At 40.7% G+C, this 142,227-nt stretch overlaps 11 protein-coding genes, 1 long non-coding RNA gene and 1 pseudogene across 22 annotated transcripts in view; 3 read left to right on the top strand and 10 right to left on the bottom strand.

Annotated features, from left to right (window-relative positions):
• The window catches only part of LOC135619044 (adenine phosphoribosyltransferase 4-like), an 8,096-nt gene extending 702 nt beyond the window's left edge, over window positions 1-7,394 (top strand). Inside the window, exons 1-6 of the mRNA XM_065120622.1 lie at window positions 1-2,514; window positions 2,920-3,030; window positions 4,807-4,899; window positions 5,733-5,882; window positions 6,508-6,566; window positions 7,069-7,394. The exon at window positions 1-2,514 is cut by the window's left edge and continues 702 nt beyond it. Of these exons, the coding sequence (XP_064976694.1) occupies window positions 2,427-2,514; window positions 2,920-3,030; window positions 4,807-4,899; window positions 5,733-5,882; window positions 6,508-6,566; window positions 7,069-7,155 (588 nt within the window). The 5' untranslated portion in view covers window positions 1-2,426 and the 3' untranslated portion in view covers window positions 7,156-7,394. The remainder of the gene's footprint in view (window positions 2,515-2,919; window positions 3,031-4,806; window positions 4,900-5,732; window positions 5,883-6,507; window positions 6,567-7,068) is intronic.
• A 157-nt stretch (window positions 7,395-7,551) lies between these two features.
• Window positions 7,552-10,360, bottom strand: LOC135619042 (protein NRT1/ PTR FAMILY 6.3-like). Its single transcript, XM_065120620.1, has 5 exons — window positions 10,198-10,360; window positions 9,937-10,114; window positions 9,795-9,834; window positions 9,127-9,719; window positions 7,552-8,508 (listed from the first exon to the last, which is right to left on the bottom strand). The coding sequence occupies exons 1-5, from the start codon at window positions 10,316-10,318 to the stop codon at window positions 7,641-7,643; spliced, it is 1,800 nt and encodes a 599-aa protein (XP_064976692.1). The 5' UTR covers window positions 10,319-10,360; the 3' UTR covers window positions 7,552-7,640.
• Window positions 10,361-16,351: 5,991 nt separating this feature from the next.
• LOC103993277 (protein NRT1/ PTR FAMILY 6.3) lies at window positions 16,352-19,410 on the bottom strand. The gene is made up of 4 exons (XM_009413282.3): window positions 19,206-19,410; window positions 18,909-19,126; window positions 18,247-18,821; window positions 16,352-17,533 (listed from the first exon to the last, which is right to left on the bottom strand). The coding sequence occupies exons 1-4, from the start codon at window positions 19,324-19,326 to the stop codon at window positions 16,660-16,662; spliced, it is 1,788 nt and encodes a 595-aa protein (XP_009411557.2). The 5' UTR covers window positions 19,327-19,410; the 3' UTR covers window positions 16,352-16,659.
• A 13,936-nt stretch (window positions 19,411-33,346) lies between these two features.
• On the bottom strand, window positions 33,347-34,096 carry LOC135619791 (uncharacterized). The gene is made up of 2 exons (XM_065122129.1): window positions 33,662-34,096; window positions 33,347-33,535 (listed from the first exon to the last, which is right to left on the bottom strand). Exons 1-2 carry the CDS (start codon window positions 34,094-34,096, stop codon window positions 33,347-33,349), a joined length of 624 nt encoding a protein of 207 aa, XP_064978201.1.
• Window positions 34,097-37,877: 3,781 nt separating this feature from the next.
• LOC103993279 (autophagy-related protein 8g) lies at window positions 37,878-41,533 on the bottom strand. The gene is made up of 6 exons (XM_009413284.3): window positions 41,394-41,533; window positions 41,279-41,323; window positions 41,135-41,190; window positions 38,531-38,583; window positions 38,255-38,373; window positions 37,878-38,164 (listed from the first exon to the last, which is right to left on the bottom strand). The coding sequence occupies exons 2-6, from the start codon at window positions 41,319-41,321 to the stop codon at window positions 38,061-38,063; spliced, it is 375 nt and encodes a 124-aa protein (XP_009411559.1). The 5' UTR covers window positions 41,322-41,323; window positions 41,394-41,533; the 3' UTR covers window positions 37,878-38,060.
• Window positions 41,534-47,363: 5,830 nt separating this feature from the next.
• LOC103993280 (scarecrow-like protein 27) lies at window positions 47,364-55,152 on the top strand. Of its 6 annotated transcripts, none has more exons than XM_018830722.2 (4): window positions 47,364-50,359; window positions 53,956-54,225; window positions 54,547-54,623; window positions 54,707-55,152. In XM_018830722.2, the coding sequence occupies exon 1, from the start codon at window positions 47,925-47,927 to the stop codon at window positions 50,283-50,285; it is 2,361 nt and encodes a 786-aa protein (XP_018686267.2). In that variant the 5' UTR covers window positions 47,364-47,924; the 3' UTR covers window positions 50,286-50,359; window positions 53,956-54,225; window positions 54,547-54,623; window positions 54,707-55,152. The 6 variants fall into 6 exon arrangements, with proteins under 6 accessions (XP_018686267.2, XP_018686266.2, XP_064976690.1 ...); XM_018830721.2 differs by having other exon boundaries at window positions 54,547-54,635; XM_065120618.1 differs by having other exon boundaries at window positions 47,364-50,303; window positions 53,961-54,225; window positions 54,547-55,152.
• A 3,225-nt stretch (window positions 55,153-58,377) lies between these two features.
• Window positions 58,378-64,223, bottom strand: LOC135619040 (putative glycerol-3-phosphate transporter 1). Of its 2 annotated transcripts, none has more exons than XM_065120614.1 (3): window positions 64,064-64,223; window positions 60,002-61,097; window positions 58,378-59,401 (listed from the first exon to the last, which is right to left on the bottom strand). In XM_065120614.1, exons 2-3 carry the CDS (start codon window positions 60,996-60,998, stop codon window positions 58,836-58,838), a joined length of 1,563 nt encoding a protein of 520 aa, XP_064976686.1. In that variant the 5' UTR covers window positions 60,999-61,097; window positions 64,064-64,223; the 3' UTR covers window positions 58,378-58,835. The 2 variants fall into 2 exon arrangements, with proteins under 2 accessions (XP_064976686.1, XP_064976687.1); XM_065120615.1 differs by having other exon boundaries at window positions 60,002-61,076; window positions 64,064-64,209.
• Window positions 64,224-68,603: 4,380 nt separating this feature from the next.
• On the top strand, window positions 68,604-72,094 carry LOC135619039 (uncharacterized; annotated as a pseudogene). The gene is made up of 3 exons (XR_010489281.1): window positions 68,604-69,370; window positions 71,631-71,805; window positions 71,898-72,094. The product of XR_010489281.1 is annotated as an uncharacterized LOC135619039 (transcript).
• Window positions 72,095-77,375: 5,281 nt separating this feature from the next.
• LOC103993282 (vesicle-associated protein 1-2) lies at window positions 77,376-84,949 on the bottom strand. Of its 2 annotated transcripts, XM_009413288.3 has the most exons (9): window positions 84,691-84,949; window positions 84,494-84,564; window positions 84,259-84,340; window positions 84,055-84,170; window positions 83,775-83,939; window positions 83,652-83,699; window positions 79,605-79,682; window positions 79,240-79,306; window positions 77,376-77,753 (listed from the first exon to the last, which is right to left on the bottom strand). In XM_009413288.3, exons 1-9 carry the CDS (start codon window positions 84,740-84,742, stop codon window positions 77,590-77,592), a joined length of 843 nt encoding a protein of 280 aa, XP_009411563.1. In that variant the 5' UTR covers window positions 84,743-84,949; the 3' UTR covers window positions 77,376-77,589. The 2 variants fall into 2 exon arrangements, with proteins under 2 accessions (XP_009411563.1, XP_009411564.1); XM_009413289.3 differs by lacking the exon at window positions 79,240-79,306 and having other exon boundaries at window positions 84,691-84,948.
• A 1,781-nt stretch (window positions 84,950-86,730) lies between these two features.
• Window positions 86,731-104,600, bottom strand: LOC135583003 (uncharacterized). 3 transcript variants are annotated; one of them, XM_065120611.1, is made up of 19 exons: window positions 104,420-104,600; window positions 103,510-103,639; window positions 103,272-103,418; window positions 103,073-103,163; window positions 102,847-102,965; window positions 101,494-101,684; window positions 100,654-100,864; window positions 97,590-97,827; window positions 95,833-96,266; window positions 93,653-93,770; window positions 92,062-92,261; window positions 91,586-91,932; window positions 91,271-91,361; window positions 90,978-91,196; window positions 89,882-90,121; window positions 89,358-89,567; window positions 87,876-88,145; window positions 87,579-87,782; window positions 86,731-87,362 (listed from the first exon to the last, which is right to left on the bottom strand). In XM_065120611.1, the coding sequence occupies exons 2-19, from the start codon at window positions 103,630-103,632 to the stop codon at window positions 87,201-87,203; spliced, it is 3,615 nt and encodes a 1,204-aa protein (XP_064976683.1). In that variant the 5' UTR covers window positions 103,633-103,639; window positions 104,420-104,600; the 3' UTR covers window positions 86,731-87,200. The 3 variants fall into 3 exon arrangements, with proteins under 3 accessions (XP_064976683.1, XP_064976685.1, XP_064976684.1); XM_065120613.1 differs by having other exon boundaries at window positions 91,271-91,359; window positions 91,590-91,932; XM_065120612.1 differs by having other exon boundaries at window positions 104,424-104,600.
• A 586-nt stretch (window positions 104,601-105,186) lies between these two features.
• LOC103993284 (chaperone protein dnaJ 13) lies at window positions 105,187-130,305 on the bottom strand. Its single transcript, XM_009413293.2, has 13 exons — window positions 130,085-130,305; window positions 127,567-127,853; window positions 125,688-125,885; window positions 125,428-125,542; window positions 117,952-118,038; window positions 116,472-116,560; window positions 114,936-115,017; window positions 111,905-111,958; window positions 111,451-111,531; window positions 111,125-111,202; window positions 106,725-106,961; window positions 105,703-105,810; window positions 105,187-105,625 (listed from the first exon to the last, which is right to left on the bottom strand). The coding sequence occupies exons 1-13, from the start codon at window positions 130,247-130,249 to the stop codon at window positions 105,569-105,571; spliced, it is 1,638 nt and encodes a 545-aa protein (XP_009411568.2). The 5' UTR covers window positions 130,250-130,305; the 3' UTR covers window positions 105,187-105,568.
• Window positions 130,306-131,838: 1,533 nt separating this feature from the next.
• Window positions 131,839-136,051, bottom strand: LOC135619038 (uncharacterized). Its single transcript, XR_010489280.1, has 2 exons — window positions 133,456-136,051; window positions 131,839-133,202 (listed from the first exon to the last, which is right to left on the bottom strand). It is a non-coding gene; the product is annotated as an uncharacterized LOC135619038 (long non-coding RNA).
• A 1,447-nt stretch (window positions 136,052-137,498) lies between these two features.
• On the bottom strand, window positions 137,499-141,889 carry LOC135582994 (putative glucuronosyltransferase PGSIP8). The gene is made up of 5 exons (XM_065120609.1): window positions 141,350-141,889; window positions 140,182-140,440; window positions 139,016-139,217; window positions 138,654-138,801; window positions 137,499-138,441 (listed from the first exon to the last, which is right to left on the bottom strand). The coding sequence occupies exons 1-5, from the start codon at window positions 141,598-141,600 to the stop codon at window positions 137,898-137,900; spliced, it is 1,404 nt and encodes a 467-aa protein (XP_064976681.1). The 5' UTR covers window positions 141,601-141,889; the 3' UTR covers window positions 137,499-137,897.
• Between the last annotated feature and the right edge of the window lie 338 nt (window positions 141,890-142,227).

The raw sequence follows: 142,227 nt of genomic DNA, 5'->3' as shown, positions 1-142,227 counted from the left end.
AAAAAAAAAGTTGATTAAAAATTAAAATTTTAATATAATAAAGAGTGATGATAGAAGAGTAAATAGTATGTTGAGAGGATTAGAGAGTTTTAATTATTAAAAAATATTTTCTTTCATTCTTTAATTATTTTAAATGTCTTTTGTTATGGAACTTAACGTCGTGGTAGAGGAGTCAGCATGATTAGGTTTCGTCCTGAAGGTGCAGGGTTGCCCTCACAAGGATTCGGTGATGTGGCAGAAGAACCAAGTCGGATCAGGGAGCACCTCATCGGTCGAGCCGAGACGAACCATTCGATTGTTGCTCCTTCCTACCAAGGAAGGTCAATGTCAAGAGGGGAATTCTCGATTGACTCATTCGAAGTTTAAGTCGGCTCAAGATGGTATATAAGTGTTTGAGGTGTGTTCCCTTATTAGTTGAGAGAGGATTGACTTTTATATAAGTTTGTCGGAGGAACGATAGTACGAGGCTCATTAATGATATATGATATCCTGGGAGGTCAACCCAAGCTTTCTGCATGGCACGAGCTGACCTGCACGACACCTTACCATGCGGCATCGTCTTGCATTATCACAAATGGCTCAACGTATGACAGTGTCGTCTCGTACAGATCCAAGCGACACGAGTATGACTCTCAGATCCGATGTACTTTGTTAGCACGAGAATGACTTCCGCCGCTCTCAGATTCGATGTAATTTACCTCGTTTCTTTCATACTTGCATTGAGTAATGGTTTAACATTATTTTATGTAGATGATGCCAAGAGTGGTTAAGGTTTGCATTAGTTTTCTTCCCCATCTGATCGAACCTGTAAAGAAGCTTCGGTGTACGTGCAGGGCTTGTCGGGTTGACCATATCCATGTATTATTATCCTTATCATGCTGCTTCTCCTAACTCAATCTTTAATCTGTCTCATGAGATATCTTATTCTATTCCCCATATAAATAACAACTATAATGTTTAGTCCATTGCATGAGAGAGCATTGTCGTCATCTAAATCATTTCCCGGTTTTGAAGTTGACGATTTCGATTTCTGAATTTTAGGAATCATAATCGAATCATAGAGGATTGGTTCTTGATATGGTTTGGTCCCAACGAGTCATCGAGCTACTTTTGTTACTGTTCTAATATGATTCGATGTGGGTTCGAACCAAACTGTGATCAGCACTATGGTGATGAAACCGTAGGAGGTCGAGGAAGTGTAAAGCTAGATGAGTTTATACTATGATCATCGTAGAGCTGAAGCTTTCCAAGCATCTGTCATCACCTTCACAGTTGTCTAATGCCATGAACTGGACGTCGACTGTGGCAGCTGAGCAGTGACATATGTGATGAGCATTGTTTGCGGACAATGATTTGGCTGTGCCGATCATCTGGCAGAACTGTGTTCTTCGAGCAGGGTTGGTGATGCAGCTGACAGCGCCATTTATCCTAATGTCTTGTCAGTGGTGAGGACAGGCAGTACCGGAGGAGGATTCGGTGGTGAGCCGAATCCAGAGAATTCAATGGTGGCCTTCGCCCGCTTGCTCTGCTCCTGCAAGTTGTCGTGCTGGTGCTTGGCAAGTGGCCCGGGCGACTGATGAGGGCACGGCCATGGGCGGATGATTGGGTCGCAGGGTGGGGCGCCCCCAGAATCCGCCCTGGTCGAAACGATTCGGCGTTGTTCCTGCTCATCAATGATCTTTGTTCTGTACACAGAGAGAGAGAGAGAGAGAGAGAGAGAGAGAGAGGACAATGGCTAGACATAGTTGAAGGTGATCATGGAAGATTGGACAGCAACAAGCATTGGGTAGCAATGTGGAGATGCTGTTCGAGACTAAAGAAAGACTCCCGCGCAACCTGATCGAAGTTGTGATTAGGTGATCCGACAATGATGCATGTTGATTGGGCCTACCTCGATAAGCTGCGATTGGACAGGGGGGAGAGAGAGAGGCGATGGAGGAGAGCATCTTCTACAGCGCTCGCCATGGCCACACATGAGGCGTGCAGTGCAGTGGACCGCTTCGGAGCTGCGTCAGTGGGAGTACAGCGGAACGGGTGAAGTACCCTTCGGCTTCAAAAGTTGAAACGGCTAAGAGGGAGCAGGAAGACGGAGGGAGGAGGAGATCTCCCTCGTGATACCCTCTCGGTTGCGGCCTATCGAGCGAGGAGAGAGAGGGACGAAGGCCAATCAAATCCCTCCGACTCTCTCTCTCTCGTTGCTGCTTTTAAGCGACTCTTCTTTTCTCGTGCGCCGCGCGTCACTGCACTTCACCAACCTCTGTCCCTCGCTCCTTCCCATACGCATCCATCACCACTTCTGCTTCTCTCTCTCTGTATATAATTCTCTACATAGCTGGCGACTCTTCCTTTAGGTCTGCAAGTTCTCTTTCTTGGTTCTTAAACCTGAGGTTGCCCTGGAGAAGAGGAGAGCTCAGTGGTGGGGAGCAATGGCGTGTGGGAAGGATGGGGAGCAGGACTCTCGCATTGGAGGGATAGCGGCTTCCATCCGCGTCGTCCCCGACTTTCCCAAGAAAGGTACCTGCTTTCTTCCCAAGACTGCTTCTGTTTTCCGCCATGGCGTTCCTCCCCCTGATCGTCCTCATTGCTCTCTCTCTCTCTCTCTCTCTCTCTCTCTCTCTCTCTCTCTCTCTCTCTGTCACGCCATTTTCTTTATCGATTTTTCTTCTTGTTCTTCATAAACATGGAATCTGTTCAAATGTTTTCTGAACCCACGCTCTATTGTCTTCTTTTTCCCCCTAAAATGGAAACTCCTCGCTCTTCTTTTGCTCATAAAGATGGAGTCTCGATGCCTCTGCTTTCTTGAACCCGTTCTGCAGCCTTGTATTCCTTTCTACTTATTTCTGCTCTTTTCCTTAAAAAGATTGGATCTTGATGCCCAAGATTTGACATTGTTTAAAATCATGCATCAACAAATGGTAGGAATCATGTTCCAGGACATCACCACCCTGTTGCTCGACCCGAAAGCCTTCAAGAACACGGTGGACTTGTTCGTGGAGCGGTACATCGGGAAGGATGTCTCCGTTGTCGCTGGTAACTTTCTTGATCTCACTGTCTTCATTAGCTCCGTAATGTCAAGATACATGCAGATCTTTACTTGTTGCTAAGAATTAGCCATGGATTTCTTCCTTGATGCTACCAGTTCTTGTTGCCTCTAGTTGTTTGTGAAAATGTCGGTCCCTTCCTTCATGGAGAAACTTTGGGTATGCTTTTTGGTGACTGCATTGCCGTCTCAGTGGCCATGTTATCATGGACCACCTTGTGATCAGCTGACTGCCATCACTTTTGGTCTCCATTTCCAGCTCTGTTCGTGGAGCTGGCTGTTTGATGCAGACATTGGTCCCCTGTTTTGATGCAAACTGGTGAAAGAATTGCTACTGTTGGATGGGGCCTCTATATTCTGTTTCTCTGTTGTCTGTGCTTTACCTTCACTGTTTGGATTTGGTTGGTACGATTGTGATCAGAGAGTTGAACAGATTTTTTGTTCCCTTAGCGCACTTGTTGTGTCTTGGTGAAATCAGATTTACAAGTTTTCTTTTCTGGAACTCATTTGATCCCAAACAGAGTTTTAATTTAGCACTTTATATTAGCACAAATAACATCCTGTAATTTTTTTATTTGGTGTGTGTGTTCCTATCAGTAGTTTAAACTTGATCTTATATTTTCTTATTTATGCAATGTTATTTCAATCGAATCATAGTTGTGGCTACATATTGCATGTGCACTATGCAGTTTTGAAAAATGATTGTTACCATTTTGTAATTATTTATGAAAATAATAGGATGTGGAGTGGTTAGATCAGATGTTGTATCACAGCTTTGACGTTGTGAAAGCCTGAAAGGCAACCGATGCATTTGTTAATGTTGAGTTTTGAGAGGTTCGATGTACACAACCTTATCTTCGCTAGCAAATTCTCAATTGAAGATCCCTTTTAAGTCCGAAATATGCTTTGATGTTGTATTTTATTGAATGATGAATATGCTTTTAGCTACACTAACAGAGTATCTAATCTAAATTTACTATACTATATGACTACATCACTTGGAAAAGTAAGCATGGCACATCAGTGGGAAGATATAATCTAATTCTACTGAATAGGATTCCGAGGTGCTTGAGGACATGACCCTACCCAATGAAGGACAAAAATTTTAATTAGTAGATTCCATCTACAATGGAGCCAACAGTAGGGCACCACATCAGCATGAATCACTTTGACCATTCATCGCACTACACGCCATGAGGCACAACAATGAAGAATAGAGTTCACATAGTGGTTAACGCGAGGTTTATTGTCAGATGCTATCCTCCTTGCCTTGCAGGAGGGTCCGCTGACTTCTCTTTAATAGCAAAGCATAGTCTGTACGGTTCAAGTATCAGCTGGTTTATGTCTTGTTAACTGTGAGTGTGAGAGATAGAAGGAGACCAAAGCCCATTGGAAAAGCATATAATATCAGATTGTGTTTTGTCCGAGTTTGTGCACTTCCAAATGTTCATTCTTATGGAATCCACTCCACTCTTGTCTAAGTTTGTGATCTTGTATCTCTGTAATTGACCTTTTGTTGTCTTGTTCATCACATAATTCTTTTGCTCATTTAAATACTTGCCTAAAATTGGATAGAAGATTGAGAAGGTGTGTGTTCTAGATATATAATTATTGTGAACCTCGTGTTTTGTTGCTTCTCCTCTTCTACATTTTATGCTTTAATGTTCCGATGTTCTATCAGATGTAGATGCTTCTTCTTTGGATATAATGCTGGAATCCATGCACAATTTTAAACATCTTTATGATAGTCTCCTTCCTTGTGACAGGGATTGAGGCTAGAGGCTTTATATTCGGTCCCCCGATTGCTTTGGCAATTGGTGCAAAGTTCGTTCCCTTGAGGAAGCCAAGAAAGTTACCTGGTACTTCATTTTCTGTTGAGTATGAAGATTCATCTAGTTGGAGGATCTCTTGAGTATAATGGGCAAGTTACATTGATCATATTTGGTTCTATTTATTTTGACACTTAAAAAAAACAGCTAATTATTTCTGTAGTCTTCATGTAAAATGTAGATTATAGAAAATTACTAAATAATGAGTGACTAAAGCATCCTAGTGAACAAAAAGGTAAAATGCCGTAGGGTCTTGTTTGCGTAGTCACAAAATTTGTATCGATAGAATCAGATGCGATTGGTACTATTGGTATTGACACAGGTGGTAAGATCAGATAAATGGGATTAGGGTCATTCAACAAAACAGTTAAAATTTATAAAAGAATTAAAAATAATATAAATATGAGAAGAAATATATCAAATTCTGAAGATAACATTTTTACTATAATATTATTTTTACCTTAAAATTATATAAAATATCTAACTTTTTAAATTGTATTTAAATAGAATATCAAGGATGAAAAATATATACAGATGAATATGAAAAAAATAATGAAATTTAATTAATTCAAAATAAATATGACATTTTGCTAAGAAAACTACCTGTGTACCCTAATTTAGAACTTATGTTAGTTAAATAATTGTTGTACATGTTATACAAAAGATCCTTATTCAAAGTCAATTTTGTAGAGAGATGCAATATGGTCTTCGTATGCCTGTAATCCCATATTGGATTACTGGAATTTAACTTGGTTCCACTTTATAGATAGCAGATTTGAATTTATCTTCAGTTTCTTTTCCTCCATGTAATAGATTAAGGTCTTTTATATACTGACACAGGTTCTTCCTTATAAAATGTGTAGGTGAAGTCATTTCAGAAAAGTATGTTCTGGAATATGGGACTGATTGTCTTGAAATGCATGTCGGAGCAGTCCAACCTGGTGACCATGCTTTGGTTGTTGATGATCTGATAGCAACTGGGGGAACTCTTTGTGCTGCCATGAATTTACTTGGTGCGTGTCATATGTTGTGTATGATATGTTTGTTCTAGTATAAACTTATGATTATATATCTGATACTTTCACATTTTAGATGTTCATGTTCTAGCATAAACTTGGTGTGGATAATATGTTGTACATGATGTTGTCTTTGCAGCTTTCTTGATAGTTAACACAAAGATAGGTTGGACATTCATAATGTATGTTAATGCGACCTAGATCCTTGGTGCTTATCTTTAAGATCAGATAGTTTCTTAGACTTTTATTTCCAAGCAAGATATGCTGAGGCCATGAATAATAAGATATATCCATCCCTTGTGCTTGGTTAGGGAAAGTTTCTTAAACAGAATTTACTTCCCTCAGATCAGTTCGCCAACTTGTCAAAACCTTGGAAAAATTAAAATGCTATGTCGGATAATGCTCTAACCTATGATTCTCCATGTGACAAAAAATGTCAAAACAAATACATTTGCCAAAGTTCTATGTATATAATTAGAAATTGTCATATGATAAATCTTATCACAGTTGCCAATGCTGCAGCATTTGCATTTCCTGGTCTAACTTCTACAATCAAATTCTTCTTTTGCACTACACTAGCCCTTTTCTTCTTTTTGCTAATTTTGATATATCTCAATCACAGAGCGTGCTGGGGCTGAGGTGGTTGAATGTGCATGTGTTATTGAACTTCCAGAACTCAAGGTGCGTTAGATGCCTTATTCTCTTGATCCTGGATCTGTTTTCATGCTTGCTTTAAGTTGATGTTCTAGTTCATGATTATATAATTTGCTGCAAGCATAAAGCTTATCGATTCAGAACAAGGAAGAAAGCAGGTTATAGATAATTTGTTTATTCCAAAGCAACATCTATGATCGATATCAATAATAAATAGCATAAGCACAGGAAACATGCATCTTTTACCCATGTGATCTGTCACTAATATTTCTTGTGTGGAAATAATCCATTAATCACTGGCTGACCTACACGGTTAGTATCTATAGATGACATTTATGTGTTGATCTAAAAGTTTAAACCGATAGACGTGACATGGTTTGGCATAGTATTTAATTAGTATCGGTTCACCAAAAAAATTAAGTTGCTAGATCTGGTTTGTTAATTATATTCTAGCATAGGGCTGTTGATTGTATTCTAATGGCTATAACCTATCACTGGATTGATTTTGTGATTCGGAATTCATGTGCAGGGTCGAGAAAAATTAAATGGTAAGCCATTATACGTACTGGTGGAGTCGCGTTGTCGAGCCTTCTTCGTATCAGTTCGTGTACATTAGAGGATTTTATCTCCATTATCACAAGTTGAAGCTGGCTTCTGTTCTTCTCAGATCTGTAAACTTCAATTGGTTCATGCCTTGGCTTCCTGCTTATGCTCCCCATTTTTCTCAAATTTGCTTTGGGACACACTGCATTTTATTTGAATAACCATTTGTCATCTCCCTGTTCTCAAACTCGTTGTGATCAACTGTCATGCATTTTTCATCAATACAAACCTTGGAGTACTTGTCATCTACAACTCTTTCTGTGTGCTCTTAGAAATGATATATTGATGAACATTGTGTTCTTCATTTTACCATGTAACTAGGACATACTAAATAATGTTGATTAGGTTTAATTTGGATGTGCCCTAGATAGTTAAGAAGGTCCTCCTCAAAGGTATGACTCAATTTGAGTGGATGAACACCATGACAGAGCAGTAAAGCCATTTACTTATTGGAACAGCTTCTTTCATGGTACATAGGCAAAGAATGCCACATTCTGCTCATGCATGGCAGCAGACCTCGTCCTCCAGCCCCACCACGTGGGTGCCGTCGTCCGCCGTCCTCTTCTCCTTGTAGACGTAGCCCCTCGCGGCAACCACGAAGACCACCAGGTTCACCACGCTGAGCGCCGCCAGGAGCCAGTAGAAGTCATAGAGCTTCCCTTTGTTGAGGTCGTCCGGCAGCCACGCTCCCTTGCCGCTCTCCCCTGTCACCCGGTGGACGATGGTGACAAGCGCCGAGCTCAGGAAGAAGCCGAGCGAGAGCGTGCTGAGGAACAGCCCGGTGCTCATGGTCTTCATCCCCTTGGGGCACTCCCTCAGGAAGAAGTCCAGCTGTCCGATGTAGGTGAACGCCTCGCCCGCCCCCACCAGGAAGAACTGGGGGATGAGCCAGAAGACGCTGAGGGGCACCACGGCGGCGGCGGTCGGGTCAGTCCAGGCGGCGGCGAGGCGCTTGCGCTCGGTGAGCGCGGCGGCGCACATGGCGAGGATGGAGAGGGCGAGGCCGACAGCGATGCGCTGCAGGGGAGTGAGGCCGTGGGGGTTCCCAGTGAGGCGGCGGGCGGCGGGGACGACGAGGCGGTCGTAGGCGGGGACGGTGAGGAGGATGGAGCCAACGAAGAAGACGGTGAGGGAGCCAGCGGGTATCTCGAAGGAGGAGCCGATGCGGCGCTCCATGGTAGTGGCCTGCGACACAGAGAAGGTGGTCATCTGGGCGTAGACGGTCCAGAACATGATGGTGGTGGCCCAGGTGGGGAGCATCCGGATCACTTGCTTCACCTCCTCCACGTCCGTCAAGGTGGAGAGCCGCCACTTGCTTTGCTCCACAGCGGCGCCTCCTTCCACGACGGCCGCCCGGTCCAAGAAGCTGGAAATCAAGTGACAGGAAGAAGCAGTCAAAGGGACAGGAAACATGATCTTGCAAGAATGAACGAAGACTTGGAGGCTGACTGGCTTGCAGAACTGATCTTGTCATTCGTTCATGGCTGTGCAAGGAAACGCACGTCTCAACGAGACAACGCCAGTCCATGCACGACCACGAGAGAGAGAGAGAGAGAGAGAGAGTCAAACAACTTGCTTCAACCGGAGAAAGGCATGCTTGTTGTTAGGTTCAGAGGTTTTGGAAGCATTTCTTTCTTGCTTTCTGTCGTCTTCTACCTTTTACATTGGTTGGGTTTTCTCTCACTTTCCGAGTGCCATCACTTGACATTGGCTAAACTTGCCTGTTTAGAATTACGAATTGAAAGGTGGACAGCCAATCAGTACTCTGAAAGGCCATACGTTCTTCACAAGCAATGATCGAGTGTTTGATGCGTTGAAGATGTCAGCTTGATTTAGTTTGGAATTAGTGCATACTGCATGAAAGAGTGAAGGATGGGACCAATGAACAACCTACGTGTGTCACATTTTCTTTGAGTATAGCCAATTGGCTTCTGCCATGTCACCATATATATATGCATTGGAGGAAGGAGGGTGGAAGCGTTACCGGAACTCTTTGGTGTGAGGCAGCTTCTGCTTCTTCTTCTTCTTGCCGCTCTTCTCGCCGGGGGTGCAATCTCCTCCGGCGGCGTCGACGTCGTGGAGCATGGAAGGGTCCGCAGGCAAGTCGAGGGCCCTCTTCCTCCACGCGCCGGTGACGACGGCGGCGATCTGGGTTAGCGGGCTCCCCACCAGCCTCTTAAACCGGTACCTGCTGGTGCCGGACAAGAACACGGCCAGGCCGAGGACGATTGCCACGGCGCAGATGCCATAGCCCCACCGTCGGCCGAGGTTGTCCTGGATGTAGACCAGCACGGTCACGGCCATCAGCGATCCGATGCTTATGAAGAAGAAGAACCAGCTGAAGAACCGCAGCATCTGCTTCTTCTCGGCTCCGTCGCCTTCGTCGAACTGGTCCGACCCGAAGCCGGACACGCTCGACTTGAGCCCGCCCGTCCCGAGCGCCGTCAGGTAGAGTCCCAGATACAGCACGCCCATTTGCGTCCCGTTCGCCCGCACGCAACCGCCGGTCAACGGATCAGCGCACGCCGGCGGCCTCAGACCCGGCGCAGCCGTCGATATGGTCAAGATAGTTACCCCCTTCAGTACAAATCTCAGTCAGTAGCAATCTACACATCGCAGCTAACCCACGGAGAGGGAATGTAAAGTGCTTACAGAGGCTTGAACGGCGGTGAAGATGGCGATGGTGAGGTATCTGAAGACATAGATAAACAGAGTATCAATAAGCGAATGAAGACGACAAACCGAGTCTTACACGACCCGTTCATGATGAACGGAGATGGGGAAGCGAGGGTACCGGCCGAGGAAGGTGTCGGCGACAAAGCCGCCGAGGAGGCAGAGCATGAAGGAAGTTCCCAGGAAGTTGGTGACAGCGTTGGCGGAGGCGGCACTGCCGAGGTGCATGGTGGCGGTCAGGTACGTCACCAGGTTCACCGCGATGCCCAGTGTCGTCAGCCTCTCGCACAGCTCCACCCCTTTCCCATGTGCATCACAGTGCTGTGAAGTCACTACCAGTTCAACAGAGACAGGCAACGGAAAAGAAGAACTGTAGTCCGACCTAAGATCATGGAGGCGGAAGTCCAGCCGCCGGTCTGTGACTTGACAGCCGGGCGGCCCTTCAAGTCCCATGCGTCGGAGAGGGTTTCTCCCTCTCTGCCAGTCTCAGGTAAGCCAGCCATGTCCTGCTAGAATTCTTAGCTTAAGATTTAGACGTGTAGATAGAAGAAGAGGAGGTTTACCATAACTTATAAGCAGGTGACAAGGGCAGTTTGGTCTTTGCACATGCTTAATGTATTAAGGTATTAATTAATGCCATGGCAAAACTATACACTTTGAGCGTATAAGGAATGAATGTCACGATGACATCCTTTACGATCACTCCAAGTCAAGATCACAATCTGCTGCTACAATGCACCAAAGAAACATGAAAACCACCAAAGAAGACTTGCTTGAAGCTTTCAGGATTCCTCCATGCACAGCTACAATGGCTTATGCTATCTATGGATCATATTGTGGAACATGCAAACGGCGGAATCTAAGGAAGTCGGCAGTCTAAGATTAACAGTGCGGAGAACAGTTTGCATATCCTTTTAGCTGTTGAAGCCCACACTCTAAGACAAAGGAAATATATGGTGACGGGGAAGGATGGCAACGGCGGCCGACATAAACTCCAAGGCATGGCAGTGTCATGCGACTCCGTCTACCACAAGAGTTAAGAGCTCATGACTCGCGCGGTCGTTCCATGTACTTGACTCGTCTGTTTGCTCCATGATGTTGCTCGTCGGCGCACACCCCAAGCTATCCAACAGTGGGTGAAGGGACGAGAGGAGAGAGAAGGACTAGCCAACAACACCCAAGTGGTTCCGCTTCTGGTCTTACAATTGAAATAGATGGCTCTCTCTGTCCAATTCATTGGACATAGTAGCTTGAGAGGGTGCACGTACGCGTTTTCTCACTTCCTCAAGCAAGACCTTATGCTCGTGAGAGCAACGGCAGCATGATAGAGAGAGAGAGAGAGAGAGAGAGGCTAGGAAGAATCCAAGATGATACAGTCCACAGCTTGTTTGCATGTCTTTCTTCCATTACCACCTAACGAAGAAAAAGAAAGGACAACCATAGTCACAAGTTAACACCATATCGATCAATGAAGCTTCATCTCTGTGTGTATTTATATATGTATATATAGATGAGCAAGTTGGTGAATAATTGACTCGTTAAGAGTACAAGCCATCCCCATCTTGTCACTAAGTGCCAATATCCATTCTGTCATGTCCTACCAGACAACCTAATAGTTACAGAATGCACACAGTCAAAAAGATTTTGGCAAAGCTAGCCAATGTGGCTCCTCCAGAATGATGTAATGATGCACTCAGATTATATTGTTAAGACAATATTGCTATAACCACCATTATTGAAGAACCCACTGAATGAAATTACAGACAAAAAAAAATCCTCATAAATTGTCATCATCTTCATCCTAACAATATCTATCAAAACCACTTCAGTTGCCCATGAATCCTACTTTGGATGTCAATCTCCCCCTTGCCTTGGAAATTAACCTTCTTCCTGTTGGGCTGATGGCCCATATTCAGCCCATGTGGGCTTTATCAGCCCACGGCCCACACCCCCTCTTAACCTAACCCTAATTAAGATTAGGGGGGTGTGGTGGCTGCGTTTTAGAGGCAGATTAAAGCTATAAAAAGGCAGCAACGAGGCAGATCTTTGAAACGACGAGATTCCAAAGAGAAGAAGGAGAACAAGGCAGAAAAGGAAGAGAAAGAAAGGGAAGAAGACAAGGACAACGCAGAGAGACTGTTCACAATCATCTAGCAGTGTTCTCATCTCAGGTTAGATCAAATCTACAGTAGGCTCTTGCTGTGATTACTTGGGAGGTTTTAGATATTGTGGGCAGTAACGTGATCCTTGTATCCCAGTTATTCTCTTGTGGTTGTTGCTTGGGTTTTGGGCAAGAGATTGAGATTTGTATATTCATTATTCTCATAGTGGATTATCTCTAGTTTGCCCCGTGGTTTTTACCCTTCACATTGAAGGGGTTTTCCACGTATATCTTGATGTTCTGTTTGATTGTGTTTCCATTTTATTCCGCTGCGTATTTTGGTCTTCTAGTATTTGTTCCTATACAAAGGTTATTCCTGTTTATATCCCCATCAACTGGTATCAGAGCGGGGTTTTGGTGATTTAATTTTTGTATTTGAACATGGAGGCCAGTAATATTTCTCGCATGATTAGTTTGAATGGAAATAATTGGATGATATGGAAACCAAGAATGGAAGATCTCTTGTATTGCAAAGATTTGTATGGACCTTTGCAAGGGGATATTGCAAAACCTACAACTATGATAGATGATGAGTGGAAGAGGTTAGATCGAAAAACAATTGGATTTATTAGACAGTGGCTTGATGATAGTGTATTTCACCATGTTTCTACTGAAATTTCTGCATATTCTCTTTGGAAAAAATTGGAAAGTCTCTATGAAAGAAAAACAGCTGGCAACAAAGCTTTTTTGATCAGAAAACTTGTGAACCTAAAATATAGAGAGGGTGCTTCTATTGCTGAGCATTTGAATGAAATGCAGAGTATTACTAACCAGTTATCCTCTATGAGAATGTCTCTTGATGATGAGTTGCAGGCATTGTTACTTCTCAGTTCATTACCAGAAAGTTGGGAGACACTGGTGGTTTCCCTTAGTAATTCTGCGCCAGATGGTATTGTCACTATGAGTCAAGTAACAAGCAGTTTGTTGAATGAGGAGTTGAGAAGAAAGAGTTCGGCAACATCTCAGAATGATTCACAGGCACTTATCTCAGAGAACAGAGGAAGGTCAAAGTCTAGAAGCAGTTCACGTATGGGTAGGAGCAAGTCAAGATCAAGAAAAGATATTGTTTGCTATAACTGTGGTGAGAAAGGACATTACAAGAACCAATGTAAGCAACCTAAGAAGAACAAGAAAAAGGGAAAAGAAGTGGAGTCTACAGAGTCAAAAGATAATACTACAGCTACAGTGCAGGGTGGTGATTATTTGATTTTGTCTCCTTCTAATGATATTTTTTCTTGTGTGTGTCAGGATCTTGAGTGGGTGATTGACACAGGTGCTTCTTATCATGCTACACCACGGAGGGAGTTTTTTGCTACATACAGGTCTGGAAACTTTGGTGTTGTTAAGATGGGCAACTATGGCACAGCAGACATCATTGGCATGGGTGATATCCATTTAAAGACCAACCTTGGCTGTAAGTTGGTACTTAAGGATGTGAGGCATGTGGTTGACTTGAGGCTAAATTTAATTTCAGTTGGAAGACTAGATGATGAAGAGTATGAAAGCAGATTTCACAGAGGGCAATGGAAGCTCAGTAAGGGTTCTCTTGTTATAGCTAATGGAAAGAAATGTCATACTTTGTACAGGTTGCAGGCTAAAGCTTATGGTGAGCAGTTAAATGCTACAGAGAAAGACTTCAGTATGGAGTTGTGGCATAGGCGATTGGGACACATGAGCGAGAAGGGGCTGCAAGCTCTTTCCAAGAGAGAGGTATTACCAGATCTCAGAGATGTATGTGGTCCTTTGAGGACAAAAACTCCTGGTGGATCTGTTGATGTTCTTGGTATAAGTGGTGCACTTTATTTTGTCACTTTTATAGATGATTTTTCCAGGAAAGTTTGGGCTTATGCTTTGAAGACCAAAGATCAGGTTATTAATGTCTTCAAAGAGTTTCATGCCAGGGTTGAAAGGGAGACAGAAAGGAAATTGAAATGCATAAGATCAGATAATGGTGGTGAGTATATGGGATTGTTTAATGACTATTGCAGGTCGCATGGGATCCAACATGAGATGACAGTTCCTGGTACACCTCAGCATAATGCAATTGCAGAGAGGATGAACCGCACCATCATGGAAAAGATCAGATGTATGCTTTCACAGGCCAAGCTACCCAAAAGGTTTTGGGATGAGGCTTTGAGGACTACAGTTGATGTGATCAACTTATCACCATGTACAGCCCTAGATGGTGATGTTGCAGAGCATGTATGGTCAGGGAAAGATGTTTCCTACAGGCATTTGAGAGTGTTTGGTTGTCGTGCATTTGCACATGTTCCAGATAATGAGAGGTCCAAGCTAGATGGTAAGTCTAAAGAATGTATTTTTCTTGGTTACTCACATGATCAGTTTGGTTACAGGCTTTGGGATCCAGAAAAGCAGAAGGTGTTCAGGAGTAGAGATGTGGTCTTTTTTTAGGATCAAACCTTTGAGGATTTGAAGAAGAAGGCACCAGCCAAGACTTCTGTAGAAGGATTAGCAGATTGTGACCCAGTTATTCCTCCAGTATATCAGGGTGATGGGGGAGATGTGCAGGAAAATAGTGTAGAGCCTGATATTGATTTACCTGCAGGACATGTTGAGCAAGAAGAAGTAGGAGAGCAAGTTCCCGCAGAACCTCAATTGAGAAGATCTTCTAGACAACGTCAACCTTCCAGAAGATACTCTACAGATGAGTATGTAATGCTTACTGATGCAGGTGAACTAGAGAATTACCAGGAAGCAGTTGAGAGTGAGCAGAAAGAGAAGCAGTTGCAGCTTCAGAAAATTCATACAGATGACAACGGAGCAGACATGTTGAAGAAGACTTTACCAAAAGAAAGACAGGAGATATGCCGACAGTTGGTCGGCATGGCTTCACATTGAGGAGTCATGGGACAGCCTCCCTTATGGGCTGAAGGGGGAGGTTGTTGGGCTGATGGCCCATATTCAGCCCATGTGGGCTTTATCAGCCCACGGCCCACACCCCCTCTTAACCTAACCCTAATTAAGATTAGGGGGGTGTGGTGGCTGTGTTTTAGAGGCAGATTAAAGCTATAAAAAGGTAGCAACGAGGCAGATCTTTGGAGCGACGAGATTCCAAAGAGAAGAAGGAGAACAAGGCAGAAGAGGAAGAGAAAGAAAGGGAAGAAGACAAGGACAACGCAGAGAGACTGTTCACAATCATCTAGCAGTGTTCTCATCTCAGGTTAGATCAAATCTACAGTAGGCTCTTGCTGTGATTACTTGGGAGGTTTTAGATATTGTGGGCAGTAACGTGATCCTTGTATCCCAGTTATTCTCTTGTGGTTGTTGCTTGGGTTTTGGGCAAGAGATTGAGATTTGTATATTCATTATTCTCATAGTGGATTATCTCTAGTTTGCCCCGTGGTTTTTACCCTTCACATTGAAGGGGTTTTCCACGTATATCTTGGTGTTCTGTTTGATTGTGTTTCCATTTTATTCCGCTGCGTATTTTGGTCTTCTAGTATTTGTTCCTATACAAAGGTTATTCCTGTTTATATCCCCATCACTTCCAAGCTTATAAATCTGGTGATCAATCAATCAAGTAAGTAAGAGAACATCCAATAACTTAAAATATAGTTCAGTACTGAACAACAGGGATGATGATGAGTTATCTTCTCACTCGGCAGATAAATCAAGCACCAGTTTAGCATTCATTATGATATATCTTTTGGTAAGTTCCTCCAGAATGATTCAAATCATGCTACTTACAATAGCATGATAAACCACAAGGTTCGTAGATAATAGGATAAAGTCATATCTAAAGAGAGGCATAGTTCACAAGAACTGAAACAAGCACAATGAACCAAAGACTGCACATGTTCTCTATCAGAAAACAGAGTAACTTTTGGATCATCCAACCCGGTAAATGTTCTATAAGAATCGGGACACTGTCATTGGGTGGTGTGGCTTGTCACATATCTTATGTAGTAAGTACATCAAATCCCAGAAAAATTTCTGAGGTGATTCAGTCACCTCAGGAATAGGATATCACAGGAAAGAAAAGCATTAAAAACACCATATTCCAACCTTGAAAAAGAAGATGAGAACAGTGTAAGCAACAGTAGCAAGAGGCCGTAGCTTTTACAGACAAGATTTTCCCGACAGAGACATGAATAGATACGACAAGTGACAGGCTGCTCAATCTATGTGCAGCTTTAGATTTTGTGTGGTAGAATCCCCAATGCCAAGTGAGCCCACAGGGATCACAGGGGAGGGTTCACGGAAGTCAAGCTTTTTGTCCTCCGAACCTCAGGAAGTTACACGCAAAACATGATACACCTCCTGGAGAAGAATGGGAGGAGGACTGTCGCATTGACATTGAAGGTATTGTTCTTTGAGATGCATACATGCACATAAAACAGTAGATGAGCTTAACTTGGCAGAAGAGTATTTGTAGTATTTCAGAAAGGTGAAAGATTCACATAAACATAGATGTTTGGTGTCAAGCTAGAGGAAAACCTAGTTAGACATGATGATGACCTTCGGCCCATTACATTGTATACAGAGGAAATAGATAGCTTCGTGAAACAAACATCATATAATTCACTGTGACATTCTCGCAAGGACGTCCATTTTGCACAGTGGACCTTCTGATACACCAAAAGCGACTCGTAGTTATGGAGGTAATGTGATCCTACGGTGACTTCTACTTGAAACAAAGAAAAAGGATCGAGATCTGCAAGCTCATGCATGGCAGCAGCCCTCCTCCTCCAGCTCCATCCCGTCGACGCTGTCGTCGGCCGTCCTTTTCTCCTTGTAGACGTAACCCCTTGCCGCCGCCACCACGAATACTACCAGGTTCAACGTGCTCAGGACCGCCAGGAGCCAGTAGAAGTCGTAGAGCTTCCCTTTGTTGAGGTCGTCTGGCAGCCACGCCCCCTTGCCGCTCTCTCCGGTCACCTTGTGGACGATGGTGACCAGTGCCGAGCTCACGAAGAAGCCGAGCGAGAGCGTGCTGAGGAACAGCCCGGTGCTCATGGTCTTCATGCCCTTGGGGCACTCCCTCAGGAAGAAGTCCAGCTGACCGATGTAGGTGAACGCCTCGCCCGCCCCCACCAGAAAGAACTGGGGGATGAGCCAGAAGACGCTGAGGGGCACGACGCCGGCGGTGTCGGTCGGGTCAGTCCAGGCGGCGGCGAGGCGCTTGCGCTCGGTGAGCGCGGCGGCGCACATGGCGAGGATGGAGAGTGCGAGACCGACGGCGATGCGCTGCAGGGGAGTGAGGCCGTGTGGGTTCCCGGTGACGCGGCGGGCGGCGGGGACGACGAGACGGTCGTAGACGGGGACGGTGAGGAGGATGGAACCGACGAAGAAGACGGTAAGGGAGCCGGCGGGGATCTCGAAGGAAGGGCCGATGCGGCGGTCCATGGTGGTGGCCTGTGACACGGAGAAGGTGGTCATCTGGGCGTAGACGGTCCAGAACATGATGGTGGTGGCCCAGGTGGGGAGCATCCGGATCACTTGCTTCACCTCCTCCACGTCCGTCAAGGTGGACAGCCGCCGCTTGCTCTGTTCCGTGGTAGCGTCGTCTTCCACAATGGCCGCCCGGTCCAAGAAACTGAAACGGCAGAGAAAGAAGAGCCACTTTAATCGATTTCCTTCTACTCTCCTTAAAAGCAATTGAAATTTGCAGCCATCACAATGGTTAATGTGCATCATGAAGATTTCATCAGGCTTTTGTTGAATCAAATGCGTAAAGAAGTGATTCTATAGAGTCCATCATGTCTTGATCATTGCCGTGTCTCGTACTACTTTCTCCTCTACTTCTTATCATAATGAAAGTAAAGATCATAAAGCATGCATGCACAGCCTAGCTCAATCTTTCAACATGATTCAAATCCTCTTGTCTCTTCCCCTGTTCTACAGAGTCGATAAAAGAGAGAATAAAGAAGCCAGGACAAGTATCATCTACCTACCGATCTACCAACTCAGTCATCCTGGTCATCATCATTCGCATGTTCTACACCAACTCAGTGAAGGTTGTAGTTGTTCTACAAGAAGATTCACCGGTTGACCTCTAACTCACAGTCCTTTTCACCCTGCGTTGGGTGGAAAGAGTTGCAACGTTGACAGCCGACGCACGCACTCGTGCATCAGACGGGTATTATATTGGTGAAGTTGGGGAAAAGCACAAGCTATAAATATCCCCCATCACGAGTTGGCAATGATCAATGATTAAGCATTGCATGGATTCTTTAGCTGGCTAATTGATACGATCGATGTTTAGCTCAAGCAAGAACGGGGAAAGAGATGGGAAGAGAAATGAGTTACCGGAACTGCTTGCTGTGAAGCAACTTCTGCTTCTTCTTGTTGTTCTCTGCCCCGCCTACGTTGGAGTCGAGGTCATAGAGCATGGACGGGTCCGCCGGCAAGGCGAGGCGCCTCTTCCGCCACGAGCTGGCAACGACGACGGCGACCTGGGTCAGAGGGCTCCCCACCAGCCTCTTGAAACGGTACCTTCTGGTGCCCGACAATAACACGACCAGGCCGAACACGATGGCCACGGCGCAGATGCCGTAGCCCCACGGGCGCCCGAGGTTGTCCTGGATGTAGACCAGCACCGTCACCGCCATCAGCGAGCCGAGACTTATGAAGAAGAAGAACCAGCTGAAGAACTTGGTCATCTGCTTCTTCTCGGCTCCGTCGGTCTCGTCGAACTGGTCGGAGCCGAACCCAGAGACGCTGGACTTGAGCCCGCCCGTCCCAAGGGCCGTCAGGTAGAGTCCCAGGTAGAGCACCCCCAGCTGCAGACCGCTCGCCCGCACACAACCACCGGAGTAGGAGCCGTCGCAAGCCGGCGGCCTCAACCCCGGCGCCGCCGTCGATATGGTTAAGATGGTCACCCCCTTCGATCCATACCGAGTTTTCAGTCAGCACAAATCGGTTTCAACAGAGTGCGGTACAACGAAACAGCGATACCGAGCAATGCTTACAGAGGCTTGGACAGCGGTGAAGATGGCAATGGTGAGGTACCGGCCGAGGTAGGTGTCGGCGATGAAGCCACCGAGGAGGCAGAGCATGAAGGAGGTGCCCAAGAAGTTGGTGACGATGTTGGCAGATGCGGCGCTGCCGAGGTGCATGGTACCGGTCAGGTACGTCACCAGGTTCACCGCAATGCCCAGCGTCGTCAATCTCTCGCACAGCTCCACCCCTGTACAAGTTCAGTTAAGCCTTCCCTTCTACTGTCTCAGAACAAGAAGAAGAACAAGGGAAACGGGGTGGTGCCGGACCTAATATGGTGGCAGCGCAAGACCAGCCGCCGGTTCGGGACTTGACGGCGGGGCGGCCCTTGAAGTCCCACGCGTCGGGGAGGGTCTTCCCCTCTCCGGCAGTCTCAGGTAAGCTGGCCATTTCCCCACCTCTAAGGCTTGTACCAAATGCTGGCAACAGGAAGAAGGTGCGGTAAGGCTGCAAGTGGCGGATGGGAATGGAAGGAGGACCAAGGTAGCCACTTTATAGGAGACTTGAAGGGCATTCTGGTCTTCTGCCTCCAAATCATTCTCTGCATGATTGCCCTCACTTCATCTTCATCTTTGAAGGGACTAAACAGCATGCAATTCATGTTCAGTATATAATGAGCATAGAAGATTTTTGCTCAATGCATTAAAATATGGCTTAAAAGATAACAAGAATCATTATCCATCTTTTATTAGAACAAAAACAAAGCCAAGATTACAATCTCAACATTCAAAATAAAATTTTCAATTTATATTTCTTTGTCATTTTTTTTAAATGAAAAATTTGTATTACTTTAGAATGTTGATACACATCTATTTTGTTTCATTTTATACTATATAAATGCAAAGAAATATAATATATACTTTTACTAAATTTAACAGTGATATGCCATAATTTGTCACCCCTTAATGACAATTAGTTCATAGTGGCAGATGTTTTTGTCGTAATTTATCTACACAAATTATTAATATTTTTGTCAGCGCAATGTTCTCCTAATCATTACATGCACAAAGTCCAATGGAAAGTCGAGGGTGACTTCGAGTTAACTCTTTCGATGCTTAAGTACTTTCGAGGGCATCAATGTTCTCCTAATCATTACAGCGCAATGTACTTTCGAGGGCATCATTTTTTTTCAATTTGAATAAAAATACACTTATACTTTCACCTAAATGATTTGATCACACATGTTATTTAAAAAATCTTAATTTTAATAAATAATTATTATAATTTTTAAAAAATAAAAATAATACTAATCATCTTAAAATCATCCCATAATGATTCTAAGTTGATTATTAATTATCGATTCTTTGAATAACATATGTGATAAAGTCATTTCAATAAAAAAATAAAGATATTTTAGCCCAAAATAAAAAAAAATATGGGAAGCATCATCCGATAAAAAACAATATTAGAGATTTTGTTTCCATTAAAATACCCTATTATAAGATATTCACTTTTTCTCTCGGTCTCTCGGCTTTCCCACTGCTACCCGTCAATCTTACGTGTCCAAACACATTTTGTCTCAAGTGACCAAATTTGATGATGCATTCTTATGAACTTGAAAAGTTGATGGCAACCATTGGAGAGGGGAAAAAAAGGTTCACATGAGGCACAATAAAAATTGAGTTTGTCACGCATAAAGTCTTCGTCAAAGTTAGAAGCACATTAGGGCAAATGCTACGAAGGTCCCACTCCAATCTCCATCCCATACTATCTTTTGATCTAAAGATTCCATCCAACATATAATTCACCTTCTAAAGTGAATCATCAGAGATACTGTATCATATAGACACAACATATTCATGTAACTAATATAAAATAATTGACACGTTACATCATATGCGCATGTGTGTAAGCTCATCCCAATATCATAACCTTTTCTATGATATGATGAGAAATTTTGGAAAGTAAAATTATAATGGTACCTAATATTAAGATTAATAAGTTGTAACGAGAGAAATATTTTCTTTTCATATGTGTGGCTCGACACGTGATAATATATGTGGTAACACAATAAAAAATGAGAATGTAAATTATAATAAAATACTTTTTTTGATTGATCTAATAATCTAAGTTGATTATTATTTACTATTTTTTTTCATCATTTTTGATTATTAGCTTTAGCATGATAGGTCAAAAAGTCCATCTGACTACGATTTTCATGTAGGTTATATATCTAAGTTCACCTTAACTCTCGAGGAACATTAACGATCATATTAGGCCCAAATCGAATTTGACTAATTTGTGAAGAATTTGTTATAATTCATTTATTAAGATAATGTATATTTATAAATATTCGAGAGAGAGATTTTTCTCAATTATGTATATATATCATTGTAATTGATCCTCAAATCGTAGATTGATTAAGAATTATAATATATAAAAATATCATTTTAGATTTGTTTATATCATACCGGTAAGATTATGCTTCCATCAAGAATGAAATCATTATCTCCGAGTCGATCAATAATGAAGCTTCACGAGAAAATGATAGAGGAGGAAGAAAACTAAGAAAGTTATGACAAGAAAAGAATAAGGCAGGAAGATACGTTATTGCTCGAAGCAAGAAATCTAAAAAATTTATCATGAAAACTTAACGATTCATTCGTTGAGGTAATATATATTTATATTGATCTGATAGAGAGATTTTACTCAATTATACGTATATATATGATAGTGACTAATCCTCAAATTATAGATTAATTGAGGATTGTAACATATAAAAAATATAGAATTATTATTTTAGATTTATCTCTATTATACATTTAAGATTGAGCTTTCATCAAGAATGAAATTATCATCTCCATGATGAAGTTTCGATAAGAAAATAATAAAAAAAAGAAAAAACTCTGACGATAAAAGGATAAGATCGAAAGAAAACCTTGATAATTTATTTATTAAAATAATATATATTTATATATATATATATTAGTGATCGGAATAAGGATTCAACACATAAGGAATATAAAATCATCATTCCTGATTTACCTATTCGAGTTTGACTTATTAGATTTATTCCAATCAATGTCACTCTATCTTGATCTTGAACAGTTGCGAGTCCACGAAGATGTACGAGGCGTCCGAGCTTCTTCCAAGCGTTCGATGGAATTCCTTCCTTCACCTGTTTATAATGTGCGTATTTGGTTCTCATCAGCACACCCACTATCCCTCGTCTTTTGGACTCGGCAAAAGGTGGTCGGCTTGAAACATGAGCGAGAGTGACAAGAGAGCGTCAAGGAGAGTCCGAGGAAGGAACGATCGCTGTCGTGCTGCTCACCTCCAACTCAAAATGCCGGCAGGCAGTTGCCTGCAACTTCGACACGCAGATGGAGTTCTCCTGTATGACGCATGCGCATGGGCAGAAACACATGTTCGTCCGTCGATCTCCTTCTTTCTACAGACGAAGTTGGAGAGGGAGCCTGCAGAATGGGAAGAAGCAATGACTCATTAGCGAGCTGGACCACCAAGAAAGAAGGGAGCAGTCACCGCATAGTGGGGCGGTCACAAACGACAGCAACAGCAAGACAGTGAACGGAGAATCTTCACTCCGTCCATCTTTACGACTTGAACCTCCTCCTGCACCAACTCGGAGTCCCGTGAGGGATTCGTGGATGTTGTGCTCAATCAGGAAGCTTCTTCAGGCATGCACGGAGCAGCGCCTGCCTTCCCCATGGTTTTCCCCGATGCGTGCCACCTAACGAGGAAACGGGAGCCAAAGGCGAGGAGCTTTTCTTCCTGCCGATGCATGCATGTGTTTGGACATGTCTCGATCAAGTCGATGGAAATCAAAAAGGGTGTAGACATCCACAGCTGCAAGTCGAAAAAGGTACAGTAATTCTCATTCTAATGATATCCACCGGTGCATGTGTTCGAGATAGAAATCTAAAAGGCTCGATATCTGCAAGCGCAGGTTGCATGCCCCGCAGTGGAGATGGTAATTGCCTTCTCTTTCATCGTTGTGGACAGTCACCTTCTTCTGTATTCTCATCTCACGAAGAACGTGCTCAGCTACTATGTCTCTTTCTCGTTGTGCTGAGCCAACTAATTAGACTGTTATAATAGAGAAATAGAAAGAGAGCAAGGAAAATATAATAATTAAAAAATAATTAGAAAAAATGACTATCAAACTCTTTCGATCGCTTAGTCTTTCGTAAGATGAAGGTCTCGTAACTCCACAAGTCTCGTAGGTAGACGATAAAATTATATTGTTAAGAAAAAACAACTATGGTCTCACAACATTCACACATAAGCGAGAAGAACTCGATTCATTGATCCATACATAGATAATAAAATTATATTAAAAAAAGTAATTATGAACTCACAACACTCACATGAAAAACTCAATAATTATGATCTCCATTACAATATTCTAACCCTCTTTTTAGACTAAAGCACAAAACTCAATAACTATGATCTTAACCTTCTATCATTGTAGCGATAGATATTTGCAATATCTTAAATCAAAATTTGTGGTGTTGAAACGCAACCATAGTATGATTTCTTCGATTACTTATTTTCGCATGTTCTTATTTCTCTACTCTTTAGCAATCTAAAAAACTAGATTAAAATTATTCTAGATGTTGGTTATCACGTCGTAACTTATAACTGCGTATAAAATAACCACTAAGATAGTCAAATATATTAAATAATTGACGGACTAAATTGGTCATCGTGGTGTTAGAACAACATGAGTTTGAATCGGGAGACTCTTTTTCTTTACGTTATCTTTGGTATTTATCATGTGATCAAGCCTTAGTGCAAGGCATGTTGTAACTTCGACGGGCATCTATCTCTTGCACAGTTGCGCCACCATGGATTTACGTGTCAAGATTTTGAAGAGGTGATGTCAAAGTGTCTACGTAGTGACGAGTCTCTTTCTACGTAGATTATTGAATTTGTTGTGGCTGATGGACTCCTTTTCTTTCGATTCACTTCTTTTTTGCTTGGTGGGAATGGGAGAACGACATGCCAGAGTTAGTGGAGTGAATAATTTGAAGCATCTGTCTCAGACGGTAGACATCCATCCTTGAAACCCACACCTTACCGATTGACAGGCAAAGAAGAACTACTTGTTCGAGGATAATGTTTGGACAATAGATTCATTTGAGATGAATGATGATGAATTGAGATGCTATGATGTGAAGTTTCTGTTGTATTTTGCTTTTTCTTTGATTTCATACAAATTTAAAGGACTTTGCATTTTGATGAAAAAGTAATGACGTGACCAACACCTCAATATTATGTGATTAATATTTCGATGTTAGGTGGTTGATAATATGATGTCAGACAATCAGCATCTCGGTACCACTCACTTTGTCGCACGTTTTTTAGATTCAACATAACGTAATTTTATCTAGGACGGAAAATATACGAAACTATTTCGACATCAATATATGTTTATGAGCATAATGGTTCTAAAGTTATAGACCCCTCAAATGCATACCAAAATACTAAAAAGAAAAAAAAAACCCTCATTTAATTAATTCTTTCAATTTTTTCGACATCTCAACTCTTAAGCTAATTTAAGTATTAGAGGGATTTTATCGGGTATACTTACGATATAGTTTTATAAGATTCAATTTTTTTATTCCCGATAAAAAATAAATGTAGAATATATCCTAATTAACTTTGAGCCGATAATCATATTTCACCTTCACCAAAGTACAGTCCACAAAGACATATATAATTTACCAATCCAATTCATCACAAACTCGTGTTGATAATGTTTCGACAATAGATTCATTTGAGATGAATGATGAAGAATCTGAACTCTCCAATATTTATCTGTAATACAAAAATTGATTGAAATGCTATGATATGAATTTTCTATTGTATTTTTTTTTTTTACTTTATAAAAATCTAAAAGACTTTGCATTTGATAGGGAAGTAACTATATGTCCGATACCTCAATATTATAAGATCAATACTTCGGTGTTAGGTGGCTGATAACATGATGCTAGACGATCAATATTTGAGTGTCATATCCCAAATACTTGCATCATGTGTTGTTGATACGTCGATGATCCTCAGATATTATAACCTATATTATGCTTGTCATGTTACGGTAAGTAACTTTTTAGCCGTGATCTCAGGGTCGACACGGCTGGTTCAAGGCTCCAAATGGCTAGGTTCAGACGTGGTTCCTCCTTGGGGTCTTGAGATGGCGGACGCAGTGGGCCTGGCTGGGAAGCTCCGCCATGCCGAGAGGGCTCTGCTACGGTCGCGTACCTGCACACAGGTCGGGTCGATAGCTCGGCCCGACCCCTCCGACGATCGAGTCAGTGATGTGGAGTGGAGTGTTGAGTGAGAGAGCCCCTTGCCCCCCCTTCGTTAGGAATCAGGGGGTATTTATAAGCGGGTTCGACATTACCTGATGTGCCATACTGCCAGAGCAGGGTCGTACCTCTGATGGCGTCTGTCGCTGTCGTGGTCGTTGCGTGGAGGACCGGGCTACCGCAGGGTATGGGGGGTGTCAGCCAACGCCTCCCCCTGTCTCGGCCGATCATGGGGGTTCCGCCGGGGGGGTCATTTGGGTACGTTCGATATGGGCGTGTGTCGTGTCGTTGTTAATGCTCGTTCTGGGGTAGTGCGCCGCACAAGACCTTCGTCGCGGGGGGTGTGTTACGTCGAATCCAGGGTGTTATGTCAAATCAATTAACTACCCCTATCATATGCCCCACCCGAAAGGAGCTATGCGTCGGTTTTGCATGTAGGGAGTCCGATGCATGGCTTCCTGCTTCAGGAGGACTGTTCAGACGGATCTACGAGGCGCGCCGCAGACGGGTTGGCAGCGCCAGGTCGAGGCGCGCAACTCCGTCGAGAGGCCGAGTAGGGTTGGATTCGGGGGCGATGGAGCCGACGAGGGCCGAGGAACACAACGTAGGCGGGGTGACCGCGAGGGTGTCGGGATGGCGTAGAGCCGAGGACCGAGAAACACAATGCAGGCGGGGTGACCGCGTAGGCGTGTCTCGGGATGGCGTAGGGCCGAGGGCCGAGAAACACAATGCAGGCGGGGTGACCGCGCAGGCGTGTCTCGGGATGGCGTAGAGCCGAGGGCCGAGAAACACAATGCAGGCGGGGTGACCGCGCAGGCGTGTCTCGGGATGGCGTAGAGCCGAGGGCCGAGCAACACAATGCAGGCGGGGTGACCGCGCAGGTGTGTCTCGGGATGGCGTGGAGCCGAGGACCTAGGAACACAATGCAGGCGGGGTGACCGCGCAGGTGTGTCTCGGGATGGCGTAGAGCCGAGGACCGAGAAACACAATGCAGGCGGGGTGACCGCGCAGGCGTGTCTCGGGATGGCGTAGAGCCGAGGGTCGAGCAACACAATGCAGGCGTGGTGACCGCGCAGGCGTGTCTAGGGATGGCGTAGAGCCGAGGGCCGAGCAACACAATGCAAGCGGGATGACCGCGCAGGTGTGTCTCGGGATGGCGTGGAGCCGAGGGCCGAGAAACACAATGCAGGCGGGGTGACCGCGCAGGCGTGTCTCGGGATGGCGTAGAGCCGAGGGCCGAGAAACACAATGCAGGCGGGGTGACCGCGCAGGCGTGTCTCGGGATGGCGTAGAGGCGAGGGCCGAGGAACACAATGCATGTGGGGTGACCGCGCAGGCGTGTCTCGGGATGGCGTAGAGCCGAGGGCCGAGCAACACAATGCAGGCGGGGTGACCGCGCAGGTGTGTCTCGGGATGGCGTAGAGCCGAGGGCCGAGCAACACAATGCAGGCGGGGTGACCGCGCAGGCGTGTCTCGGGATGGCGTAGAGCCGAGGGCCGAGCAACACAATGCAGGCGGGGTGATCGCGCAGGTGTGTCTCGGGACGGCGTGGAGCCGAGGTTGCGGGGCCCGGCCGGAATGGAGCCGAGGCCTTTGCCGTAGGAGGGCTGCGGTCGAGCCGGTGCTTGGCCCTTGGCCGGCGATCGGTTGCGGCCGAGGATCGGCTGTTCGAACGTGCGCGGGCGCGGGAGGCCGGGGCGCTTTTCTTCTGGGGAAAGTAAAGGGTTCCCCCTTTTGGGGCTACCGATTTTCGAGGCTGATATGATTGGGCGCCTTCGCGCCGCGCTGCCGCTTGCAGCCATGTCATACTGCATTTATGGCGAGGTGATGCTCTTTGTTTTTCGAAGCGTTTTTTGGGAGACAAGGGGTTGCGTTTTGGCGGGGCGTGGCCTGCTTATAGGTAGCCTGAGGTTGGCCGATGGGGTTTCCTTCACCTGTTTTCATCGCGCTACCTCGTGCACCTTCACTCGTCTTGCACCTATCGTCCCTTCTTTCTTTGCTAAAGGTTAGTGAGAATGGCGTCTTCCTCCTCCCTTTCGTCCTCTTCGAAGGCCGTGGAGACGGCGACTTCGTCGAATCCCGCATCGTCGTCCAATGAGAAGGCGACCCGGGCCCTTGAGGCCCTGATGTGGCCGCACGACCACGACTCTACTGTGGGCGAGTCGTCGCTGAGCCTCCTCCGGGATCGTTATGGTATCCCGGAGGAGTTCGTCCTTCATGCTCCCGAGCCCGGTCAACGGGCATATGACCCAATTCCTGAGGGCTTCGCCCTTATCCTAGATGCTTTCGAGGCCGGGCTACGCCTCCCCTTACACCCCGTCATAGTTTCGTGTATTTCCTGGTGGCGCATCTCCCCGTCCCAGATGGCGCCGAATTCATGGCGCTATCTGGTGGCGTTTTTGGGGGAGTGTCACTATGCCCGTATAACCCCGACCCGTGCCCTCTTCCTTTCCTGCTTCCGTCTTACCAAGGGGTCGGGGGGCTACTATCTGTCCGCCCGAGCGGGTTTTCGGGTGAGCGGGGCCCCTTCCAGCAATAAGGGGTGGAAGGAGCGTTTCTTTTTCGTCAGCCGCTCGGGAGATTGGGGGTTTGGGATCCGCTGGGGGGCGCGTGTGATAGATAACATCGTCCTGGTTTTGGACGACGAGGGGCGCCGGGAGCTTCAGAGGCTTAGAGAGATCCTCTCGGCCTCCCGAGCCATCCGGAATATGTCCGAGCAGTGGTTGGCGGAGGCGGGTCTCAGCCTGGTGCCTCTAGGTATGCTCCCCGGGGTGGTTTTTTTTAGGGGTTCTCATTTCGCTCACGGGCTGCCCGCTTAACTGATGGTTGTTTTGGCCTTCTCTCGCAGAGATGGTGTGTCTCGAGGCCCTTCGAGGGGGAAAAACTTCTTCGGCCGCGTCGGGCCGTTCGCCTGTTGTCGCCAGGGCGGGAACGAGGGAGGCCCCCGTGGGCGTCGAGGCCGGTCAGCCTCGGAAGAAGGCACGGGTGCTTCCGAGCGACGGTCCTGAGGTGGTCCCGGCCTCAGTGGAAGGTGTCGCGGCGCCGACGGCGAGGGCTGCTGCAGCACCGGCGGTCGAGGGCGCCGTAGCGCCGGTGGACCATGCCGCGGGGAGTCAGGAGGAGGGCACGGTTGGTCCGAGTGGTCGTGCGGTGATGGAGGTGCCACGCCAGCCCTCCATCCGCGAGCTTCTTCGTCTTCCGCTCGGGAGAGAGGACGAGCCTTACTTGGCGCGGGAGGTGGGCGCTCTTCCGCGCGGCGCGGCCACTGACCCGTTAGTGGGCCGGTGGGACGGTCTCACCCGGGGCAGCCGGGTGTGGGCCGACGGCGATTGTGCGGCCAAGTTCGTCCGCAGAGGGCTGCATCCCGACATAGCTCGGGATTTGTACGCTTTATCCTCCGAGGCTCTGCTTAGCAAATCCGCTAAGTCGCTGTTGTGGGTAAGTGTTGTCTTGTCGCTCTGCTTGTGCATTTTTAGGACATGCCTGACTTTGACCTTTCCCCTTCCCCAGGGCAACCACTATGCCGCTGCGCTGATGGATCGCGTCCGTGACGCGGGACGTGTCATTGCTGCCCTGAGTAGTCGCAATGCCGAGCTCCGGAGGCAGGCGGACGAAGCGCGGGCTGGAGCGGGCCCTGAGGCAGTCGCGGTGGCCGAGCAGCGTGCCTCGGACTTGGAAGCGGAGGCGGTGCGCCTTCGATCTGAGCTCCAAGCATCCACGGAGCGGTCCGCGGAGTTCCAGGCGAAATTGAGAGCGTCGGTGGCCGAGGCTCGTTCGGCGAGGGCGGACTCCCTTGAGCTGCTCCGACGCCTCGAGGAGTCGCGAGCCGAGGCGCGGGGGGCCTCAGAGGCTCTTGACGCCGAAATCCGCCAGAGGCCGGGGAGGGAAAAGAAGCTGATCGAGGACTACAAAGACTCCCCGGGATTCCAGCTTGGCCTTGTCCGGACCGAGCGGGTTTCGTATGAGTACGGGTATCGGGTTGCCCTTGCTTGTTTCAAGGTGCGCAACCCCGGCTCGGAGGTTGTGGAGGATCCCTTTGGTTCCTTCCCTGAGGACTTGGACGTCGGTATGCCAGCCGATGTTCCCTTCGACGACAGCCCGGATGCCCCCGAGGAATGATGATCTTTGTACTTTTTTTGCTTTGTTTTGTAACCCGCTTTTTGAATAAACATGATCTTTCCCTTCTCCGGTAGACTGTCTGCGTCTCGGCACGGCTCTATCTTCAGCCCAGTCTTTTTTCTTACGGAAAGTATTTTTTGAGATTTTGGGCGTTCCAAGTCCTTGGTAGGGGATGGCCCATCATTGTGGTGAGTCGGAATGTTCCGATTTTGATGACTTCGGCCACCCGGTATGGGTCTTCCCAGTTTGGAGCTAACTTGCCTTTTGCCCTGGTCGGGTCGCTGACTTTGGTCCTTCGCAGGACCAGGTCGCCTAGTCTGATGGGCCGGGGTCGCACCCTTCAGTTGTAAATCTTTGCGACTGCCCTTTTGTACAAGAGGGCTCTTACATGTGCGCTGGCGCGCCGTTCTTCCAGCAGATCGAGGGCTGCTCGAAGTCCTTCATCCGAAGCCTTTTTGTCGTAGCTTCGTGTCCGAAGGGTGGTGATGGCTACCTCAGGTGGCAGGACAGCCTCAGTTTCGAACACGAGGCTGTATGGGGATTCTCCGGTTGCGGTTTTGGGAGTGGTGCGCAGCGACCATAGCACGCTGGGGAGCTCTTCTGTCCAGGTCGATCGGGCTGCGGACACTCTTCTTTTGAGTCCATCCAGGATGGACCGGTTGGTTACCTCCGCTAGCCTGTTGGTCTGAGGATGGGCCACCGAACTGAATCTCAGCTGGATGCCATGATCGGCACAGAACTCCCGGAATCTTCTGCCGGCAAACTGAGGTCCATTGTCTGTGATGATGGCCTTGGGCAACCCGAACCGAGTTACTAGGTTCTTCCACACGAATTTCTCCACTTGATGTTCCGTGATCGTCGCCAGTGGTTCGGCCTCGACCCACTTCGTGAAATAGTCCACCCCCACAATTATGTAATTCCGTTGTCCAGAGGCTGGTGGGAAGGGTCCGAGCAGGTCCAAACCCCACTGCGCGAATGTCCACGCGCAGTCGATGGGACTGAGCGGAACCGCGGGCTATCTGGGTGCGCAGGCGTGCTGCTGGCACGAACTGCACCGTCGAACGTAGGCTTTGGCGTCCAGGCACATGGTCGGCCAGTAGTAGCCTTGACGGAGTATCTTGTGCGCCAAGGTTCGCCCGCCGATATGCTCACCGCATACCCCCTCGTGGGTTTCGGTTAGAACCGTCTGGGCTTCGTCAGGCTCTAAACACCGCAGGAGGGGATAGGTGAAGAACCGTTTGTAGAGGCGGCCACACTCCACGGTGTACCATGCGTGCGTACGTTGCAGGCGCCGAGCCGCGACTTCGTCGAGGGGGAGGGTTCCATCTTGCTTGAAGCGCAGCAACTCTTGTACCCACGTGGTCGGCGCGCCGCCTGGGGCTGTAGTTGCTATTTCGACGGCGCGGGCGGGCGGGGAGCTCCTTGACCTCTGGCCATGCTTCGGAGATCGGTTTCGACGCTAGCTTAGCTAGTGCATCGGCTCGCTCGTTCTCCTCCCTTGGAACATTAGATAGTGTAAAATAGCGAAACTTGGCGGTTAGGTCCCTTACCCGTGCCAGGTATTTTGCCATGGTCGCGTCCTGAGCTTCGTATCCGCCGTTGAGCTGCTCGGCCACAAGTTGCGAGTCAGTGAGGACGCGTATTACGGCCACCTGCATCTCGAGGGCCAGCTCTAGCCCTGCTAGGAGCGCCTCGTACTCCGCCTCGTTGTTGGTGGCTTTGAATCCGAAGCGAAGGGATCGCTCGAACGAGCGTCCATCGGGGGCGAGGAGGACTAGCCCTGCGCCGGCGCCCTTTGGGTTGGCCGAGCCGTCGACGTGTAGGGTCCAAGCTTCGGGAGCCTGCTCGAGATCTACGTCCTCCAGCTGCGTTAGCTCCGCAATGAAGTTGGCTACCAACTGGGCCTTGATGGCGGTCCTGGGCGAGTAGCTTATGTCATGTTCGCTGAGCTCCACCGCCCATTTGAGGAGCCGTCCTGCCACATCAAATTTTGTTAAGACCTGCCGAAGGGGTTGGTCGGTGATGACCTCCACCGGGTGTGCCTGGAAGTAGGGGCGCAACTTCCGAGCTGAGAGCACTAGGGCGAGCGCGAGTTTCTCTATCGGCGGGTAACGCTCCTCAGGTCCACTCAGGACGTGGCTGACGTAGTAGATCGGGAGTTGTTGGCCGGAGCTTTCTTTGACCAGGACGGAGCTGACTGCATGCTGGGAGGCCGCCAGGTAGAGGCCCAGCTTCTCGCCCGGAGAGACGGAGGCGAGCCGGGGGAGGCTGGCCATGTGCTGTTTTATCTGTTTGAAAGCTTCCTCGCATTCTGATGTCCATTGGAAGCTCTTCGGGCTTTTGAGCGCCTTGAAGAATGGGAGGCAGCAATCGCCCGATCGGGCGAGGAAGCGAGACAGAGCGACATGTCTTCCGTTAAGTCGTTGCAGGTCTTTAACCGTCCGGGGAGACTGCATATTGATTATAGCTTGGACCTTCTCTGGGTTAGCGTCGATTCCTCTCTCGTGCACGATGAACCCGAGGAACTTCCCGGAGGTGACACCAAAAGCGCACTTTGTGGGGTTGAGCCGCATGCCGAACTTACGTAGCGTGGCGAAGGCCTCGGCCAGGTCGGCAAGGTGTGTTCTGGCCTCTTGGCTTTTTACGATCATGTCGTCTACGTAGACTTCCATGTTCCTTCCTATTTGATGGGCGAACATCTTGTTTACCGTTCTCTGGTATGTGGCCCCAGCATTTTTCAGCCCGAACGACATGACTTTGTAGAAGTACACGCCTTGATTGGTAAGGAAGGCCGTGTGCTCTCTGTCTCCGGGCGCCATCTTGATCTGGTTATACCCTGAGTAGGCGTCCATAAAAGAGAGTCGCGCGTGACCGGCCATTGCGTCGACCAGTTGGTCGATCTTCGGGAGGGGGTAGCAGTCTTTAGGGCACGCGTCGTTGAGACTGGTGTAGTCAACACACATCCTCCAGCTTCCATTGTGTTTCTTTACGAGGACTACATTGGACAGCCACCGAGGATATTTGGTTTCTTCTATGAAGCCCACGGCCAGGAGCCGATCCACCTCTTCTTGTATTGCACGTTGTCGGTCAGGGGCCTGGCGTCGGGCCTTTTGTTTCACGGGGCGAGCGTCAGGTGGGATGTTGAGGTGGTGCTCCGCGATCTCGGGGTTGACACTCGTAATGTCCGATGGGGACCAGGCGAAGACGTCGGCATTTTCCCGTAGGAGACCGACGAGCTGCTCCCGTTCCTGCTCTGGCAGCTCCGCTCCGATCTTCACGGTCTGGTCTGGTCGGGCTTCCATCAAAGGAACGTCAACGGTGGACCCCCTCGGCTCGGGATGAGGAGTCAGTTTTTTCGTTTCCCGCGGATCTGTCAGGGGTGGCTCGGTCCTGGCTTTCTTGCCCAATGATACGGCGGTAAGGTAGCACCGCCTGGACTCTCGGGGGCTTCCCGTGGCTTCCCCGACCCCATCGTGAGTCGGGAATTTAATGGTCTGGTAGTAGGTCGAGACAACCGCTCTGACCTTGTTGAGGGTCGGCCGGCCGAGTATGGCGTTGTAGGCGGTAGGGAGGTCAACCACCAGGAAAGTGGTCATCACCGTCTTCGACTTCGGTGGGGTCCCCAGAGTCAAGGGCAAAGTAATGGCCCCCAAGGGGGATATTGAATCTCCCGTGAAACCAGTGAGCGCCGAGCGCATCGGGCTCAGGTTCTTCGTGGCCAAGCCCAGCTTCTGAAAGGCGTCGAAGTAGAGTATGTCGGCCGAGCTCCCTGTGTCGACCATGATCCTCCTCATCTGCGCGTTGGCCACCCTGGCGGATATTACCAAGGCGTCGTCGTGGTCGGGTCGCTTGGCTGCTCCGGTTGGAAAGGTAATCTCGGGCTCCGGCTCGTGCCCCGAGGCTTCGTCGGGGGCAGCTCGGGCGTATGCCTTCCTGCCTGACGTGGAGCCTCCTCCTGATGCGAGGCCCCCGGCTATCACATCGATGTGCCGCTCGACGGGACCCTCTGGGCGAGGCGACTACTCTTTGTTTGGCCGGAGGTACTGGCCGAGGTGTCCTCTGAGGATGAGCTCTTCGACTTGCCTCTTCAACTCGTAGCATTGCTCAGTGTCGTGCCCGTGCTGCCGATGAAATCGGCAATATCTTGATCGGTCTGCGAGCTCCCGCGGGTTCCTCATCGGGCGAGGGTCCTTGAGCAGCCCCTTCCCCTTCTCGTGCAGGAATATTTCAGTCCGGGATGAATTCAAGGCGGGAAGAGGAGGCCTCGGGTCAGGTCTGTCCAACTTTCGCCGGGAGGCGGCGGGTTGTTGCTATCGGGGCGGTTCTGACTTGACCTTTTTGTGTTGAGGTCTTCCAGCCATCCAAGTCTCCGCAACGATAAACTGACTGGCACGCTGGAGCATCTCGGGGACCGCGACGGGGGGTCGCTCCACGAGCGACCAGAAGAACCTGGAGGGTCGCAGGCCTGTCATGAATGCCTGCATCAAGAAAGAGGGGTGAGCATCCGACAATCCACGGATTTGGGTCGTGAATCGGTTCACAAAATGGGAGAGGGGCTCGTCCTCCTTCTGGTTGAGCCCGAGGAGCAATGCCATGGACGGCTTAGGCCCGGCGTACGCCAGGAAGTTAAGCTCAAAATCCTTGGCGAGCTGGTCGAAGGAGGCGACGGTCCCTGGTTTCAGGCCGCTGTACCACGTGCAGGCCGATCCCCGCAGAGTTGTGGGAAATGCCCTGCACATCAGGGCGTCAGAAGTCCCGAATAGCGCCATCTGGGCGCGAAAAGCGGCTACGTGGTCTGTCGGGTCGGTGGCGCCGTCATACGCATCCAGAGTGGGAAGGCGGAAGCGCGATGGGATCGCCTAATCTTGTATCTCGGGGGTGAACGGAGATCCCTGGCGTCCGTCCACCCCGAGCTCTCCCTTTGACTTGCGGACTTCCTGTTGTACCTCGTCAAGCCTTTGACTGACGAGGCGTAGCTGAGCTCATAGGGCATTAGTCGAGTCGGCGGTCGGAGCCTCGGGCTCGGGTCGGCTCGCCGTGTCTTCCGCTTCTCGGCACCTCGGCCAAGCTGCGGGGTTTTGAGGTGAGACGGGAGGCTCAAGGGGTGGTGCGTGAGTCTGGACAGGGGTCTCTCGTTGCGGCGAGGGCCGGGTTGCGTGTGGAGGGGTCCGCCGGGAGACGAGCGGGATGATGGTCTGGACCATGGTGGTCAGGGTCCGAACTTGGTGGGCGAGGTCGTGAAAAGCTTCGGGCGATACCAATGATGGGCCGGCGGGTGCGCCGTCGGGAGGCGACAAGCCTGGGTCATTGAACAGTTGCCAGTAGCGTTCCGACACCGCTGCGGGGCGTTCATCGCGAGCTTCGTCGTGTGGGGGGTGTTCCCCCGAGGCGGGGAGCCCAGCAGTTGAGGACTCGCCGAGGTGGATTCGCTGGTCACCTGACATTTGGGGCCCTCCTTCTAGCGCCAATCTGTTACGGTAAGTAACTTTTTAGCCGTGACCTCGGGGTCGACACGGCTGGTTCAAGGCTCCAAATGGCTAGGTTCATACGTGGTTCCTCCTTGGGGTCCTGAGATGGCGGACGCAGTGGGCCTGGCTGGGAAGCTCCGCCATGCCGAGAGGGCTCTGCTACGGTCGCGTACCTGCACACAGGTCGGGTCGATAGCTTGGCCCGACCCCTCCGACGATCGAGTCAGTGATGTGGAGTGGAGTGTTGAGTGAGAGAGCCCCTTGCCCCCCCTTCGTTAGGAATCAGGGGGTATTTATAAGCGGGTTCGACATTACCTGATGTGCCATACTGCCAGAGCAGGGTCGTACCTCTGATGGCGTCTGTCGTTGTCGTGGTCGTTGCGTGGAGGACCGGGCTACCGCAGGGTATGGGGGGTGTCAGCCAACGCCTCCCCCTGTCTCGGCCGATCATGGGGGTTCCGCCGGGGGGGTCGTTTGGGTACGTTCGATATGGGCGTGTGTCGTGTCGTTGTTAATGCTCGTTCTGGGGTAGTGCGCCGCACAAGACCTCCGTCGCGGGGGGTGTATTACGTCGAATCCGGGGTGTTATGTCAAATCAATTAACTACCCCTATCAATATATTATGCTTGTTACACGTTTTCCGAATTCAATGTAATATAATTTTACCTAAGACGGGGAATATACGAAACTATTTTGATATCAATATATGTTTGCGTGCATAATAATCCCAAAGTTATGACCCTTCAAATGCATTACAAAATACACAAAAAAAAACTTTTGATGCTTTTCCAATATTTCAACTCCTAAATTAATTTAAATATTAAAGAAATTTTATCATGTACACACAATACAGTTTTATAAGATTCTTCGATTATTTTCATTCTCAACATTGATAAAAGATAAATATAGAATATGTCCCGATTGACTTCGAGTCGACGTCCAATTCGGATAATTATATTTTACCTTCACCAAAGATCACAAACTCTAAAAGTAAATAGAACACAGCCATTAGTTTCTTCTTTTATCCTCAAGTGAAGTCTGCGAAGAGGTCGATCGAATCTTTGTGCCCTAAAAGCCAAAGCCAAGCTGTCCGACAGCACGAAGAGGGTCGTTCACGGATGCCCTTCACGAGCCTCTGTCCTCTGTCTCTTCTCGAAACTCCAACACACAGAGCTGGACTTGTATCTGAACCCTGTTCATCGTGTACTGATATGGATGAGGTCTCTCGAACAAGCAATGAATGTTAGATGAAGCATATTAGGTAGCATTCACTGCAGATTTCGAGGAGGGATAGAACCTGAGATTTAGCAGCTGTAAGTGTATGTCTTTCTCAGAAAAGATTTGGTTGCTAATCTAGAAAGAAATCTCTCCTAAGAACAAGTACCTACTGCTGTAACAAGGAACTCTTTGCTGCAGCAGCAGCACTCAAATTTCTCTCTATGATTAGCTTCAAGATATGTAACCTGTTTAGCAGACATTACAACATCATCAAGATTTCCTTTTGTTATCTATCATCAATAATTATCATGTTTTGAGCATTTGAAGTCAAACCTCACGAAAAAATATTCTCAAAGCTAAAAAAAAATCCTAAGCATATCAAGCTAGTCAACCTGATCATCCCACTTCAACTACAAGCATTAGTCAATAATGGAGTGGGTGGTGCACCTCCTTCGATTCTTCTCCTCTCTTCTCCTTTCTTGGGTGTGTATGGAGTATCCAACCAATAGAGTGATGACTATTAGCTATCAGACAACACCATGGACAGGCAGAATGATGAGATATAGCCATGGAATCGTCACATGCACGGCACCTTCAATGATTGTAGAGCGTCAGCCGGGGAGGAGAAAACAGGTGGCGATCACATGAGGGCTTCATCCCTCGGACAAAATGCGAGTGGCCCCCTACCATGTTTCTTATCCCTCACTAATTAAAGCAACATCATAGAAGAGAGAGAATGAGAGAGATGACATGAAGGCGTGACAGAAAGCATGGCCAGGCGAGAGGTGGAAGACGACAGCGACACAGTGGAGGGTTTCCTCTTGCTCGCCGCCTGCGTGCCATTCGACTCTGAGACAATACTGTCAACCCTAGCTGTGAAATGAATCATCGATCCTCGGCCATGCAGATCCAAACGCCACCCGGAAACACGATGGTTGACTGCAAAGTGCTCCTGTTTGTAGCCAATGATTGATGATTCCATATCTATAGAATGCTACATCAACACCGGTAGCTCATTATTAAGGAGATGGCGACGTCGATGCCCGCCTTAGCTCCGAGGGAACGTATGAACGCTGTCATCCGACGCCTACGACGAGTTCCAGATCATGAAGCTAACATCATGTTCACTTCTCCATGCTCGACCAAAAGCATGATGAAACAGTTCGATCTTGTGTAATCTTTGCGGGCACGATCGAGATATTTGAGTTCGATTCAAAGGTTTACAAGGTGAATTTTCTTGAACTTTTACTGCCAAGAAAAGTATGATCTCTGCCTTGAAGCCATCGAGATTATTGGAAATTAATTCAACATGGTATCAACGTAGACCATGAGTTCATCGATGTCTACTTGACTCATAACACGGGCTACAAATTGAGACATTACTGTCGTGGGCCGCCGGCCCAGCCCGCCTATTTTGTGAATTAGGTTAACGTTTCAATTATGACTAAAAGTTTAATCTCACTAATGAACTTTCTGAAATATGTTAATACTCACGTAAAATTGATCATATACAACCTTATCTCTATACATGGCAACAAATGGGTGAAGGGTTCGAATCTTCTCTTAATACTAACCTTAATCACGATTCAATTCGAACCAAAATCCAATCAGCCCAAAAATCAAACCAATCCAATAGTTTGCTAATTCTAAATCGAACAGTTTAATTAGGGATTCTAGATTTTGAGAACTGAAGCCCATGACTCGAAACAACAATTCTTGATTAAAAAAATATACATAGTTTTCTTTCTGTTTTAAATTATAATTTTTTTTTTACTTTAAAAGTATTTTTAATTAAAAAAAAAACCAATGACATGGATGCTGCTGTTGACTTGTAATTAGATCCACATGAATATAACACACACAATAAGATAAAAGGAAATGCATAAACGATACGATAAAACTAGAGCTATTTCCGTATGACCATACAGAATTCTCAGAACCAGAGGATAAAATATCAGCAGACTCCATAATTATTATACGGTATTGGCAATATGTACAACAGTTAGCCAATGGAGGGAACTGTGTTGGTGGCATAATCCTAAATGATCTACTGCATATTCTGGCTTCCGAAGGTGTTCTCTCCACTGTAGAGAAAGTAAAGGAACCCATCTTCATCTTTCTTATCATCATAAAGTTGGGACATCATTGCTCCTGAGAGGATCATAAACAAAAGAAGTAGAGTTGGTGGTTGATGTGGAACATGAAGGAAATGAGTCAGAGCAGTTGTGACAAACAAAGTACCAGTTGATGGAAGCACATTGTCTACGAACATAAATATGGCTTTCTCTGCGCTTAAATTTATTCTCTTGCGAATAACATAGACAAACTGCCCAAGTGTAATCTCTCCGGGAACCAAATACCTGCACTTAAATCAAAATCTGGGTAAGCATTTCACAAAAATTCAAAGTTTCATCACATAGAAAATGTTCATTACTCAGACAAATGGATAATCTAGGTCCAGAAAGGTTTTAATTCATCAGCAGGAGAAGGAGGGTTGTAATTTAGAAGGGCTCTCACTTTTTCTTGTCAATATTTGGCACGTCACTTCTCTCCGCCTTCTCCACAATCACCTAAAACAGCAGACAGTGTTAGGCAGGCAACCGGAGAATATGTTTGCGCTATGAAGCCTCAGCAAAGCAAAATAGATACAATCTGGGTTCAACACTTATAGCAATTCTATTTGGTGACATCTTTGATTTCAAGTATATATCGACTACAAACATTCTTTACTCCAACTTGTTAAATTTTTAGGCAGAATCATTCTAAAGAAAATTAACCGCAACCCAATAGAAACCCGTTATCAAATAACACAGAGTTATTTATGAGAATAGATAAAATAAAATGTACATAAATGAGATGCCTTTTGCAACTGGTGCAATATCAGCTCCAGTATTATAAAATTTCTTTGATATCAGATGTGCATGCCTTTGTAACTCAAACATCTCTACTTTGTGTTAAGTCCTGACTTGCAGTAGGTCAGAGTTACATGCATATATCCATGAAAGAACAGTTGTCATAAGGGACAGGCTTCATTAGCTGTTTGTATCAATCCAATTGGCTGGTCCACAAATGAATGAATGGAGGGGAGCATAGTAAGGAAAACATAACATAATGGTCTTTCCAAAGCCAAAGAATGACAGCTCTCCTTGCCAGGGCTATAAAATGAATAACCCAATAAGATCAATTTGCAGTTACAGGAATAGAACACAAGCCAATCAACACCAACAAACGAAAGTGATTAAATGTAGTTCCTGGTTAGAAGTCACATTACCATTGCGGCAGAATTAGGTCTCTTGTACATAAAACCCCACAAAATCATCATGAAGAATTGAAGTTCACTAGTAATTTAGCATCTGCTTCTGGCACATACTTGCATCAATTGTTATAGTTAATCATTATGGCCTAAGACTAAACAACAGACCATCACTCAATTCCAGCTAGTAATTGCTTGGTAAAGTATCAAAACTATATCAGCTTCAGCTTTCAGATTCTCCAACAAATATCTGAATCTTTTGCCACAAATTCTTTCTTCCACAAAAGGATTGAAGTTTAAACCAACACAAGGATTTTCTTAACCAACCTGTGCCAAGCCATTTTATATTCTGCTATGCGTGCATCCTATGGCTAGTCCAATTACTTGATCTGTTTTGGTAGGCATAGGAGGTTGTCGGCATATCATGTGCTATGCATGCATCCTATGGCTAGTCCAATTACTTGATCTGTTTTGGTAGGCATAGGAGGTTGTCGGCATATCATGTCAACCATATACGGAAAAATTTTATGCTATTGATATTAAAATTTTTGTTCTATGTTCCCACCAAAATTTGATTGGCTCTGAGTAAAATGCAACTATAATTGTAAACAATTTAGATATCATTAAACATTGTCTTTCAAGGAATATGAAAAAGGACTACCAAAGGGCCCTAGCCTACTGTCAAATTGCAGCTAGCACACAATTCTGAAGTCTTGATTAGCAATTAGCTACAGTTTGACCTGTATCATTAATTGTAGAAACCACAAAAAACCACAAGTTCCAATCTTTAGTAAGTAATAGCATAAGGAAAAACCTCCAATCCTTTCAACTCCATCCATTTGAGAATTACATGTGCAACATGTCAAGTCCATCCGTTTGAGAATTCAAATGCATGCCTTCTATATATTAAAGTCATTGTTAAGAATAGAGAAATCTCATATCTTATCAATTATCCATTCCCCCATAACTTCTGTTTTTCTGGGTGAAATCTATGGCCTTTCATCTCCTTCATCTTTTCCATCTTTATCATTCTTTCCTGGGAAATCCAAGATAACAATGCTCATGTGGTCTTGCCAAAGTGACAGAACCACTAAGGCAAGTGGGTCTGCTATATCATGGAGGGTAGTAGAGCCAGAAGTCCATAATTAAGGGTGGACTGAACTACTCATAAGGACGATGCAGAGCATGCCCCAGTCCCAAAGTCCATCTGTCTAAAATGTGTTGCGAAAGGTGGTAACCCTGAACTTGTATTTCAATTGGTGCATAATGGCATTATTGTTTCTAACAGCATATGTGTCTGAAAGTTGGACTTAATGATTAGTACCAGCTAGAATTTGGATTCTCCAAAATAAAGTATATATAATCTATTGATGATGATGATATAAGTGTACCCTTTGCAAATCATATCATGGATATATATCTCTTGTTGTCCATGTGGAACAGAGGGAAAGGTTAGAAGAAAACTGGGATTCCTTGCACAGTGAGTCAGACCAAATCCCCAAATTAAACATTTAACAAGTACAAAAAACTCAGCACAGTTGAGAGAATCAATGAACTTTGATGAATGAGAAACCCAGTGCAGTTGTGGGATTTTACGAACTCTGATGAAGGATGAATAAACTGGCGAAAAGCAACACGAAGAAACCCATTATAATAACTGGAGACGAAACAAGTGATTACTCGCTTGTCACCCAAAAAACTGCATCTATGGACACCATAGAATGATGCATAGTTACTGGTATTAAATTATATTCCTAATACAAACCCCTCAATTTGAAAAGGAAGCATCAATAAACAGAACCCACGAAAGCTAATCAGCTACCTTTCAGAATCATACCGAAAAGAATTCAGGAGAAAAAAACATTTACCGGAACTCTACCGGGGTATTTCTCCTTAATCCTCTGCGACTCGGCCTTCCTCTTCTCTGCAGATTAAAAGCCCTAAGCACCAGTTTTCTACATAATCATACCAAGAACACACACAAGAAATCAATAGAGAAGGCGATCACGCACCGAAGTCATGCTGCTGCTTGTAGCTGCTCTGCCTCCTCGACATCTCTTCCCACAGAAAAAACGGATCAACAATTCGATCAAACAAAATACAATCGAACAGCAAATTCAGTCGAACCTTTTCTAGAGAGAGCAATCGACGATGGATGGATCGATCAAGAGGAACAGATGAGGGCTTCGGTTGTAGTTGTTAGGCTTATGCGGCGGAGGAAGAAACTTCGAGGTGTTTGTTTGGGATTCTTATCGGCTCCACGTTTGCATAATATCGCCGACATTCGACACGTTACGTATCGGAAAAGCGCTCTTTTCCATGTCGGTATCTCTAATTTCCTTTTAGGCAATTTTCAAAAACAAAAAAACCCATTTTCTCTTTTTCTCTATTAGAGTTCCATTTTCTATTTATTTTCACATAATAATTTTTTTTTATAAACGATTAAATTATCTCTTATTTTTGGTCTGTCACTACCCTCCCCTCCCTTGTTCGTCTGTCAGTCTCATCGGGCATCACCTCTAATTTCGATATCGAGATTATTCCTCTGCCAATCAATCTCATCGGGCATCACCTCTAATCTCGATATCGAGATTATTCCTCTGTCAATCAATCTCATCCGGCATCATCTCTAACCTCGATATCGAGATTATTCCTTTATCAATCTCATCGGGCATCATCTCTACCCTCGATATGGAGATCAAGAAATTATCCTCGATTATCCTATTATTATTTTATTATCCAAAGATAATATCATCTTTTTATAAAAAAAATCTATAAAAAATAAAAAAATAGATTCTAATTAGAAAAAATAAAAATAAGAGATTTTTTTTTAAAGAACTTGCCTCCTTTTTTTTTTCTTTTCCTATGTTATAATACAGCAAACTAAAATGAAGAAATAGGTTTTCTTTTTCTTCCTCTAAAATTTCTTTTAATTATGATTTATTTATATGATATTGACACCTCATTTGATGGCAACAAACTTGTAGTAAGCTAAAAGATTGGATATGATGTGGATTTCATGCTTGTAGCTTTTTCTTTCCTTTTATTTAATCCAAGAGGCGATAACTATTGAAATCAATGGGCCACAAGTCGTTGTTGGGGATGTATGCACATCCTTCAAATCAAATTTAGATTATTTTTAATCCTTAGTAGACTTAGTTTGCAAGCTACTTTTTTTTTTTTTGTTTTAGTATGGATGTTATAGTTTGTATGTTTTGAAATTTTTTATTAAAAATATATTTTCAAAGAGAGACAATATTTTGATGGTCAGTAATAGAGAAAATATATGTAGGATAAACTAATCCAATAAATTCTTATATATATATTTATTTATATATATGAGGATAAAAGAATTCAGATATTTACTATCTTTCTCTTTGACTGAAATTTAAATTTCATGGTTTGATTAGATATTATATCACTAGAATTATTTTTCCCAATTCTAAATTTTCATCATCATAAATTTTGATTAGACTCAGATAAAAAATAATGTTTATTTATTGGAAAAACTCAAATACTCTCTTGCAAATCCATAAAACAACTCTCACAAATTCTTTTACTTTCTAAAAATAATATAATATGTTAATATTAAATAATCCAAAACTGATATCTGTGGAAAATTAATTGCCAATTGTTTAATTAGACCATTACGTTGGCCCAACTCATCATTTTTAGCTGTAAGTGAGCTACAACATGGGCACAAAAAATAATTAGGGATAACTAAAAAAAGACATCATTTTAATCTTTATAATAAATAAAGTAAATTAGTAGGGTTCGCATGTCTTTTAGGCCACACAAAAATCTTGGTGTTGTTCTTTATGAAGTTGACAAGTTTTACACAAGTGTCATCCCAATCTTAAACAGTGTGGTCACCATGAGCCTGCTCTATCAAGGGATTGTTTGATGAGTGGGTCAATTGCCTTGGGGTGTAAGAAAAGATAGTATAATTTTGTTATAATTATTAATTTGACTTGAATGATGAGCAATTGTCTATATAAAAGTTGCCACACATAATTTTATGATTTGTTGTCTTATGTTGGTAAGATATTTATGAAACTATTTAATTTTTTTTAAAGAAAGTTATGTTAGAATGATGTGTTATATATCTTTTTTAATATTTTAGAATTTTCTATTGCTATATCCTATTGATTGTTGATAAGTTTTTAAGTTCAAATCCAGTGTCATGTATATCATTTAATTCAATATTTAAAAAAATAAAAAATATATATCTTTATTACGTATCATAATAAATAAGTCAAAATTTGATCATTTATAAAGAAAGGATGAAGTCAATTTAAACTTGTTTCTTGAGTTTCAATATCTTAAGCTTGATGGGACGATATGATATTATTTAAGTGTTACATCAAGATATCCTCATTTTTATTGATTGTTGACTTGAGTGAGTGAGATTGATTTGTTATATACTTGGATTAAAGAAATATTGAGTTGATCGAAATAAATGATATCGTCAACCATAAGCAATCCACTGTCATGAATAATCATATCACTCTCCTTGATAATGCAATTTACATATTGCTTCCCCTATTTACAAAGTCCTCAAAACAACATTTCTTCATCTTAGTGATGATTGAAGCTCTTTGTTTGAAGTGCCAAGCAAGCCAAAAGCAGCTCACTTGGAATATATAATGCACCCTAATTAAGAGTCTAATAATTATATACCATCAATGGATTTGTTTCTTTAGAAACATAATAATCATATACTTGGAAATACAACAACAATAATAAGAAGAGTTTATTTTGGCATCCAATGCTATCAAGGGGTGAACTAAAAAAGAACTGACCTAACATTTGGTGAGTGGTTGTACAACCAATCTCAATTAATTAGCAAAGCAAACACAGGAGAGCATATGCTATGTCTCCTTTGACTTATGGCTATCTTCCTAATTAGGTGTTGTAGTTCATGTGTATATAATTCAACATCCATCTTTAAACTATTAGCTTGTTGTCAGCATAAACTGCATCAACAACACCTTCTCCATTGCAACAACATCAAGCTTAATCCTACATCTAATAATAATATCATAGACACTGTAGGAGAAGGGGATTGCATATGCATAGCTAAGTAGATTGACAGGACCTTTCCTAATCTATATTATTACAAGGAAACTGTTGCATGGTTGGTGTTGATTGCAGCAGCATTGGAAGGTTCCAAGTTGGTGTTCACTCCAGCAGCTATTGCAGCAATGGGTTGGCCATGCATGTAGAGATGGTAATATGCTCTCTCTCTCTCTCTCTCTCTGAGCTGTGTTCAGAGGTCATTACAGGAGTAACATATCTCAGGGCTTGGAATTTTATGGAGGTGATACCTTACCTGGGTCTTCCAGACAAGTTCATATACAATGGATGTTGCACTTATGTTATCCTTCTGAATGGAAACATAAGTCAAGGCAAGGGGACTCAGTGTCCCATTCTTTTTCCTTGTCATGGAATTCTTGCACTGGACATTGAATAAGGTGGTGTAAGAAACTTACTGTCAGCCATATATATGTTTTTTTCTGACCATCTTCTAGTGTTCTATGAAGGGAATCTGAATTCAATTTAGTCTTTCTGCAAACTCGAAGAGCAGCATGTTCTTTGGTGGAGTCGAACCAAGCACAAAGGAAGCTCTACCTTGACATGTCTGCGGTTGAAGGAGGGAGAATTGCCCATCAGATATATCCTGCTATTCACTATGCTTCAGTGCTTTGGTGGATAGAATCACATCCACAGCTGCAACATCGGACTGAGACATTTCTGAATTATTCAGGGAGATAGCAGATGGTTTGATCGATTCTAATTTTCGGATGCATCTGCTACTGTGAAGCTACTATTATGCACCGGGAAGAGGTCAATTCAATGGAAATATCTGACAATGAAGACGAGGATTTGTGGTTCATTGAAGGGTCCCCAGGTTATCTTCTGTCCCAACTCAGGCATTTGTTCCTTTGGCTGTGAAGTTAATTACCAGGAAACTATGGGAATCTGCACTTTCTTCTGCAGAGATTCAAAGAGCTACAGAAGGAGATAGGTTGGATGTTTGGCCATTGCACAGCAAAGAACTCAAAGAAAATGTTATATATGGACTGACAGAAAGGAAGAGACATCAGTCCACAGCTGCTGAGGAGCTGACCTTTTGTGTTATTGAAAGGATTGAGAGCAGCTTACATCTTCTGTTTTCCTCATCACATGGAATTACATTAAGAGCAGGGTTGCATTGTTAATTTAGTACATAGCTTCTGAAATGATCTGACATTGTTATTTTAGTACTACTATCTTCTGAATTAAGTCCACATCACAGATATTGGAACAAACATAATTACATGATGAGGTGGTTTTTTAGGTTTGGAGCAAATGAATGAGAGTTGGCAACCACATGGGGCTGCAGACAAAACTATTTTGGTTGGGTGTGAGTGAGGTCACAACCATGGCTTTCTTTTCTCAACAATCTGTACTAAATTGAGTGTCTCATTCAATAAACTTTTAAATGAGCTACAATAAATACCACATCCCTTGTTGGACAGAGGCAACTTGCAGCTTCCTCTCTCTCTCTCTCTCTCACTCTTGTTTTGTCATGTGAAAGAATTCTAGTAATGCTTGAGTGGAGACAATCTTAGCTCTATAATCATCTCTCTCCTTTCTTGTTTTATCATGTCAAAAAAAAATAGTAATATATTCCTTGTTGGGTGGAGTCAATCTTAGCTCTCTAATAATTTATTTTTCTTTGCCATATCAAAGAATTCTAGTGATACATTCTTTGATGGGTGGAGACAATCTTAGCTCTCTAATCATCTTTCTCCTTTCCTATTTTTGTCATGTCAAAAAATTCTAATAATACATCTCCTGTTGGGAGATAATTTTAACAATCTAATCATCTCTTTTCTTCCTTCTTTTGGCATACCAAGGAATTCTATTCTAATAATGTGGATAGTTAAATTAATATTATTTAGATGATATAAAAGGTAAAAATGTAAATAAATATTAATAGGAGATCGATATTGATGATATTTTATACATCGATATATTTGATACATTTGATATAGCTTATTACATATTGTATCGATTGTTGATCAATATATCGATATGGATCGATAAAGATAAACTATTGTAAATATATTTTTTTATTTCTTAAAAACTTATTTAATGCATAACAAAGAAACTAAATCTCATTCTGAACATCATATCATATGGAGCAAAAATATAATTCATAAAAAACTTTGATCTTTTTTTTTTATGACACCCAAAATTATTTGGTGTGATTTGAATGACTATTACTAAGTAAAGAAAACATAGTTACTGAGAAAACATTTTTTTGACAACATAGCATATGTATAATGATGGTTAATATGGCCTCCATTAGAATGTATGATCATATATATTTTGAGAAGGAAATATAAACTCATAAAAAACACCTTTATTATCCACACCACAAAATATGTGATGATTCAAGTGGAATTCAGTCAATTATCTTGTAATCAATTGTAGTCGATCGTGGGCCCTACGTATCTGACGGCCTTCGATCTTCGTGCTTTCTCCCCTACGTCGCCGAACACCAAACAGCCTTCAACGACGCCACGTCCTCCACGAGCGAAATCAAAGGCTGGTCGCTGTTGGAAAACGTGCAGCTGATTGAGTACTCGGAAAGGCTCCACGTGGCATCTCAGTAGATCTGGACGCACCAGTTTGGAGTTACCCCGTTTTTTACCCGCCCTTGGATTCGTTTCAGATATCAGGTCTCATACGTGGAGATGACGCCAGCGCGTACCACGTGGCATCTTTTGGTCCGCGAACAACGAACGAACTCTATCTCTACCGATTTCAACCGTTTACGGAACCACATCCACATATCGTGTCGGCTCGATACATAACGTTTCGGCGAAGGTAGCGTGTCGTGTCGTGTCGCGTCGCGGCGTTTTCAACTCCGTGAAGCGTCACAAAACGAGGGCCGTGTTGAAAGACGGAAACAGCCCCAATTTCCAACGACCTACTTCCTGTGTTCTGAGGATATTTTGGTCATAAATAAAAATATGATGCTACACTTTTGACGGCCGGGATTCCAAGTAACAGTGTCGCATTAAGAAGGGGAGTCGCTGCAGGATGTCAGAAGCCAAGACTTCGATTATACAATGGCGACGGAGGGCGGGGAGGAGGGAGGATAGCAAAGAAAAGAGATAATTCTGGAGAGAGAAAGGGAGGTAGAGATTGGAGGGGACGCACTTTATTGCTTTTTTATGCTGCAAGCATCCATGGCAAGCTGAGAAGAGGAGGATACAGAGAGAAAGAGGCCATTTTGAGAGGCGTACAGCGTACTACTCTCTTGCTGCTGCCGTTCCTCTTCCCTCTCCTTCCGGTCACAGTCCATCCCCCGGAGAAAGAAGATTTCAAACAGAAGCAGGAGCACAGGAGAGGAGAAGGGCAAAAAAAGGTCTTTGAAGTGAGAGAGCCGAGAGATGATAGCAGAAAGAGGAAGAGGCGCTTAAGCTTCCACCATGTGTCATTTGAAACGGAGGGATTAGTATTATACTCCCGTTGGTGGACGCATAAAAGATCTCATCTTTGTCCGGCTTCTACTATTTCATCTCTCAAGATCTCTTATTCTTCTTTCCATCTCTGTGAGTGAGGTGAGAAAACTTAGATCTGGCGTCTTGTATGAAGCATTAGATGAGGGGTTTGCCCTATCATGGCCAGGGGAAGGGGGGTCTAGAAGCAGTGGAGACAATCTTCGAGGGGAACCAGGCTCTGTTTTGGGTGAATAAGAGGCCCAAGTTGGTGATCCAACAGGGAAGGGAGCCAAGATCGGTGCTTGATCACAGGAGCCCTAGCCCTCCCACCTCCACAGCCACACTGTCTTCTTCCCTGGGCGGCGGCTCCTCCGACACCGCCGGAGTGGCGGCGGTCTCCGACATCCCCACCAACAAATGGGTTCTCGCCGACTCCACCGCCGAGGAGAGCGGTGGTGCGGTCGGGAAGGAGGAGTGGGCTGCTGAGCTGCAGCCGATACCGACCGGGCTTGATATGGGTTTCGTTGCTGGAGGCGAAAAATGCGGTCTTGGTGTCGACGATTGGGAGGCGATACTCTCGGATACTTCTGCGGCCTCCCCTGGCCGGGAGCAGACCTTTTTCCGGTGGATCATGGGTGATGTCGACGACCCCTCTGCGGCCGGGTTTAAGCAGCACCAGCAGCAGTTCCTATCCCACGGCTCAGTGGAGTTCGATGGTAACAGTAACGGGTTAGGGTTTGGGATTCTCGACCCAGGCATTGGGCTTGCATCTATTGGGAGGACTGCGGATGAGGCGTCCGTCTCGGCCCCTACGGATTCTTCTCTTCCTCTGTCTTCTAACGTTGCTTCTGGTGGTGGCTTCTCGCTCGTGAGCAGCAGTAGCAGGGTGTCTCCGGCCATCGTGCACGCCAACATCAAAGGGGCCACCTTCGGCCACCAAACGGGAAGTCAGTTCTTCTCGCTGCCGCCGCAGGCTGGCAACAGCATCTCATCGCCGCTCTCACTACCGCAAGGTATGTACTTCCCAGATACCGTGTTGGACAAGCCACAGTTGTTTGGCCCAGGCCTTCTTCTGAATCAGGCATCAGCCACCCCGAACCCGCCCTTCTTCCTCAGCGCGGGGCATGCTGAGCAGCAGCAGCTTCCGCAGCTCCTTCCACCCACCCAGCTGAAGCGCCACCCCGCCATTGCCGACCAAATTCCTCAGAAACTTCCTTTCCTGGACTCCGCTGCCAACTCAGATCTTTTCCTTCGGCGACAGTCATACCAGCAGCAAAGCCACGGCTTTCCTCTGCGTCAGCTCCAGAATAGGTCAGTGAAGCCGAAGGTGGCAGCTTTCGTGGACGATGTAACCTCAGCTGTGGCTGCGCAGCAGCTGCACTTACAACACGCATTGGCCGATCTGCTTTTCGAGGCTGCTAAGATGGTAGAGGCCCGAAATTTCGTCGGCGCACATGGGATATTGGCGCGGCTCAATCACCAACTCCCCTCTCCCTCTCCCTCGGGGAAGCCCCTTATCCGCTCTGCTTTCTACTTCAAGGAAGCACTGCAACTGATCCTTTCTAACGGATCTAACACAGTCCTCTCTGCAACTCCAACCTCCCATCGTCAGCAGAGCACCTTCTCTGCTCCCCTGATGACTCATTTGGACGTTGTGCACAAGCTCAATGCATACAAGGCATTCTCCGAGGTCTCACCCATCATCCAATTCTCAAACTTCACCTGCATCCAGGCTCTCCTGGAAGAGCTCGATGGCTGTGACCGCATCCACATCATGGACTTTGATATTGGGTTTGGTGGACAATGGTCCTCCTTCATGCAGGAGCTGGCACAGAGGCGCTGTTCTTCGGCAGGTGCAGTAAGGATGCTCAAAATTACAGTTTTTGTGTCACATTACTCCCACAACAACATGGAGCTCCACCTTATCCAGGACAACCTCTCCCATTTTGCAAGTGACCTTAACATTCCCTTTGAACTTAAGGTTCATAGCCTTGATTCATTTGATCCATTAGAGCTCCATGGCTTGGGAGGTGAAGCCATAGCAGTAAATCTCCCTATAGGTTCTGCAAACCTTTCCTTCCCAGTTCTCCTCCGCCTCGTGAAGCAACTCTCTCCGAAGATTGTGGTCTCAGTTGACCAAGGGTGTGATCGGAGTGACCTGCCATTCTTGCAGCACTTCCTCCATGCTTTCCAGTCCTCCTTGGTACTTATGGATTCCATTGATGCATCGGGGACCAACCAAGATACAGCCAGCAAGATTGAGAGGTTCTTGCTACAACCAAAAATAGAGAGTTCTGTTCTTGGGAGATACCGTGCAGCTGACAAGATGCTTCCCTGGCGAACGCTCTTTGAAACTGCAGGGTTTGTGCCCATCCAATTCAGCAATTTTACAGAAACACAGGCTGACTGCCTTCTAAAGAGGGTGCAGATCAGAGGATTTCATGTGGAGAAGCGCCAGGCCTCCCTTTACCTTTACTGGCAGCGCAAGGAGCTTGTCTCTGTGTCAGCTTGGAGGGGCTGAAGAACTACTTTCAGACAGGCATGTTATCCTTGTTCCTGATCCTTGCAAATCTCTGGCAGAAGTTGGCACTTTAGGTACTCGAACTCTGTTGGGCCTAGATGCTGTCATAACGTAATTTTCTATAGTGGTAACTTCTTTTGTTCTCTTGGTGTTGTCTCTACTGATCTCGCATCTTGAATCCATGTGATCATTGAGGGATTTGTTTCCAAGTAAAATGACATTGGCACATTGGACATCCATTGGGGTTTCTATGTTTCTGCTTCTGAAAATGTCTTAGTGCATCTTGATGATTATGACCTTATTATTTGTCAAGTTATTATTATTTTGATAAGATAATGATAGGTGGACCTGGGTTTTGTTTCTTCTGTATAATTTATATGAAACTGGTCAGTTCATCTTCAGTTTGTAATGGGTTTGACATGAAAATTATTATCAGATATACAATAGCTGTTAAATCATCAGACTTCATTAAACATGTGTAAAATTATCAATATGGTCATATTCATTGAAACATTATTATTTTATTTCTTTCTTCTTAGCATTTCATCATTTATATTAATCTGGAAAGACAATGAAATTAGTGGGTAGCGGGACTACTGGATAATGAATACCTTAATTCATGATTCTTCAAATTTAGCTCCCAAGGTTTCTTTTGCTTCCTTTTCAACGAAGGTTTGATTTGCTGAAGAAACATAGGTATTTTGATTTAAGTAGGTGAAATTAGTATTGGGACAATACATCCGAGTAAAAAGTTGTGAGATCAAGACCTACTAATTTTTGCAATCGTTGTTGATTGAAAATTACAAGAAATTTAACTAGAATTATCATGATGAGGGTTGTATAACGAATATTTGTTGCCAGCTCCTAAGCTACTTATAAAATCAAAGAGCAAGGCTAAGTATATACTGTGTATAGTGTTATATGAAACTCCAAGGGAAAGTTAGTTAATCTATTTGAAAGGTTACTCTAGTGGGAAAATAACCATGGAGCTTGTAGAACAAGATCAACTTATCTATTCAAATTTAGAAGATATGTGATGTTGGAGTCACGACACTCTTTTCACAACTATGCAGTATGCACAAAACAAATTTCAGTACCACAGTGGAACTGTCAGCAACGGACTCCATTCTGTTTATCAGCCCCCTGGTCATCAAGGGAGGTCAACATATGTTCTCAACCCAGCAGAATTATTAAAGAACTAACAAGACTCTGAAATGCAAATTTGTACAAAAATGTTGGTTGTGAGTTCAAAATTTTCTGTGTCATAATGTTTAAATTGTGAGTATTAAGGAGGAATTGCCATTACACATCTTGTTTTATACGAGTATTGTAACAACATATGGTCTAGTGAGTGTGTCAACTGTATGCCAAGCTTATCTACATGTCCAGGACTCATTTGATGCAAACTCCTGATGAGACTTCAGTATTATAATTGCTTAGGACACCCAAGTATCATTTCACCATCTTATGAAAAGAAACAACAATCACATGTATGAGGGCTTATCCGAAAGGATCAGAACAAACTCATTCTAATGGAGAAGGCATACTCATATTGTGTATATCTCAATGTATGAAACCAAACATCTCATATTGTGAACTACACAGACCTAACCTTACCTGATTACCGGTGGGTTTCATCCTTCAAGGCAGCCAGGGCTGTGTCTGTGGGTACATAGTTGATAGTTATACATGGATTGGAATGTGTAATGTTGCTCTACATTTAGTTGTGGCATTTAACTTATGGTCTGATCTACTGGGCATGGGACAGCATGTGATCTTTCCGGATGATATTTGTTTATAGGTCCCATGCATGTGATCTTTCCAGATGATTTTTGTTTGCAGGTAGACATTCATTTAGGAAACCAAAAGACCGGGGTGTGGATGCCATCTCTCCACTTCCTGAGTAGTGAGGGTTGCCTTTTATAACTAGTGGTTGGTGATTATTGGATTTACTTTTTCTTTTGAGGTAAAACTGAGTCAAAAGTTGAGATTTATTTGACAGGTCTGGTCTACAATGTATCAATTATCACATATTCTGATGTCTATTTTATGTTGTAATATTATTTTCAAGAATATTCCTTGGAATCCTTTTAATGCGAATTTCTCATTCTAACCTATTTCACTCAAGTAATCATAGAGTGGTGAGTAAATTAACTAATTTGGTCAATTGTCCTGATCAGATTGCACAAGCAGCTAGTCGTTGTAAGTCACAATTTTCATCCAAAACAATGCATCTGAAAAGTGATTCATGTTATTCAGTCCAAAAGAATGGGGCTTGCTTTATCTTTCCAATTTGCCAGTAAATATTTCTAACTCCTTTTTTGTTTAGCTTTATCTCATGGGTTCTAGTGCCAAAAAAATCTCTCGACTACACCACTCATTATTACTATTGTTTGCATTACATGAAAGATTTGTTCTGTCTGAGGTTCTTTTCGGGTTTAGTTTCATTTCAAATTACTACTGGTTTCATCCATTGGAACCACAAATGATGAGTATTTGACATATGCATATGGCTTGTTATTTCTTTTCTTGAACTTCTAAAGCATCTGATATTGTCGATCAAGTAAAATTGTTATTTATGATCCTCTATTTGTTTATAACCTACTTGAGAGAGTCAGAAAATAAAAGGACCATGCTGTTGTTTTGAAGACTCTTTTTGGGATGGTAAAGTTTTTCTATCTATAGAAATAATCAGTTTCAGATTTATTTTTCCTCTGCATCCTTGCTTATTTCAGTGTGCTACTGGAGCCACATCAATTGAGCTTGAGAGTTTTCTGTGGCACTGCTGTCATAATATTTATGTTTGCCATAGACTTGTGTTGCAATTTTTGATTTCATGGTATCTTGAATAGTCCTAAAATACATTTTACATTTTTGATATCGGTATCATCCTGATGAAATTTCCATACCGAAAGAATTGCTTTTGCTAGGAACAATCCTTCCACTATCGGAAACTTGATTCTTCTCATATCAGTTGCTTATAGATATCTGGCACTTATGGCCATTGTCTATGGTGGCAGTGAAATAAGACGTGCTGCATTTGTTGATGCTCACTTGAAACTACTTTAGATTTAAAATTGTACTAGAAGAATTGATGTACATATCTTATCCTCGTCTTGTAAAATATTCTTCAGTCCAAGAAATTGTCTCCAGGTCATATTGACCTGAAATTTTTATTGCTATCTAATTTTGTTTTTCTTTAATAAATTTATATTTGTATGATCGAGTGACATCGATGACATTGGATCGCCAACTTTGGCATTCTAGTGCATCTACTGTAGTAATCTGGGATGCTAAATTATGGCAACATGGATGAGGAATTTGGATCATGTTTACGAGGGGTAGATGGATCTTGGTGATTATGCTGCACATATTACAGTCAAAATGAGATCTTCCAGAGCAAGAATGGTCAGAGTTTTATCGGTCCCTATGTCTATCCCAATTTATTTTACTGACAGCGACATACCTGGGTTGGTGTTACTGTAGAGAATGTGATACTTTAATGGTGACATTTTGTCCCTGTCAGGCACATGCAAGTAATTAGTAATTTGATCTTGTATACTTGTTTCAATCATCAAATTCTGTGATAGTAATTTGTCGTCGTAGCACAAGGGGCCATGTTAGCTTTTGTTTATTGCAATTGACATTTGTATGTTCTCATTGTTTGTAGGGCAGTCTTCTTGGACACCGAATTTGTTCGATCAAACAAGAAGAGTCCTCCATTCATGAACGACAACACATCGATCAAATGACACTGGCTGCTGGGTAGTGACCTGCCACTCACTGATGGGGCAGATACAGTCTTTGCTCTGAGTGCAATGATTCATTGTATGTAGGGCTAACACCGGGCAAATCAGTCTAATTGTGATCCATCGGGTTAAACTAATGTTTGTTCTTTAATCCTTCACATGGTCTCTGTACCATTCCACATGACATCAAGGTATTGTTCTTTCTTTTAAAAACTCTGTAGTTTATATTTCCTCTTCCTCCATTAGTTGAAAAGCTTGTCTGCTTTCAATCTTAAATCAATGTCTGTACAATCTCCTTTTTCCATGTGGAAAAGTGTTTTTGTCTCCCAGTACGTAACATACATTATTTATTTCTATTTCTTCTCCTAGTAGTTCTACATCATGTTAATCTTTAAGTTCCAAATAACTTACCACTCAAGACATCCTGCTTTTGAACAAGTGTGGCTCTGGTTTGTGATAGTTTTGAGTTCTTGGAATCACATAACATTCTTGTTTGATCTTTCACCATGCAGTTCTACTTCATGTTACCCCTCCACATTCCCTGGTAACGTGAAGCTTTTGCAGTGGTAGACAAGTTGGTCAGAAGAAGGTACCAAGCCAGGTTTGTTTGAGCATTTGGCATACATATTGTTTGGTTATACATCTCACTACTGTTTACTTGATTCATGCCAGTCTTAGAGATTGTGCTGTGGATGGTGACAAGATACTGGGGATGCCTCAAGCTGATCAATCATTTTCATCTTCAGAAAACAAAAGCATAGATGAGAGAGAGAGAGAGAGAGAGAGAGAGAGAGAGAGAGAGAGACTGCTGCCCTAATGCAGAGCATGTCTGCTGAATTCAGTGACCAGATGTGGTTGAAGGATTAAAACCTTCCAAGGACACTTTAGGATCACAGCCTGCATTGTGGTCCTCCTCTGCACTGTAAAGCTGAGGCACTGGGGTAGGATATTAGAGGACCATGTTCTTGGGAAAGATGGGGAACTTAAGAATCACCTCAAACGTACAATGGGGAAAGGAATGTACACTTTGGGAGGACAGGAATGGCAACAAGTTGATGTTGATTCCATGCATGAGCTGCAGGCAAAGTGCACGAAGAAAAGCCAAGCTGGTTATTACATCCCTTAGTTTCGCTCCTTATGAAGTGCATGGAATGAAGAAGATGATGTGATGGCTAAAATGCATTCTCTATCACTTGCATGTTCTTTCTTCCTCCTCCTAAACCCAGGTTAATTAACTTGACTCCATTCATGTGGTTGGGTCAAACAACACTTCTGGGGGGCTCCGAGCACGGTGGCAACAAAAGCTTCCCCATGGCCTCGTGCTTTTACGTCGAACGCAACCTGCATGCATGCAGTGGGAAGCAAAACCCTAAAGTTCTGGGCTCAGCTCCCATGGAGTTCCTCCCTTTTGATCGCCAGAAAGGCTGGCACTGGAGGAGACGAGCATGTGGGAGGAGGAGGCTTCGGCTTTCGTGATGGCGAAGCCTCCTCCTCCTCCTCCTCCATGGGGTTCGATGCCCCCAGGAGGAGGTCGACGGCCATGGTGCATGGTCGCCCCTGCACAAGCTCAAAAGCTGCATTTGGATTCTCTATCCTCTCCTCGATAGATTACCTTCATTTTCCAAATCGCAAACGGACAATATTACAAGATCGTATTCATAAGGACATGAACACGAATTGGATTGATCCACATCGAGCACCATCATCCAATCAACAGTTGGTGTGACAAGCGCATGAGGTGCTGATAACCCAACACTTTTGTAGATGCCTCGCCGACGGCAATCCTTTTCCTCTTCTCTTCACGAACTCCATCCTCTCTCTCTCTCTCTCTCTCCACAAACCGCGTAGCGCCAACGCTTCCCTCCCTTTCCACACATCTTTTTACATGCAAATAATACCCCAAAAGAGGTGCACTACTCATGCTCGAGTTGGACTTGTGATATATCTTTAACTCTTGCACTAGATGGTGGTGGTGATGTTGATGATGATGATGATAATAGTTGTAGTTAGTGAAAGAATGACCCCACAAAGTGTAGAAGATTGAATGAACTTGGAATGAGTAACTTCCAAATCATGAGCTTCAAGCTTTATTTCCCTTTCAGTCACATCTCTCTCTCTCTCTCTCTCTATTCTTCCTCATTTCTAGTAAGAAAAAGTAGGTCAACTCCAATCATCACTGCTCATGTCTCTTTCACGGGTTCTCCTTTGTTCTTAAAGCTTTTGTTCTTCAGTCAATACCTTGCAAGGTCTTATATTTTATGGCCTATGATGGACTTGAAAGGATTGATGTCCACCTACCTATATATGCTTGTTAAAGAGCTCCATTTTGGAGTGCTCCACTCTCTATCTCCTTTGCTTGGGGCAGTTGCCATTGAGATAAGAGTTGGGGGAGAATCATTCTTATCTTAAGTTTGTGAGCCAAACTTTTATGAGGCATCCTACTTGGGACCCCCACACCCATGAATGCTTTATGCTCATTCATTTCTATGTTATATAGCTTAGACATTTGAATTATGATTTAATTAAAGATTAAGAATTCAAAATCAATAAATTCTTCCAATGTCAACAGGCAAAGATTTTAATTGTTGATAGTAAGATCTTGAGATTGAATCTTATCTTCAGTACATAATCTTTATATATATATATATATATAAAACAAGAATTCTTTTCTCCTAAACTGAAGAAAAAGATAATGACTAGCCTAACCATTAGAAGATGATTTGGATTTATAAATTGTTGTGGAAGTAGACAGGGAGTGTGTAGGGAATCAAATTCTCAATCATAGAAAATAGGGAATACAATGACATGATTTGATCTCACAAGGACAATGATCATGATGAGGTAGAAAGCACATGAACTTTGTGTGGTAAGTGGTGGATCACCATTAATGGAAGAACTTGATTCCTCCTCCTCCTCAAAAAACCTAGTGGCTAAGTTATGTCAATTATTCTTCCACCATCACACAATGCAAATAGTAACTTGTAAAGTATTTTTCTCTAAAGACTGCCAAATGACAACAACAATAAATCAAGGTCATATGGGCATGTGTTTCACAAACATTTGTCAAGTACCCAAAAGTTATTCCTGATCTATCTCCTTTTGTGATCATGATCATGATCATAGTCTAGCATAAAACAAGTGGAAGGCCTCTAAAGATTATATTCTCATGATCACATTGGAGATGCTTTAAATATCCCACAAGCTTTGCAAACACTTCCCTTTAAAAAGGCCTCCCTGAGAAGCTTTAGTGCAGATAAGATGTGAATTGTCAGTGGGAAAAGAGCAGAATAATTCTTTTCCTTTGGTGTTTCCATCAACTGTCAAGCTTCTTGCCTTGAGGCATTTGATCAATGAAAAGGTAGAAGACAATGGGATGCTTTTGTACTTCCCTGACAAGATTCTTGAAAGAACAAAGTTTCATGAATTTGTATTACTTCCACAAATAGTGGTGGTGGTGGTGGGAATAATTGATGGTTGATTGTGAAGCCTAACCACAAGTCTTAAGGATATAATATGTTTTAACAGCATGAGGAAGTCTAATTAACTAATGCCTTTCTCTTGCTCTCATTATTGTAGAAGTTGGGTTATTATCTGACTCACACTCTTGACTCAGTTTTATGTTAAGAGGGAAAAAATTACTTCCAACTTAACCAAAAAAAAAAAATGTATTTTATTATATATACTAATAAAACATACATGTATACAGACATGTGAATCTATGAAAGCAACCAAATGAAGAGAAATGAAGATGATGAAATTTGATGCATACAGTAAGGCAAAAAACCAGCCATTTAACACAAACAAATTGCCTTTAGACTGACTCAAAGAAGCAAAATACTTCATAAGACTGACCCAAGCTCAAGATAAATTACAACTTGAGGGACTTCTGCTGATGTACTTCAATCCAGATGCAATTAATTAAGCACAAATGACTTGGCTGATGTTGTTCACAATCTTTCATCAGCTGGGGTACTCACACTCCTTGTGCATCTTACAGACTCTTGACTCCAAAGACACAATTTATCATTCCATCATGCCAATAAAAATGGTTCAGTCAGAACAAGCATCCTATAAAAATGTCTCAAATTTAGTGTTCCAAGCATCTCTTCCTTGATTTAGATGACAACTAAAACACAGAATGACAAAGCAGTGAAATGCCCTCTACTTAATATATTCCAGGTTTCATAGTATTGCTGAATGTAATAGATACTTTTGGTGGAAAGATATAATTTGACCTTTTAGCACAATCGAAGCTTTCTTCAAATCACAAAATAAATATCTTTGCTACACCTTCCAAAATACATACAGCAGAAGACCAATATCAGGGGTAATAGCAGCAGACATAAAGTGTGTAATGCGCTTTATACAAGATCCAGAACAATGTGTTTCGATTACAAATGCAATTTATTTCAAAGAGGCCATTAGCACAAAAAGAAAAAATATACAGATAATATATTGCGACTGTGTCAAGCAGCTCAAATATGTCATATTGGACTCTAGCAGCCATAAGCACAATGAAAAGGACTGAAGTTTAATATCACCTGCTCATCAAAACTAGTGTGAACCTGAGCTTTAATGACTCTAGACAGAATTTGCAGAATGTAGCCCATTTCAACCAGCATGGCTCTGAACATGAAAACTGAATCCAAATATAGTGACCCTTCCATTGCAATGAGGGCATGCTGTCGAAGGACCAAAGCAATGCTCTTATTCATGTCAAGCAACAAAGAGCCACTCCTCTGAAAAAAATAAATAGAGGACCTGCTCGCAGCTTTCCACCTCCTAAAATAACATAGCTATGTTATACAAGGAGCTCAGGAACAGGTGATCTCTGTCGCCAATTGGCTCGCAATCTAGCAGACTCCATCTTTGCAGACACCTCAGCCACCACAAGTTTCATCAAGAGAAGCCCAGCCACCAGTGCGGCTGACATCAGCATTGTGAACACTGCACTCCAGCTCTTGGTTGATATGTAGCCTGTCAGCAGCGGGCCAATGGCAGCACCCACTGACCCTGTGCCATCTATTATAGCAGTCACGGTGGCCAAGGCCCGGGAGTTCCCATTTAGGGAGCTATGTGTTCCTAAATCTGCCGATACTGCTGTTGTTATTAATGCATATGGACCATTGACAAACATACCAGTGACAAACATGAGAGCAATATTCCAGTATAGGGAGATGCTGCCGTAGATTCGGTAGAAGAAGAGAGCAGGAATGGCACAGTACATGAAGCCAGCTGCTGTCAATGCACGGGCATCAAGTCGATCAGAGATATGGCCAGCGAGGATGCCGCCAACAACACCTCCAACATCAAACAATGTTGATAGCGTCCCTGCTGTTGAATCAGATAAGTAGCTTCCGTCGATAGCTGCACGATAAAGAATGCTTCATGGTATTAGAACGTGAAATAACTAGGAACACAACATCAGAAAAATAGATGAATGCAATGCAGCAGTATCACAATTAAGTTTTCGCAACAGTACCGATGCATCAGTTTTTTTTCCCCTAATGCACTTGTTTAACAGGAAACATGCTGGATGCCTAACTCTGGATGTGACATTGGCCAAGCAGCCTTAAAACTAAAATGAACGGATGTACAAAATCTGCACAATTAGCACAAGCCTGACGAAAGTTATATACCCCAAAGCAAGTACCGAGGCACTCAACATGAGTCTCCCACTAATGCAAGGTCTAGGGATGAGATAAATCTAGTACTAATGCGGAAACATAATTTGATGATTTCAATATGATGAAATATTGTTGATATGTGGTCGACTCCAGTTTCAGTGTTGCCTTTGCATCATGCCAGATACTTTTAGGCATAAATCACGGATAGAGGTACTAGGAAAACATTTTTGATATTCGAACATTCAAATACATTTATATTTACTGGAACTAAATACTCCCCATCTAAAATTACAAAAGACATTATATTCTGACATGAATACCAACTAATAAAAAGATGTACCTGTGTGGCTGATGTAAAAAGGAAGCCAATAGAGGAAAGTATAAGCCACCAACTTGGAGAAAAAGAGACAGAGAGCAAATGGTGCAACACCAGGAATCCTCCATGCCTCAAAAAAGCCCACTGCTTTTTCTTTTTCATCTGATCGTCCTTCCAACAGAGGCTCAGTAATTCCGTTCTTCTTAGGCGATTTCAACAGGCTATCTTCCTCACTTTCAATCCCGATTTTCTCAGGACAAACAGGAAGGAATAAGAACACCATCAACCCAATAAGGGCGATAGAAAGGCCAGGAACAGTGAATGAGTAACCCCAACCATACTTCAGTAAAGCAGAAGCAATCAGCGATCCAGATATGTTTCCTATTGAAGTATGTGCATTCCATATCCCCATGATCAGTCCCCTCTTCTTCTTTCCAAACCAATTCCCAACAACAGCCACGACCGATGGCCATCCTGTGGACTGAAACAGACCAGCTAACATCTGAACTGCCAAGAAGTAATAGAAGCTGTGTATGTTGAGCCAATAACCAGCACCAAAGAGGGAAGTGAAGATTCCAGTCCCCACCATTCCAATCGTCAGAAGGATTCTCAAGTCAAACCGATCACCTAAGTGCCCAGCAAAGTACATTCCAAGAGAGTAGACAGAAAGGAAAGCAACATCAATCTGTCCAAGCATGGCAGTGCCATCTGAAGTGTCGAATGGAGACCAACCATCCTTTAGTCTTGGCTTTGGCTCAGTCCCCCCAACTGTTCCGAGGAAGTAAAACCTTGACCAATGGGAAAATCCCAGCTTCGATGTCTCTGGATCCAGCACGCTTTTGACAATGCTTGTGGTTTTCCGAGTAGCATGGTAGCTAGCATATGCCAAGAATGTTAGAACCAACACAATCGTTTGATATGTTCTGAAGCTCAATCGACCGCCCGTGATGTACTCCAAGAAGCGAACTCCGATGGGCCTCTTGTCTTGTGCTTCACTTCTCTGTTCACCTGTTGAATCCATCAACCGAACAAATATATTTTTTCTTGGAACAATGATCAGGAAGATGTTTTGGTTTACAAAGATTGATGGCCTGTTACTCTGCTACAAAAAGAGCACCGTCTGAAAAGCCAAGCAATTCAGAAATTTATAACCATGCCCATAATTCAATAGCATTACAAGTTTGATGTAGGACAACTTCTAAATTTTTATTTGAATATAAATGAAGGAAACAAGAGGGACGATAACCACAAAAAGATAACTGGACATCAGAAAAGATAACCACTTGACTCTCTATGACTCCAAAATAATCCTATCATGATGGAGGTCTCACGACTCTGCATGTCTCATACAACCTCACACACATAAAGTGGAAAACAAACTCAATTTAATGATCTATTTTCTGATGTTCCATTACATTTTATTAACCTCATATTATAGACCCAAGTATATGAAAAAGAAAAAAAAATACCGAAATTAGAAACATTAAATCAAATAAATAATTGGTTCTTTACCTCTTCAAAAAATATAGTATTTCATATATGATTTGTAATATAATCTTTCCATTTTGTTATATTTTAATTAATAAGCTTTAATATTTGTAGAAATGAAATAGAGATTACTCTTCCTTGTACAGATAAAATCTTGAATCAAAATCAAACTGTGATTCTTTCCTTTTTTTTCCTTGAAGGATTCCTTTTTCTTCTATTTCAACAATCTAGGAAACTAAACAAAAAATATCCTGGATGTTATGTGACAACTTATGATATACTCGAAATACTCCTAAACTAATAAAATGTATTCAAATAAAAAGTAAACAATATTGGTCTTGTATCATATTCGAGAGTAGTACTCATCCTGAATTTATAAAACTAATATATGAATTGGTCATGATAACAGAATATCGTGACTAAACCAAATCTTGGTTAGATCAAGAACTCTAATATCAAATTTAATATCGAACGAGTTTTAACTTTTTATTTGAAATTAACGGGAGAACAGAGAAGACAACCACAAAAAAATAATTATAAAAAGATAACTATTGAACTCGCCAAGGTTCCCCATACTGTAGTGTACCGCTCGATATGGACAATATGTACTGGTCTGACAGGAGATCGATACAAGCGGTACATTAGTATACCCCATGTATCGTGTGTCAGTATGCTCGGTACGCTCGATATAGCTCGGTACGTACCGTATCGATAGTTGGTTAGTATATTGGTACGAACCAGTAAGGTGAACCATGGAAATTGCACTATATCAAGCAGAATATTCATAGGATGTTCAAGATGAAGATGTTGCACCTCCACATATGTTCTTTGATGTTCCATTAGATTTCATTTCCCAACCATGTACAAGGAAAGAAAAGAGAAATACAAAGAGAAAGTGTACCTAATGCACGAAACTCCTATCAAGCCCTATGCAATTACCTTATTGAAAAAAATAGGATTCCATATCTGATTTTAATAATAAACTTCCCCTTTTGATATATTATTGAGATAGACTTTCATATTTACAAAAAATTATCTGTTTGTATTGGTTTCCTTTTCATTCATCTTGAGCAATATAGGAAACTAAATAAAAAATATTTTAAATACTTGAAATACCCCTAAACTAATCAAGTTTATTCAAATAAGAAATAAAGTAGATTAGTCTCATATATAGGCTTTCACGACATAGTAACTCATTACAAATTTATAAAACTGAAATATGTATCGATGTTAATGATATGACATCTTACTTAAACCAAAAGTTTTGATACTAAATCTAAATGGTATGTTCTGAATTATTATCTGAAAATAGAGAAAGGGAAGAGAGAGAAAATAAACAGAGCAAGATAATAGAAAAATTATCTTGTTCTTTCATTCTTAAAAGAATAAATTATAATTACATCAAATCAAATAATTACAAAAATAAAAATTATAATTACATTAAATCAAATAAATCATATGTTCTTTCATTCTTAAAAGAATATAGCATTCCGTATTTTATTTGAAAAATAATTTTCCCTTTTGACATATTTTTTATTGATTAGTATGTTTAGAAATTTTCAATAAAAGTTGCATTTTTATTCTTGCATTTATTTGCATTGGTTTTCTTTTATTTCTCCTTGAGTAGTCTAGGAAATAAAAAATATTCCATATGTTGCAACCTAGCAACTTATAACAAACGCGAAATACCTTTAAGCTAACCAAATTTATTCAAATAAGAAATAAACTAAATACGTCTCACATATGACGTTTGCAATTGGAAGAACTTTTTATACTCTATAAACAAAAAATTAATAAATACATCAGCATGTTTCAAATATTAATTTCACCTTGAATTACTTTAGAAAATAGCATAAGAAATGAGAATTCAACTGCTCTTTTGTTTTGAGGAAGAATTATCAGTCGACCACTCGAATTAACTGACACATGAACATAAAATAGTAACAATACAAAAGCACGAGAACACGAAAACATCAAACAACTTGAAACAGCTAATTCGATGTAGAAACATAACAATGCCAATCAATATAGCTGAACAGAAGGCATTCAGCTAAAAATGGAATAATTATGTAGTCTTGTCAAGTGCAGGTTTCCTCGAAGAACACTCAATTCATCAATGCATACAGCATGAATTCATCTTTTTACGACTGGTACCAAATTTCATCTTGAGCAGAAAACAGTTGATAGATAAACAGACCGAAACTTTTAACATTCTGAACCTCAAATTAGGGATGCAGGAAGCCAATTAACGTTCCCTGGTCGAGCTAAACACCTAAGTTCTATACACTCAGAGCCCATGGAACAATAAGATATCGATAAAAGGAAAGAAAACCAATGGAAAATTAGTCTAAGAAGGCATCAACTTTGCCTACCAGATAAACAGAACACACCCGCATCATAATATACAAGGAACATGCAGCAAGTTTGCATATTGGATTATGAATTCTTTCAATAATAGAAAATATACCAACATAATCCAGTGATATCATGTGGCTAAATTGCATGTTGGATGATGAACTGTTTTCTAAGATTACACAACAAAGCTTAAGCTGCATCAGAATTCGGAAACAATGGATTCTTTGTCGGGTGGGCCGTTACCTGAGGATGAGAAGCTCGCACCAATTCCAACTCTTTTTCCCTCTCCCTCTTTCTCTCTCGTGTGCCGACAGTGAATGATTTGCAGCCGCTCGCACGCTTCAAGGGAGGAGGTGGGCGACGGGGCAGATTCGGGGATTTGTAGCCACGAAAGGCAGCGACAGCCAGTGGCCCCGCGCGTGCGCCAAATCACGGAGGTGCCCTCGGTGGAGGTGGCTGCCGACGCTGAATTCCTCGGTCATTCCCTTCGTAACGCCACAGACTGGGGATATTCCACGTATATTCCACGAATGTTCCCTCCTCGGCCGCCCGCATATTCCACTGCTGTTTCCGATGGGGTCCAGTCGCCGGGTCCCACCGCAGATCGGCATTGCTTCCAGGTGCACGCATTGCTGCTTCAACCCTTGTCATAGGCTGACACATGTCGCTGCGGCGGTGCAACGTTAATACTAATTCATGGATATTAATTAGTGTTGCACCCCTTTATATATAACCTTTTGAGACTTTCTTCTAAAATAAACATGACTTTACTAATTAAAAAACTAAAAATAAACTATGTCATAGTTTTATGATATTGTTGGCATATTATACATTTTTATGGGTTTAAACAGTCCTCAATTTCAGCATACATGATTTATTTTGGAATATATATATATATATATATATATATATATATATATATATATATATATATTATCAGCATACATAGTGTGATGGATCAAATGGGAGGACTAATCATAGGAAAAAAAAATTCTTCAGCGGTATAAATCTGACAATTCATGAATTTTAAATTAAAAGAAATAAAAATAATAATATATGATCCACCACAAATATCCACGTACATATCAGACACACTTCGTAAGATGATATCTTGGGATTTAGGACGTTAAATGGGTCCCACGAAGGCACAAAGGCTACCTCCAATCCTAAGGCGAGTAAACGAGTCGGGTAACCAGGAAAAGCATATAGCACACAAAAATTTTATAGCTTGGCTATTAAATTTCCAGCAATAAAAATCACTTTCTTACCTTAGAAATTACATATCGTTCAAAAAATTTATATTGTTTCTATTATCTTACGGGCATAAATACGATAATTATTAACATGATAGGATCACATCATCCCTCAAAAAAGTTTCATGGGCGATGCAGTTTCGACAAAAGAACAGCAGCATTGATGGATGGTTTGCGTTCACGAAAGGAAGTGACGTGCGCCGTGTTCTTCGTACGTGGTTTTCCGCAGCTTGATGAGTCTACGTTAACTCTCTCATCCTCTCCCTTATCTTCACCACGACGGCGAAACATCCCTTTCTACAGCAGACGATGGCGACGAGCTCTCTGCACTCCCACCTGCGTTTATGCCGTTCTTTTGTGGTGGGTCAGCAGACGAGCAAAGCCTGTGAGAATCCTCCTCCTGCATCGAGACATCAGTCGACTCGAGTCTGCGCTGTTTGTGGGGCAGAAGACGAGTTAAAGTTTGTGGTGATCCTGCATGAAGACATCAGTGTCGAGGACATATGTTCGTGGAGCAGTAGGCTGGAGTTGAAGCTGGTGGTGATCCTGCATGCGGACATCAGCTGTCTCAAAGGACATACTGTTCCTACTTGCAAAGTCCCTCTCACCGTACTCCATCTGCTTCTCCTGCGCCTGGAGTTTGGAATCTACCCAACCTGATCCCCTCGTTGCTATGAGTCACATATCGAGTAGAAGTTGATGTTACAAATCACAGCTTAACAGCCTCTATCTCCCTCTCTTTCTATAGCATTTGCTAGTGAGTTCCAAGATGGGAAGTGTGCAATCAATGTTTGTACTGTAGAAGACTTATTTGATCCACAATCTTGTGGATGCTTGTGAGACCATATCTGACGATATCAAAGACAACTCTTCCCCTCATTGCAGGTTGAATCTTGTACTCGTCAGTATGCTCAAGATATCTAGCATCTGAGCAGTGCATGGGGAGAGACACTAAACAAGCAGTTTGACGATAGATAAGGTCAAAGTATGGAAGGGGAGGATGCGCTAAGACACCACTTGGCTAAAGAAAAGGTAATCTATATGCAATCATTCTAACCATAGTTATTAGAATATCATTAGACCGAAAAGGCTGAGAACCGAACCGGTGACCGATTGAATTTATGCTTCCCTTATGGCAACCTACCTAACCAATTGCTATTAATTGTAGTCCACTCTCGAACTCAATCACGATTATTGAATGGGACGAAAGTGGAGTTTGTATTCTGGTCTGAGAAACTGGAATCCGGTTCAGCAATTGAATGCACGACGTGAGATGGAGCCAAGAAGAGCCGAATTGATGTTTCTTCTTTATCAAAGGACAAAAAAAGTTCATGATGGCTATTTATTTGTATGATTGGAACTTTCGTGCAATCACCTGAGAAATAGTAAAGGATCCCAACTCGAACTTTTTGATTAGTGGCCAGAACAAGTTCCATGAAAGTATTGATCTCACGACTTGAGTGGTACAAAATTTGAGGCAATGGGTGGGATTCCCACTCAGTGCTTGTTAGGCACATTTCTATGTTTCATATGTTTCATATTGGGATTCCATAGCTTGTGCATCCAACACTAAGGTCATTTTGTTTTAATGGTAGTGGTGTTCCATAGCTTATGCATCCAACACTCTCTTATGGCCTCATGTTTGCGCTTCTCCCCACTCCACAAGTGTTGTTTCATGGTTCCATTGACGAGGCTCCTACACAAAGGACAGGTTTGTGGTGCTGCTGCATGCAAACATCAGTTTCGCAGTCTCAAGTCTTGAGGTGAATCAGCAGATATCTTAGTAGAAGCATTGGCATCCACAACTCCTCAGTTTGGTCTGCAGCTGCACATTAAAAGAGCTGCCAAATTGTGTGGCCTAAAGCAGCTTGACAAATGCTTCAGCTGCATGCAGATGACGGAAGTGCTGTTTAGGTAAACAATGTTAGCCATTGATAAGTCGTGGAAGATCGGCCAACTCAGCTACCACGTAACTTTTGATTCAAAAAGATATATCTTAAAAAAGAAATAGTTATAATCTCTAACTCTGATGCATTCTGACTTGAGTTTGAGAGAAGATCGATCCCATCGAGTCTAACGCTAATGTCCCATTTATCTTGTGGGCTTACTAGTATAATATTTATATATAAGTTGTACACATCTATATATGTTTTTTCTTTTTCTTGATAACATTATATATATATATATATATATATATATATATATATATATATATATTCTGATATGTGAAAATCGGCTGGGCCGATCTTTAATAGGTCTAGCCCATCAAATTCTATGCAAACACCACCATTGTATTATTATTACCACTGCTACTCTATTACTGGAATTAATAGGAAGTAAATATCAAATTCTAGTAGTTTTCAAAGTTGCCAACGCCATATATATATATATATATATATATATATATATATATATATATATATATATATATATATATATATATACCCACATCGATGACTAATTACAATTTGCTCATCTTTGCTCGGGCTAATTACAATTTACCCTTTACAGTCAAACCTCTTTATCATCACGATCTCTAGACGACGAAAGATACAACACGTGAAAACACATATATGAATGATACAAAAATAATGGACAAAAAGATAATTTCAATGATAATAACGAATAATGACGCCATCGATGACTATTGTGGTGGTGATCGTCGAGAACAATATGGTGGTTAATCTTGCTGATGTCGATCTAAACATCAATGACAAGAAGGAAGAGGAAACAAAACAGTGAGGCATCTATATTTGTGTTAGCACCGAAGGAGGAAGAGGAAGGAGGTGAGGTATTTGCATCGATGTTGCACTACTTTGCCTCCTCTTCCTCTTCCTCTTCCAGCAATGCGATGGTCGACGAGAACAAAGAGGAGACAAAACAATGCGATGCCAACATAGAGGAGGTAGTGCAATGCTACATCGATGGTCTATGAGAACGAAGATGAGATAATATGACGCCAACATAGAGGAAGCGATGCAACGCCCCATTGAACAATCTAATGGTCTATGAGAATAAAGAGGAGGTAGAGCAATGCGACATTGATGTAGATGTCTCACTTGCCTCCTCTTCCTCCTCTTCCTCCTCTTGTGCTACACCACTTTGTCTCACCTATCTTCTATTCCTCCTCTCTCCTTCTCGTCGATGATGTAGATGCCTCGTTGGTCTCATCTTCCTTCTTCAATGTTGATGCAAATTTAAAACGGCATCGGAGGAGAAAGAAGAGGCAAAGCAATGCGACGTTCTTATATGCCTCACCGCTTCATCTCCTTTTCATCTTTATCGTTGATGTTTGAATATCGATTTTGACAAGACTGATCATTATATTATTCTTGTTAACCATCATCATCACAGTCATCCACGATGTAATTATTCATCATCAATATTAAAATTATATTTTGTCTATCATTTTTATGTTATTCATATATATATATATTATATTTTTTATCAGTTACATAACTATTAACTATAAAAAATTTAATATAAATTTTTAAAAATAGTAACAAGGATGCTAAGGAGGTCTAGTAATTAGCTCTTTGCTCCCACGAAATCGACCGGCGAACGAAATCCAAATAATTTTCCGGGATCCCTTCCTCTCGGAACCCTAATCTTCGCTAGGACGATCGATCGATGGGGAGGGGGCACGGAGGTCTCAACATATTGCCGCAGAAGCGGTGGAACGTGTACAACTACGAGAACTGCGAGAAGGTCCGCCGGGACGAGGAGGCCGCTGCCCGCGAGGAGCAGCTCCAGCGCGAGGAGTCCCGCCGCCGAGTTCCGCCTCGAGCGCCTCCGCCGTGCCCGCGGTCTTCACTACCAGCAACCCCCCCGCCTTCGATGACGACTCTCGCCACTTTAACCTCTTCGACGGACTCTCCGATTTCTCCTCCCTTGGTGGCACCCAGGACGAAGGGATCCCCCGTGATGGCAAGAGATTTAGGAAGGAGGAGGCTGAAGACGGTGGATCCAAGAGCTCTAAGAAGCGGCGGAGAGAGGACAATCCGGCGCCGGTGGCGCCCGATGACGAGAAGTATAAGCTGGGATATGGACTGGTAGGGAAGGGGGTGAAGGCGCCGTGGTACCTCTCACGACCGTCGGCCATGTCAGAGACTGTTGACGAGGAAGTTGGAAGATTCATGGTTGCAAGTGGATCGGGGAAGAAGAATGCGTGGAAAAAGACAATAGAGGAACTGAGGGAGGAGAGGATGAGGATGAGGCGGGAGAAGAAAGAAAAGGAGAGGGAACGTGCACTTCTTTCTACTGCGAGGAAGAATGGTGCTGATCGATGGTTTTCAAGGTAAGACATGCATGAAAGATTGTTCTTCAAGACAAGTCACAAAGGTTTGGTTTCTTTGAATCTGGCTAATATATTGTCTAATGTATGCTGACTTTACTTTAGCCATGGTAATCGAATCAAAGCTTTGACAGCAGAAATCATAATCTTGTATTGTTCTGTCGATAGTGAATGTTAATTTGCTGCTAGGGATTATCTATAATTTTGTAGGTACTCTTATTTTCTTTTGCACATACTTATAGAATGAAATCTCGGTAGTTGATATCTGAAAGGCGCTTGAATGTGGACTCTATGCTATGATGCATATACACTTCCTAAGCTACCGAAGTTCCTAAAGGTTTGTTAGTTTTGCATAAAAAGAGAAGTTTCTTCTGTAGATGTTTATCCTTGGATTCTTTGATGCAGTACCACTGCACCCTAGAGTCTATTTAGTCTAGGTGATTGGAAAAGGAATTAAAAAACCACAGGAATTAGGACACTTTGAAGTCGAAAGACCACAGGAATATATCATTAGGAAAATTGGAAAGGAACGAAGATGTCTAGGAGTTTCGCTAAGGGTCATGTTACTTTGAAAATTTTTCTACTTGAATTTATAGGCAGGTTTTTTCTGTAGGAACTAGTGTCAATGAGAAGTCTTCCCTAGGACAATCTTGACTCAGTTTGTTTTAGTTTAAATTGCAAATGCGAATATAGGGGATATTGACAGTGATGTTTGGAGCTCAGGATTTTTTGAAAGTAATTTAGAGCTATGAATTTGTGGAACACACAATAGGTACATGGCATTGTTGGTGCAAGTGCTCGACAGGCTCTATAAATTGAACATGACATGCGTGTATCCATTCATCCATTCTCATCGATGAATGCATAACATGTGCTATAGAATTGTATACTGAGTTCATAGCATTATGTATTTATCTTTTTTGTGGCTTCAAAAGATAGAAGGGAATATTCATACTGATATTAACATTGTTTAGTATCAAAGGACATAACACTGCAAAAGCAGCTAAGGGTTTTAATCATTTAGAGATGAAGATGTAATTCTGAGCTTCATGAATATTATGTATTGTCCTTCTCCAGTGTTGCAACCTTTTAAAGGCCATGTAGCAAAAGAAAACGGGAAAAGTCTTGCTCGTTGGTATATGAATGAAGTTCTTGAGGAAGTTTAAAATCATGGTGCCTTCTGCAAAATAAATTTTATAGATGAACGAACAGGTGCAGCATGTGGTTGTTCAGAATCTAGTTTAGGATTAAGAAAAGGATACTTCCAGTTAGCATGGGAAGACTGTAACCGAGGCTGGAGACAGACATACATGCACGACACACTATGGCATGCATAGGGAATGCCGTTTGCTGTAGTGGCTTATCATTATTAATTTTGCAATCAACAAAATTACCTAGTTGGGTCAAACTTGTGGGTTTGGTTTAGAGTTCCTGCCAATTGCAAGCCGTAATGCTGGTTTTGGCTGCTTTGTGTTTGAGTGAATTGAATATGGTTTCCAGAACTTTTAGCCAAAACCAAAATTAGCAGACTAAAAAGGGATTTCTATTAGATATTTGCCTCTGTCATTCATCCTTTTCATAAATTCCATGATTAACTTTTAAATATCTTCTAAAATTTAGTTAAATCAACATTCTAATACCTGTTGATATCATCAGACACCAAAACTTTGTTTGACTTTTGAATTTGGTAGATCATCGAAAAATTTAATAGCATGAAAACCCTCCAGAACATTTACCCAAAACTAGTAACCCACCTCAAAATATTATGTGTATTTTACTTTATCATACATGTATGGAAAAGGAGAATATGAAATTGTATACACATTTTTTAAACTTTGATTCCTGCAATAGCATACTTGCCAATGTAGTAGTACTCTACCTAAGATAGTATGCTAGAGCAATTTCAGGGATAGCCTTTGAAATAGGGGAAATATCAGAAATACACCTAAAAAAGCTATAAATATCATGGATAACCTTCAAAGAGGTTAGAAACTTCTATGGACAAATCTTGCCGAACTAAGTTCTGATGCAAGTAACGATTTCTTCAGCCTGACAAGCCAAACAACAATTAAATGCGTTAAATGCGTTGGTCAACTTTATTGTTCCTTTACTGCTGCCATGGTATATATTTCTATTTCCTTTGGTTTCTAACATACGTTTGGATGGTTATTGCACTTTGGGAAAATTGTCGCCATTCATATGTTCTATATGGCAATCAATATTCCTTAAACACTTTGTTTTTTCTTTTTATTGCAATTTGCAGGAAGAGTTCTAAGTACGAAGGCTGTCAATGTTAGTGACTTCTATGATTTTATGGTTCTGCTACCGTTCCAGAGATATCATAAGCCTGATATCTCTTTTGACGTTGAGAAGAGAAAACACTTCATGAAGTTGCACATCCATTTAGCCATGTTTCTGCTGCTAAAGTACAGCAGTAGGCAAGTTAAAAGAATGCTTGATTCTCTGTGGTTGTTTGCTTTAAGTTGTCGGCTTGCTCATTGACTTTTCATTTTCCCATCCACTTTTTCAGATCATTCGAAGTCGGAGTTGGTTGTCTTGCAGTTGATGGTGGGCTGTTTTTCAGGTACAGTTCTGTAACGAAGAAAAAAGGAGGATATATGTTCAATGTTTGATTTTTTTCTTTTATTTTATCGTCCAAAATATGTTTTCCCCTCAGATTATTTGAACAAAGTTCCGACAACATTTAATCATTATTCTTTTCCCAAATGCCCTGATGGATTTTGGATGATATGATATCTATATAGTCATTGTTGCATTCTCGTATTGCATTTATTGATTGAGACTGCAATACTATACTGTCACGACTTAGTGTGGTACTTGTGATATTCGAGATTAACCTTTCCGTAATCTTATGTAAACTCGCAAGTGAATTGTGATTGTCATTTTATTGAAACTTACAATCGAATCATATAAGTAAACATTCAAGTACTTTATAATCTGTAAAATTTAAAAATGGATTTTGTAAGATTTCAAAAGTCAACATGATAATCCGATGGTCCAACCTGAGATACTATTGAAGTCCCATCATCCATGGAAATTCGGACTATGATCTTTCCTTGGTAGCTTTTATTAGCACATTGTAGGGCCTTTGTATTTTTTTTTTTACGATTACTTCTCTAAAATCCTCTTTTGTTTTCATGGTCCTATAGTCATTTGTCTCATGTCAAAACGTTTCGACTCTAATTTTACTGTTGCAAGTTGGATGATAAGAATTTTGATTATAATCTTTCCTTTCTAGCTTTCACTAATATATCGTAGGCCTTTGTATTTTTTTATTATGCTTGTTTCTCTGAAAAATTTTCTTGCAAGTTGAGTCGAGTTTCGTCGTCTTGATACCTCCATCAATTAAAATACCCCCAAGCATGAGGATAAATTGATTCTTTGAGAACGAGATACTGTTCTCCCCTGTTTCTTTTCTGTTTAGCATCTTCCTTCTTCACTCCTAATCTCTTCATTACATTGCACAGCACGACAACTGCTTTATACTGGAACAAGTTAAGTTCATCAGATGCCAATTTAGCCATTTGAGGTTTCAAAGAAGAGGAATATCTTCTGATGTATGTCTCATATACTTCATTAGGATAAAGAATGTCTTGAGTTTGTTAATTGTATACCATTTCCTAATTGGGAAAAACCAAAACCATACCTGAAATGCAGTTGAAACCTTTGAAATAGCTGGTATAGATTTATGTATAAAAATCTATACATAGATTTTTATACATAAATTGAAAGGTTTATAGAGTAAGACAATGAATTTTAACTATGTATAGAATATAATAAACAAAAAAAAAAAAGATGAAGAGGAACTAAAAGACTTAGGAAGTAGAAGATGATAACATGAGTGATTTAGCGGATTGGAATTCCTATGTATGAGTGGCAGATTTGAATTCCTATGTATTCACTCATGTGGTATTTTATCATACCATTTATGTTTACTGAATCACATAAAATTTTAGCTAACTTCATATATATGTATTTCATATGTATGAACGGAAATGAGGCAGAGGAATGAAAGAGTATTTTGAACGCAAATTTAAATTTACAAAGGGACAAATGAAAATAAATTGATATTAGCATACTCATAAAAAAATTGGATCAAGTACACGTGCGTTGGAGCTCCCCTCCACTCTTTAAGGAATGAGTCTTTCTCTATTAGAATGAGAAAATTAAGGAATGCAATGGTCCCATTTTTGGCTTGACAAGTGTTCATATCCTTCGTCTCCATTCAAGGTAAGTGTTCATATACTTTCTCTCCGTATTTTATCTTCCAAGTAGTTTCTCTTCGTGCGAATTGTTATTATGCATTTTTATTTGCATTGAGATTGTTATGGTCCTTGCCACTACTGTTACATGAGTGCTCTCTCCTCATCAATCTATGTGTGTCTTTGTCTCCAGGGTTGCTTTCGATCACTCCTCGACTTAAACTTGTAACGTATTAATTGATGCATCATCTTATCCTTGCAATGATTTTTTGTCGCTTATTCGATTCCAATCTCCTGAGTTTTATAGATTATTCATCTTGAGGTATATCCTTGAAATGTGATTTGTTATACATCGAATCATTGATAGAAAATTTGAAATTGATTCACTAACGATTTGTCCCATTGGAGCATATCTTCTTCGTATACTTTTATTGAAACTTTTTCATTACCAAGGTATATCTTTGAAATGTGTGATTTGTTTATATGATTCGTATATTTTTTCATTACCAATGCACTTGCTAGATCATGACACTTTGTTGATACAACCCTCGACTATGCTCGTAAGACCTAGTAACATGCTAAATCCACTATACAATTTAGAGTCTAATATATGGTACCTTTTTCTATCTTACAGAAGAGAGTTTTTTTACTTTTTGGTATTGAATTTCGATCACCTTGAGATAGTTACGAATATCCAAAGTTTGTATATAAGTTAATGTATGATTATCGTATTCTTCGAGCTAACGATTTCTCTCACTTTTATAAGTCTTTACACAAACTCTTTCAATTGACAATCAATAGGATACCTGTGCAATCACATCTACAACCAAACATGCTTATAGTTAATACTATCAAATTAGGTTGATGACTTGAAATTGTAGCTCAAACTTAATTATCTCAATCTTTATGCTCACATATGTTCTTCTTATCTCACTTGTTCTTATGGTATCTCTGGTTTGTTGTTTTTTTTAATGTTAATCTTGGATGTCTGCTCCTCTGAGTGAGTGACTCATTCTCCATATCTCTATACTGATTTCCTCCAAATTATCAAGTGTTTAGACTATTTTCCATGCAACCTTATTAGATGCCAACATTGTATGTCCAAGTATTTGTTTGCCATTTTGTTACCATATCATAAATTTTATTGGTTTGACCTAAGTCACTTGACGCTTTTACTAAATCTATCAATAAAAGACTAAGTCCTCATAGGATCTTTTTAAGGAAAAGAAACAAGTTAATTAACATATGAATGCACAAGTAAACTACCATCTTTGCTCCATCAAAATGTATGCAAGCAAATATTGAGATCCCACAAGAGCAATATATTATATAGTTTTTTTGCACAGAGGGCTGATTATAGATTATCCCATATAGTTACACCCCCTTAACATCTCTCCCAATCCCTAGATTTAAAATATTTATATTAAAATTCCTATAGTTATAAAAATAAAATATTTAATCTCATTTACCCTGTGGCCATCGGCTTTACTGATGAAAAATACAGCACATGTAGGAATGATGTGAAAATGATAGAAAAATAATAATTTTAATGTTCAAACTATATTTTCTTTTATTATGTCCTAATTAAAACTACTTAGTCGATTGTTATAATGATGACGGACAATGATGTTACTGGAGATCGCGGGTGGTTATTGTGGTGGTGGTCAACTTTGTTAAGGTCGATTGAAACATCAACGATCAAGGCGGGGGCAACATCAATGGTAATGACAGAGATTTGATGATGATAGTGGTAGATCTTGGGGATGTGAGAAGGAAGAGGAAGAAGAGTGGTGGTGGGAGATGAGAAAGGGAGAGAAAGAAGAGGATGAGAATGATAGTATCATGAGGAGGGTGAGCAATGACGATGCTATCTCTTACTTCTATAATTTGTTACAGGCGGAGGAGGAGGAAAAGGAGGGAGAGCGATGATGGGAGGTGAAGCAAAGGGAGAGAAGGCAGCCTCTCTCTTTCCACTTCCTTCTCCCTCTGTAAGAGGAGGGAGAGCAGCGACGACACTATCTCTAGCTTCTGTGACTTCTTGTGAGGGGAGGAGGGAGAGCGACAGTCATTGCTATTCGACCATTGTTGCAGCAATCACTCCACCCTCGATGGCTTGATGGAGGGGTCGAGGCCAATCAAAGGCATCCTTGTCTACAACAACATGACTTTCCCTTTCCTCCCTTTAGATCCTAATTATACCCAACCAGGTCTCATTCTATTGTCCTCGATGGTCCTCCTACCTATACATGCTATCTTCCTTGTCTTCGCCATCGTTCTCTTCCTCGAGCTTCTCTTCCAATTTGGACATGATGCCATCATCCTTGCTTAACCTAGTCGGTGGCATCTTAGCGTACACCCAAAACACCACGGATAGGGTTCAATGGATTTTCACTAAATGTATTAATCAAGAACCATTACCAACACCACTAGCTCTTCCAACATCCACACCACCACCACCACTATAGTAAGCACTATGGCACCATACCCTTCGATTCCTTGTATAACTTGATGCGATCGAGGTTTTTACCAAAGCTCTTAGGGAAGCGAAGCATACATGTGCCCCGAATGCAATGGACTAGCACCCTCTATGATGAGGAGGAAGAGGACAAGGATCATAGTGTCATGGGAGATAGCGTTGGTGCAACCATCATTATCGTGACACTATCGTACCGGGAGGAGGAAAAGGAGGGAGAGTGGCTATCACCTCTTCGTTTGCCTCACCTCCCGTTGTCGCTCTCCCTCCTCTTTCTCATCGATCCGTAAGAAGCCATAGAAGCCGAAAATAACGTCATCGTCGTTCACCCTTCTCTTCCTCCTCTCTCGTGTCATGAGGATGATGACCACACCAATGCTATCTCCTGCAACACTATCTCTTCCTCCTCTCCCACTTATCTCACAAACTATCGTAACTCTCTTCATCTTCCTTCTCACATCCCCAAGATCCACCATCACCATCATCAATCAAACCGTCATTGCTACTATAGTCATCACCATCGCCTTGGTCTTCAATGTTTAGATCAATATCAACAAGGCCGACCACCATCACAATAGTCGCCCACAGCCCCCGATGGCATCACTATTTGCTAGTATCGTAATAATCAATTAAATTTTTTTTTAATTAAAACATAACAAAAAAATATAATTAAAATATTAAAAGTATTTTTTCATCATTTTAATATTATTCTTACATATGTCATCATGTATCTTTCATTGGTAAAATATACGATATTATGACAAATAAAGTTAAATATTTCACATTCATAACTATAAAAATTTCAATATAAATTTTTTAAATCTAAAGATAAAGATGTTAAAGGAATCCAACTAAAAGGTAATTTATCATTCATAACTATAAAGATTTTAATATATATTTTTTAAATCTAAAGATTTAAAGGAGTCCAACTAAAAGGCAATTTATAATTAACCTGTGTGCAGGTGCTCATGGAATACAGCATGGCAACAACCATTCCATGGGATGCTCCAAAGAACAAATACATTACATGGGCAAACAATTTTAGATCCAGCAATCGTGCCATAAAATGAATAATGATAATGTCATCCATGGGCTGCTACATGTCTTGGAACTAAAGCTCTTCAAGGAATGACTCAAATTCTCATCATCTTCTGAATAATAATGCCATTGAAACATTAAAGCAATCTTCCTACTACTGTCAGTTTTCCTAGTCTAAGCAGATACGACAGAGTATTAACCGCAGATACGAAGTTAGAAACATCAAAAACACAAGAAAATCTTGAGTTCAATAAACACGAATCAATATTCGAGATTACTGATAGCACCTGCTCACAAACAAGTTATTATAAATGATAATAATTCAAGAGGACCAAGGTTTGCTACATTTGTATTAATAAATATGAAGGACGCACGGTACCGAAATTGCACACCCATAACATCAGATGTTACACCAACTGAAGCCGCTGCTAAACAGTCAAAAGAAGCTACCAGACCTTAGGTGAGCTAGTTTTGACTCCTATAAGGACCTAATAGAATGTGGCAGTCAGATCTATGAGTGTCCATAAAAGGCTACAAGCCATTGTTACTTCTTCAACAAGTAGCCTAGAAAAATTCCAAGCAAGGCAATGATCACCACAAACATGAATGAGAAACCACCTTGTTGTTTGCTGACTTCTCGCCTCACAAGTTCCTGCATGCAACAACGACAAAATATTGTTAAAGAATATATATGAACTCAGATTTAAGACCCCATTTGTGCTTACTGTCTAAGACTGACGACTAATTAGCAAACGGTAGAATTTACAGCGTGTTCAGGTACGTATCTACTAATGCCATAGTTCTTTCCACCAAATAAGAACCACATCGCTATTGCAGAAAGAACGGATAAATGATAATAAGTTGAATCATAAATCTTGATTGAATGAGCCCATTTTACGAATCTGATATAGTTAGTTGAATGCTTTGTCAAATGAGTAAGCTTCTTGTACTCACGCAGAACAAACAGTAACACGTTGCACAGTTTTCTCATTGCTATAACTGAAAAATAAGTAATAATCAGTCATTCTCGCAAATGTAATTTGTCAAGCGGCATGGACAGCGTATTTATGGAGTTATATGATTACGATTAAAGGGCACAAAAAGAAGAAAGAAAGTCTTGATGATTCCTTGATCTATCAGAACTAAAATCAAGGAGTATGGTGAGTCCAAAATATACATCACTAACGACCTATTTACTTAACTAAACTGACAGTCTCACAGGATGACTGCCTTGAAACATGCCAAGCATAGTTGTCTAATCTCATGGACTGAGATAATAGAAGTGTGCTACCTATATGATCTCTAGGTTAACACTTTTAGGACTAATGGGAACAAATTTTTCTAGGACTTATTTAAGCCATTTTAAAGAGATCTTGATTTGCGAAAAAGCATGCATACATGTATACTTAAAATGCTAATATATCTTAATAAGAGATCTCATGTGGACATCCGGACACTACATCACCATCAACCACACCTATTTATTCATCTTGCCAACCCGACACATCAGCTAAAATGCCTCATGTAGTCAACCCAATATGTGACGATGTTAACTGCAATGCCTGGCTGTAGGTTTGGATGCAACTGCGACCCTTCACGATAGAGTAAAGCCTAATAATCTAGCATAACTGCTCTTATGAATTGATTCCCCACTTAACCATGATGGTTGTCAAAGCCTCCTAAAGAAGATCTCAGGTATGCTACTGTACAAAAGAAAAGAAAACATAAATTCTCAGAACTGTCATAACCCCGATTACTCTAAATCTTTTCCGACACTAACTTAAGCATCAGAAGGCTTTTTATCGACCACACTTCGATGCAATTTTGCAGAACCCTGCAGAATCCAGTCTTGAGACCTTGTGATAGGCTCAGATGAGACACCAAGCCAGCAACAAACTCAAATGAGAACAAATGTTTACTCTGTGATGGAAAACCTGAAATAACTAGATTATGCTGACACATCTGAAAGTGTTCCAAATCATGTAATAAGGTTGACCACAGCAAATTAATATCCAACATAGGTAGTGGCAGTGAAACCTAGTATGGACTTAGTTTTGAACCAAATAAACACAATATCCATGATTGCTTATCATTGCTGATCAATATATACAAACAAATGGAGGGCATCAAGAACCTACCAGAACAGGCTTGTTTGCAATAGTTATTGTCCTTTACAACTGGAATTAGGCAGTGGACAAATTTTAGCTGTACAAAAAGACAATGAATTATGTATTCTATCAATAGGTTGTGTGGCATATCCAGTAAAGATGCCTGAAAAGATGTTGAATTCGTGAACTTGCAGCATTGAGCAAAAGTGCACATGCTATAAACAGGAAAAAAATTAGGTACATTGAGAAGTTCAGAAACTTCTACCAGAATTCTGTCCAAAATTTTCAAAATAATTTATTTTTAATTATTTATGACATACTTTGTAATAATATGCTATATTATTCGATCCACTAGCATTAGAAAAAGTCCATTGATAAACCATGTTGGTGCTTACCAGTTCTTGTCGCAGTTTACTGTTCTGTTGAAGAGCAACATTCTTCTCCTCAGTCAACCTTGAAATTAGAGCCAAATTCTGGATGGAGAAAAGGTCAATTAAAGATTGCCAGTATAACATTAATCATCATAAAGGCAAGAGAGTTCAAAATTCCTAATAAAAATATACCTGAAGTGTGTTTGAGCACATTACAACAAACATGCATCAGATGAGAATAACTAATTATGAAAAGAAAAAAGAAGAAGCAACAATTCCGTGTAATAACTTTAAAATAAATGCAGAGAGACTGGAAGGTTGATGACCAACCATTGTATGTTCAGATGGAATGCGTAATTTGAAAATACATTCCTGATTAGCTTATTATATATTGTCAAGAATACAAAAGATCAATAAACTTGTTTGGAGTCAGATTACTTGTTCATGTGGTAGGATGACCAATTGCAACTTAAGGATCAACTGCAGGAGTCGAGGGTGCTTCCTTAATACATCAGCATTGTAGGTAATCAATGTTCTATTTTTCTTATATTTTTCATGCTGAAATCTCTTGAAAACCCAAGTTTCACAGAGTCAGGAAGTTGGCACATAACTTTGAGAACCCTAGAATTACAAGCTAAAGTGGAGCAAATGTATCTAAATATGCCTCTTTGAAACATTAGTTAAAGTGGAGAGACTAGAAAAAATCACATTACTGGTATGTGGTTTTAAGAGGGAATAACCAATTAATGACATATAAATAAGAAGTATCCTTGCACATGCACACATATATTGCTGTTATTGACCACATGTCTACTTTTACAGTCAGTACTTCAATTTTTCCCTTATAATACCATTGATCTTTTAAGCTGCATTATCAGCAGCCACTGAACTGCAATCAAGTATTATGAGTAAATCATCTCAATCATGACTTGTTTGTTAAGTAACCCAAAGATTCTAGATTATTAAGACACGCAGTCATGTGCGATGCATATGACCAGTCCATGGGCCATGGTTGGCCCAACCTGCTATGGTGCATGCACAGTTATGTACAGTGCACATGATCAGTATATGAGTCGGCCTACCCTAGTCCAATATTATGTAATTGTTGGATTTGAGTCCAAACGTTGATTGAACTAAACCAGACTTGATTAGTCTTAGATCAATTCAGGGTGATTCCAAATTGATTTGATTTATTCAAGTCAGTTTAATCTAAAGTGAACATAATCTAGTCCAAATTATACTAGTCTAAGGTGGTTTTAGACCAGTTAAATAAGCTAATAAATGCATACTCATTGTCAAAAAGATGTCACAACAGCACATTTCATAAACACATGATCCTTCGTGTTCTGTAAATGTTTACTCTTGTTGCTTTCGGAACAACACTAGCTCCACTAACTAAACATCTTAGAATGTTTCTCACTTTATTCTACACAGCTATCTAACAAATTGGAGACAGATATTGGAGTAGGAAGTCTCCTCGTAAAGATTTACACCGTTGCAATGCAAATGAGTATCTCTTCTTGCTGATTTTATTGCTACAAAAATATGTCTTATTCTTAAGAATTATACATTATGCTTCCATATTTAGGATTATTGTTACAATATATCATCATCTAATCATGGAAATCCTGCCTATTTAGGCAGACTGACATGTACCATGTAGATGGGACACCATCTTTGGGTACATATCCATGGTAGCGCATACCCACATGTCTAAGCTGGTAATATGACTGGTGAATGACAATCAGCATGGGATGCATTGCAACACATACGATGTTAGTGGGAGACCAGCATATGCCCATGGTGTAGCAAGAATAATCATGATCTTGACTAAAGCTAAGCATCTAACAAATTCTAATGTTCATGAGGAAAACCTTTAATCACTAAATACATGTCATCAGGCTAGTGAAGAGATAGATAGTGCTCATAATTTATTGATATCAATCTTAAAAACATCACTACATAGACTAAACTAAGCAAATATTGTAATTCCGTGTTCCCTGTCTTCAACCTTTAACATGACATCATGTGTCTCGCTCAGCTAGTCCAAAAATAAATGAATGCTAATAAACATTACATTTCATATTGTTGAAGTACAACAAAATGATTTGATTGTAGATCCATGCAAAGTTAGGGTATCCACATCATTTAGTAATTTATTATGCCTAAACCAAGCACAATCTCCTGCTTCTAAATGAAAAGCCAAAGGAATCATTCTACAACTGAAATGTATCTTGTTGAAGCTCAATTAAACAACCAGGAACATCAGAAATCTTGTTTTCACATCAATACCAAAAGTTGTTTTGGTACATCAGAAGGGCTTATTGGAAAGAATAGTTCTTTTTTACTTCACACTAGAAAGATGAAAACAATCAATATTTTTACATCCATACCAGAAGCTGTTTTGGCATATTAGAAACTCCAAGGACTTATTATTGCACAGAATAATTCCATTGTACTTTACAGTTTACTCAAAGACTTGTCATTGAGTATTCACTTCAACTCTTAACATCTTAAATAAAAATCACGAATTTAGCAGCTGATTGAGTATCTACGGGACTAATGTTTTATTATTGTTAACCTCAATGCTGAAGGTTGTATACCTTCCAGCAGAGTCTTGTGGCATAAACAAAAATACTTGTTCAATGATGCTCCATCAATTACACAGGAAAAAACATTCATCTTTCCTGCCAAAGGAAACTATATGGAAAAGCTATTAGGTGGACTGAATTAATCCCAAATGTTTCAGGTGCTTGTCAGTTCTGTGAGAGGTGATATCACCTACAGGGCTAATTTGGTCCACCTAAAAGCAGCATTCAAACTATATTCATGAAAAATATTTTGACATTACATGGAGTGCCATTAATGGAAAGAACCAAAACCAAGATACAAATGTCTAATAAGATATATTATAATATCATACATGAAAGTATGACAAATTTGTCACATAATTTATATATAAGTGGTCATGTCCCACAAACTCTATACACTGATCATGTCAATGGCCAGTGAACTATTAACATGAACTGTTGAGTGTACACAGTTTTTCATTATCACCAGAACAAGTTCATCGTCTCAGAAGATTCAAATCATGGATAATGCATGCCTATGCAAATGCCAACATTATAATATGGAACACATGCCCCTTTAAACCCAACGCAGCTACCCATTGATAGGGCATTGTGATAGCAAGCAATGGGTGACATGAAAGGCGTGGGGCTTCTTGAGTGAACTAGTGGGATGAGGGGTTGAATGTGGGATCTACATCGAACGTAAACAAAACCTGATTTGTTACATTTATTCAGTTTGATATATTCCCTTTATAACTCCTGTAAGTTAGTCTAACACAGCTTTAAGGAATCAGTGATTTTGGTCAAAAGTTTTTTGTTTTAAAATACTGTGATAGAATTACATGTTCCAAGAGCAATGCACCTCTGTATCCTAGCAGATGATATCTCACCAAACATTGTCGCATCAACATAGATGCAGGCATCAGATTCACACTTATATTCAAGAGTCTGATTTAGCAAGGTAATGAAGAGATGCTACAAGATCACATAGAATAGAAATATAACTAATTTTACAAGTAATTTTAACACTATGTTATAATGCTAGATTTTAAAACGTAAGTTTAACAAGCCAAAGAAACTACCAATGAGAAGTTGAGTTGGTGGTTGATCCCCATTGTGGATTAAGGTCCAAGTATTTAACCTTAATTCTTTAGACGAGGACCTACCTGGGCCAAAGAAACTACCTGGTCCAAGTATTTGACTGGGTAGTTCTTTAGATGAGGACCTCTCTCTCTACTATATCCAGCAAATCGATGCAATAGAAACTAGAAAAGGTCTACTTATGTTATAAAAATCTACATCGAAAAGTAACTATCAGACATACAAAGTCATATCTTATAAGCAAACATGCACCTAACCAGATCTGTAGGAAATAACTGAAAAGCATAGATAACATTGCGAGCAGAAAAAAAAGAATAAGAGATGAAAAATCCAACAGCACGACATTCACTGATTCAATTGTAAGTTAATCAGAACTACACAAAAAGAATAAGAGACTCACCTCAGAAGTTTTCTCTTGCTGAATATCTTCAGCATATGCTCTCGTTGCCTATTATTGCATTACAGTTAAAATCCTCTATCTCAAAAGAATAACGCGCATAAAGCAATAAGTTAAAATACTCACAGCAAGTAGCTCTGATGCATTCGCATTTCCATTGTCTGACACAGAAGGTCTAGGTGATGAACCCTCCTCAGATCCCTCAGGCACAGGCGAAGGTGGCTGAGGAGGTGAGACATAGGCAACTCGCAACTTTACCTCATCCACCACATTCCCTGACTCCTTTGAGAACTAAAACAAGATCAAATACATTTGTCAATCCTTGATAACATATACCCACTGGCATGCCTAATTACAATTTGCGACAGCAAGTGTTTGAAATCAGACTGCTGGAGACTAGATGTACCATTTCCGTGGTGATGTCTTTCGTAGTGGCGCCTTGGTCAACAATGACACTCTGGACAAGAAACTTGTCCTTGCATTGCATGTCGGGTGGAGCTTCACGCTGTGCTTGCATTGTAACTGAATCAAATTGTAACCTTCTTAGAGGAAAATATAATACCTTCCTTCCAAGTACGGAAAATTTAGGGCAGAGAAAAGATCAGCGTACCGATAACAACACATGTCGACCGCGGCAGGACGACCCCAGCATTTGGCCTGACGCAGTATTTCTTCGGGCTTGTCGTCTTCACCTATTTATAATAGCCGAATCATACAACCAAAGATTCCAACTTTACAAAAGAAAATTCAAGAAACGATAAAAAAGATTGCAACTTTCTAGGGTTTCCACAAAATGTAACACACGAAATAAGAGAACAAGGGGAACAAAAGCCGAAATCGACAACCTTAAACGCCACGTAATCATCCGATTTGTTGGCCAGCTGCAGCGAGCACGAGATCTGCTTCTTGAGTTCGACTTGTCAGAACAAATCACAAAAAGAACTCAACGATTAGAAAAGAAAGAACAACCCTACAACAAGCGACGATCTTCCGAACAACTCCGGCAAAACCACCAAGAGAAGGATTTAGAAATGGGTCTCACAAGGGAATTGGAGCTCGAGGGGATCGATTTCCAGCAGCTCTCCCGAACTCATCTCGGATCCGCCTCTAAATCCGCACCCACCGGCCAAAGCGAGACGAGGGAAGGAACCAAAAGCAAAAGAGAAAAAGGAGAGAGAAGAATCGGAAGGAGGACGGAGTCGAAATCCTTGGGGGCGTCGAGTCGATGACGAGGACGGCTGGGGAGGACGAGGAAATGGAGGCAGGTGGGTGGGTGGGTTGCGTTCGTGACCTCTTCAGCATTAATTAGCCTCCCTTAAATAGACTTCTACCGAATCTAATTGCATTTATTGTTCTTCTATAGCAATGTTGGGAACTAATCGCAACCGAAATTATTCTTTCTTGTTGAAGACATGTCCAAAATTTATGTGCGGTTATCCACCATGTTCACAAGAGTGTCAATTAGAAAACAAAATGCACAAATAAAAATAATAATTAACACACTGTGTATATCTGTTGTGTAAAAGTACATCCTGCAAGATTGATACAATAATATTTCTAGATTAGGCCTATTTTTATGAAATGGATGGATTGGTGTCTTGGATGAGATGCATGATCTTGGGTAAACATTTCAAATGTATGGGTCAGTTATCCTCATAATTAATGTAATCAATGTTCATCAATATATATATATATATATATATGTGCATGGTAGTGTGTCATGTTTTATTAGTTAATTGGCCCACTCAAAATTGGTTTTATTAATCGAGCTTAAATAGAAAAAATTTGTGGGTAGGTTTTGATAATGATAGAATTATTCTTCTATGTTGAAAACTTAAAAGACTATGGTTGAAAATAGTATTTTTAAATAAAAAAAAAAATTTATCAAACAATCTTATTATTAGGCTTTTATCCTATAACGCCACCATCTGGTCCAATAAAGAAAGATAACGAACGATGTAAAAAGATGAAGGTGACGAATGGAAGACGGAATGATAATTATGATGTCGAAAGTTGTGAGAGAGTCAAAGGTGAACAAGATGACGAAAGTGATATTGATAGAAGTGATCGGAAGTAGGAATGATGATATTTAGATATTTTTATTAAAATGATAAAAAAAAGATATTTTAAATAAAAATTAATTAGGAAAGTATCATGGGGTATAAATCCAACAAGATTTTTATTTTATTGTAAAATGACCAAGATAAAACTCAGCAAAGACTGGGGAGGCAGTGACTTGTGTGTAATACTGAATGAGATGACACATGCGGTTGTCATGAAAATTCTTAATGGTAGAACAGCTAGCAGCAGCAAAGAAAGCGATGCAGAATCTGCAAACCAATAAATTTCTATGAGCCTTTCAGTGTTTGGTGGTGCCATTGCCACCTACCAGATTTCTTCTACTCCAAGAACTCTGAAGTGTTCTCTTGCATAAGCAAAGTTCTTGCAGAAAAGACAACCCATTTTTACCTATGCAAATAAAGAAATTATTTTCATGACTCGCTCTCCATCCGATCACCGAGGTCGTAAAAGAACAATCTTTCTCTGGCAATTAAGTCTTACGCTATAGTTTGAAGCTGCTTACCCGAAGACAATTGATATGATCCTTGAGTGAGCTTACAGGGCGGCTATATCTCTGGTGGAAGTGTGAAGTAAAGATGAATAGTCAAACAGAAGCTGGACATGTGAATGAAGAAGAAATGAAGTCTCTCTAAACAGCAATTAGAGCTTAAAAATGCAATCATGTTCTTCCTGCAAGTTAGCAGTATAATGCAATACCCCTTTACCTGACAATCCAATGAGTTGCATTTTCCCAGCCATGATTTAGGCTTTGTGGACACTTTTAGAACACTCATGCTTATAATTCTTGGGTGACACAGGTGGCAAATGGTTGTCTCCATTATTTGTGCTTGCAATAAAACAGCTTAAAGCTTGATTTGTGAAAGATCAAAGTAACATATGATTTAAATCCAAAGCGTGCATGAGTTCATAGTGATGATACTGCTTGCAATATGTTCAACATGGTCACAGTGATGAGACTACTAGCATTTTGTTCAAAATGTTAATTAAAGGAAGATACAACTTGACAAACAGTGATGAGACTGCTTGAAATAATCAAGGGAAGATGAGTACACTGGTCGAATAGATTCTGATACACTCAAGTACTCTCTCTCTCTCTCTCTCTCTCTTGTTTTGCCGTGATATATAACATTTAATCACTCTTAAAAATGTTTGTATCAAACCGACCAAATGTAGCTCAGTTTCTTCCAGTAAAAGATAAGTTACAATTAAGATACAGTAGCTGCTTCAGATAGAAGGTCTTTAGTGTTCCATCCGCAATTGGAATAACCTACAATTTGTTTTCCATTGGAAATCTGTTCCCATCTTTTTTCATGAAATTATACTTGGTAAAAAATGAAATAATCAAATACTTGACATTTCTCTAAAATTCACCATCATATTTGCGGATGAGAACCCTGAAGACCAGCATACATCACTGTTCTATGAAGTCCAAACTTCTAAGATGTGACTGGTCGATAGCTGAAGGTGCTATTAATCCTCAACTTTCCTACGAGTTCTTTTGTGTTTATCTTCCCGGCGATAGCGCTCTTTTCGTTCTTCTCTTTGCCTCTTCTTGGATGACTGCTCCTGCTTCATCTTTTCTGCTTCATATGCTTTCTTTTTCTCTTGCTCCTTGGTCTTCCGCTTCCTCATCTGCCAGAGCCAATTAACATTAGCAAACATGGGCATAAAATGGAGACCCCTGTGACTGCAGGCATTAGCTACTATAAGGAAGCCATGAAACAGCTCCACAACTTAATATTCTCATTATCCCACAATGTAAACCAGTCTGCCTTGATATAGCTAATCAATGCAACCACCGCAGTGCACACATTTGAGTTGCTTCTTACAAGAAGAAAATTTTCTTACCTTCTCGTTCTTAATTTGCTGAAGGTGTTGGACGAGGGCATGAACCTTCCGCTCATGAGGTTCCATTACCACAGCACGCCGGCTCTCGAGTGATGGTCGTTTGCGAGCTGGCTTGTCCTTTGGTTTGGAAGCAAATGGCAGCGCTGCTTGCAATTTCCGTGGGATCACCAGCGAATTGAATTTTCTTGGCTTCCGTTCAATTGGCTGCCCAAAAAAGAAAACAAAGAAATTAATAGTGTCAAAGAAGAGAAGAAACCATTGATTTTGATAACTACATTGAGAAAACAAACTAGGCACCTTGTAAACTGAATCCTTGTTGAATGGTACTGGAAGATTGTTGTCCCGTCTGAGCTCAGCTACTGTTTTCATGCCTTTCCATGTCTGGTCTCGAGGCTGCAGGGATGTTGTCACAGGGTTATAGAAGCGTGGAATCCCTACACGAGTCCACGCACGCAGGAAAACGATATCGCTCATCAGAATTCTGTCTTCAAATGTACACCTTGCGATCCCTTCTTTTACACTTTCACCCTTTTTCTTTGGTTGGTTGCCTAATTCTACCTTGGCAGCCTGCCATCAAAATTTAGAATTGTAGATAACCAACAATCAATTAAAATAAGAATGTAAAGTAAAGTGACACACATGCACTGTAGGAAAGCAATTTCCATGTCAAGATCCCGGTGATAAATTGAAGGAAACAACCAGATTACCTATAGTAACAAAGTAATTCAATGCAAGTTTTAATAAAATTGGGGGGGGGGGAAGGGGGAGGGGAAGGGAATGCAGAAGATATCATGTAAAAAGAATTACTCATGACAACTCAATGATTTAAAAAGCGTTAGGCGCCAAAGTCCAAAAACGCCCGAGGCGCCAGACGCTCGCCCAAGCGAAGTGAGACGCTAAAATATAAAAATATATAATATTAATTAATAAATATAATTATTTAAATTTTTAAATAAAAATATGCTATTAAATTAATCTAATAAATATAAATACTATTACTAGTATACAGTATACAGTATACTATTAACAGTATACTATCGAAAGAGGAGAAGAGTGTAAGGGAAGAGTCGAAAGATCGAGGGTGTTGATTGAGAAAAGCGGGAGTGGGAGCTGCGAGTGACGACAGTGGCAACAACAGCAGTAGCGATAGCGGGAGCGGGGGAGCGGCAAGCGACGACAGTGGCAACGGTAGCAGCGAGCAGTGGTAGCAACAGCGGCGAGCGGAGACAATGGCAATAGTAGCAATGACGACAGTGGGACCGATAGCGGTAGCAGCGAGCGGCAATAGCAACAGCGACAGCGACAACGAGCAATGGCGACAGTAGCGTGAACGACGAGCAGGGTTGGGGAAGTCACGCTGATATCGATGCTTTAGTTGGTTCGATTGAATCAACTAAAGCACCAGAGACAGAACCAGACTTCAAATGCTAGTTCGGTCGCCTGGTTTAACCCAAGCGCTCGCCCGAAGCGCCCAACGCCTGGGCTCGAGCGAGCGCCCAAGCGGCGCCTCTTTGAAGCGTGCCACCTGGAAATGAAGCGAGGCGCTCGGGCCTCGCCTCGCCTCGCCCAAGCGCCTATTGAAATCACTGTGACAACTTAAGCCAGAATTTTTTCTTAGCATTTTAAAGTCCAGGATAATCTGAACAGAAGACTGAAATAGGAACCTCCACATGAAAGAGAGAATGCAATGTCATCGACTAATTGATGAGCAGAAAGATAACCAACAAAGCAGAAATAACACACCCAAATAAAAGAAATTGCAAATGCAACATAATTTACCTTTTTAACCTGCCCTCGGATACCACTTACAGTCCGAATTGCTGCACCTTCGAATTTAGCAATTTCCAAGTCAGAAGTAAACATGTCTTTAATTAGTGCTGTTTTTTTGAAGATTTTCAATGGACAACCAACAAGCTTGACCTTCTTCATTATCTGAGCAGCATGGTTGAACTCTTGCACCGCACCTGTAGCGGTGATGCGGAATCCAGTCTGTTGAAAATGCAGCTTTCAGCGAAAAAAACTTCAAAACAAGAACGGAATAGTGAGTTCTTTTTTTCCCTCATGTGATCGACACATGCATGTTCAGGTGTGTAACCACGTGAGGGTATTAGAATGTCCTATACAAATCATAAGTCCATGTCTGTGCAATACCAAGATCAACCCTATTTATAGCACTATAATCAAAAGGTATCTTTCTGACATATTCCACACCTAGTGCCCTAATTTTAATATCAATTGATAAGAAATTATTGACTACCTAATGCAATATATTACAGTATATTCCATATAGTAAAAACAAGTACCTGATTGTTTGACAAGGTCTGTAGAGCAAGTATTCCAGTCTTAGGAGGTGCAAGAGGTCCCCAAAACATCGCCAAGCAATGCATATGCTCCGGCGTGTATTTCAGCATGCGATACCGCCCATTTCGATCCTCAATAGCATATATAGGAATTGTTTCGTACCGCCTCCAACCAACTGAAATGATAATTGGGTCTCTTGTCTTCAGGACCTTTTTGTGCCATCTGTGCCGCTTTAATCGAGCCTGTAATATAACAGAAGATATCAATAAAAACAAACCAAACACAGCAAATTATGTAGAATGCATATTGCAGCATCTAATACTAAAGAATCCAAGCATCTTGTCCTAAATAACCAAAACGGAGAACTACATATATTAGATAATAGAATCAATAATGATTTCACAGCGATAAATCAACATTAAATTTGTTATTTACGATAATAACTTAACCATTTGTTAATGGTAATGGAATGAACAAAGACAAGCATCGAGAAATAAGGAAAAACGGACAATTAAAGTTAGTGTTAAAGACATTGTAGGTCACATGTTCACATAAATGCCACTACAATTGACCATGAACTACATATATACACATACAACAACAACAAAGCTGTTCAGGGTTGGCTACATATATGTGTGTGTGTGTATATATATATACACATATATATATATATATATATATATATATATATATATGTATACACACACACACACACACACACACACATATATATATATATATATATATATATATATATATATATATATATATATATATATATATATATATATATATATATATATATATAACGGTGTACCCCTTCTCCTTTATCTTCCTCTCTCAAACATCAATATGTACCAATGTACCAACACATGATAAACTGGTACTGACCAATACCTACCAATTCTACCAGATCATCGAAACGGGTCCAATATCTAACATGACAATCCTTTGCTTAAAAGTACAGCTAGATATCTCAATTCAAAGAGTAATCAGCTTCTCAGACAAGCATAGCAATTCAGCACTGATTACCAACTCTGAAGCCCAAAGATAAAATAACCACATTGAATCATATAGACATTGAAGGCATGCAAGAACCTGCATATATCCAACATTTTCCTCTCCAAGTGCAACGCCTCCAACTAGAATAGGATGACGAGGATCAAAATACTCAACCATCTCAAAAGGAATGCCATGGATTTCTAATCTCAGATAAGTGCCAATTCTGAAGCCCTCCACTTCTACACGAGTTGCCTCATCCAGATCATTGAGTTCAGCTATGTTCATCTGCTTACGGAGCTCAATCTCTTCCTTCAACTGCAAAAAAAAAATACAACTTCAAAGTCCTATCATTAATGAAAGCCAGGATTGTATAAACCAAATAAGCATACTTTATCAAAATAACCCCCAGCATCAGTTTGGTTTTGGTTGAATTTCCTTTCGTTATGTTCTTCCTCGTCTGATAGGTCAGATCCATCATCTGTAGGTCAAAGTTAAGGCAGACATAACAATGTGCACCTTTTTTCAGCACGAGAAGCAAAAGACAAAGAGGATCCTTTTTAGACATTGAAAGAAATGTCAATAAGAACTAAGAGAGATGGGCCTCTGGCAGTGACTAACTATCAGCTGTTATTCATCTAATTGTCCAAGTATTATAAAAAATAATAATAAATAATAGAAGCAACAGCTAAGGAAAAAAAGGATATTGACCATCAAATTTTGCACGTAGAGCAAGCTTTTTAAGTCTTCGCTCCTCCATTTCTTGGTCATCTCCTATGCGAAAGCTTCCACTACTTTTATCATTATCTTCTGGAGTTCCCTTGAACACCTCTCCAGTTTCTAAATCTTCAAAATCACCAAAAACAGTTTCATTATCTCCCACATCTTCTGTTCCGAGACCCCTTTGAGCAGCCTTGGACCAATCTCCTGTTACGAAACGGTCGCGAATACTTTTAACAAGGTCTTCATCAGACCAGTCTTTGAGTTGAATGTTGTTGAACTTTGAGCTATCTTCCGTATCGACAATATCAACATCTAAATTATCACTTAATTTCTGCAGACAATGATTTTAAAGGAATCATTTTAAAGGAGCTAGCCAAATTAACTGTATTCACAGAAATGACAGCAAATTTCTATAAAACAAACAATGCAAACAAATCTGTATAAAGCATCATCAAGATACCTTTGTCCTCTCTCCCTTTGGCATGAAAAAATCCTCATCGCTGTCATCACTCTCACTGCTGTCATGTGCTTCCTGTGAAGTGGTTGTTGATGCCGTTGCATTTCGGCCATATACAAGTTGCATTAAGTTACCATTTTGTCTTGACACAGTCTTAGCAAGCAATGATTCTTTCCACTTGGACACATTTTCTCCTTCGTCCTCTACAATGCAAAATTGAGAAAAGTAGAATGATTGTGAGATTTTATATTCCTCATTATAGTTTGCATAAACATTTAGTAGAAATGAAAGCTTTCTCAACCAACATTTTAGTCATGGAACTTGTGGTGACCAAATCCAGATGAAGTTCACGAAAGAACAATAAGTGAACTACACTTAATGGTTAAACAAAAAGAACTATATGCTCAATCTCGACCCTGATAACAAACTAACAATAATTAGAAATAACCATACAGCTTTACTGGCTAAATGGCAACAGATAGCCCTTTCCAAAGGCACATTTACATGGAAGGCGTTAGTCTCTTTTTCTGAGAATATTAACAAAGCAGGCTCTTCTGGATAACTCCAAGGTCATAGGCCAGCTATCTCCAATATGGCAAGGAATCCTAAACGTCAAACAACTTTCATAGTCTCCTCTCACTTATTCCTGAAAAGATGCATGGCCCAAGTCTTTCACCTTGACTTTCTCTTCACTGCATTAATTAATTGCATCCATTATCCCACTGTTAATGTGGCTTCCTCACTCAGAAGCATGATAGTTCCAGACATTACACAGATATTGTGCATCAGACATTATACAGATATTGTGCATTATCTATGGAATGGAACCCCTTATCTAAATCCAAGTCATTTCCCTTCTCTTCCTCATAATTAATCTGGAAACCATCTTCGGAATGGAACCCCAATGCCCACTTCTCAATGGCATCCTTCAGTAAACTCCTAAAATTCAAAGGCTGTTTTTGTGCATTTACCATGTTTGGAAAAGCCTCAGCATTCCTAGAGGTCAATGATTCATGTGGCTCAATATAAAAAATAAAACTCACTCAAGGCAAGTATTCCTCAGGATGCTGGATGACATGGTCACTTTGCTCAGCCCAATTTGCAATTATTGATCACATCCTTCTGTGTTCTCCTGTAGCTCACAAGATTCAGAATGCCCTCTGTTCAACTAATACCATTGTTCCCTACTAATCTTCCAATTCTTTCTCTCCATCAGAAAAATTCACTTCTTTCCCATATGGAATTCTAAAATTGGTCTCATCATCCATCTCTGTTGGACAACATGGAAAAATAAATAAATAACATATTCACAGTGGTGTTTTTTGCGAGCCCTCCGACATACTTAAGTGTAGCCTTGCTTGGTTCAGAGACTTCCTGCACACTTCTACCTAAGCATCAGGGCACATTTTTAATAGTTTTTCAGGGAGCAAACCTATTTGCAGGTGCCTATTTTTATTTTCCTTCGTTGACTCTTCTCCCTCATTTTCTTATCTTCTTTCCTTACTGTGCTTATAATATATGATTTATGCTAAGGACAGCTCCACTGCTTTTGCATCAAAAAAGGAAAAAAAAAAGCTATATGCTTCATACGTACCTGAATTCAAATCTTCATCACCTTCAGAAGATTCAGAACCAACATCCATATGATCACCCAGATCATCATCATCGTCATCGTCATCATCCAATTCTTGCATGTCATCTCCTTCAGAGTCCTGAAGCAAAAAAAGGTTAAATGTCAGACCTGCAGAAACAAAGCAGCTAATTGCTAATTCACTCAAATCATAAAACAGAATTGATTAACCAAATTTATTATCCACCCGATGTTTGTGTACTTATGCAAGAAACAAAGGAAATTATTGAGGAACGAGAACAGAGAAAGTTACTTCTAACCTAAGTGCTTAAAGTGATTTGTATAAAGGTGCAAATGCTCCTTTGTCCATATATATAATTTTACATGGAGTTATTACATCTGCTTGTACATGATGGATCATTAGCTCCATGATAAAGCTGAACATAATGGTTAATTTTCTGCATTTAACATTTTTATATGAAAACTCATGAATGAAAATTTAGTCTAACAGATCAAGGATTGTAGAAACTAAAAGTCAATAATGTTGTTACTCAAATTTAATCAATAAAATATTGCTTTTCCACAAGTGAACCTCCAATATTGTCTTTCAAGCTTGTCTCTCATCACAAACAAGGTAAGAAAACAAAGTATTTCATCAAACTTTGAGTGCCATTAATATGAGAATGATTTTCGAAGACTGAAGTCAAGGATTTAAATGTCAGTCCAATATCAATTTTAGTAATCTATCAGACCAGCTCAGTCCCAGTATACCAGGTAGTGTATCAATCTGTATTTGGTGAAATAGTATTTGGTATCATTATATGCACTTCTTTCTTGTATTTGGTAAAATAGTATTGGAATTTTTGACCAACCAAAATATTGGATGGTTTTTCGAAGAGAACTAACCTCGTTAAATAAAAAATGGTTTAATAAAGTGGTCGTCAGAAGCATTTCTCAGCCTTCAGCTAATTCTTGAGGGTGTTTCTTGGTTACCCAACCTATCAATAATTAATTACTCAAAAGTACCAACCTTGCTATTGAATGTACTTCACATAGTTACATGCATGGGCATATGATGAAACTAGCATATGTCTAACCTATCAATAAGATTTTAATAATATTTGGCATAAACCAGACAGATTCACCTTCAATCAAAACAATACAAGCACAGCTCGAGATCTTTCTGAAGTTGTGAAAAAGGTCAAGCTCAATGGAAACAAAAAGAGTGTCTTGATCCAAAAGAAATCACCAGCAAACCAAAATTATTTAACTGAACCCATATAACGTTCCAGAGCTGATCAACTGGCACTACAGAAAAACAAAAACTATCCATCTTACAGAGATAATTGAGTTAGCCTCCTGTAGAGTACAACGAGTTCATGTTATGAAGAAACCAGATGTAGTGAAGAAGCAATTTTGTTCACACAAAAACAAGGACAAGAAGCCATAATGTCCCAACAAGCAGAAATATATTCAAGACCCACACAAAAACAAAAACCATTGTTACAGGATTATGAATGGCTATTCAACTTTATTTCCATTATTTTGCATGAAAAGGCTGTTTCAGCTGATGCCTCTATAAAAATTTTCAAGATTTACTTGAACATTGTCTACAAAACATAACAGCTGATTACAGTTCAACCTTCTATTGTAATCAAAACAGTAAACAAGCAGTATCACCATCAATTAATATTCCTCTGCGATTTTCATGTTCAAGTGGTGATAGTATAGTTGACAATAAATATGTAAAGATCTGAAAAGAAACCTCATCTTGATAAAGAGCAAATGATTTGTAGCTTTTACACAGATAATTTTCACTGTACAGTGCAACTAACAGAAAATCGCCAAACAACAATTAGTACTTATATAGTAGTTACTGCAGTTATTCATAAGAAAGAATGAAGAGAAGTTAAAAATCGACAAGCAAATAAATTAAAGTGAACGAAAAGGATCAAGAATCGACGAGAAAAAATTAAGATTGTCACAAAAAACATGCAGCAGTATCAATTATAAAACTACAAATGATTCACCATGTTTCATGTATCTCTCTTCTCTAGCAACTTCAAGAAAAAATGTTTGATGCAGAATAACTGTCATGTTGTACCCAAGGTCCAATCTCTAGTCTCTGTTAAATTGCTATCACATTTTGCCCTGAATCTATGAACCAATTGACAGAAGAAAAACCAACAGCATAGGTAGTTTACCTGCAGATCACCATTATATTTATAGTCAGATGAAATAACTCTTCTCCTGAACCTTCCATTATGAAACTCAATTTCTTCCTTCAGATCGTGGCTAAATGCTGTTATCTGTTGATCACCTTCATGATCATCATCCATGGTACAATTGTTGTCCCCATCAGAATCATCAGATTCACTTTCTGCAATGAGCTCCTTTTTCCCAGCTTCATCATCATCTGATACTTCTTTGTCATCCAAACGATCATCATCCTCTCGATCCAGGATGCTAACATGTCTTTGACTATACCTACTTTCATTTGCATCAACATTATCATCAGATGCAGAAGGGGGTTTCCTACCAAAAAGATTTATGAAACTCTGTTCCAACTTCTCATCAATGGAGTATCTAGTGTTCTGAAGTGTTTTCACCAAGGCCACACCAACATCACGATCGTTTCCTGAAGGCATTTATAATAAAATTGAGCAAAAATCACAAAGAAAAAAAGATTGTGAGATAAGAAATCAACAGGAGAAGATGGAAGATCTGTCCAACTAATGAATTTTTTCAAAAGAATTAGGTAAAAGTTTATTTAGCTGACAAAAAACTAAAACACATATCATCAGCTTTTGTGACTGGCATAATCTAGAAATGGTAGTGGGTGCTACCACACTATTATCAATGTCAGACATCATGGCAGCAGTTCCACGCATGAATCTTGCAGATACCATATTGATTTACAGTTTGTGTACAGACCCTCATTATTTTCGTGGTAGGAGCATGTATATGTTTTATTCTACATTAAATTTATTCTTTCTGTAACATCTAATCTTTAGACACTACCATTGATTTTTATTCAATATATGTTTTAACTTAGTATTTTTTTATTTTTTATATTGAAATCACTTCAATGCTATGAATATTAATTGTTTTTGTCAAGAAAAGTTGAGAAAGATGGTTCTGAAAGGTTTTCGTTAGACCTTTTTAGGTACGTGATATGTGCTAGGATCAAGGTTCGTCGTACCGTACAGTACCGACGTTTCGACCCGAGCTCGGTATGGTATGGTACCGATGTACCGGGCGGTACATCAGGACGTACCGAGCGGTACACCCTGGTGTACCGAGCGGTACACCCTGGTGTACCGACCAATTTTATACTTTTCATACTGTAGCAGGGCTACAATATAGTACTGTAGCACTGTAACGGTACCGGGTTTTACGCATACCGGTAACCTATCGGACCGGTACGTACCGCCCGATATGGGCAGTAGGCTTCAGTATGCCAGACCTTGGCTAGGATACCATGTGTCAGTACACTAGCACAGACCCAAAATTCAATCCTTGCTTAAAACTACATTATCCAGTTATACCATGATTTTTGTGACTCTTAGATTCTAAATTTTCTAAATGCAAAAATGAAGCTTTTTTAGGCTATAACTTTATCATTGATTAGTGGAGAAAAGTTCACCTATTTCTGGATTAATTTACTGATGATAAGGTAAAAGAGCACTGAACATCAAATACTAAAAAATTGTTTGTTGAAGTTCAGATCAAAAAACATATATGAAGAAATTTAGGTATACTGAACAGTTCTTGACTACAGAACATCAATTATATGTCCTGGTCATATAATTTTACTAGGAATGCCACTCCAAAATTTAGATAAAAATTTAGGAAAATGTCAAAAAGACATACCCATATGAAAGATGTAGCAATCAAAATAATCCAACACTGCCAATAAAAGTAGAAATTTTATATAATTCAACATAAATAGCATACCTACCTTTCCCAGAAGTACTAGTATCTTCGTCAACTTTAGAAAATTGAACAAGATGATCATTAATGTTTATATAAACAGCATCCTTGTCATAAAGAAGATCCCCAAGACCAGACATGGGTGCATAGAATAGTTTCTCCTTGTCCCGCAGTCCCTTCTTCTTGGCAGCTGAAGGCAAAGGGCAGGGATCAGCCAGACTAGTTATTCCAGTTGATGCAAAGTCACCAACACCAGCAATATGCACCTGCCATAATTGAACATATAAGATTAACTCATCAGCAGACAAATGTGGACCAGTGATTAACAAACCAAAACACGACAATTTAAAAATAGTACAAATATCATCTTAATGGGACATATGTCTAACTAATCTTGTAATAAGACAACATAAAGTGTAAGAACTATCAAAACCAAAAGAAACCAATCTTATTTATTCAGTTTTTGTTCTTAACTTAATTGAAGATGCATAATATACAGCACATTGGTCAAACATCTTGAATATATTTAGAATAGGCCAAATATCAATGTCTTAATCCTGTATCAGATCCTCACTATGTTGTACAATAAATATTTGACAGGTGAAAAACCAAAAATATAAAATATACTTAGCAGTGCAAGTTCAGCTCAGCCCATCCAAGACCAGAGAATTAGTGATTCAGATCAACTGACTTGTTCAAATTAGCATTGGGTCCAAGCAGACGTAAGACAGCCACAACCTGGTCTATAGGCAGTCCTCATCTAACCAAAAAATATGATTGTCAAGTCCTATTACAATCAGGTAGAACTAAGAGCTGAAATTGGTTGAAATTGAGATCCAAAATTGAGACATCCAACCACCAGAAAGAATAGGCAATGGTCCAAACTGTTGCCAAGCAGAAAGGAATACTCTTCTTCCATTTCCTATTAGGAATAGAGTGAACAGTAGTCTATCCAGTAACAACACCATGCAAAAAGTTAACATCAAAATAATTCCCCATGCAATAAAATTGAAACTACAACAATGTGGCAACCACAAAAATCTAGTGCAACAACCACAAGTACCACAATCTAATCATTGGATTATCATCATCGTGTCCTTGCAAAAGCACTACCAAGGGTTGGCCGACCCACTATAAGACACCTACACAAAATTCCAAGCTATTACACCAATCCTAATGGATGACTAAGCTATCCTAACGCTACCGATGATAACAGATCCACTGAAATAATGAGAATGATCAAGATATCATCTCTACATGAGCTGAGGACAATTGACTATGGTGCCTAACACTGCTTAACAGGATTTCGCATAATCTTGGCAGCTCATGCAACAAAATCACTCATAAGAGCAGCAATCCATCATGCTTTTGTACCATGACAAGCCCGTAAACAACCACAGACCTTAGCAGTAACAAAAAATTAACAAATAATTGTAGAGAAATACAGGCAAAAGTTATTAAGGAATTGATGAAAATACAAGTGGCTTAGATTAGCAGAGTTTTATCTCTCCAAACAAGACCTTGTCACTGCCGTGGGATCACTTAGCTACTTTCTCTTACAATTATAGTGATAAAATATTAAAATCTTTACTTCCCTTCTATTTTCTTCTAGGACAAAAGGCTTTTTCTCTTTCTAGTTTGAATGACAATAAAATGAACAGATAACTTATTTCTACGGCAACCTTGTAGAATAGTGGAATTTAATAATATTGAATCAGAAGTTACACAATAGAGCGTACACAAACAAAATTGTTAAACACAATTCAAGGCAAAATAGATCATAGATCGTAGATCCACATATGAATATCTTCATACTCTTGTAGATCATATGTAAAATATAAATTCTTCATAATAAGCAATAGATTCTGACTAGCACAAAGTTATAAGAGGCAAGAGGGAATAAAATCCCAATTAATGGTTCACATCTACCATGATTTTTTATGTTTAATCCGATATGCTATTGAGTTGAGACAGACAGACAGACAAATTTCCTAAAATAAGACTCTTAGTCATTGTTACCAAGATCAAATACCAACAAATTTAGAATTTCACTTTTTTTCAACTTGCATGAGGTTCTGAGTGGGTAGAGGGACCTCGTTGGCTTACTTATACCATACCTAAGTTTTCAGGTTTGATCCAAAATGTTTCTAAGACAGAAAATATCCTAATATCGGTACTCATTGTTTACCCAGATCGACAAACAGTGAATACCAGTGAATCTTAAACCTAAGTTCAACAATTTACTATTCAAGCCTCACCCTCCACCTTCGGCAATCACATTACCCAACAAGAGATCAAAAATATGTTAGGTGGTAGTTCGTCCCACATGAAAATGGGCTAAGCATCATGTTAACCATAGACAGACAAGTAACTTTTTTTTTTGTTTTCCACCTTGCTCAATCTATTATGATTAGCCAACATGTTTCCCACATTGAGAAAAATTGTATGTTAAATCTTTGTTATGGACAAGCTCTATATCTTTGAAATTCACAATAACTCAGTTACAGATAGCTAACATTGATCCCAACGAATGTGAGATACTGACTCTATTATAATTATACCCAATTCTGCTGAACTTAATCCACTGCACAATCACTCGCTCGCCCTTGGACACCCAATTCTGCCACCCATTTATTTTCTTCCCTTCTTGCCACCCCTCTCCTCCCAAAATTTATGGCTGCTCACAAAAAATTATCGCCATAGAATGTGACAAATGTGCTAATGTTAGTTGTACCTTTTCTTTTTAATTGTGCATCTGGTTTTAAGACTGTGGATTGTGGTTTTTCTTTGAGATGATAAAAGATTCCATACTTTCTTATTAAAAAACATGTCATAAAATATCTTCTACCAATATCTAACTCAGGTAGACATCACAGACGTATTTACTATCCATCAAAGAACTGAAAAATTGAGAACAAGAGTAGCAAAAGACAATAACAGAACTCAAGCATAAAATTATTTTTACAAATAAATTAAAAAATAAAATTCTACATAATAATTTGTTAAGATGTAAGAAAATCATTTTAACACAAGAAAAACTACACAGCAGAATCATTCAGGAGAACCAGGTAACAAGAGGCTGGAAAGAATACCTTTGCGCCTTTCTTCATATTGCTACCTCGAAGATAACCATACAATGTGATGTTCCTATCACATTTATTATTTGTATGCACTCTTCCAGGGGGAGTGACATCTTCAAAACGGTCAACCAATATATAAGGATGAGAAGACCTCCATGATAATGGTTGGGTTTTCATGACTGAGATGAATCTTGCAAGATTGTGCGTTTCACGTTTAGGATACCTGTTGTCATGTAAAAGAATAAGCATACATTCAGTGAATAGGATTGTACATTCAGACTACCATAAAAGATAGCTGATCAGATCAAACAGATAGACGTAAGTGATTTCAAAGAAAAAATCCTGCCTTTTCAAGAAAATTTACAAATTTAAACTGATACACATACAAGAAAGAAGATTTAAAGGGATCTTGCACATCCATCAGATCATCTGAAAAAATAGACTGAATCTTCCAAAACAAAGAATAGGCAATGTCTTCAAAAGAAGAATTTCATATGTGATATAGAGCATGTAAATCATCTTAAACAATGCACATCATTTTGAAACATCTACAAAAACAGTGGGTGATAGAACCATCTAATCCAAAGACTAGTTTCACGAGTATGAAAGGTTTCATATGTGCATGGGTATACATAAACAACTCCTATGTATCATGCTTATTTTGAACAATCCAACATGTGCATGGTTGTAGGGTTTGCACATGTGATGTTCAACCAATGAGACCACCAATAAACAACTACTTGGTGCGCCTAGGGCACCATCAGAATCATCAAAAAGTAAGATTCTCAAAATACCATAATTATAAGGGAAACAGGATATCAAAAGTAATATGCTAATTTGAGTGTTACTTACTTCCCATGAACAAGACCTGATAGATAGAACAATTTTGCACCATCTTTAATCTCAGACCAAAATCGATGCTTTAACCGCTGTTTAGTTTTTCTCAGTTTCTTAACATCCTTGAATTTGTCAATATGTGTAAGAACTCCCATAACTTTTGGGAAACCATGAATTTGCAAGATATTAAGGAACTCAAAAGTTTCCTGAAAAGAAAGATTTTCAAATTTATAATCATAACCACCGATGAGACAGTAAGAGGCAAGTGAAATTGGGCATATAAGCATGACATATCCAGAATATATAAGAAAACAGTATTATACTCTTTGTTATGCAGTCTTACACCTTTCTTAACAGGTGAGATTATTCCTCAGGAGTAAATAGAAACCATAATAATGACAAAACTGAATAAGGAAATATCTTCATATGTTTCATATACATTTGTAAAATTAATTGTCTCGACATACTAAATTCTATTTCACTGTGAAAACTGAAATATTCAGAACCATATTGTGGAGCTGTGACTTGCATATGATTCCATCCGATCTAAATGAGATTTAGAATATACAACATTCAAATAAAAAGTAAAATTTTTGAATGTTTTATAATATAAAATCTTCAGCACCTCAGAACTTTATTCTGTTGACATAGAAGTTTCTTAAAGATCGTACTTAGTAGCAATTCATGATCAAAAAATAATCATCTTAACTATTTGCAGATCTTTCAAAGCTCTATAGCATTATAATTTGCACGTCACACCAATACTTCTAAATTAACAGCAACTTCAAAATACTGCTTTTCACTAAAAATGACTAGGAGCCCCCATCTAGTGGTTAATCCTTACTAAATGGATATCAGTTGCCCACATGTTTGAAGAAACCTCTTTGAACATTGTTACGAATAAAAGAAAACTGAATACACATCATACAACACAATAATGATGACGAAGAGCTGCCTGTTTTAATTGGAGTACCAATTAATATAGGAGCAAAAAGGGAAAGAAACAGATGGTGTCATGGTGGGTATTTGTTTTTCCAAAAAATCACATGATAAACTGTTATCAATATCAATACAAAGTTCTCTAACTTTACAGAATTCTTGGCTTTTCGGATTCCCAGCATAGGTCAACTAAATCCCTGACACCTAGCATAACATGCCCATCACACTAAGAAATGCTTCATCTGCAGCATTCATCACATGGGTTTTCTGGGTGTACAGAAGAAGACTGCCGAAGGCTAATCCCTCTGTTAAATAAAGTACATCTATGGACTCAACCTCGGTATAAACACCTTTGTTTAGCAAAGCATGATACTATAGTCCATCAAGTATTTTTCGTCAACAAAAGAAAAATATTATAATCCTGCTTACCATCTCAAAACCATAACTTCCATCAACTAGAAGCAATGCAAGATCAGCAATCTTCGCAGCATCTATCATGCCATTAATATCATTTGGGCACTCCAGAAACTGCACCCTCCTTTGCTTTCCTGGAGTAATTGAATGAACCAAGCTTCCATTACTTCCACATAAAATTCATATAAGAATCAGATAAAATGAAATGGAAGCCCAAAGATAAACACAAAAGTATATAAACCTGAGACAACAGTGATTGGACCATGGACTTCAGATAAATTATGCTTTGTGTAGTGCTTTACCAGGCACTTTATCAGAAGGGATTTCCCAACCTGCAAAATACATTATCACCCTACATATTTCAACCTTCTAAAATTCCCTCTACAAGAGTTAGTTAAAAAAATGACATTTTCCTCAACATTCCTGGGTCAAAATGTTACCTTTGGAGGCCCCTGTACAACAACAATGAAAGGAGGCAGCTCTCCAGTAGAACGATCGATGGTTGGGACATGTAGCCTGCGCTGTTCTTTCTCCGCAGCACGAGACTGTAGACGCTTGGCCTTCACTGATGAATTAAAAGCAAATGCCTACCAGAAAACATAGCTGTAATTTGAGACCAGAACCCTTGAAACAATCCAAAACTAAAACAGAAAGAAAGTGGCGCCCAGATTCCAAAACCTTGGGATTCCGCTCCTTTGCATCCTGCTCCGAACTGCCGTGGTTCTTCTTCTTTTTCTTGGAGGAAGCCCCCGATTTGTGGGATCGGTGGGACTTGTGGGCTTGTTCTGGATCCGTTGCCATTGCCGACCTGAGACAACGATTCAAGGCCAATGTAATCAAAGGCGAGAGGAAGGCGCCAAGGGGCCAAAACGCCCAAGGTGCTATGCACTCGCCTGTGCAAAGCAAGGCGAGCCCGATTATTAAAATTTTAAAAATATATATCATGACTAATGGATATAATCACTAAAACAAGAAAAAAACACAGAAAGACCAAATTACATTGTTCATTGATATTAATAAAATAAGTAACGTAGAAGGAGGAGGAGGAGGAGGAGGACGGAAAGGGGGTTGTTGGTTATGGGGAGGAGAGCAATGATGAAGGGTGCGAGACGAAGGAGAGGAAGGAGGAGATATGGAAGAGAGTTGCTAACGATCGGGGTGGCTGTCTGATTGTTGTCAGTTGGGCTGCTGTCAGTTGGGTCGCTGTGGGTTGTCGTCGGTTGGGAGGGGAAGAGGGAGGAGGAGGCTGTCGGGAAGCCGGCGGGCGGCCGCAGCGTAGCAAAGGGGGAGAAGACGCTAGCCGCGGGGGTGAAAGGATGCCACAGAGAAAGCCGCCGGCGTAGGGAGGAGAAGGAAGCTGTCGGCGCAGGGAGGAAGGGGGAAAAGACAGCTGCGACAACGCGAAGAAGAGGGGACGCTGGCGGCGGGTGGAAAGGAAGAAACAAGGGGAGTCGTGTGGCTACGGCGAAGGTGGGGGCAAGAGACGGAGGGGAAAAGCGCTGCAGAGAAGTGGAAGAAGAGGGAGGGGAAGACGCTGGCGGCTACGGTGGATTTGGACGACGGCGAAGGAGGAGGAGGTGAGAGATACCGACGACGAGCACGCTGGAGGAAGACGCTGCCGCCGCGGCCGTTCGCCTATGGAGAGGAAAAGATGCGTCACGAATTATTTCTTGTCCCCTCTTTGTGTTGAGGAGAGGTAAGAAGAATCCGATTGAGGTTTTATCGGCCCCTCCTCGGGTGGGGAACAGGCGAGGAGAATCCGATTAGGGTTTAATTTGAGGTGGCCGTGGGTTTTCAGAGGGGAGTGATTATTAATAGATTTAAAAATATTAAGATTTAAATACCTAAAATGCCCTTTCCCACTTCACTTATTACACTTGAATATAGAATACTAAGTTAAGAGTATATATTTAGAATTTTTAAAATTTATATTTCAAATCGAAGAGAAATTAATGTCGATTGAAGTTTTAATGTCACTATGGTGACCAACAATTACGGAGGGTCGAGCTTTGAGTGTATTAACTACATGAATTAAATTATTTTAATGTACATTTGTGTAAGTGTTATTTAGCCTCTTAATCATGCCAAAGAAATAATAATAATTTCTGGTCCGGCTGTTTGTTTCATTTTTCACCAATTAAATTATTATTTATAACTCGAAATCATTCTTTGCAGTAAAATGACACTAATGAATATGAGAATTCACGGAATCTAATTCCTTCTGATAATGTGAAAACATGTTGCAGAGTTCGTCTACTGCCATCAAACACACACACACACACACACGAGACAAACAAACAACAACCTTCCTTCGGCTACTTTTGATGATTAAGGTTGTGCAAGATGGACAACATATACTGACAGATGCTTGATCTTTTTTTTTGTTGCATACCTCTAAAAATGAAATCCCAGAAAAATACAGGAACAACTCATACATCATATGTGATGATACAGGAAGGAATGAATAGTTTAGAAATCACAGTAGTTATTATGCCTTTGGCCTATATGAACTTGAACTCTGCCTGCACTGACATGAAATCTTCAAGACCAACAACAGTCAATATTCACATGGACGATACAATTCAACATGCTTTTCAGTTATCCTACAATCTAAGCTAAATAGAGGCCATGATACACTGAAAAGTATGGGAAAGCAGCATGAGGGCGGCTTTTATTTCACCCACTTTCAATTCATGCAAAATTGTTTGATGTCCCAAACACCAACAACAATGAGGCCTCAGATTCTGTGTGTCTCATTTGGGATTCGCAACAAGTCATAGTCATCAACCACTACCTACCCAATGGAAAACAACAAGATTAATATAAAAGTATAATCCCAATATGAATAACCAAATACAACAAAACCAAAACCTTGTAGTTCTTGCCCTTGAATGTGTATTCCACTAGTAATTGTGACGGCTCTCCAGGACAGGGATCACAAAACCCCATTATGCCAGACTTCTTTATTCCTTTATGAAGCTGCATCAAGATTGGAAAAAAAAAAATTGTGGTCTTTATTAAAGGTAAAAATGAAGATGCATCCGGATAAAAGGAAAAAAAAATCATTGTCCAATTCCATAACTTGAAGTCTGAACCAGTTGAAATTATTGAAAAAATAAAGCAGGAATAGATAAATGGCATTTAAGTCAACATCAATATAACTTTAAATTACATTTAATCCCACAATACTCACCTAAATTATCAGGAAACCCCCACCATCATCTGTTTAGGCTATGATGAACATGGATACCTTGGTAACAACCTATGAAGTAAAAAAAAAATCTGATGCTGCCTAAAAGCTAATAATTGATGGAGGTGTTCTGCATTCCAATGCAGCTGGATTAGCTGTCTTATATAAAAACTAGTCACAGAAGAACAGCATGCCAATCATATTATGAGATAACTCAACAATTTGCTGTCAAGGCAAAAAAAACCACACATCTTGGTTAAACTTCTGATATACACGCTTGATGGTACCATCAGTGTAATCTTAACCTTCTTAGCAGGTGGCTGTAAGGTTTAGTCTACATTTACCAATCCATTCCATACTCTATGCCAAGCAATATCACACTGTTTCCTCCAAGTATATTTTCAAACAATTACTTCACTGACTCAAGCTAGTGTACCTTGTCATTTCATCAAAAACCAAAGAGTAAAAAATATCTTCTAAAAGGAACTGGACTATTTATTTCCTAATCCTCTGCCAACATAAACTCTCCTGTAACAACCTAAGTCTGAATGCCAATGTCATTCAATAAATATTGCTTAGCTGCACATCAAGTATTCATTCATGTTTTGTGCTAAAGTTGGACCTGTTGGTTTATAACAAGGGTAAAACATGTTAAATGAGCTCAACCTACAATAGCAAATTACAAGAGATATTCATAACATACCTCAAGCCGAGAGTTGGTCACCAAGAAGTTTAGTGGTAATGTAACATCTAAAATCAGTGAAGCTACATCATCATCCACCTCAAGATGTTCTTCTGTTCCTCTGGCTGCTCTAAGATTTCCATATATCGCTTTTGTAATAACCAGCCCATCTTTTTCCACTTCTTTATTTTTCTTCCTGTTGGAAACATTTTGTAGCAACTTCTGCGCTTTCTTAGCCGCATCCCTTGCTTTTCGAATCTTCATGTTAGCAAAATTCATTATTGGTATTTCATCAGTCAAAGTGTGATATGGAAGTGCATGTTTTATAGAAACTATGTTATAACCAACTAATCGATCCTTCTGCAAAGAAGACATCTTAATATAAAATATTTTACTAAGCAAATTATTCTTAACACATTGATTCAGCAGTGACTAATAGTTGAAAGAATTATAATGTCATATTATAATTAATAAATGATAAATGGCCTCATGAACATAACAAACTGGGTCTAGCTACTGTCACATTACATGGTATACCACTTTCAATAATGACAAGGGGAATAGTAGTTTTGGCTTAAATACAGTACTGTTCATTTAATACCTTAGAGAAGCAGTATATGCAAAGATAAGGTACTTTTACATATTACTTTTGGCTTAAATATACTGGTAATGTCATACCCTCTAAAGAACCAGCGGATCCTATAGTTTCAGTGTTTGAAAAGCTAGCTAGCGACCATATGTTTATCTCTACTTTTGTGCTGGCCAGATCACAGCTCAAGATGTAGATTGTTGCATACGAATATAATTCTTAAAGGCAAGTAAAAAATGCTGAAAGTTTTGAGAGAGAAATTCTAGAAGGAACTCAGAATTTATCGTAATTGAATCCTAGAAATCCTTTATTTTACTACAGAATTAGAAAGATATGTTATCAGAGAAGCCTATAGAAGAGCTTTTGTAGCTCATGGTGAAAACTAGCCCAAGATTAGCATGTTTCTGAGTCAAAAAGCAAGACACTAACTTACTTGACAAGCCAAAGAAGTGGAAAAGCGAAAGAACACTCGTCACCAATAAGGGGTTTGATAAAGATAAAATTACAAAGTTCAAAATCTTAACTCCCATCATAAAAGGTAAAATGAAGTCTGAACTAGAAAGATGTCACCTAGAAATCTAGCACCCCGACCAAAAGGAAGCTGATTGTAACTTGGTGGAACTAGTCAATTCAAAGACAAAGCATGACTTCTATTGGAAGGAGGAACAGGTCAGAGACTCAATACCAGGACTTCTCTGAGTTAAGATACTCTTGACAGGGAATGAAGCCACATGAAGAGACCAACAAGTGCATAAACAACTAATATTTTAGAGAACAAATAAGAGTTGTTCTAAATTTTGAGCACAAGACAGAGAGCAAATCAGAGAAGACAAGAGTAAGTTGGTGGACCTGGCTGCGAACTAATGTCACATTGATGAGCCCTGAACATGAGGAATTAATGGACAGACATGACTCACAATCTCACATACATGGGAAAAGAGAAATTTTTCACTGTTAATTATTCCAATATTAAAAAATTTAACTATCCATGCTTCAAACCTTTCACTATCCAAAGTGCATGAAGAGAAAGGATAAATAAATGAATAAGCATAACATAATTAAGAAGTTACTATACATAACCCTTCGAGTCAAGGCTAATCAAATATCCTATCTTCACTTATAAAGAAGCTTCACTACTGTATTTTCTGTATAGATGATAATCCTTGTCTACAAGATCCTTCATTGAGATTTGACTCCATTCTTGCACAGCATCATCAACTAAACAAACCATATACGCACTAGGTTAGCATTCTTTTGTTATTATTGCACAACCTTAGCATGTTGTATACAAAAAAAAAAGGTTGCCATACAGGAATCCCATGTAATACAGAACCTACACAACAAAAACCCATGGTGTAGGAACAAGCTATAATCTCGTTGATATTATTGAGTTGGAAAATTTTTAGCAGAATCATTTGAATAATTTGAGTTGGGGGGTAACCCCTCATCAACCAATGAAAATGTACTTGACATTCGCAAACTAATATTAATAAGTATAAACATTGTAAGTTTGTAACCCTATATTACATCATATATTCCAAAGGTCTCTGAGAAATAGTTTTAGAATAGCTATCCATCTCTTCATAAGCCAACAAACCCCTCTTCTTTTTCACATCGATCGGGATTGCAAGGAAGGTAAAGAGTGGAAGTGGTATCATCTTAAGGAATCAAGTAGGTTTCTTCCCTATTTATTTTATTTCAATAAGCTTATTTGTTTGATTTGTTAAATAAAATTACATTTCTTGTTTTTCCTCGGAGAGAAAATATGATATCTTGTTTGGATTAGAAATTATATTTTATCAATCATGAATTTAATTTTAATTTTAATTTTAATCCAAGAAGTGCAGGGAGTTCATCAGATTTATCAATCTTGGACATCAAATGTAGTTCATCAGAATTTCGTGGACGTTCAGCCTCTCAACTAGATCTCTTGCCTTGCAATATATATCTCGTAACTAAATTGCTCCTCCATTTCAACTACTCCAGTTCAATTGTGTCTTGTGTATATGATTAGTTCTAAGTCTTTACAAAGTCTTTTTAAGATATGAAGTTGAACTAAAGTCCCATCTTTAAATTTAAACCTTTTAACAATCTTGCTGTCTTCTACCTGGATATATGGCTTGTACACCTTTTTAAAAGCTGTAGCACCTATTTTCATCACCTCACTAAGCTTTGGTCTTGTTTGTGCATAGCTTTGACTAGTGACAATTTGAAATATTTGGTTATATTATACATGTAAAAAATTGGATACTTTATATTATCGATGGAAACAACCTTTGCTTGTAAGGGCAAAGTCACCTACATTGAACCTACGAAGATCTCACATTGGCAAGAGTTGGGCCACCCTTTTTTAATGAATGTGACAAACATTGTTATTTTTAACCTAGTATTCACATTGGCAAGTTCTTTTAACACCATGATTGGCTACCTCAATCTCTGAAATAATTATTCAGTAAGTTTAAACACCTCCCATAGTTGAAATTCTAACTGAGCTGGGGATACTACATGCAGCAAAATGCATTTCCAAAAAAAAAAAACCAATTGACAATCATTGCAGATAATGATAGTCACCAAGGAAATACTTGTCAACAAATAATCATCGATGTGATAGGCTTTAGAATCTGTCTGATGATGGAGCATCTTGGCTAAAAGCAGGAAGCTTTTTGCCATGTAATTTCAGGCAAGATAAGATGCCATGGAGGATATTTCAAAACATTTTATGAATTAAAATGCTCTTAACTGGAGCCTTCTGCACTGTGCCTTTTGTTAAATATATTTAAGGATGTATTATTAATCGGAGTGCTATTACATTCTTAAGTCCCAAAAAGGGGTATTGCATTGTTGGATCAAGGTTAGATCAGTATGGTTTTATTACAAACCAATATACTAGCACCCGGCAAGGGTCGAACCTGCCCGAACATGAGAGGAGGATAGAAGAAGAGGAGGTGAAGGAGGAGAGGAGGTGGAGTAGAGGAAGGGGAGGTGGAGGAGGAGGAGGCAGAGAGGAGGAAAAGAAGAAGAAGCTGGAGGAGGTGGCAACAATGAAGACACGATGGGGAGGAGAAAGAAGAGGCAAAAGAGGCAGTCATAAACAGTACAAGTTAGTCAATGAACATATTCGTGGTCGGACAGGTAGATACCAGCTTGTACCGACTGGTATGCTACTTTTTAATACATTGGTTATTATTAAACCTTAATCTTATTGGAGAAGTATTAAGGTCATCTAGCAACTGTAAGTAACATTCGATGAATCCCTGGCTTGTTAGTCTTATTTGAACACATTTGATGGTAGCTTACTGTTTCATCAGTTTAACCAGTCCCAAAACGCTGATAGGATAATCCCCACCATAACTTCAGATTTGCAGAAGCTACACTGATCGACCACAACATTCTCCGATATTAAAACCTTTTTTTCAAGCTTTTTATGTACTGATCTTCTAATATTTTACATTATCACAATTATACCATAACAAACTACTCTATGTAGTGTACTAGAAGTCATTGTTACCCTTGCCATATCAGTTTAGTCTCTTTCCAGATAGGAGCCAAAGAGATGCTAATCCATCTCCAATGCATGAATGTATTAACCACATTAACAACTAATAGTGCCACACTGCCACTCAATATTGTGATATTCAATTGCACTTGCAAGGGGAATGGACAGGTTTTATACACTACATGCATGAAAGCCGGCAAATATAGGACTTACAGAAATTTACTTCACTAACATATCGTTCTCTAGTGTGCATATCACAAGAAGACTCGTTGGAATTTTAAGCAAAAACCAAGAATGGAACCAAAGATCAGTTCGTAAACTGTTAGATATCCTAACCTGATTTAGTGACACCTCCTTTTTCTCAAGTGCCTTTTGCTTCTGCCGTCTAAGGTAGTAAGGTTTCAAAACAAATTTCTGCACAATATTCAGGAAAAGAATTACAATCATTGCATAAATTGCAGATTCTAAACTCAAAGTTTTAGCATAAAACCATTAGCAAATACTCATTTTATTCAACCCTAGACACAAAAAATAATAGAGAGCTCAAAAATCTTTGGAAAATGAATTTGAGAGCACTTTATTGATGGAAAAAAAAATTCTGAGTGATAAAATAGCAATATTAACAAGAGAAAAGTTAATATATTGCAACCAACAACTCCCACCTTTAGAAGAAAATAAAGTGATGAAGGAACCATAAATGCCCCAGTTGCAACTATTGGATCTAGATCACGGGAAAGCAAAACCTGCATGTACCAACAAGAGAGAATTTTTATATATTGATTAGACAAGAGCAATAGAAAACTAAAAGATAATCATTAGTATCTAGACCCTTATATCATATAGAAACAACTTAATTCTGTATTTACCAAAGCTCGACAAAGATTCATTTTGCAGAGTTAAAAAGAAGAACACAAAATGAACAGATAACCTTGAGAAAAATCAAGTTGACATGTAAATCCAATAATTTGCACAGATAACATGTCACTCTAACAGACAACATATCACTAGCTTTTTCTCAAGGACATAATATTGTCAGTTTCTTTGATTTACAAGCATATTTAACATAAACCACATTTCAAACTTAGATGTATGTATCACAGTTAAGGCCAGACTTACTGGAATCAACAGCTTCTGGCTCCCTCTGTGTAACTCAAATCTCCACAGAATTCCCTGTAGTCCAATCATTATTTTAAGAAAAATTAATAAAGAAATTCAATTTGCAAATGATATGCATAAAATTCATAGCATGACAAACAAATTTAACCAGGTACATGATGCTGAATGACCTAAAAACCAACGTTAATGCATTCATCTAAACACATGATTGGTACAAATGTACAATCATATTAGCATATTTCTGTTGAATATTGGAACCTACACCTTACCTTGTTCTTAAGAGTTAAAAATTATATTGTTCTTGAGTGTAAACCAATTTTCAGAAGGAACCAGGCAGAAAAAAAACTAGAATTGCAGAAATGCAAGTTCTCTATGACATAAGCAACAAATTAAAATATAGCGTTAACTTATCTTTGCATCCTTTTTTTTTTCCAATCATAATTCTGAATAAAAACAATAGTATGATATTGTTGTCATCAGTGACATACTTCTTTGATGCAGTGTGTCATACTCAGTCCTTGGATTACCAGAACTGGACAATTATTGTGGTGAGACTTCAGATAGAATAAAGATTGTTGGATGGAATGGAAAACCCAAACAATCTAAATGCAAGTAGGACTTTGGATTAAAACTACATTATGAACTTTTACAACCAGTTGAAGATCTTTACATAATCATAAGATTTATGGGGGCAACTTGCAGCTACCTCTGGCAGCTAAGTACACTATTATCTTTGTTGTCAAAATCTATGATTGTTCCCTAGTTTCTTCTAAATGTTCTTCCTCTTCTCTTAATTTCTCTTTCCTTCTACTTCCTTATTTTCCTTCCATGCCTTCTACTTTGCCTTGTTTTTCTCTTTAACATATTACTTTTTATTTCACAATATTGGCTGGGAGGGGATGGCAAAGATTTGGACCTGAGTGTACCAACCCTAGCCAAGACATCATCAACAACCATTAGAGGTTGTTTGGACAAAGGTTTGTAATTCGGTGGACTAGTAGTGTATCAATCAGGGCTCAGACTATATATAACAGCTTAAAAAGAAAATTCCTGGAAAAACCAAAAAAAAAAAGAAACTATAAGGTATAGGGACTGTGTACCACCATGTGCCAAGCACATCACTAGGTTTACCTACTCCAGGTACCGCCAGGTTGTCGGACCATAAATACCACCTACATCGAACCATATCGGACATCAGATGGTATTGCAAACCTTGGTTTGGACCTAAACAGCAGCTATCGATGGATACTAGAAGGGTATGCCAGCTGCCAAGTCCCTGTGTGGGCTCATCAAAGATCAACACTTCAGCAATCGGCTCCTACTTTGATTGACTGCAGCAGAACAAATGTTGGAGGACACAGTCTCAATTGAAAACCAGTAAGATCCTAAAGCCAATAGGAGATGGACTACAACAAGGACAAGGTGCCTATGGCAAGGACCAAATAATCTTGCGCTCATCATGAGAGGAAGTAAAACAATTTTTTGATCTTTTGAATGGACATTCTCATTTGCCTTTTGTCTAGAGATAGTATTAGGTTGGATCATATCACGTTGGTTCTGAAAACCACTTAACCTGGATTTGTGCACAGTTGGGGGTCAACTGGTCAAGTGTAGCAAATTACACCTGGATACTATGATTGTCATGTCAGTTCAGGCCTTGTCTGTGTCAGATATAAAACAGGTGTGGAACCACGTGACAGCACCACATCAGATAAAGTTACATAGAAAATTTTGCACCTGCATCATTGTCTCTGTTTACTACTGAGAAACATTGATTGTTATAATTAGTACACAGTACACACAATAACATTATGCCATCTAAGCTGTCACTCTAGCTGACAGCTACCTTCATTCTATTCTATGCCTTCTCTCTCACCTAAGCTCTGCACTCATTCTCCACCCTCCATAACATCCACCATATCACCTAACATAGTAACATGATAAAAAATCAAAATCATATGTTGCAGAAGCAAGACAACCACCTTCATAGCCTAGGGTGATTTATGTTATGATCTCCTTCCTACAGACCACAAGATTGGTTCAACAATCAATGCTCCACTATGGATAGAGAAATACATCTTGTTCTATAAGCCATCAACCTCAACAGGCTTTCACCGGTAGAAACGTGGGTCAGCTCAAAACTTGTGAGGCCATAACTCAATATCAGACCCATCCAGTCCTCTCTCAATTGCACAAACCTGAAAACCCTAATCTTGCAAGACAAGTGCCTCGTCGGCCCCTTCGTCGAATTCTCTTTCTACTGCAGAAATGATTGCAAATTACAGTGCAGCATATTTACATTAAAAATTAGTACAACAGCTGTGTTCAAGGAGGGTTCAAGTGCAGTTCTCCTTCTTGGACCCAAACCTAGACCTAGAATTACAAAAAGGTTTAATGTCAGACCCATACACAACCATGAAACGTCAGCCCCAAGCCAAGTCCAAGTAGGATCCAGTTTGTGTTCATGTTTTGGGATTCAAGTACCATCTCTACTCTTGTCATTGTTTTTCCTTCTACTTTCTATTATTTGTTTCCTATTCAGTTTATGCCCATTAATAGTCATATCTCATCATCTGAAGCACAACCAGTTTTGCAAATAAAATTGAACAATGAAATGGTAGAACAAGAACCCAACCACAGGTAACTTTTTCAAGCAAAGTTTGTTGTTACAAGGTAAATGACCAAAAAGTTGTGGGACAATTAGTATAAAAAGAGATGAAAATCCAATATGCACGATAAATCATGAACTGTGTTCTCAGTTTGACAAAATAATCAAGTAGCCTCTACACCACATGGCTGCACTACATAGTTGAATATATTGGAATGCAAATGATTTCAGCAAGAAAAATAGGGAATACAGTAGGTTCTATGTTTTGACACACAACCCATGAAGAATGAAACATATGTTTGCAAGGCATGATAAAGCCATCTTTGCATGTCATGCTAATGACTACTTGTATGTAGCAAAAGAAACAACAAAATCCAGAAAAAAATTAGAATAGAAGCAAGTTGGTGCATAAAGGACGATCACCTCAATTCCTATGTTATAGACTAATCGCACAAAACTGGAATCAGATATTCTTCTTCCACCACCAATTTCTAAATAAAGAGCACTGTTGCAAAGTCAAACTCAGTTAACTGTAGAACTAAAAATGTGACCTGAGAGTAATATTCACAACCAACAAAAATATTCCATTGCTTTTATGATGGTTATAGTCTTATAGAGTCACAAAAGAGTAATATATAAAATATAAGTAGACCCACAGTTTTTTATATGAAGAAGTGATATGACATAGAACATGATGAACATACAATCAAATAAATTATGACATAAGTTTAAATTTTTCTATCTCTATGATCATGGTAATAACATTTTTCGAATCTGTTAGTACATGGGATTCATTTTATGGATCCACTCAATGCAATACTTAATTTTTTGTGTGTTTGGTAGTGGTAATAATATCCTACTTAGCAAACCAACATTCAAGAGGATTATCAAAGTTCTCCAATGTGGTGATAGCTCTACAGCTACAGAGACCAAAACTAAATGGCATCACTAGTGGTCACCAATATTAAGATATGGAAACGGACTTTGATGAGAGCTTGCTCATTAGGAGCATATAGTTGTTCATGATCATATCAACTTTGATGAGATCTTGCTCATTAGGAGCATATAGTTGTTCATGATCATATCTATTCAGAATATGAGCAAGATCTATTATGACGAGGTGCTACATAAATAACTCCATGAAAGTCTCAGAAGGGAAAAGGAGGCCACAAATTCTGAATGATGCTTTCACAAATCAATTTACTTATCTTACTTCAGACTGGTAAATGCTGCTCGCACTTGTTTTATATTAATTTTGAAAAGTGGACCACATTAGACATGATCAATTTCCAACACCTTCACGAAATTGTTATCCAATAGTGACCCCCAAATATGATTGTATATGAGCAATTCAAACCAACCAACTCCAGTATTACCACATGGTACAGTTGATGAATTATTATCCTTCAGTTATCAAGCTTATCTTTGGCCATGTTAACAGATCAATTTATATCATCTTGAGTCCTTGACAAAAACCATAGTCCAAGAAACAAGGGTTTTTCTTGCAAGTCTTGGATGCTTCTTCCATTTTGATTAATCCTTATACTTCTATACTGGACAGTTAGACAATCATAACCTACATCCTTTTTAAGGTTTCAAAATTAATGTTAAACAGCAACTCTATTAAAATTTATACACATACCAGAGTTTTCAAAATTATTTGATCATCTGATAGTTAGGATGAATGCTGCCAGTACCTAACCATACCAGGCAGTATTGCAAACTAGAACTGATATGCACCACATGTATGATGTACCGTATGTGTCCATCCCACATAGTTAGGCTGAATCAACCTTATGAAAGATTACCCAATTATTGAATTATTAAAATATATATGGAACTGCATCGATAAAATGTTTATTTACCCAGTGCTATTTCAAATATTATGAATCTATTTAATTTCTAATAAAAAGGGAACAAGAAATAGTCACGTATTTAACAGACTGTGTCAAAATATACCTTCCAATGTTACCGGCAATTCGGCAATGAGAATTTTCAGAAAAACGATGAGTATAATGGGCTGATGCCCCAAAATAACCTGTACCAAACTGCAGAAAATTTAAACTGCTCAAATTAAGCCAAAGAGAGTCCCTTCAAAAACTTAAGTAATTATAGCTCCAAAAAGAACAAAGAATGAAAGAATAATAACTCAATGATATGACATCCTCAAAGTTCCCTCCCCTCAGATGGTGCAAATGGAAGTTCTATTGGACGAAAAAGGCTTGCTGGGACAGGTTTCACTATAATAGATGCTAACAACTGTCCCTTGGTTGCAGGCAGTATGCCTGAAAATTTTGATGACAATCTGATTGCTGAGGCTACGATGCTTTGTAAGAGGTTGGATTGAACTCAAGTACACCTAAAATATGTCATGATTATGATATTCTGATTTCTGAGTCTATAGCACTTCGTGATAGATTGGAGTGATTCCCATCAACATATAGCAAATCTCTTAACTGGAAAGTTACTCCCAGTTGCCGATTCACATTCTCAAAATCCAAGTAGTAACCACTTGGAGGATTTGTCTGAGTATTGCTGATTATTTGGAGTGATTCCCATCAACATATAGAAAATCTCTAACTGGAAAGTTACTCCCAGTTGCCGATTCACATTCTCAAAATCCAAGTAGTAACCACTTGGAGGATTTGTCTGAGTATTGCTGATTATTTATACTTTATTTCTAAGCTTCACTTGAAAGGTGAGACTTTCTTGAGAGAAGCCAGCAGTGCAGCTATTTGGCTAACTAATCATGTGAAGACCCAGGGCATTGCTTTTCTTTCGACCTAAACTTTCCCATCTGTTTTGTAACACATTTTGAGTACCAATGTCTCAGGAGCTCTTTGTATTTGTTTTACATTAATCAAAAAAATGGGCTACATTAGACAGGATCAATTTCCAGCACCTTCATGAAATTCTTATCCAATGGTGAGCCTCAAATATGATTGTATATGAGCAATTCAGACCAACCAGCTCCAACAACATTACAAACTATAGTTATCTGAAGAATTCTTATCCTTAGGCTATCATGCTTATCTTTGACCATATTAACAGATCAATTTGTCATCTTGACAAGGTCCAGAGTCAAAAAAACAAGGGCTTTTCTTGCAGGTCATGGATGCTTCATTACTAATTTTTAATAAGATCTTCCCTTTGATTCATCCTCACTCTAAATACTTCTGCACTGAATTTCTAGATAATCATATCCTACATGGTTTTGAAGGTTTGAAAGTTTAGGTTAAAGAGTCACTCCATTAAAATTTATAGACATACCACAGTTTTTCAAAACTAGTTTATCATCAAAAGTAAGAATGAAGGCCTAAATGAAGAAAGCACTGAGCTAAAAAAAATTATAATAATTTAAGTTTTAAAAAGTTAAGGCACTACATCCTAACAGAACCATGAGAACAGATACAAGGATATCTGAATAAGGATAATGCACCTTTACTTCTCCTGCCGCAGAAGTTTTTTCCTCTTTCTTTTTCCATCCAGCAGTAATGGCTGATTCTGTTCCCAAAACAAGTTGTATCTGAAAAACAAATAGATTGCACAATCCAAAATCCACATACAAAAATGAAAACAATCAATTCATTTATAGAACTGTTTGCAGAAAACCTTAGGCATCTTAGTCTACCAATGATGAAATATGCACAACTGATAAGGGCAACACAAGAATCTTACATTATCTTGTCAACTTGGAGCAACCTGATGCTATTGACAAGCAGTTACTAACTAGTCCTCTAAATTGATTGAAGAACCCAAAGTATTAGCCAAAAAGTACACAACAAATGCTGAAAGCCTCTTCATCTAGAGAGACAATATTCAAAAGCAATGTGTTCGGTAATGTGGCTTTATGCCACCAGGAATCATGTAAGAGAACTGAATGATTTGCCTCACAAAGAGATGGTCGACTGATACTTGCTGACCTCCCAAGTTGCCCCTATCTATCTTTTGGAGCAAGTCAGTATGACATCTAGATGACTAACTATTGCAACATAAAGCACAAAAAAGCATTTGATTTTTGGATGAGAAGGATCGAATAGAAAACCCCTCCAAAAATGAAACTAATTTATGATGAATATTTATGTCAAAAAATAAGGCCTGGTGTTTAAAGTTCATACACTATATCTTAATATTCTAAGTGAGAAAATTGTAAAATAATTTTGATTCTACATTCACAATGGCCAAAACTTATGAACATGGAGGTAACTTCCATAATGATTTCTTGTGTGGGCACTAGAACTTCCATAATGATGGAAACAGAATATGGAGTGGCAAACATAATTTTAGAAGCAGTAATAGCACAACTTCATTTTAACTCTACAAAAGGTGAGCTAAGGCCTTTCTTTGTTGTAGTATATAGGTTTAGGCAAGGATTTCTCTTTTGCAGCATGAAATAACACCAAAACCTTCCTGGCAAGGCATAATTCCATGATCAACACACCTTTAAGCTGACATGGGCCTGATAGGCTAATTGACTCATCAACTTTGTTTTACCTAAGCCACTGGTCAAAATACTTAGGTTAAGTTGATAGTAATGTACACATCAGACCCTTATAAGTTAATCTTAATCTTATCCACTTCTGATATGGAACTAATCAAGATGTTACACCTGTCACAAGCCATAGTTGGCCTAACTATATGTTAGGGTCTCTAGCACAAGTCAGCATAGCACGTGTGATTACCAATGTAAGCTGAGCTGCATAGGCAATAAACTGGCCTAAGCATATATCACGTGCTCTTGCACAGTTTGGCATATCACATTTGATTAGCCTTCTGGTGCACTGCATTCGACTCATCGCTCAACATGATAATCCTTGGGTTCATGCGTTCTACCTAACTCTACTAAAGTTGCACACTTGGTTATCAAGAATGTATGAAGTATTCTTTAAAAAATTACTATATTATTTTACTCAAATTTATATGCGAGATTGTTCAACATCATTAGATATTTGGTACTATTCTTAATAAGTTTTCACTTATAGACTAAACAGATGAATGAAAGAAACAATGCCGTCATAGAGAGCTACATTTTAAATATTGCACATGCCAATCATGCTAAACCATGCCAAACAACACATATTGGCATAGAGGCCCATGTTGTCTCAAGTGTGTACCACCAACCCTCTTTTCTCCATAGTTTTGAGTTGGTAAGCACAAATCCGCTGACACACCATGTCTTTATTAAATGTGTCAAACACATGAAGAATGGGGTAGGAATATGAATCAGAGTATTATTTCTATCTTGGTCATATGGGAAGCCAAATGTCAAGAATATCCTTTTAAAGATTATTGAGTTTGTGACCATGTTGTATAAGCAAGCTTATAACTGAGACGGTTTATCGTTAACAAGAAGTGCGTCGTCAGTTGGTTAAAGGTACAGAAATGATATAAATTCCCTTGCCTAAGTGAACCGTTAGCTGATAGCTATTTATTTTGATTCACCATTGTTTATACTTTATAGTACTCCAATGGAGAAATTCTAAACAGGGAAATTCAATTGTACCAATATAGTCTGATAGATAAGTCCTGGTTGAGTGATGTAAACTTAGTAGAGTTTTGGATTCTGTAGCAATACGATGGTGACCTTTAATCACTTTCCCATCATTTAGTAAGAAAACAGTTAGACATAACCTAGACATATTAGTTCCCTGTGGAAGAAAGATGAGTTACAAGCATAGCATCAGAAAAGGATACGAGTTGTTCTTATAGAATTGCTACTAAAAACTTAACTAGTTTAGACGAAGAGATGAATCCAAACCAAGGTTCGCAATACCGTACCGTACCGGAGTTTCGATCTGGGCTCGGTACCGGTACGGTACGGTATACCGCTCTGACACGCACTTAGCTGGTTTTGCCTAAGTCGTGCGGCACCCTTGCGCGTCCGTCCGCAAAGGTCAGCCTCCCCGAAGCCTCCCATTGTCCCTTAGGACCAACAAAAGAGAGAACGGGTTAAAGAGAACGCCTCAAACGGGATCCACAAGCAAACATGTCCGAAAAACACTTCATAGACAAAGCAAATTACAAACAGACTTTACAAGCTCTGAACAGTGGCACAACAAAGGGTAAAATGGTCCATTACAGACCGAAAAGCTCTCGAGCGTGTCCACATGACACAACCTTTATTTACAAGCCTAAAGAGGCCACCAACCCAACTAAAATGGGACTATTAAGCCTTCGGCCGCCCCTTTACATTCTGTACAAGGCATGAACATGCCAAAAGACACGGACATACATAAGCATTACATCAAACACCTTGTTTAGAAGTTTGTCCGTGACATTCTCCCCCACTTATCCCTTCGACGTCCTCGTCGAAGCCTTTGTGAACACTGCAACTCTTCGCCTTTGCTGAGTCTTCAATCTTCTGCTTTAGCTGCAATGCGCCTCCTGGCTCCCAGCTGCTCTCCGCTGCTGTTTCTGAGTAGTCGAACCTTTGATCCGCCATGCTGCTTCAACTCACCAATGACTCTTGACTCTGGTGTGGGGTTGGCTGAGTTGTGTTGATCATTGTTGATTCTTACGGATCCCCCAAATGAAGGAAAAAGACCATCCTTACTGCGCCAGTCTCTCAAAATTTCCACATGCTGCTTGAACTGGGTGGATGCTTGTTGGAGCTTTAACGAGCATCGCCTCGCAAACTTCTGAAGTTTTGGGTCCTTCCTCCACAAAATCTGCTCATTGACTCTTCTTTCAGTTAGTTGTCACATCCAAGTAGGTTCGCATCACTTCCGCTTTCGATTGGCATTTCGTTGGGAAATGAAGCGGACAATCTACTCTCAGTAGCACCGATCACCGTTGGTGAGGATTTGACAACTATTGTCTTCCATTATCTTCGAAGGGTCTTTTGAACTTGTGCAGAGCTCCTCTGCTAGATAGATAAGAGAACTGGGGTACTCGGTTTCGCCCATTCTCTTAAGAGTTGAGAAGGCAAAGGTTACTTGACTTCGCCCGCCTCCTCGAGGTTGTACTTCTTGCATCGAGCTGGTTACTGGCCTTCGCCTGCTCTTTGCTCACACTTCTGAAGCACTTGAAGTGTTTGCACTCCTTGCGTTGAGTTAGCTACTGTGATTCACCTTCTCAATGCCATTGAACTTCTGGAATGCAGGAAGTTTTCACCCCAACTTGGAGTAATTCTCTGATAGATGAGGTCGCCTCTGGGATTGTACCGTCTTCTCCATCAACCCTGCTGCCTACTCCACTGAGTAGCAAAGGTACAGCACCACGTACTGCCTGCTTCGTTCCTTGGTCGTGCACTCTTGCATGACCCGAAGTCCTTCACTTATGGCTATCTTGATGAGAAACTTGTTGACACCGGTCTTACGAAGTTTCTTGGCCTCTGCCCTTCAGCCTTGTCTCGGTACTTGGAGATTGCCTCTGCATGCTCCACCTCCTCGGCCCCTTTCACGACCAAGCGCTCTCCCTCCGTGAGAGCAAGGGATCAATGACTTTGACGGAAGTCCCGCCTCTGCGGTACCATGGCGCTGCCATGCCCATGGCCCTACTATCCGTCGCCTCGCATCTACATCCCTTTTCTTCACAATCAGTAGATATGCCTTCGTGACACTCCTCTGAGTCCACCTCCATTCTCACTGATTGCTTGATTTTGGGTAGCTAAGTCCCTCTGGACTTGTCGTCGCTTCCTCGCCCCTTTCGACCTCCTGCTTCAACACCTCTGTGTTCTCCAAGCAGTCTGTTTGGTCGATGGAAATACAGACTACAACTCCCATGTATGGCCTCTGCCATCACATTGTAGGGTTTGCACCGATTCTGTTCTCCTTAGCTTCCTTGGTAGCAACGTTCGCTTACTCGACCTTGTCCTCTGACTTGTCGGGCTCCCTTAAGCGAATATGAGCTCTGGAGCAGTCCAACTCTCCAGCTGCTTCGATCATACCTCTGCATGATCAAGTCCCTCTCATGGGACTCACTGGTACTTGCATTCGAACTTTTCCCTTGGTGGAACCCAGCCCCCATATGCTGATGACCAAGGTTTTCATCCGATGCAAAATTCGGTGCACGCCCGGAAGACCCGCCTCTGCGGTACCATGGCCTTCACTCCTTGAATCCATAGCCCTTCTTGCCGTCATGTTGTTCACCAAAGCGGAGCTCCCAGTAGCTCCCGATCATACCTCCATATGATCTAGTCCCTCCCGGGACTGTGTCGTGTGTGTCGCATTGCCACGAACTATTCCACCACGATCCGCTGCACCATGTCGCCTCCTGGTGACATCTCCATTGCATTCTGATCCTTGTGGAATAAACTCGAATTGTGAACCCTCCATGTGTGGCCTCTGCCAATACATCGCAGGGTCTCCTCCACCTTCGATTTTGTTCGCTCCTTTGGCAATCGACCTTCATCCACCCACTCTTGGGTCACACCTAGATGAAGCACCGCTCTAGGACAGTCCGTCGCCTAGAAGCTCCCGAAGTCCACCGACTTCGCTGTAAATTGTGCACCATTGCCTGGATCCTGGGCCTCTGCCCCTACCAGCACAATCTCCGCTGCGCACCGCTTCCTTCATAGCAACTCGAATGGCAACACTATGGCATATTCTTCAAGAGTACCTGCCTCTGCGTCCTCTTGCCCCGTGCTAAGGCCTTCTGAACCCAACTTCGCCTCCGCAAATTGAGTCGCCTTAGTTCTTCCATCAAATGCTCCTCCGAGATAAGGTGCATGTGCCCAGAAGCTCCCTTCGTCTTTGGCACCATGCAAGATGAGTCCGCTCCGTCAGAATGAAGGACCCATGGAACAACATGATCCTACTCTTGCCTCTGCAAGAGTTCATGTCTTTGACCTCTGTCTAAGGAAAGCACTGTGCGTCTGCTCCATGTTCCAACTTCTCTGCTAGCTCCCTTCATGCGGCTTGGGTACTTCACCAAGTTACACCCAAGTTGCTCCGCTCCTCGTTTTTGCATTGAGTCGATGGTGGCCCTCGTGCCCACCATTCCACGGGTCAGCCCTCCCTTGAGTCCGATCTCCACATCGACTCCAAGTGTGCCTTCATTTAAGTTGCTTTGGGTCGCTCCCCCACTTGATCTCGCAATGCATCCACCAATGCATTCTCTCAAGCGAGATCATGCGACGACTCCTCGCCGCTTGCTCAGTCCATCGAGCTTCGTGGAGTTGTTGTTTTGTTGAGGTACTCCTCCTCAACATGTGCAGTCCGTCGCACATGATTCTCCCTCTGGAGAGCCGGGACTTATCCCTCCTGGATAACTATCCCATTTGAGCAACATCTCTCTTCGTTTCGGAGACCACCATCCCCTTGGACTACTCCGATCTGCTGAACAAACTGTGCATTGTTCTGCCTCTTGCAAACGCACTTGCTAGATTGCGCCTCCACGTCAATACAGCCACCGCTGCACCCCTCCAGGCCTAGCAACATGCTGAACTCGTTGCACACTTCAGCCTCCTCCGGACGTATCCTTCGCATGCCGAAGAGAAAGTTTCAATGCTCCATGGCGCCGAGTCTCGGTCGCCTTGGGATGGCCACGAACAATCCATCGTCCGCATACAAGCCCATGCACGAGTACCGAATTCTTCGAGTTAGCAATTCCCCTCACCTCTGTGAGCTTTGCACAACTCTTTCGGTCGCTGAGCAACTCATTCCACTTTGCATGGTCTCGTCCTTTTGCCAAGCGCCTCGCTTGCCTTGAGCACCATCAAGTAAAGTTGTCAACGTTGAGCCGTAGCTCAAACTCAGCCATCCCAACCTTTGTGCGCTCCAGATTCTTCCAAGCTTGCCTGTTCTCGTGGTGCCTCTTGCGCGAAGGGTTGGTCATTCCTCTGAATGCCAATCTCAGATGCCCGCTCCTCTGAGCGACTCTTTTCCCTACATCTCCATGCCCGTTTTCCCTCAAACGGTCGCGCATGTGCTGACTGCCCTCAACGCAGCCCCGCTAGGTCCCCCACGTTTGCATGTCAAGTGTTTCTATGAGTGCTTGTCCCGCTCTGATACCATATGACACGCACTTAGCTGGTTTTGCCTAAGTCGTGCGGCACCCTTGCGCGTCCGTCCGCAAAGGTCAGCCTCCCCGAAGCCTCCCATTGTCCCTTAGGACCAACAAAAGAGAGAACGGGTTAAAGAGAACGCCTCAAACGGGATCCACAAGCAAACATGTCCGAAAAACACTTCATAGACAAAGCAAATTACAAACAGACTTTACAAGCTCTGAACAGTGGCACAACAAAGGGTAAAATGGTCCATTACAGACCGAAAAGCTCTCGAGCGTGTCCACATGACACAACCTTTATTTACAAGCCTAAAGAGGCCACCAACCCAACTAAAATGGGACTATTAAGCCTTCGGCCGCCCCTTTACATTCTGTACAAGGCATGAACATGCCAAAAGACACGGACATACATAAGCATTACATCAAACACCTTGTTTAGAAGTTTGTCCGTGACAGCTCGGTACACCCAGGTGTACCGAGCGGTATATTCAGGCGTGCCTAGCACTGTAGCAGTTCTACAGTGCTACGGTACTGCTACAGTGTCGGAACGTTAACATGTGGTCCGTGTACCGAAAGTCTGTCGGACCGGTACTGCAAACCATGATCCAAACACTATATGAGATCATAGTTTGCACTTTGCAGGCATGTAAGATAACACAAAATATAACCAAGATGAAGGTAGCAATCTTATAAGAACTAAAAGAATATGGCCTTACATGGTATGTAAGCCATATATGCAATTGACAAAGGTTCTATGGAACTTGTAGGAATATGGTTCATATTAGCAGAAGTATCAACATGTTAAATCTGTAGGTCACAAAACCAAAAGCCAATCTCCCATGATTGACATAGATGAGTTTACTTCACAGAAATTATATTGCCTATTCTTGAACTAAAACTCCAAATAATAAAGACACCATTAAATGGATGTTAGACAATCAAATGAATAATGTTGTTGCAGACATACATCTCCGAAACTCGTTTCTGACAGTTGGCGAGTCCATGTATTTGAAAGATTGACTGAACCATCTCCCAGAGAAACTGTCAATCCAGAAGTTGCTTTTGAATGATTTGAAAGTTGACTGAAAAAGAAAAACAAACAAACCAGTATGTTGTAACATAACTTCTATGTGCCAATACAGTGTGAAAAAAGCAGACAATCTAAGTAATATCGAACTGGAATCATGATGACATAACATAAATACAGAGAAGAGTGTCAGGGACTACCAAGATGCCTGCAATCCAATGAGAGATCGGAGACCGGCTGTTGCCATGAAATCCACGTGAGCGAATGGGGATACTTGGTGTCTCAACAAAACATTTGCATATCCATCTCCTCTGTTACCAGAAACAAGAAAATTTCCACTAACAGAAATCATGTTGCGCTTGGACATGTGCGATTGAACCTCACTATACATTTGCATTCTGTAAATTTGCAAAAGAATGATCAAAGGAAAGCTAGCAGTAAGAAAACCGTATAGCTACAGAAAAAAATTAGCAATAGAGGAGAGGCTTATTGCAAATGCAGTGTACTTGGACTGAGAGAACAATACAATTCTAAAGTAGCAGGAAAGATTGAAGAGGTCATGAGACACAGTAAAGAATATACAAACGCATGATTTTATATCCCAGCAGATGTTGTCATGACTTGATGTTTTGGAACCGGATCCGTGCTGATCCCCGACCAGACTAGTATTGTTCCGGCACATGCTGTGTGTACCAACATGCGGTACATTGGCATTGGTCCAGTACCCTTTTATAAGGATTTCAACCGTCTGAAACCCTTAAAAAACACTATTAGATTGGTTTTTCTCACCTAATATTATCAATATTCGCATAATTAAGTGGTTCAAGTTTATAGTTTACAGATCAAGCCCTATATTAGGTATAAATCAAACATGAATCTTAAATCAAGCCCCTAAATTAAGACATTAAGCTAAGAAATAGCACCTAAGTTTGAAGATGTTAGCCTTCCAATCTTTGATTTGAATGTTCTCCATGATAAATTGGACTTCTTCAACAAACACGTGAACATGGAAGAGATTTGAGTGAGAGGGAGAAGGTTGAGATAAGGGAAGCAAGCGAAAGGTAGGTGAACGGAGAGAAGGTTGATGATGATTGGTCTCTAGAGTGAAAAGAGGAGTTAACAGTGACAAGCTCTTTTTTACACCTCCAAGGACACCCCAATGGATCTCGTTGAGGTCCAAAGACTTGCAGTTAAGCTCACCGCACGTGGACTACCTCGTATGTACCAGTCCAGGCGATACAACAAACCTTGGATGTTGTCAACATTACCCAAAAGTTAGAACAACACAAAGATGTATTCAAATGGTGGAACTTACCTTATCTCTCTTTTTCAACTGGGTACATGATATTATAAGTTATGACATAGTTTGTTAAATTTTCACAAGAGCTTCATAAACATGCATGTAATGGGGATAAAAAAAGAAATACACAGTCTGCTATTTTATTGTACTTGCAAAGTAATGCAAACATCACAACACTCTATGATTACAAGAAGTATCTAATTTTGCCAAATTATTGATTTAACTGTAAAGCACATACAATGGCTTTCTAAATAAAAACCAACATCAAAATACAAAACAAAATCATTCTTCTTCATGGCAAAAAAAAATCAAAAACAGTATTAAATGATTAACGATATTCAGAAAGGTATATTAATTTACATATATCTTTCAAGACTGTTAACAAATTTACTAGGGACGAGATGATTTTCAAGCATAAATGGTTTATATCATAAGCTATAATACATATGATAATCAGTCAATATAAATAATTTTATATAACTATTAGCATTTGATGTTATTAAGGAGTATCATATATGTCCATAACTGCACATAAACTTCAACATGCAACTTTCTGCATGGAACTAAAATCTGCAACAATTTAAGTACAAACTGAAATATCAACAGATTTCTCAACACATGAAAGAAAGACATCATCATAATTCACTCTAGTTGTTTTATTTTGTCAATTACAGAATCTATTATAGATAAAATAATTGCAACTATAAAACAGAAAGCTCCTTGTAATGAACAGAAAGACAAAATAAGATCACAATAATTAGAATAGGAGAAAGTTGTACCGTCTGATGATGCCATGGCCATCTAGATATGAAGGTAAAGATAATTTTGCAACAAGTGTCATAGAAGCTGGGCCATGGGCAAGGACCTTTTCCTGCTCCTTATGACGCTTTAATTTTTCCAATTGTTCCTTCAATTCCTCTACTTTATTAAGATGTGGGCCAAGTTCCAAGCCTGATTTCAGACCTTCCATACCATATATGTCATAGATTTGTCTTTTCTCTTCATTATTCAAGACGTCATATGCTTCAACAATTTGGCGAAAATTTTCCGTCGCAGCATCCTTCAACTGAAAAAGGGAACTTAAATTCAATTAACGAAAAACGAAAACTAGGAAGTTAAATTGAATCAGTGCATCTCAAAGATAGTATCACATCATACTAACAAAATCAAGCATTCAGATCCATGGCACCAAAAAAACGCATGTATACTTCGCAGGTTGCAGCATATGCATCACAATCAATTTGATGCCTAGTACAAAGCAATTTTTTTGTGTGAACCAATCGAGGCCAACTTGGGAGCATACAACAACAATAAAATCATAAAGTCCCAACTATTTGACAAGCACTTAAAATATTTAATATATATTCTACTATAGACTTACAATCACCAACTCTTTTGACCGTGTTTTCTTTAGAGCCTTCACGTATAATGTTTAATCAGATGTTTGTTTTGCCCGGGTACCAGATTTTATTTCTAGTATTATCAAATTCCTTAGATTTTTCATTCACTCAGTTTTGTCTTCACTGACTGTTAATTCTCCTCCTGATTATCAAATCAAATAATTCCAAACCCTTTCCTACAAATATTCCTAAATTGAAGAATGCTAGTCTAATTCAATCATGTCAAACTAATTTTTTTTACTTCATTTGAATAATTCCATAATCCTTGTTTGTTCTGTGCCATATTTAGACACCAGAGTGGTGAGGATGCTTCTGAGTGATCACCAACTGAGAAGCATGAACACGTAATTTTGGTGGACATGATGGGCACACCTATCGGACACTCCCATGCGGTGCTGTGCTTGTGTGGCCCTCATGTGAAAGCCATATGTTTCGCAAGAAAAGAAATTTGGAGATCGTTGCAACGAAACATATATTACTTATATTTGCATATTGTTAAATATTATTTGATGATTTTAATTTTTTCAACTTGTATGATGATTTTTTTATTCATTTGTTCACATTATTGAGTTTATAAAATTTAAGCATAAATACTATAAAACTCATGTTAATCGAATATTATATATACATATATATTAAAAAATACATGGGTCCTTGCCATATCGATGTCCTAATTTTTCTAAAAAATGACGTGTTGCAGTGTCCATGTCATGTCATGTCTGCGTCCGTGCTTCTTAGATCACCAATTCTGTCCATCTCTTTGAACAATCACATGATAAGGATCATCTAGTTTGTTCTAAGAGTTACGCATTGTGAAAATAGTCAAGAATTAAGAATTCTGCTGGCTTTCTGGTGCCTAGCATGACACCCTCCTTTATATAAACTTGGGATTGGCATGAAAAAGATTAGTCAAAGCTACATACACGATTTTACTTAGATCTAAAATTTGTTAACCTGCTAATTTGATGAGCTTCAGCTAGAGCAAGTACCAACATGATTTTGAACTCTGAAGAACCCTACAGAATTCTGCAACTGGCTTAGCTCAAAAGATTCTTATTTCTCTCTCATTGAATAAGATCTCAAATGCCAACTACGGTTTCGTTACACAGCCTACATATAAAATTCCTTGTTTTTGCCCAGATCCAATTCCTCTAAAGCAGTGAACTCTGGTATATTCAGGCATGATACACTTTGTTAATTGGGAAAATCCATTCTCCTTACAGCCTAAGATAAGCATGACATTAATCATGATCCATAAAAGAGATACAGAAGATGTGATGCACCTTGTCACCACAATTTTAAGTGAAGAATACAACCAGAAACTCTTTCACATCCAATTATTAGAACCAGAAACTTAATAAATGCATTATCGAAGCATAAAACCGGACTTACAAGCTCAGAGCAATTCAAAGCCATAATTACATCGATTGATGTCCTCGAAAAACATGCTAAATAAAGATATCAAGTATAAATCATGTCGACCAGGAAAGAATAGAAGAGATCCTATTCCTTTTTAAGCTTCATTTTACACTAATTATCTTTGACTTTCTTCCTTCACAACATGTGTGTTTATTTTAATACAGAAACCAAGTATTAACAACAATTATTCTTCTGTAATCAAGAACCTCAACACCTCCCATGTCGTTCGCTAGCAAATACTTGGCCTACTCAAGTAGCCATTCGGCCAAACTATCATCATTTTGAAATCAAACCCTCTCTAATTCTTCTTAACTGTCCAATATCATCAAAATGTACAAGAAATCCAATCAAGATATCTTTATGCTCATGCATCTTCGCGAATTGAACGTGAGAGGAGAGAATCACCGTCTTGCCGAGAAATTAAACATTAAAACAACCACGAAAATAAATATAATCGTTTTCGTGATGAGATTGAGACCTCGGGGTCGAGGTGCTTATCGGGGTGAGCTACTCCCGACAAATTAAGGAAGGCCTTGCGGATCTCCTCGGCGGACGCCGACGGCGAGACGTTGAGGCGGGCGTAGAGCTCCGTATGCGGCCCTGCTTCCTCCTGAGAATTCCCCTCGCTCGATCTCGATCCCATTTCCGGGCGATGGCGAGGGTTTGCTCACCAATTTGGAAGCCAATGAGGCGGTTTAATACATGGAGGCCACTTTTGGACAACGAGGGTTTACGAGAGGGGCGGCCGGGGTTCGGGCTTGGTAGGGAACCTCTGTCGACTAACACCAGTCCTACCCATCACTATCACCTTCCCTATCATTCGAGACGATGCGTGGACCCGGAAGGGACCCGTTGTTGTTAGCCGCACTTGAGAGGCTAGCGAGTGGGTAAGTAATTCACCGAGTAGACTACAAAAACGACCTCGATGGGAAACAGAAGCTATGGGGCACACGTGTAACGACCTATCATACGAACCAGGGAACGACTCAGCGCCAGTGCCAACCCGAATCCGAGAGGATTCCGGGTCGGATCGACCATTATTTGGGCCCCCGTGGGCTCGATTCGAACGTGTTGACCACAGCCGCTAGAGAGGACATTTTAAACACCCAAAGTCAACGGGAATGTTTGTTGTGATTGGATAACAACAATCTGTTCGATGCACGCAACCAATTTATCCGATGATGGAGTCAACGGCCGTGAGATTTCTTATGATAGACGTTAAGATAAGTTCAATCGGACAGGGTTGAAACACAGTTGATTTGAACTTAAACATAATGCTTTGATCTATATTTTTTTTTCCGTTCACATATCACAGTTGGATCGATAATAAGATTTATATTTCTAACATTCAATTGTAAGAAAAAATGATCAAATTTCCATCAATGTAATATGAGAAGAATCCATAAATATAATTTTATATCAACATATAGAGTGAGAATTTATAACATTTATATTTTTATAAATGGCAGTAACATAATTAGGAACAGATGCTTTTTCTCACTCTTTTCTACGGTGGTATATGCAAAACATAATTAGAAACGGTTATTTCTTGTTTGAGTGATCCAACTTCCCAATGGACTACAAACTTGACAAAGGCATAATGCGGATCCATTTAACTGCCAGCTTAACATGTATCGTATCTCAGATAGTTTTATTACAATCAATGTCTAAAATTAGTACAATACTAAAAACTATATTAAAAAAGATGAAGATAATGTAAATTTATAAATGTAAACTTGATTGGAGAAATATTTGCTCCAATAAAGATGATAGCCTAATCAAGATTCAACTCATTATTAAATCATAAAAATCAAGTTTAATGATTATTTATTAAAATTACTCTACTCTTGTCGATAACTGACTTGAGCAGCAAAGAGATTAGATCGAAAAATCCATCTAGCCTTAATCTTCGTATAGATCAATTATGAAATATACACTTAAGTGCACGTAAGCCTCCAAGTAACCGTAGGAGTCATCTCATCGACAACATCGGGCAAGCTTCATAGGCACATGAGCATGAACCAGAGTATGAGCATTATTAACATTTTCCTGAACTAATAAAGCTAAATTGAGGTCATTCGATTAATCTCTTATGATGTTAAAACTGTGTAGTGACTCCTTTATAGTATTCAGATCATAAGGGAATATTTTTTCAAACAAAATATTCTCTATTTTGATTTGGTAGTGGCATGGCAAGTAGAGCAGATTCTATTGAGTTAGGCATCCTCCATCTCATTTAATGGTGTTGATCTTGCATTGATTGCTAGTAGATCTCTCCACATCAAAACCAAGTAAGAAAGGAACGAGACAGATGTACCAAGGATTCCACGAGCGTCATGCCCTAAGAGCATAGAGCAACGAGGGAGTATAACTCACTTCGAGTCAAGGAGAGATGTCACATTCTGGATGGGACGAGGAGTTGTTCTACACGATCATTGGACTTCCTAAGTAGAGATGACCGCGTCACCTTCATATCTTGTTTTGGACGTATATGAGCGTTTCCGCGCGTCGGACAATGTCGCGGACCAGATGTCAGCTTGCAGAAAGCCAAACGGCTGGGCCCGCCTCGGTCAATGACGTGTAGAACGGCGAATGGTGGAAAAGATGACGTGGCCGGAAGCACTCGTCCACCGCAAGGGACAGCAGAGAGTTTGAACCGGACCCATGCTTCATAGAATGATTAAAGCATCCCGCATGGACCGGGATGTTGAACCGGGTGATGGTGCGGCAATGTTGGAAAAAGGGCATCTTATGCGTTCGCCACTAGCAGTAGCAGGCGGCATCATGGTAGTCCCACATCGAGACGCAAGCATCCGCTGCGTCCTTCGGTAGCGTGGCCAACCAAGGCAGCACGCAGAGAGCGCGACGGGCACTGCTGCTGCAGAGTGCAGCGATGGTTTTCCACATGGTAGTACTAGGCAAGCTGCAGTTACTCGCAGGGGGCGGCCACGGCCACTGGAAGCTCCTCCTCTCCCTCCTCTGCCCCTTCGCCCTCAAGCTCCCCTTCGCCGCCACCTGCCTCCCTTCCTCCGGCGCCGCCGACCTTATCCTCGGCCTCCGCCTCTTCGTCTTCCGCCTCGCCCGCATCTGCCGCAACGAGGCCGCCGCGTCGCAGGGGGGACGCGGGAGGTGGGAGCGGGCCCTCCGGTTGCTCCATGAGAGAGCCGTCGCCGGCGGCGATGCCGCACGCCTCGGGGGGGCGCCGCGGACCAGCGAGGAGACCTTTAATATGATCTCGATGCTCGCACTATAATCCCACCACCTGGTCTAATATGTGATTTCATGAGAGCAATGTGCAACTACTTGTAATGGTCTGAGTGCATTCGTTTTTATGCCAACTCATGGCGGAAGACTCACGGCAATCCTCTGTCATAGTTTGAATCAGTCGTCCTCTTAACGCTTGCTTCGTTCATCTGCCAAAAAATAGATCTGTTAGTAGCTCATCTACAAAAGGAGTTCTTCAAATACTAGAAGAAAAGTAGACAATTTGCTTGTTTCTTCCCAGTAATTAGGGTGACATATTTGCTCCCAGTACTGTGACAAGTGCAGCCGTGCAGCTCGGTTGTCTGGACACAGAACACTGTCGCTGGGGCTCACTACGAAAGCAAAAGAGAGCCAACGAGTTATATGAAGATAATTTCATTGGTTAACCTATTAATTTTTCTTTCCTGTAAGAACATACTATATTGTAGATCAAGCAGCTACATGTATCAGACAACAAGTTACTAAGTTTTTATTTTTATACCATTTGGATAAAAGGGGCAATCACAGAACATTCTCAAGATTATAAATGAAGCAGAGAGGAGCACTAAAATTCCAGGAAATAATGGAGACCCAGGGAGTGCATACCAATTCATACACAGGCTGCTTCGTTTTGTTAATGCCATGGCTTTGGAGATCAGATTTCATGCTTATGGAATGAGCTCTCTCTCATTATTTGCTTTTATCTTGAACATGATAACGAATTAGCACCACAAGCAACAATAACCTCACAAAGGGTAACAACAATACCTAAGCAATCAAGATGACAACATTAATACAACACTACTTACAACCATTATATATATGCCAACTAGCCTGTTATATTGGGATTCTTTCAAATATTTGCATCAATTACTTAATCCCTTCTATTTCCAAAAGTGTTGTCTTCAACAACTCATTGAGTATGTTCTCTGCTGTTTAATGAAGTAACAAAAATAGAGAAAATAAAAGCCAATAATAACATCAATTCTGAATATTAAAAAAAACCTTGATGACAAAGCAAAACATGAAATCTAATGGATGACAAGTATTTGAGGAAAGGCATGCAGGTCATGAGCCAGCTATGTATTTAACATGGTGCAAGAGAAACATTGATCAGGCCCCAGTTAGCATCTTAAGAAACAACAACAATAGTAGGACTGGTTACAGAATCATTTACTTGCAAGTTTCCCATGCCAAACTTGTTACTATTTTCAAAATGCCAAAAAAAAAAAGAGTGTTTTTCTCACTTACTGTCATGAAAAATACAAGACAATATCGATAGGCCCTTAGTGCAATTGGTACCAATAGCTGATCTTTTGAGGTGTATAATGCCAAATACTTGCATGCTTACTTGAGGGTAGCCATAGCCAGCATAATTTACTAGGTTGCAATGAAGGGTTGCAAGACTTGATAATTTACAGCACGAGCTGACATTTAATCAAATGACTATTTCCCACATCAACAGTAAATCTAAATGAAAAAATCATACCATGGAGCAGAGCTTCCATCTATATCCGCAATGCCTTTCAAGATGTTCAATGCAACTCACATATATCCATGAATTGTAGCAAGTTAGGTACACAAACAGAATTTAGTTAAACAGCTGGAAGAATAGAACAGAGTAAGTTTGACCATGGAACGCTTGCAATACATTTATGGCATAGATTTTTCCCGGTGGAATGTTAATCAAGAACAATTAGTGGAACCACTACAGAAGGAATATAATGGAAACTCAGTTTCTCTGAAAACTAAGAACGTTGTGGTAACAATCCATGAGCATTTCTATCTATCCACCTAAAACTTACAAGCATCTGAAATTTGAGCAAAAATGCAATACACAGAGGTAAGAGATTAGCTTTTAGAAATAAATCCTGACAGTTCTGGTCCTCTCAATTCAACCAGGTAATTGTTTTTAAGTGAGATTTCATGGGAAAAAATGTGCTGTCAATTAGATTAGAGCGGATGTGAACCCTGGCTCCTTCAACCAAGGGAAGCAAGAGATAGACAACTCCCAGAAACCTCCCTAATGTGGCCACGGCTTCAAAGTGTCTCTTGGCATGTGGTTCCCATTGACATAGCAGTTGAACCTGGGAGCCAAGCATCCAAACGAATCAGGATTCGCTTCATTGCAACCAGATTCCTTAGTTCATAGTTTTTTCTGAAAATAGAACAACAGATTGCTCTTTTTTCTTCTTCCTTACAAATGAAGAGAGCAAATTGTTACAACTAGTTATTGGTTTCATTTATCTCCGGATAAAGTAGCTAATCCTTATAATCATTTAGAAAGTTCCTAAAACAATCAGGATGATGCATCTGCCATCATAGATCAAATTACAATTCCATGTACTATATGCCCTAATTGTTAAGAGAAATAGGTCTAAACCAAATGACCTAAGTTTATTGATTAATTCTAGCATGATTGTCTACATATTTTGTTTGTGTATGTCATCTTTGAAGTCAATTTATATCAGCAGGAAGCAAATTGAATTTTGGTTTCTTCAAATGTGATGATGATTGAGTCCAACAATCGATGTATCCCACAGTTTCAGGGTCACCTGTGCGTCCGCCACGCCCCGGACGTTGGTGAACCGCCACAGTAGCAACCACGAATTCTGCATCCTTAGCTGGTGCTTATCTTCTTCCACCGAAGAGGGCTCCGTCCTGCACCGAAGCGATCCCTCCAAGAATCCGTAGCTGGCCTTTCTTCCGCCGGAGGAGGATGCGGAGGGCGGAGGCGATCGGCCTGGGGATCGCGCCCACGCCGATGTCCCGCCATCTTTCGATCCTCTCCCCGTGGCCGGTGGGGCGGTGGATGACCGCGGAGGCGTTTGCGCGGGGATTTCCGGATTCCTCAAAGGGGTGGGGTAGTCCTCGCGGTTCTCCTTGAAGGCGCGTTGGCGGGACGGATATTGGAGGTGGACCGGAAACAGCGGTAGCGGCCACCCAGCGGAGAGGACGGTTTCCACACCCGCGGTTCTCGTCGTATGGGCTGATGATGACGGCGGCGGAGGAGCGAAGATGAGCCCCCCAAACTCGCGATTATCCTTCGAGGGGTAGCTGAACGCGGCATCGGATGCGGGTGCGACGTTGGTGGTGGACTTAGAGCGGAGGGATCCGGCAGGGGAGCCAAGAGAAGGCCGGAGTCGTTCCGTTCGCCTCGCGCGGCAACGTCGACGCTTTGTGATTATAGCAAATTTTTAGATCACCCGCTGGATTTATAATATATCGACAACTAAGTAATTATTTTCTGTTTAGAACACATTTTTGTGTTTTGGGGGATTACAATAGGTAATTACATATTACCCATATAATTTTAGACTTAAAAAATTATATTTAAATTATAAAATAATATATATATATATATTCATTTATCTTAATATCATCGATTTTATCGATAAAAAAAATAATAATAAATAAATAATTTTAATATTCTAGTTGTGACGTCAGTGGTAGCGGATGACAATATCATTGGAAGCGATGATTGATTATTATGGATGAGAAGAGTAACGACAAGAGATAAATGTCACTCTACGTATACATTGACATTGACGTAATTATTGAGTGATAAAAGGATCGTTTGATATCTGCATCGATGTCGACATAAATCCAAAGCAACATAGGGACTGCTTAACATTTACATCGATGCCAATTCAGTGAGTAACATCAGTTAGCAATTACATCTATGTCGACGTAATGAGTAGTCTTTTCATTGTTTTGCATCTATATCAGTATTGGTACAATTGCAAGGTGACCTCCATCTCTCGTCGCTGCTCTCATCATCTATAGCAGTCATCTGTGGCCCCCAACGATGCTGTCATCTGCCACCACTGATGTCGTCCGTCACCATTAACTGAAATATTAAAATTATTTTTTTATATTGGTTTCATGTTTTCGTTAATAAAATCGATATGTTAAGGTAAATGGATTTAAATGTTTTATTTTTATAATTATAAGGATTCTAATATATTTTTTTTTAAGTCTAGAGATAGTTAATACTATATAGAGTGATATGCAATTAGCCCTGACAAATAATCCAAAAATATAGCAACAAGTTAACTATTATAATATCAAAAAAATAAGTATCATCTTAAACTAGTTGTTTTGGGAATTTAAAATTCAAAAAGAAAATAATGGAACTCAAACTGTGATTCTTATTTTTATTTATGAAAGGGTAATAGGAAATATTTTTTGAAAAGAATAGAAAATATTTTGTTGCTAATCTCCAATCTTTTACCTATTGCAATTTTATGGTCAAAATTTGTTATGTTGAATATTATAAGAGTCATTGATGAACTACTAAACTATAACAAGTGGATAAAACAAACAAACATCTAAAATCATCATGAGATATGATTTTATTTTCAACTAGAAACAAAATCAAAAAAGATTTCTATTAACAATCTTTTTTTTTTAATTAATATTTCAAAGATACACTTTATAAATGAACATAAATATCCTTTTTTGAAATGTAGGGTCCAGCAGTGAGTGATGTCTTCCTCTTTTATTTCTTTCAGATGATTATCAATAGCAAAAAATGATTATCAATAACAAAATTTAACCAAAAAAATATCCAACATATTATGATTGTAGGCTTTCTTCTCTTATCAGCACACCATAGAACAACAACAATAATAAAATCAAAACGTTAATGAAACTTAATGTTTTAACCATTTGGGATCATCTCATTATACTCTTACTAGCACCATGCAATGCAAAATCTCCTTTGTAAAACACTCGATATTGTCACAGGAAATACAACAGAATTATTATTTTCAAACTAAGATATCAAGATCAAGAAAAAACCCCATTTCCAAACTGAAGTGCTTCACTTTCAAGAGGAGAATGATCAAAATTTTATCATGATTCTTCATATCCCCTGAACACCAGAGTGACAACCCCCATCTTTGCCAATTAGTCATTTGCCTCTTCTATATGGTATTAAACTGTCATAATGTTACACAAAGTAGATATAAGTGAATAACAAAATTGTCAAAATGAATAGATTAGCCAATCTAATCATCTCCATTAAAGCCGGTCATTTGTGCAGATTAATAAAGTTTGTTGAACTCAGGCACTTGTGTGGACTCCCCTAGTCTGGGAAAGAAGGCCTCCCTTTCAAGTAGGTTCTGCAAGGAACTTGACACTTTAATCAAGGATGCCCATACCATTGGAGCACAGCAAAAGGCATAAGCAAACACTACCAGAGCTCTAACAACACCGTCTGAATACCAAGGGAATGCCATCACAACTAGCGAACCCAATATTCCTAGCAACACTGTGAGGACCGGCAAAGGTGGGAGCAGAAAGACATTGATCACAATTGAAGAAAGAGAAGCAACTCCAAGCACATAAAGGGACCAGCCCAGAAGAGGATGCACTGTACGCGGGATGAGGAAGAATGGCACGGTGTATGCTGCAAGTATAGACCACATTGCTGCCACCTTAAGCATTGCATGTAAGATCATGATGCTCTTCTCTGGACGTCGGTTGTAGCACAGCTTCGACAAGCTTGGTCGTGCCAACCTGGTGACGGCTATGATTCCAGCATACATTATAGCTTGGATCAGCAACACCGGAACCTCTGAACCATACCTGCACATGATATCATCTCCCTGTCAAAAGTTCAGGAACCAATACAAGATGTCTGATACAAGAACCAGAAGAATATACCTACTTTTAGGTCAAGCACAAGGCAAATTTCATTAATGCAGCCTTCCCACATGGTAAATAGAAATGAAAAATCAAACATGGTACTCCTAGAGTATCGTCACAGTTCACAGGTGTGCAAGTGCTTGTTTACTTACCCAAGATTCTTTCGACGTTGCTCATGCCATGAAAGACCCAATGGTAAGACAGGCCAAGACCACCAATACCAGGGCTTTAACCATGGGGCACTAGGGAATGTGATTACACTATTTGGTCCACATGGTATGCTCCACCGGAGCTTCAGATCTGCAACAAAAACAAACCAAGCCAATTGCTCAAAATGATGATCCCAGGTACTTACTATTTAGTCGAGGCACAAAATTATAAAGACCCCCTACATTGTATGAAAAAAACACTCAAATGAATCATAAACCTGAAAACACTGAGTTATCATATAAACTGGCATGTTGTAAAGTAGGGGAAACAAAATAATCAGAGAAGGGATCATTCTTGCACTCACAATAATATGAAGCATCCATCTGGTATCCCAAAGGAAGCCGATAGGTACCATCAAGTTTGGTACCATTGATAGGTGGATGGAACATCTGCTGATCAAGCAAGTCAGGAAAGTAGCTTGCAAGGAAGCCCTGATCAGCTCCATCTGGGTTCTCACGTCCAATTTCTAGTTCATGAAGCATGTTCTTGAAAACATCCATTGAAGGCTGCCAGACAAACAGAAAAGAATGGAATTAGATTTCAAAGAAGACCTTGGTATTCCCCTTTCAAGATGTGGCAGGTCCATCCAAGTATTACTTAAACTTCAGATTATCGATAAATTTGGACAAGGTTTAGTTAGGGATGAAGCTAAGAAATCAATGGTTTTAGATCCTCCACCTCTAGAGAAAGGAGTGACAACCTCAAGAGAGACTTCCCAGTTTTAATGCAATTTTTTAAAACAACAATATATATAGATGATGATCACATAGTAATCATCATAAATTACATGATGTAACCTCAGTAGCATTTAGTTGTTGCCAATATGATATCATTACTCATTGATCTTCTCTTTTCTATGGAATTGGATATATGCATCTTATATCTTGATCTACCAGTCATGCAACAGAAAATGCTATAGAACTACTCCTTTTTGTGCCTCGATACTGCCTGGATCCTGATGATCCTCAGGCAGCAAAAAGTTTTATGGAAAGTCACACAATAAGTCAATCAGACTATAGGAACAGTGTGAATGGTTGAAAGGATAGGATTGTGGTGGTCTGTGGATCACCTCAAGCAAATCAGTTTGAATCATGGATTATTGTTAACAACAAGGAGTAGTAATTTCTGCCTTTTTCCATCTCTTCCATCACCTCCATCTCATAATAGGTAAAGTGTTTGACAAAAATGAGGGCGAAGAGATGCTAACTCTTTTTTAGCAGGGAAAAAACTTGTAATTTCGGGATTGTTGGTCATAGCTTAAGCAACTAGCACTACACAATGGGATAAATCTTCCTTCCATGTAAATTGCTAACACACAAGGATTTTAGTTTGAACCTAGTTTGAAACTGACTCATGAATCCCAATATTAATCTTATTGTTATTTCAATGTCCGATAGCACATAAAAGATGGTTTTTAATGAAAGAAAAACAATGGGCATAAAAATTAAATTTAGTGTCTAGAGGGTGTACCTGAAGGACAAAAAGTCCAGTATGAAAGATGCAGGGGTTGATGAAGACAGCACAGAATTGACCACACTGGAAAAGCTCATCAGTACGCTGGAGGAAAATGTTATCAGAATCAAGCATAACAACTCGATCATATGAAACTAAACTCCATGCATAAAGCTTATTCAATGTCAACTTGAATCTGGTGTTGAAGTTGTCTTGATTTTCATAGGGGTTCTTCAAATTCTCAACAGTGACAACCCTCACACCATCCTCCTCTTGCCTGTCACATCAACCATCAAACAATAGTTGTGAGTGGTCAGAGACTACTTGGCCAAACTGAGTCAGTATCCATTTGTCTCCCCAATCCTAAAAGTTTAAAAGTTTAGGCTTACCTTGTCATCATCTTCTTTCCTAATTAATTAAAAAGCATGATAACAGGGTTAATGACAGAAGCAGTTAATCTTGCTGATGATTAAAAACAAAACAAAATCAAGAGTGTCTTAGTATTCATTGATCAATTCAAAAACTAGATAACCGGTAATCAGATGAAATTACAAATCTATACACTGTTGGTCTTTTCTTGAATGTATCAAATATTCCAATCATTTTCTTAAATTGAGCAAAAAATTTCAATATATAATATTTCTGATTGCAGATCGGTTAATTCTGCTAATATTCAGAACAGTAGGGGTAGTAATATGGAACAACTTGTTTCCTTCACGCGTCCTTTTGCTTTCAAAGCACTAAAAGGACACCGATAGTACCAATGACACGGCAACAAAACCAAGACCACAAACCAGCCAAGGCTCCTCGATTCCCATAAAGACTAACGATGGCCCTCGTCGGCAAGCATTCTTCTTCTTTCCATTAAATGTCTATTTTACACTTTCCAAACTAAAAATTGATATCTTAAGTGATTTTGCTTTTATTATTTAGTATTTAATAAACGAGAGAAAGGACAAATTGATCTCTAATATTGAAAGGCCATCCAACCATCAATTGTTTGACGCTAATAATGGGAAAAAAAGGGGTTCTTTTTTCTGGGTTAAATTTTACCATATGAAAGTCTGGGGAAAAGAAAAAGACAAACTAGTAAATCTACTCCTTAAGAAAACCGATGCCATCAAATAGATCGAAGGAAGTAATGTAAAAAAAGAGAAGAATTGTAGGATGAGGAGGGAGATCTCACAAGGTCTGGACCCATCGTACGGGGACATCTACAGAGGCGATGACAACGAGATCGGCGTCGACGTTGAGCTTCGCAAGGGACCTCATCATCACCCTCATCGCCACGTAGAACTCGTAGTCCCTGGGCGTCCCCATGTACATCATCGCCGCGTACGCGTGCCTCCGTCTCGTCGTTGACGCCGCCGCCGCTGCAGCGGCCGCCAGCGTCAACAGCAGCGTCACCAGGATCCACAGTCGCCCCCCGCCATCCATGCCGCTCACGAACACTAAGCTAAAACGACCCAATATCAAATCTTTATGCTACCAGATATCGGATCATCACCTCCGGCGCCCCTCACCGTGTCCCATTCTCCAGATCTCAGCTACCCCTCACCGGCACAGCTCCCCCGCCGCTCCGGCCCGTCCCGACCCGACGCACACTTCCTGGAACACGGTCGAGGGCTCGCCGGTTACTGCCGTGAGAGGAAGGGAGAGAGAGAGAGACAGAGAGAGGGTTTGAGGGTTTTCTATTGAGACGGGGAAAGAGGCAGTGAGGAGGCGCTCAAAGAGAGGCCCGAATTAAAATTAGCGCCGGTTGACAAATCGATTTAAGCAACGACTTAGAAATCGACAAAATGACGTGGCGCGCATCAACTGGGTCGGGACGATGCGCCAACATCTCGTCTTACCTGAACTCGTAACTAAAGCGTTTCCAATTAAGACACATAAATACATCAACAAAAACACTTTTTGGCACGCGTTCTCAAACGTACCCGCCTGACGAATGGACAGACGCGATCGGGCCGGCAGAGAGGCAACCGGTAACGATGCGGGTACAGTAAAAGGTCTCATCCGTGTATCAGACACCATTAGTGGTTGGGTTTAATTACAGGGAACCGT

The sequence above is a fragment of the Musa acuminata genome, chromosome BXJ2-8 (genome assembly GCF_036884655.1).
Source record: "Musa acuminata AAA Group cultivar baxijiao chromosome BXJ2-8, Cavendish_Baxijiao_AAA, whole genome shotgun sequence".
NCBI lineage: Eukaryota > Viridiplantae > Streptophyta > Magnoliopsida > Zingiberales > Musaceae > Musa > Musa acuminata.
This window is presented reverse-complemented; position numbering and strand designations above follow the sequence as displayed.

What these genes read in the sequence shown, in the direction of transcription:
- LOC135619040 (XM_065120614.1), bottom strand. Translation starts at nt 60,998, where the DNA reads ATGGATTCAACAGGTGAACAGAGAAGTGAAGCACAAGACAAGAGGCCC. An exon ending in TTTTTACATCAGCCACACAG is followed by an intron (nt 59,402 to 60,001) that starts GTACATCTTTTT and finishes TTTATCGTGCAG; the next exon opens with CTATCGACGGAAGCTACTTA.
- LOC135619791 (XM_065122129.1), bottom strand. Translation starts at nt 34,096, where the DNA reads ATGGCGCTATTCGGGACTTCTGACGCCCTGATGTGCAGGGCATTTCCC. An exon ending in GAAGACCTCAACACAAAAAG is followed by an intron (nt 33,536 to 33,661) that starts GTCAAGTCAGAA and finishes CTGCACGAGAAG; the next exon opens with GGGAAGGGGCTGCTCAAGGA.
- LOC135583003 (XM_065120611.1), bottom strand. Translation starts at nt 103,632, where the DNA reads ATGGCAACGGATCCAGAACAAGCCCACAAGTCCCACCGATCCCACAAA. An exon ending in GAAGTTATGGTTTTGAGATG is followed by an intron (nt 101,685 to 102,846) that starts GTAAGCAGGATT and finishes CTTTCTTTTCAG; the next exon opens with GAAACTTTTGAGTTCCTTAA. An exon ending in AGCAAATTAAGAACGAGAAG is followed by an intron (nt 87,363 to 87,578) that starts GTAAGAAAATTT and finishes TGGCTCTGGCAG; the next exon opens with ATGAGGAAGCGGAAGACCAA.
- LOC103993284 (XM_009413293.2), bottom strand. Translation starts at nt 130,249, where the DNA reads ATGGGATCGAGATCGAGCGAGGGGAATTCTCAGGAGGAAGCAGGGCCG. An exon ending in ATAAGCACCTCGACCCCGAG is followed by an intron (nt 127,854 to 130,084) that starts GTCTCAATCTCA and finishes TCCCTTTTTCAG; the next exon opens with TTGAAGGATGCTGCGACGGA. An exon ending in ATTGGATTGCAGGCATCTTG is followed by an intron (nt 125,543 to 125,687) that starts GTAGTCCCTGAC and finishes TTTCTTTTTCAG; the next exon opens with TCAACTTTCAAATCATTCAA.
- LOC103993282 (XM_009413288.3), bottom strand. Translation starts at nt 84,742, where the DNA reads ATGAGTTCGGGAGAGCTGCTGGAAATCGATCCCCTCGAGCTCCAATTC. An exon ending in GTAAACTGCGACAAGAACTG is followed by an intron (nt 79,307 to 79,604) that starts GTAAGCACCAAC and finishes CTTTTTGTACAG; the next exon opens with CTAAAATTTGTCCACTGCCT. An exon ending in TTGCAAACAAGCCTGTTCTG is followed by an intron (nt 77,754 to 79,239) that starts GTAGGTTCTTGA and finishes TGTTGCATGCAG; the next exon opens with GAACTTGTGAGGCGAGAAGT.
- LOC103993280 (XM_065120618.1), top strand. Translation starts at nt 47,925, where the DNA reads ATGAGGGGTTTGCCCTATCATGGCCAGGGGAAGGGGGGTCTAGAAGCA.
- LOC103993277 (XM_009413282.3), bottom strand. Translation starts at nt 19,326, where the DNA reads ATGGCCAGCTTACCTGAGACTGCCGGAGAGGGGAAGACCCTCCCCGAC. An exon ending in TTGCGCTGCCACCATATTAG is followed by an intron (nt 19,127 to 19,205) that starts GTCCGGCACCAC and finishes GAACTTGTACAG; the next exon opens with GGGTGGAGCTGTGCGAGAGA. An exon ending in TCACCGCTGTCCAAGCCTCT is followed by an intron (nt 18,822 to 18,908) that starts GTAAGCATTGCT and finishes TATGGATCGAAG; the next exon opens with GGGGTGACCATCTTAACCAT.
- LOC135582994 (XM_065120609.1), bottom strand. Translation starts at nt 141,600, where the DNA reads ATGGATGGCGGGGGGCGACTGTGGATCCTGGTGACGCTGCTGTTGACG. An exon ending in GTACGATGGGTCCAGACCTT is followed by an intron (nt 140,441 to 141,349) that starts GTGAGATCTCCC and finishes TTGATGTGACAG; the next exon opens with GCAAGAGGAGGATGGTGTGA. An exon ending in CAACGTCGAAAGAATCTTGG is followed by an intron (nt 138,442 to 138,653) that starts GTAAGTAAACAA and finishes TATCATGTGCAG; the next exon opens with GTATGGTTCAGAGGTTCCGG.
- LOC103993279 (XM_009413284.3), bottom strand. Translation starts at nt 41,321, where the DNA reads ATGTCGAGGAGGCAGAGCAGCTACAAGCAGCAGCATGACTTCG. An exon ending in CAAGCAGCAGCATGACTTCG is followed by an intron (nt 41,191 to 41,278) that starts GTGCGTGATCGC and finishes TTTAATCTGCAG; the next exon opens with AGAAGAGGAAGGCCGAGTCG. An exon ending in AATACCCCGGTAGAGTTCCG is followed by an intron (nt 38,584 to 41,134) that starts GTAAATGTTTTT and finishes CTGCTGTTTTAG; the next exon opens with GTGATTGTGGAGAAGGCGGA.
- LOC135619042 (XM_065120620.1), bottom strand. Translation starts at nt 10,318, where the DNA reads ATGGCTGGCTTACCTGAGACTGGCAGAGAGGGAGAAACCCTCTCCGAC. An exon ending in TTCCGCCTCCATGATCTTAG is followed by an intron (nt 10,115 to 10,197) that starts GTCGGACTACAG and finishes CACATGGGAAAG; the next exon opens with GGGTGGAGCTGTGCGAGAGG. An exon ending in GCCGACACCTTCCTCGGCCG is followed by an intron (nt 9,835 to 9,936) that starts GTACCCTCGCTT and finishes CTATGTCTTCAG; the next exon opens with ATACCTCACCATCGCCATCT.